Below are 105746 nucleotides of genomic sequence, written 5' to 3'. Positions count from 1 at the left end.
ATTAGATGGAATGTGAATAGGAAATTAATTAGTCTGTTATTATGAAGAATCAGCTTAAAAGATTGTCCTTTAGAGCAAGACTAATAATATAGCCAACAAGTCGGCTACAAGACTTCTTGTAGTCTTGTTATAACCCACTCATATGATGGTTAGTTCTTCATCTTGAATACAGAACCCATATATCTCTCTCACATAGTGTTTTGGTTCTTGTGACTGAGCTGGTTATAAACTTATAGCCAGTTTCTCCTCTCCCTCCTCCCTTCTCTCTTCCACATCAGCATTTAGCTGGCTTAGCCAGCTATTATACTTGCTCTTTATGAAGAGTTTTTTCTGGTGACGTGGCTTGAGATATAGCCCATAAGGGCATGTACACAGGTATTTATTAGCTGACTCTCTCAATCGCCACGTAAACAAATTTGGTGACGTGGAGGAAAGAGAGTGAATGAGAGAGAAACGTTGTTGTCATGTATGACAACGGCTTAGAGTCGACTCTTAGAATTTATTAAATGAAACTTTCTTATATGAGGGTGTATAAAAAGAAAACTAGCGTAATAAAAAATATTTTATAGCATTAAAGAAGAAACTATATATAACTCTACCTTTATACGTATCATTATAAAATAGACATTTTTTATTGACGTAATTTAACATAGAGCCTACAATTAGCTCTAGCATTAAACATATCCTAATAGGCTCTACTATTAAACATGCCTAAGAAGACTACAAAACAGTAGCTATTACTTCCGTCTCATAATAACCTTATTTTTCATTTTTTTCATATCTAACGTTTGACCTTTCGTCTTATTTAAAAAAATTATATAAAAATCTAAAAAAATTAGTCACGTATAAAGTACTATTTATATTTTATTATTAGTAATAATAAAAATATTAATCACAAAAAGATTTTAAATAAGACGAATGATCAAACGTTGAATACGGAAAAACAAAAAATGAGATTATTATGGGAAATAGACAGTATATTATTAGCCTTGCTCCATCCTTTCTGCTACTGGTTGCCGTCACATCAGCGAGCAAAATCGTGGGTATCCCCGGGATGTGATGTGTACTGCGATGATAGCCTCCTGCTTTTGTTGCTCGAGCGTTTTGATTTTTGAATGATGTTACTTGGATTAGCATGTCTGCGGGCCTGTACAAAAGTAAATGTATTTATTAACTTATTATTTTTATTATCACGTAAACAAATATAACAATATAAAAAAGTCAGATACGAAGAAAAAGAGAAGCAAAGAAAGAGAAACGTTACACAAGTCATAATCAGTTTTTAGTATTTATTAAAGAGATTTTGTTATATGGGGTGGATAAAAGGAAAAGAATATTAATAAAATTGTTCTGTTCTAAACTTGACTCCACTTTATACATATTTTTATATTACAATTTTTTGATGTTAATATGAATCAAATAAGAATCGACGTGATATCTACTTTGAATATGCTCTAAAGTGGGAAGTTATTAAAGTGCGTCATGGTGGCCTCATTGGTTTGTAGGCATGCGTGTTATGAATATCATGGTGTGATAATATACTTCCGCTTTTGGTTAATGCGTTTCTGTTTTGAGCGGTTACTGAACCGGCCAAATCCCGGTAGCTGTCAACGCCAACACACACACTTCCAACTTCGCGTAGTGCGTTCTATGCATGGAAGAGTAGTAAGTAATGCGCTTCTGTTTTTGAGTGTGAGCAAATCGAGCAGATATTGAATCCTCGAATGCTGTTAATTCTAACAACTTTAGGCCTTTTTCGGTTGGAGGTGGATTGGACAGGACTGGGTTGTAACTCCCATGGATTTCTCTCCCGGGGAATAATCGTTATTCGGTTAATCTCAGTCGGGGTTCTAGCTCAGCTTATTCCGAGATTTTTCTATTGTCTTGGTCGAGGAATTAATCCTTTATCGGTGGTGTGAAAAAAAATCCTATCATCTTGTATGATAATATGTAAAATCTTAACATGTTATTTTCAGTAAATCCATGTCAAAACGAACGTATATTTTTATGAAATGGATAATGAAAAAATTAGGGATTCAACCGCATAGGGATTGGGTGATATGGGAGAGGTTCACTCAATCCCCCAGATAGATTCCTCTTAGGGATTAAATCCCAACTAACCGAGCAAGACCTTAAACAGTGACGCCGAATAATCCTAACGATAGACTGGACGAAATATGCTCCAAACATGATCAATGTTCATCGAACTATATCTGACTGTACACCTTTTTTTTTATCTTGTTCTTGCCTGCCTGCAGATGCATCCTGCCATGATCTTTTCGTGATCAGTCCTTTTGCACTCGTGCTTGGACGTGCGCTGTTCGTCGTTACGCACTTGCTGCTCTCGTGTGTCGCAAGTTACAACGTGTTTGGGCCGGTGTTGTACCAATCATGATTCCCCTTCAGCTCCATTTTCACATCTCTCTCTAAAAAAGAGTGAAGCTTCCATCCAATCGGATTAGCCATATGCACGGACGCCCTAGCCCAGGCCGGCCTGAAGCAGGATTGCAGGAACAAGATCCACTGCTGCAGCCGGGGTTAACTGCAATGTGCCGCAACCTGCCAGCGCTGCGGCTGATGCCACCAGCGATTTCTGCAGCTTTTCCAAAGGAAAAGAAAAACTTCAACCGTGGAAACATCAACACCCTCGTATTTTCTCTTGTACTCATACTTACAAGTCAAAATTTGAATCTTTAACCGTAAATTTAGGTTGATTTTAGTTTTTTTCCATAGGAATTTATTTTCTGGCCTTTGATTTTAGATTGCGAATAACACATATATAAAAAATTTATTTATAAACATACGGTTAAACAATAACCCCTACACATCAACGAGTAGAGCAAGTTCAGTTCATCCAGTGCAGAGTCACGACACCATTTGATCTCTGTTGCTGTTGGACACTCCACATTTTTCCTTTCTTTTGCTTATAAGTCGTAAATTTATAAATTTATAGTTGATTTTATGATTCTTTTTATCAAAATTTATTTTTTATCACACGCTTTTAGTCGCTAAGAATACGTATATGATATTTTTATTCCTAAATTACTTTTGATTTGTAAATATATTGTTTGCTTTTTTTATTTAAAAACAAACAAACAATTAGCCCAGAGTTATCTAGGAGAGCCCATGTTTCTTTGGCTGCGAATTGGGCTGGACGAGACGACGACGACGAATGCGACGATCAGACGAGCGAGGCTGTGACTGTGAGTGGCTCCAGCCAACCCTGCAGCCTCCCCACAGGGGGTATAGTACGTGACGGTGATCGACTGATCGATCGGTCGGTGATCCCAGCTCCCAACGACTACCGACTGGCAGTAGGCCCAAAACGTCGCTTTCACGTCGGTCCGGCTGAGCCGCTGCTGCTGCTGCTGCACGCCCGCATGTTACCGTGGCAGCAGCAGCGTGAGCGTGCGACGGCGACGGCGACGGCGACGCCGCTGCCCAGTTTTGATGCCCCGGGAGAAGGGTCACACTCACGCCTAGCCTAGCGGCCCTAGCCAGAGGGATCGTCGTCTGTCGAGCCGGCAACCTGGTCACGGGGGTACGGCGGTACGAGGCGCCGCAGGATGGTACCTGTAGCCGGGATCCGTCCTGTCCGGGCCGGGCTCCGGCAATGGCCGGCCTGCATGCCAGTGCCAGACCTGACGATTCGACTGCCTCGACGGGCCAACACGTCCGCCCTCCCATGCTGCGACGACAACGACGACGACGACGCTGACGCTGAAATATAGCAGCAGCAGCAGAGCACAGCATGCCGGATGTGACATGCACGAGCGAAGAAGGACGAAGCAGTAAGCTCATCTGCTGCTGCTGCTTGCTGCTGGGTTCTTGTGATGAGGCCACAGGATTTAATCAACAATGGAAGAACAGAACTGACGATGATTCAGCTAGTAATCGTGTCCCCGACAGAACTACAAGCTCTTTTTTTTCAGTACCCTGAAAGAACTACTCAGCCTACAAGAACTACATCGATTCACCCTTCCCCACTCACCAATCCTCTCTCTCTTCCTCACCACCCTCTAATACTTAGCAGCTAGCTTAGCCTTAATAATGTACCGCAGACTTGTTGATATCCGTCCAGCGCTCACTTGCAATAGTAAGGAACGAAGCCATGTGCATTCCTGAAAAAACAAACGGAAATGCAAAGTAAATTCCATGGCAAGCATGACATGAATATTTTGAGAGCAATTTTACGATCATGAGAAGGTACCGGGAGGTTCTAAAATTTCAGTGTAAAATTTTGGTTCCTCTTATACCTAGGTATTAGGAGGTACCAAATTTTACACTAAGATTTTGGTATCTCTCCGTACCTAATCAAGGAACATAAAATTGCTCATAATTTGATTAGTCAATAGGTCACTAGTTTCATATAAAAGAAACTCGAATTACTCATAACTTTCAGAAGGCAATGAAGCTGACCTGATCATCAATCTCTTTATTTTTCATATTCGCGTGACTCCACAAGAACATATACTGGCTTACCATTGAGCTTGTAGAAATCCTGTGAGAGAGTTGTTATCTCAGTTAGCCGATTTCAAGCAATAATCATGACACTTTTTTATATTGCCAAGGACTTGTAATTTAAATAAGTTTAAAAGATTTATCACATCAATCGCAGCTACAACATTTCCTAATGACCAGTGCAAGAATGGCAAAGCAATGTGTATCCGGTGTTGCTAGCATTTAACAAATATTCTTGCTTTAGTTCTGAACCAGCATGATCTCTATCCTGACTTCGGAAAGATGCCGGCAGTGTATCACTCATGTTGTAACATGAATCAATCAATCAAGATAGTTGTCATGCTAACTCAAATATAATTACTATGACCAGAAGATGAAATTAGCGTAAAGACAGTCACTGTATCCTTATGTCATCCTTTGTTTTACTCCTACGGGAACATTTCATTACAACCAAACTTTCGTAGCAAAAGAGCCACAGTTAAATATGTTTTCAGGTATTATTACTATTATTATTATTTATTAAAAGGAGTCTAGTCTTGCTTTGGAAGAAAAACAATTGTCCAACAATTCTCAAGTGGTTTTGTACAAATCTATGGATGCCCAGCTGGTACTGTTATGAGTATCCCAATGGGTGGGGAACAGAGTAGACATGGTGCTATTTAGTATGGCAAAGTTGTTCCTCACCCCCATGTAAACCCAAACCATTGCCTCAAGAGTCCCATCTATATGGCACTAAACGTCGGGAAGAGTACAAAGCATCTGATAAAGATAATACTGTACTACAGGTGCAACACTGTTGGATGGAACTGCATTCGTATCTTTAGAATGTGATCCATGCTCCAGTTCAATATGCAAATACCTAGCCTCCCATCGTTTCACTTGGGCGGCTGCTTATAAACCAACATTTGAATTGTAAAACTTATTTAGAGTTAATTTTATATTTTTTTTATCGTAGTTTATTTTACAGCATTTGATTTTAAATCGCTACAGATACTTATATAAAAGTTTACCCACAAACTATTTTTTATTTGCATGTAAGCCGTTTTAATTTTTCTACCAAAACGCGAAATGATGTGATCCCTAAAGTGACAAGTATAGAATTGTCGAAAATGTTTGTCAAAGAATACACGGATAGCTGTGAATAATAATGTGGCGATAAGAATACCTTAAATTTTGGGAGCCCAATCAGACACGCGCACTCAGCAACGTCAGCTCCAGCGCGTTCTGGAAAGCAAATTGCTAGGTAAGAGAACTGAGCCAAAAAAACAGTGTTTTGTTCTTGGGAGTTAGGACAAAGATATGGAATATAATCCATCCAGTGAAGTGCCCAAAATCCATAATAACAACCTATTATTTTCATGTTAGAGGCGCAGCTTGGTTGAATAAAAATAGAAAGTAAGCATGCCAAATGGTATTACTGATGGCCTAGAACATGAAGAATAAATGATGTACAAGGCCCTATCGAATTTTGATAGTGCCAAAACTTAGGCCAACAAGATAACTACATTTTTGGTAGGGTTAACATTTCATTTTGTTTGTTACTAACAAGAGAGAGAAAACTGATGCTACCAAATTTTGTGTTGTAGCATGTGTTTGGTTTGCTACCAATATTTGGCATGATAATAAACCACACCAGCCCACAGTAATTTGGTGGGGTTATCTCTCTGAAAAAGAAAACAATGTGGGGTTACTTGATTCACTAGGACAGGAGTACTCGAAACATGTAGTGTCAAAATCAAATCATGTCCTCAAGCAAACTCCATAGGACATATCTTCAACCAAGATTCTCTCCAAAAGAAAAAATCTTCAAACAAGGATTGTCACGATTATAAAGAGTCACATCGCATTAAGGACAACAGTTCACCTATAAGCAACGAAGATATCATGGTCCTCCACCGGTCACCACTAGATGGTACGGCTGACTGTCGCTGGCTACTACTTTTTCATGACTACTCGATTTATTTCAGACACTATTCCCTGTACTAGATTTGGGTTAATAGTGTCAAGAAGCTATGCTCGGGGTTGTGGGCACAGTTCCAAGACATGGTACTGGATAATTTGATCTTGAGAGGCAAACTGCCAAGCACTAGTAGTGCTTTGCTCCAACATGTCACGGGATCACAAGGCATTATCGAGACCCTTCACTGTTACAGGCCAGCGTGTTGTGAATGTGCGAACGGAAAAGAACTCTGCAGTTTTTGCAGAAGCGACAGAGAAATAAATAATAAAGATTGCACCCAGCAAGAAAATGTCATTGCAAGATTATTGTCAGCATTTCATTTCACAGGATGCATATCAAAATTGATCACCAATTCCATTTAAAACGCATTCTGTGTTAAGCAGATGGTGCATACCAAGAAGCCTTATAGCAGCACAAAGTGTCCCACCGGTTGCAACCAGATCATCAACGATCAGCACGCGCTCGCCAGGCTCGATGGCGCCAACATGCATCTGCAAGCAATCAGTCCCGTACTCGAGAACATATGTCTCAGATATCACCTCGCCTTTCACGTTTGTAGAAAAGGCAGATGTTAGGGATGGCGGTTATTGCAAAAATCACATTTGAGAAGCAAAGCAAACACAACCATACTTTACAAGAAAGGTAGTGCAGAATACAACAGTGTGTGTGTTAAAAAAAAAAAACACAACAGTATGTGCCTATGTGATACTCTAATAGAACATGTGATGAAAAAGTGCAAAGGGAGAAAGTACAGCATATCTCTTCAGATTACATCATGGGCAGCATAAAAAGGGACGGACTAGTGCAGCAGCTTTGCTGTCAGAGTAATGGAACAGAGCAGTTCTTTTATAAGCAGGTAAGGTAACTAAGCACACTCAACTAACCTGCCAGCACAGGCTAATCATATCTTATATCAGCAGCAAAACAGATTACACAATGAGTAAACTAAGCAACGACCAAGCTTTTTCTCAGGGAGTCTCTCACCTGGGAGTTTCTTGGGCTTACGCAGCGGTATGAATTTGGCGCCAATAGCCAGCGCAATCGCCGGGCCAAATATGAATCCTCTAGCCTCAATCCCTGTTCAAAAACAAAAAAAAATGTCTCACTCCTACACAACAACAACAACAACCACAACCAATACGAGAATGAAGCATCAAGTTGCAAACTGCCAAGCAGATGGTCAAGAACAAACAATGGCAGAAAAACTAAAATAATAACCCCAAAAAAACATTGGGGGGGGGGGGGGAGAACAAAGAACGAAAACCAGGAACAAGGAATCGCAGAGAACACAGACAGAGTATCCAACAAACAACAAAGCAAAATCTCAGAAGCAGTACTTTCCAGTGAAAACGACAGCAGATCGGGCACGTGCATGACATCAGTGAGCGAGCCAACCCCCCTCAAGTGGGGGTAAAAATTAAAAAGGGACGCCCCCATCAATTATAGGTGTACCCACCGTCCGTCCGATCAGGCTAGGGCGCTGCCGTGGGCCGTCGGATCCGACGATGGCGCCCTCTTTTTTTTCGGTCCCCCCCCCCGTCCGCCGCGACGAGATCTGCCCCGTGGCAGGGCTTCCCCCCCCCCCCCCCCCCCCCCCCGATACGCTATTGAATGCGGCAGATTGGATTCCACGGGCCGGTGGTGATCGAAGCCTGGAAAAACGCGACGCGCCCCGCCCGTGTGGGCCAACAAGCGCAACCCCGCAGCCGCAGGCGCAGCGCACGGCGCACCAGACATTCTGGCGCGCGCGCTGCCCGGCTCCGGCGCATCGCGCGGCCGCCTGCCTGCCTCACCTCACCACCCCAGCCCACCGTGGCTTTTAACTTTTTACCGCTATTACGGATTTTCATAATAGATTTATCACTGGATCTATCTGTTATAGACTCATGAGGATCTATATGTTATAGACAACGAGTAACAAATTTTTTTAACCGCTCATAAAGGTAGCAAAAAAGTTAAATTTCTCCACACGCGGGGCCCAGGCTTTTATCAGTCCCACGATAGCGACGATCAATCTCGGTTCGTATCCACCAGGATACGGCATTAATAGCGCCCGCCCAGTGGCTTTCCGGAGGTAGGTAACCCCCTCGCGCGACGGCCGGGCGTGAGATGTCTGTCAATGTGAGTGTGAGGAAGATCACCGAAGTGGTTATGATAATACTCCTAGGACAGTGTCCTGATGATTCTCCCGAGGAAAGCAACGGCGCCGGGGGGTGGTTACGCGGAAAAAGTGCAGCGCGGGGACGTGGTCGTGGTTGCGAGGTGGGCGACGAGACGACAAGGCGTGGGAGGGAGTAAAAGGACCAGGAGAGGACCAGGGGAGATCTCGCGCAAAGATATTATGGAATCTGGGAACACCGCCCCCCGCCTCCTGTCCACCTCCGCCCGCCCGCGCGCGAGCGAGAAATACTCCGTATCCGTAGTAGTAGTATGTAATACTTGTGCTAATAAAGAAACCGCGAAAGGTGTCTCTGTTTACCGGCGACGGCGGCGATGCCCATGCCGCGGTAGCGCTCGACGAAGATGTCGACGGCGTCCTTGAACACGCCAGGGCGCAGCAGCAGCGGCGTGATGTCGTTGAACATGATGCCTGCATGCATGCGCGCGATATTCAGGAAGATGTCGACGAAGATGCATGCATGGTTAGCGGCGAGGTCCGGCGAACCGGGGCGGGGGGGGGGGGGATGGGTACCTTGCTTGGGGAAGTGGGGGACGACGCGGATGGCGTCGGAGATGCCCTGCAGGCGGGGGTCGACGGCCGGCGCCGCGTCGGTGATCTCGGCGTCAGCCCGGGCGGCCTTGGCCTCGGCCGCGGCACCGGTGTGGCCGTTCAGCCCGTTCTCCTTGGGCAGCTTGGCCTCCATGGCGACGTTGCAATTGGCCTCCTCGCCCATATCCTCCTTGGCTCTCTCGCTCGCTACTGGCCACCAGCTAGCTGCAACCCCTCCCTGCAATGGAGTGTCAAGCTGAAGAAAGGAGTTAATGTTATGTGGTGGACGGGTGAGCGAGCGAGTGATGAGTGGCGTGTGCGTATATATAGCAGGAAAAGGAGGAGGGGGGTCGGGTCGGGTCGCGCGTTTATTAGCCTTGGAAACCAGCAACGCGAGGCCGGCCAGCGAGCCCTGCCTGCTGTTTATAAAGGGAAGGGCAGGGCAAGGCAAGGCACGGTGCTGCAGCGTGTAGGACTACCCTACGGCCGTATTAGCCCTGTCCCGAAATAGACCGTTTTTTATTTTTCAGTGTTCAATGTTTAATCATTCGTTTTATTTAAAAAATTTATATAAATATTTAAAATAATTAGTCACGCATAAAGTACTATTCATGTTTTATTATCTGGTGTATTATTTGGTGAGAACAAAAATATTAATCATTAATTTTTTTAAATAAGATAAATAGTCAAATATTAAACACGGAAAAGCGAAAAAGTCAGGAGGTAGTAGTACATATCTCTCTATATATCTCTATCTCTATCGATCACGCGAGCTAGTATGCGTGTGTGTCTCTCTCTCCGACTGTGCCTAGTTGTACGTGACAATGTGCCATGCGTGGGTGCGCGCCCCTCTCGCTCTCCGTAGCCAGCCGGCACCTACGGCGAGCCAGCGCCTCTCGCTCTCTGTTGGTCCTGCTGATGAGCAGTGAGCAGCCGTTTCAGCGAGGGAAAGGAAACAAAACGGCCCGGGGGAGGAGTTACTGCTCCTCTTGGCGCATTTCCCTCCGCGCCCACTGTGATTCCGTGACATTTTGTGTTTATCTATAAAATTTATTTCACAAATAAAAACTAATTAAATGCAGTCACATCGGATATTTACTGTAGTATCACATAGACTAATTATGGATTAATTAGGCTCAATAGATTTGTCTCACGAATTAGTCTAAAATTATAGATAAATTTATTAATAGTCTACATTTAATATTTATGATAAGTGTTCAACCTGACGCTCCAAACACCACCTAACTAATTGCAAATTGATATTAGTCTCGTTATTATCCTTGATGTCGCTAATACAAAGTGAATTTACGCATGCAGCACTAGTGTTTTAAATAAATGGGTTTGTTCCGCAACATAGAGTGGCTTTTTTTTTCATGTCCACACTTCACCCTTTGTTTTTTTGTCGTTGGATTTTCTTTATTTTTGTGAATGCCCATAATTTTATATCGTACACCTAAAAATCCATATGCTAATAAAATTCTCTCCTCTGCCCATCTCCCTTTCTCCAGTGGCAGCGCCTTTGGCCTATCGGCAATAAGCTCCGCCACTTTCAGCTGCCTCTCCTTTCTCAAAGATAAGCTTCGTTAATGCCAAATTTGCTCTCTTAACTGATAAGAATGATCTTGTGGTGGCATAGATGACGATAAGGGCACGGTCATGTCGAGGTCACGAGATGCAAATCGAAGATGGATCCGTGTAGCTTTGGCAGTGTGACACATATTGGGTTGGCATAATATTAAATTTTTCGGTGAGGCTAAAATGCTCGGAATAGCGGCTTGGCGACAAATCTACTTGAGGGTTGTCTCGATGACATAATAGCCCACAATGGCATTGATTGAATGATGACAGGGAGCTCTCGGTATGTCTCTCCTAGCCGACTCTTCTTATTAGTTTTGGCTTTGTCCTCTTTATGTACATCACTAGCAATTTGTGGGAAAAAAGTGTCTCGAATGGAGTCATGCCCTTTCTATCTATCGTAGAGAAGCGGAGAAGCCGTAAGGCATAGCTTGGCCGATGAGTGTTGTTATCCCTACAGAGGCACATATGCCCTCTCCAGAGCATGAATAGCCTCGAGACGTCACTTGAACATCTCAATTGACATCGCGGCTTCTGATGTGTAGTGTAATAACACTGACGCTTAGAATTTATCTAAGGTGGTATAGATTCACCATTGTTCAAGCTCTATGACAGTGATGTTACTGTTGTCATGTTGATCTCTCTGTATCAGTCAAAACGATATACAAAATTTAAGTAACAACACATTTGGGTAAGCATAATTAAGGTTCTCTTATAAGAGGCCAAAGTTGAAACTGTCTAGTAGCCATGCATCTAATTACTACTCTCCTTTCAAGAGAGTGCATCTTCCTTGTAAAAAGATATTTTAAAATTTAGAAGACATTACTTTATGGTCATGGCGGTGAATATATTATGATTGATTTGTAATTTATTTATTCCAAGTGTAAAACAAAGTTAATTTTCAAACATTTTATTTGAAAAATTGGGAGCATAATTCTCAAGCTAAGATTTATTAAACAGTTAATGTATAAATATGTATGTGTGCAAGTTTGAACATAGGCCACTTCTTATATACTATGACTAGCTCTGATGATATGGTAAACTCGTGCCGCCCAAATAAGAGCTCATTAAGAGCATCTCTAAGAGACTCTCTACTAGCCTATTCAAGCTAAAATTTAGTCATTCAACGCCAAAAAAAAAATGCTCCAATAGACTGGCCAACCTGCTGGCCAAACTGGCTCCCTCACTAGCTACATTTGGCTAGGTAGCCAGCCTTTGCCCAACCCTATAGACTTACCAAACAGGGGGTCCCACCATCACTACTACTCCTACTACTCGTGTAGTACTACTATTACCGCTGCTCTGCTACTACTACTCGTGCACTACTACTACACACGCCGACGGCCGACCACCACCGCCGTCCGCGCTAACCACCGTCACCGTCCGCGTCGTCGCCGTCCGCGCCGACCGCCGCCACCACACACCGTTGCGCCCGCCGCCGACGCCGTCCACGCCGACCGCCACCGACCGCCGTCGTCGTCCGCCACCGCTGCACGTAGCCGCGGCCGCGGCCGTCGTCCGCGCCGTTGCCACCACCATCCTCTACCGACCGCCGCCGCGCCCACGCCCGCCGTCCGCGCCCACGGCCGCCACCGTCCACGCCGTTGTCGCGAGTGTCGCGGCCGCCGCCGCGCCGCCCGGACGCCTCCTAGTCCCGCGCCACCGCCTAGCTCAGTTAAGAAGGAGAGAAAAGAAAGAGAGAGAAAGAAAAAGAAAAGGAAAGAGGGAGGGAGAAAGATAAAGTGAGAAGGATAGAATAGAAGAGGCTGACATATAGGATCCAAATGTCATTAACTCATAATAGAGAGGATAGATAAAGAGATTGTTAAATTAAAAAACGAATTTGACTTGTCCAATGAAATGGAGAATGATTAAATATAGATTTAAAGAGTCCAATTTAACCATGCTGTTAGAGATGCTCTATCGCTAACATACGAGCGTCCGCGTTGAGCTAAGGATCCAATTCAACAAAGAGTTTTCTCATAGCTGATAGCTTTGCTTTATAAACAAGTACGTAGTACTACAGAATGTATAAAACGTCGAAACTGCCGGCACGTCTCAACCAGGCGGGAGCATGCGCGCGGGGCGCGGCGAGCATGCCACGCTTTCAGTATTGTTTTCGTCCAGGTATTTTGGGTACCGGACGCGTCGCCCGTATATGCGACGGCCGCTACCGGACGGCGCGCCGTGTCGAGGCCTGCCGAGCTGAACCGCGGCCGCTGCACCGAAACCGAACGTACGTCGCCGTTGAGTGATGGCTACGTCGTTCATTAATAAATAACCGGGACGCGACGAGAGAGAGCTCCTCGGTGTCGTTCGCGCGGCCACCAACCTGCAGGCGCCGGCGCGTAGGAGTACCCATGTTTTTCCTCGGTTTAATCATCGGCCGGTACGTTTGCATTGCACGGCGTGGGTTGCCCATTTGTCATCCGTATGTACCAACGATGCGGTAGCTGCATGTGCTGTGCAGTACAGCGCTATCACGGGCTCGATACCGCATTTATCGTCGGCGTACCGATCCATGTCGATAGTCTCTCGGTCCCAAAACATAATCGTCTCTATCATTTAAATCTTATTCTAATCTCGTAAATATTTTTAAAGAAAAAATATCTAAATTACACCTCTAAATTTTTGGGTGAGTGCGAGTTATCCCTAAAACCAAATATATAATGTTTTTTACTCTCAAGTGCCAATACTGGGAAAAAAAACTCTCAAGTTTCTAACATTCCATATTCTCCCTACTTTATCCCACCTATTATCTCACTCACCTCAATTTTCCTTCTCAAACGTAATCTATATTAAATAATTTAAAAATATTTATATTTATGGACAGTTAACTCAAGTCCAACGACCGTAGAGAGAGAAGGTATGTTCAAAGGTAGAGCCTGTTGTAGGCTCTATCTTAAGCCACGTTAGCAAGGAGAGTCTATTTTATAATGATACGTATAAAGATAGTGTCATGCGTGATTTTTTTATTAATACAATAAAATATTTTTTATTAAGCTAGTTTTCTTTTTATATATTCTCATGTAAGAAAGTTTCCTTTAATAAATAATAAGAGTCGACTCTAAGCCATTGTCACAGCTTTTCTCTCTCATTTCTTCTCTTTCCTCTATATCACCAAATTTGTTTACGTGACGATTAAAGAGAGTAAGCTAATAGACACCTTTGTACCTACCCTTAGATGTGATTTGACAACTAATCTGACAGCTTGTTATATATTAACCATCAAATACACACGATAATTGCTTATTTCCATGTGTTCCTTTGATGAGAGGTGGGCTCATATAATCATGTTTTGAATTATCCACCTTCCGCACATATATACTCCTAAACGACTGGCTTTCATTTAGAACAAATACACAATCGAACTTTCATTCTGCTCCTTAAACAACGTATGAACGAAATGTAGCCACCCTTTTTAGTTGTCAGTCAGTGTATTGCCCGATCTATTTTTATTCATATTATATAATTATTTTCTATTTGGTCCAGAAAAATCGCGGTTAGTAGGTATTGATTTATACTAGACTTAATAATATATATTCTCTCTATTTTTATTGAGTTTTGAATATATGTTTAACTGTTCATCTTATTCAAAAATTTTATCTAAATATGTAAAATTTTAAGACGCACTTAAAATTTCTATAATAATAAATTAAATTATAACAAAGTAATTAATAATTTATATATATATATATTGAATAAGACAAATTGTCAAACGTGAACATAAAAATCAACGGTGTCATATGAAAAATAAAGAGATTGGTTTCTTTGCGATGTAATATTTCTATAAACTCGTTATGAGTAAATATCGACTTGCGCACAACTTCAAAACTAGTTTAGTTTTCCCATAATCTATAATTTTGAAAATCAAAATTAATTAATATTACCTCTATCTATAAATGTAAAGGGTCCTAACTATTTTTTATACACATGTACCCGTCATTAATAAGAGGTGTTTGCGGTAAATTTGGTGAAAAATAAATGATTGCATATAATTGTTACAAATCACATATAATTGTTAGGTAGGGAAGTAGTATTTCCAGAATTACATATAATTGTTACAAATCTAAACCCTTGGGCCCCTTATATTTGTGGATGACGTAGGATGTATACATAATATGGATTGTTATTTTTAGTGACTTCCTATGTAGCATTCAACATCAGATTCTGCTAAAAACTATCAAATATATCTATAGTGTAATTATAATGTATTTACATGGCAATGCATGCAAAGACGGACATAAGACTTGCGCAACTAAGCCTTGAGCACCTCCAAAACTATGTTTAAGTTCTCTTAAATCACCTTGTGAACTGTAGAGAAAACCAACAACCCATTAGTTCAGCTATAGTTTAGCCTTAGCCTTAAGTAATTCTTAGCTCCGTCATTGCTTGCATGCAGTCTCAATCTGATGGTTGACAAATTGACAGATTTCCTCCGATAATTTTTCTATTGAATGCTAATTAGATGGCCAATACTATTACATTAATATGTACGTGATAAGTATAAAGAGTCAAAAGATTTTTACAATGACATGTTTTATCTAACACAAACTTTTAATGACATATTTGGTCATGATAGTATATTATAAAACAATCAATGGTCAGATTATTATATTGTTAACATGGGACTATGGGAGCTTCTCAGCTTCCTCGTATTTACAATTTACATATGTACATAAATGTATTATAAAGTTATCTCCATCACAAACTCAACAAACACTAGTTTTATGATACAGAACTAGATTTTAGTGTAAATTACATTTTGGACCATATTTTATTATCTAATTTTCACTCTTGATCATCATTGAACCTAACTTTTCACTGGTCTGAGTAATTTTTTCACTCTTGCAACTTAGACCAACTCAAACAACTTTTGCTACATATCAATGACCTTAAACACATTAGCCTTGATACATAGTGAACACTCTTAAATGTATTATTTGTCAGAGGGGAGGCTACACGTGGCTAAAAGTGAGAATTTGGTGGTTAAAACGCGAGAAAGGGTAGAGGTACCTAATCCAAAGTGAAAATATGAGTTTAAGGGTGATCCAAAATAATACTTATACACTAAAAGACGGGTCACTCTGCAATTTACTCTAGATGTGGTAAAGGACATAAAAAGTATTATTGCTTCAAATCATTACTATCAAGTTTCTTTTGACTAAGGTACAACATCCTATCGCCTTGTTCTGTTCTTTATAGCCGATTGAGGAGTTTGCAACTACTCGAGAGGACAAATAGATAAACTTAATATTTAAAAATTAAGAAGTTGATTAAAAAAGTTCGCTATAAAACTGTTTATGAAGAAAGTTGATTAAAACAATATACCGTTCAAAGTTTAGAAAATATGCTCTCAATAAAACGGACGAGACCGGTATTCAGAATTCTTTGCAGCGCATTAGAGAAGTCCAGGGTGTAACGAGTAACAAACGAACAGTAGCATTCATTCTCAGCTTTTACGTGCATTCATCATGAATCATGAATGGTTAAACTGTGTATTTTTTAGAAAAATTATATAAAAGTTCTATCCTTCACTTTTATAAAGTAGATTTTTAATTTTATAGCAACAAATTTCATTTCTATACTATTAAATAGCTATAAAAAATCAAAGAAAACTTCACCTTTCATCATTCGTCTACCAAATAACAGAGCCGGGAGCACGGGACTTCGAGAGGGCGATTGGAGGAATCGTGGTAATTAAACCAGACGGAGGCCTTGTGAATAGACACCACCCAAATCATACCGCGCAGGCGCATGCAGTGCCAACTTGTTTCGCGAGCACGGAGCACACCCGGTGTTTAGACTGAGAAAACTTTTTAAAAAAATATCACGTTAAATATTTAATCGGATGTCGGAAGATGTTTTTAGACACGAATAAAAAAAAATTTCACGGCTAGCCTAGAAACCGCGAGACGAATCTTTTGAGCCTAATTAATCCATCATTAGCACATGTTGGTTACTGTAGCACTTATGGCTAATTATGGGCTAATTGGCTCAAAAGATTCGTCTCAATATTTATTCCATAACTGTGCAATTAGTTTTTCGATTTATCTATGCTTAATATTTTATTTAGGTGTCAAAAATATGATATTTTTAGAAAAAAAATTACTAAACAGGGCCTCAGTCCCCTACGTAAAGCCGGCACAGGGCAGCTCAAGCTACGCCGCTACAGTCTCACTGGAAAGAAAGGCTAGCAAGGCCAGGGCGGACCCCCACTGCAGTGGCCTATGGAGAGATCCATCGATCGATTACCATACACGATGCACTGTGCATGCATGCAGCCATGAGCCAATGCATGCAGAGCTACGGCCTACACGGCGCCTACGCTACCTGTCTACTGCTACCGGATCGGATGATAATTATCAATAGGAGTCTATAAGACAGCCGTAAGCATATTTTAAAGAGATAAGAGGGAAGATAGAAGAGAGATAGACTACTAATTTATAGCCAGTTATACACGGGCTCCAAGATAAAATGTGTGTGACATATGGGACCATGTATTAATGTTTTGTAGTTAACTATTATATGAATTGACTATTAGATTAACTATAAATAAATTGGAGCCAGTAGTTGGCTATACTATTGAACTTGCTCTAACGGCTACCATTAGAGGGCTGACGCGGATGAGTACAGTAGCCGATCAGAAAAAAGGGCACAGATTTGCTACATAATCAAAGGGAAAGAAGATATGAAATGATTTTTTTAGTTATTTTAGGAGTTAATTTTAAAACTTTGGATGGATTAGATCTCATTTCGAAATATTTGATTGACTCTATAATTATTAAAGCAATAGAATGATTAACTCTATAATTATTAATTTAGGAGTTAATTTTGAAATTTTAGTTATTCCTAAGTTCAACTCCCTGTTAGAGCGAATATTTTAGGATTCTAACGGCTTTGTGCTTTCAGTGGTAGGCGACGTACCGGTCAACAACGAGGCGTCTATGGTGATTTCGTCAATCTCTCTAGAATATGCCGACCAAGCTTCGGAGGTGCTCATAGGGATAGGGTTTATGTGCGTGCGTTTGTTTTTAGGGGAGAGCGTACGTATATTGTGAGCGTCTCCGTTGTACTGTGTTCTAAAAAATCATAATAATTAATACAGAAATATTTATATTAAAATATAAAATTTAATTTATATATATGATTATATTTTAAGATGGATGGATCACACCGGTATACTACCTCCGTCCCTAAATGTTTGACGCCATTAACTTTTTTATACGTGTTTGACCATTCGTGTTATTCAAAAAATTTGTTAAATATGTAAAGTTATATATATGCATTAAAATATATTTAACAATACATGAAATGATATAAAACAATTAATAATTAAGTAAATTTTTTGAACCAGATAAACGGTCAAATATATATAAAAAAATCAACGACAAACATAAACGTTTTGGGAAGAAGGGAGTAAGCATTACGTTTGTGGAGTTAATCACTCGATCGAGGGGAGGAGGCCGGCGATCCTTCCACTGTGGCTGATCTGGCAGCCGGAGATTTCCCCGGGATGCGTGCTGCGTGCTCGTACGACTGACGTACCGATCGATATTTTCGATCGGGTCCGTGTAATCCGTCATCGGGTACGTACAATAATTGCACATACAGGCACTACCACACAGATCGACGGTGTACAGTTTTATGTGTCGATGGATCGATCTTGTTGCACGACGGAGACATGTAATACCTAAGCGGGCGGCTGATCGAGCCCTGTGAATTGAATGAACGAATTAACGATATGATCGAGCTAGCGAATGATCGATCAAACGAGGCAGCTGACCCGTTCTTTTCAACCTAGCAAGAGTGTCACTCTCTCTATATCCACCAACAAACTTTTTAAATGGCTAGAGAATGTGTTTGGTACGAAAATTTTATATATAGAGAGGTTTTTTAAATATTAAATAAGTCTACCTTTTTTAATATTTAATTTTCAATCAATTATACGCTATTTCCCTGTCCCAAAAATAAGTTTATTTTTAGGTTTTAGATACAATATTTGACTCTTCGTCTTATTTGAATTTTTTTGTGATTAATATTTTTATCGTTACTGGATTATAAAACATGAATAGTACTTTACGTTTGATTAATTTTTTAAAGCTTTTTTAATAAATTTTCAAATAAGACGAATAGTCAAACGTTAGACACTGAGATCAAAAAATAATTTTTATGGGACAGAGTTAGTAATTACATTTCTAGTTTCGTGTAAGACTAACAGGCTTATGAATAAAGCTGACTTTCCTGCGAGGCGCAGGAGGCTTAGCATGGATATAGAAAAAGTGTTGAAGAGGGCCGGCATGTGAACTACTGCGTGAGAGTTGATGATGATTGTGCTACTCAAGAACCAACTGTTTCTTTCTTCATCGATCGTCCAGTGTGGGTCAGTCGATCATCAGTGGGACAGATGAAAGTAAACGGGGCCTAAAGACGATCGAGACGATGTTTGGAAGACGTACAGATCGAGAGAAGAAAAAGAATTATAATGAAAGACGGTCTCGAGCAGATCAATGCGCCGTTACATGAGGGCCGGCCGGCCCCTCGATCGATCCGTAGAGAGGTTGATATCGTGGAAATTTTTCGCGATCGTGATCGAGTTTTTGGAATTGGTAACTGCCGCTAAGCCAACGAGAATCTCCGTAGTCCTTTCGATCTGCCTGCCCCCATGATGATTTGGTTAGATGCTGGTTTGCTGGTCCACGGAAGCAATTAGTATCCCTCCTCCATGGTGGTGCTCGCTAGCTCGCTGAAGCTAGAAGCTAGCTTTTGGTTGTGTGATCATCGTCTGGAAAACCCCCAAAAGAATAATCCGCTGTATCCTCTGCTAATTGACAAGGACTAATAACCTTGCATGCAATCATTAACAGGAATGCTGGATCCAGACTCCTCATTTCTGGCCAACTTGTATCACTGCAACAACATGTAACAACTGGCATTAATTACTACAAAAGTATTTTCATCGCACGTATTAAACTATCTTATTATTTTTTAAAAAAATCTATATAGTTTTTAGGTGATAGATAAAAAAACAAGTGGATACCCAACTGAAAGGTGAAAATCCATCCCCAAACTACTTGCCAAACTATGGCTGCGTTCGGCTAGATTGATAAATTAACTTATCTCCCTCGTTTTCGACGTGCATGCTTTCTGAACGGGGTATATTTTATAAAAATTTTCTATATAAAAGTTGTTTTAAAAAATCATATTAATTTATTTTATATTTTTTTAATTAATTAATCATATACTAATCTATTAGTATATTTTGCGTATTATAGGTAGGTTAACTTATACCCCATAGCCTATATAGAAATCCAGATCCAACACGTACGTACGAGGCCACATAAATCACATGGATCTGGACGTGTCCTGTCCGCGCGAAATCTTTCATGGGTGCATGGTCCACTCCGTTCAATTCCCCCGTCGCGTCGTCTTTGGTTGGTACAGTACGTACGTACTCCCAAAGAGATCAACACATTTCTCTTTTCGCTCTCTCTCTCTTTTTTTCCCCCTGGAATTCACAATGATGGGGGCGATGGACATGAGTGCGCCTTTAGACTGGCAGCGGATCGATCAGGGGACGATCCCACCCATCCTAGCCAAGCTAAAACATATACTATCGCCGCGCGTAGATAGCTATGGACGCCACGGCGAGGGGATCCCCCACCACATCCGGGCCGGCGTGAGGCGAGCGACGGCGGCGCCTTTCCGCGGCGCAATCGAGTGTTCAATGGACGCGGATCAACGACCAAATCACCGTTTCAACAGCTCGTTTTCGAGCCCGATGATAACATGTAAGAAACGAGAGAATATATATCCGCTCGAAGTTTGTTTTTCAGATGAGCTTTCTTCCGTCAACGGCTCGTTTCGTCCCGACTTGATGATGATGCATTCGTTACGTCCCGGTGATGATGCCGCCATGATCGCTGTATCCTGGGGGAGGATCACGACCCCCATTTTTTTTTTTAAAAAAAATTCTTTTCTTCCCTAGGTTCCAAAAGAGGCAAGCTAGGCGGCTAGCTAGCTAGCCAGCGATCGAGCTTAGGCTAAGGGCGTGTCTCTCTCGACGACCGCCAGGCCGTCCTGATCATCCGCCCGCATCCATTCCTTCAGCCTCTCGATGGGTACAACGACCCGAGCGCGAGACTACCGTTCGCGTGACGTTTCGTGCGTTTTTTTTTTTCCTCTCCTTTTCCGCGTGGATTCGAGCCGCGCGCGCGACGACGTGCGAAATCGCGATGGCCCGACGCCGCGCGCGACGCAAGCGAATGATCCACGGATGGACGGACGGACGGACGTATGGAGCGCGAGGAGGAGGGAAGGGGAAAGGCGAATCTGGGGGCGCGACGTACCCGCTGCAGGTGAGATTTGTGTGCGCTAGTAGCTGCTGCTTCAGCAAATATACATTGTTGTCCTACTGCAGTACCAAGGCCGCGTTCATCGGTGAAAGGGTAAGTTAACTTACCTAACACGAAAAACATAGTAATAGATTAATACATGATTAATTAATTATTAAAAAATATAAAATAGACTAATATAATATTTTAAACAACTTTTCTATAGAATTTTTTTATAAAAAAATACACCGTTTAGTAATTTAAAAAACGTGCGTATGGAAAATGAGAAGGTAAGTTATCTCATGGAGGCAAACGAACGCGGCCAAGCCTACTACTTTCAAAAGCGTTGTTGGCGCAGCGCGCAGTTGATTTTGCCTATTGCGGTAGTACTCTGCAGTTCTTTCAGAAAAGAGGTTGACACTGTTTGGGCTTTGCGGGGGTGTCCGTGTACCTGTAGTCTAGCTTTTAAAAGCTGGATTCAATATCTTTTATGCACTCCTGTGTTAGGTGTTTAAAATATATACTCCTATATATATACTCTCGATATGGTTTTTTATTATGGTTCAGACGTTCAGTACGCTGACGTAACATCCTATGTGGTGTATATGTTTGATCATTGCCTATTCTTTTTTCAAAATGTGATGAATATAATAGTATATTGCAACCAACGTATTACCCCGTCCTATAATTACTTCAGTTTTCGTTTTTCTATGTTCAACGGTTGATTATTCGTCTTATTTAAAAATTTTGTAAAAAAAATTTAAAAAATAGTCACGTATAAAATATTATTTATATTTTATCATCTAGTAACAATAAAAAAATTAATCGCAAAAAAATTTCAAATAAGACGAAGAGTTAAGACATTGTATAAAAACTGAAAAATAAAGTTATTATGGGACGAATGCAGTAGTCACTTTCAACCATATACTTCATGAAATTCGATCTTTGTCTTCCATTTATATGGGCAAAATAGATTTCTTTATAGGAATTGAACGTCAAATTGATGCGAAGGGTATGTAAGAGATCAATACTCTAAACTCAAGGACATAAAGGGAATAAGTAAAACTAAGGGGCATACGAGAGATCGAGTAAATATTTAGGGAATAGAAAGGGTTTTCTCCAAAAATATATAATGTGTTTTTTATGTGCCACTTTGGCGATAACTCTACAAGTTTATGCCTAGACAATTACTTTGTGGTTTTACAAGATTTTAGTGACACTATACTCTCTCCAGTAAGCCGCTGCTCCAGTGTGCCACTTGGACCATAACACTACATCCAACAATTGAGTTTACGCATATCTTTTTTTTATGTGTTCAAACGAAAGTATATTCAAATTTATTGATTGTAAAATTCAATAGTGTACTCAGATTTTATCCAAAATGTCAAACATGTGTATACTAGAATATAATATCGGTCATGTCAACTAAGCAGTGTGGAGTCCCTTTTAACCTGGAATTATGCAGCGCATATATTTCAACGGGGCAGCTTTGATTTGTCACTAGCAATATCATTCTTAGTTTGGCCACTAGGCCAAAAATAATCTTGCTTTTGTCAGCCAATGGAAAAGTGAGATGGATATGACAAAATGAGTATCCCGTTCTTTTCAGCTTATTCACCGGAGCGGATTGTTTGCTCTATGTTTCTAAATATATGTTTTACAAAAAAAAAAGTCTTCTACTATATATTGCTTATTTCTTGGATCACTTATCTAAAGTTATTCAAGTATATTTCTCAAAACATATACTGTATATATTCAAAAGGAATTTTTCTCTCTGCCTTTTAGCAGCCTTATAATCATATGCCTAATTTTTCTCTGTTTTGTTATGATGACTTCAGACTCCACGGCCCACAATGTAGAATCTAGCGAGCATAGCAATTTGTGGTGAATGATGGCCTAAATATTGCCCATTCATCCAGTATCAATCAGCAGAATAATTCCAGCAAAGCTCCTCTGAATATGGAAGGTGCTCAAGAATCTACACGTCTAGCTTGGCCAGCCTTTTCAACACGAAAGGAAGAACTTTGCATTTGGTCCCTTTTTTTTTTCTTCCAGTAATTGCTCAACAGTTTGTACCGAACTATTTTTCTCCGGAACCAATCGCCTCTCGCCCTTTTCCAGTCTCATTCTTTCCTCTGTTTATAAATTGGATTCTCCAAATACTAGGGCCTCCTCTCAGATTGATATTTTTTTTATAAGAATCTTACTGGATTTTTACTGAATTTCATCCAAGTCTAAAGAAGGCCTAGCCGTGTAGGGAGGAGTAATAAGACGGAAATGGGCTAGCTTGCCTCTTGGTTTGTGCTGCCAATGTCATGGTTGAAATGATACAATGGCTCGATCGCAAGTGCCACCGGAGGGAAAATTTTTCCTCAATTTTCATACGCACGTTTCCGATAGCATATTTTTAATATATATACACATATATATATATATATATAAGTTGCTTAAAATAATCATAGTAATCTATTTTTTAAGTTTATAAAAGTTAACGCTTAATTAATCTAATCATGTACTTATTAGCTTTTTTTCGTTTTACATACGCTGACTAGACTCGCTCACAACTTCGAACAAGCCCAAAATCATCTCCGTCTCTTCCATGTCCCTACATTTCGTTCCATATCACCATATAATCACAGAACGGTAAAACGGACAAGGTTTTCACCATCAGGCCAGGGCATCGTCAAAAGAGCAATCTCATATCAAATCTTGATCAGTTCCCTCACAGCCGGTGAAATCCTCGCACAAATTTTTCCTTCCACTAAAGCTGCTGGTGCTCCGTTCATCACCCTTGCTTCTTTTTCAGTTTTTTTTGTCTCCTTTTACCCGTTCGTTCATTGTATTGCTTCTCAGAGATCGAGATGGTGCTAACTCTGAAATCTGCAATGTTGCTGTCAAGGGCTAGCAATGTTCCATGGCCGATCTTGACGAGAGGTCCTGTCCAGCGATTCTGATATGGAAGGCGCTAAGATCTTGTTTATCCAATGCTGCATCTCGATCGATCGGCGCTGTCTCGCGTCAAAAGCCAGCATCATTAGCTGCAACACTGCCAAGAAAAAGACGAGGCGTCGCCCTCGCCTTCCATGTTTCCAGTAGCGACGCTGTAGCGATGGATGGATCAGCACACAACGCAAGTGGAGGAACAGAAGCGATGTGTCTTCCGTGTCCAACTGCCCAACTGTGCTGATATGATCTTCTTCTTCATGTGAAACTTGGAGAGAAAAGTAGAGTATCGGGAAGTGCTAGCTTTGTGGGTGATTGTTTGGATTTTTTGGAAAAAAACTTCGAATGGTATATTTGTAAAGAAAAAAGAATTTATGGATAAAAATTTTATATACGTGTTCTTAACGATGTAAAAGCAAAAGATTGAAAAATAACAACGATAAAAAACCTTAAAATCAATTTAAAATTAAGATTGAAAATTTAAATTTTGGCTTATAAGCATAAGCACAAGAGAAAAGATAATTATGTTAGAGATCGGTTGCCATAACGGCATGGACCTATTATCTCTGTGTCATATTATAAGATGTGTTTTACTCTTCATAGATTTATATAGATGTTAATGAAGATATATACACATATGTAAACATATACATTAAATCAACAAATTTAGCTAGGACTAAAATATCTTATAATATGAAATGGAGTAAGTATAACTTAAATATCTTCGTCACGTAAAACCTAGAGAGAGAGAGTATGATATGTGCTAGCGAAGAGATCCTTGGTCAGGGTTCATGTGTCAGTGTATCAACAGTCATTCATAAATTAGAGGTTAGCAGTCCAAAGAATATAAATTGAAGTAAAAATATTGTGAGCCTAAATTTAAGTAATCAAATTTAGTGGAAACAAGATAGTTATGCACCCTCATATTTTCGCTTATGCTTATGTCTGTAAGCCAAAATTAAAAAAAGCAAAAGGATGATTCCCACTTATCAGACCGGTACAACCGCTCCAATCCTGATATAAATCGATCAGTGGGGCATGAGTATCTCTATTGCTTTCATCAACAAAACTGCTGATGTGATCTAGGGCATGGTGTTGCTAAATCTCTGATGTGACTTGCCAATCTACCTCAAAAATATCTAGTTCATCCATTGGTGTGGTAGTCCCCATACCTGTCGGACGAGATATAGGGTTTGTTTGGAGAGCTTTAGATTATGAGAAACAACTGCTTAATAGCTAGCTTCTGAGAATCTGGAAAAACTCGTAAGCCTAGCTTCTCCAGATTCTGGATTCTTAGTTCATTTTCTAAAATCTATAACTATAGATTCTCAGAAGCCGTGGACCGTTTGGGACAGCTTCTGGTAGAAATAGTTTCTGAAAAAAGCTGCAGCTAAGATAAACTCCCCAAGGCCATAGTGATTCCTGTGCAGTGAAGGATACGCAGATCAAATTTCAGGCGTGGCGATCTCGTTGCGAGTCTTGCGACTCACACTGTTCTATCACCTGCCGTCGAGAAATTTGACAATTAGCCACGCTTCTGTATGGCAAGTTTGCAAAGGCGCACGTATTAAGTGGCTAATCGTAACTAGACGCAGCTGATGTCTATCTGATCTCCCTTTCCTAGCTCCCTATCTATCAATAACTGTGATCAAAACAAGGCCAATCTCGGCAGCAACAGCAGAATTATACTTAAGGTAAGTTTAGGAGTGAGTGAAGCTGAAGAAGAAGCAGGTAACTCAAAACGATGTACCTCATTCTTAAATAATAAATTAAGTATTAGTCGGTATAAATTTGAAAAAAAAAAGAATTAATATAAACTTTAAAGCAACTTTTAGATACGATCAGTTGGTTTAAACATATATCCATTTGACACTTTAGAAAGCGTGCTCACAAAAAATAAGTAGATTTTTTTATAAATATATTTTTAACGATTTAAAAGTAAAAGTTGAAGAATAAAATTTGATGAAAAAAATTTAAAATCAACTAATTGAAAAGTTAGCCTATAAACATAATCATAAACGAAAAGATGACGTTGTTGTTTTTTCCTTTTACCAGCGAAAACAGCCAGGGCTTGTTCAGCTTGCAAAAACATCCCATCAAATTTTTGGACACACATTTGAAGTATTAAACGTAGTCTAATTATAAAACAAATTTCAGATTCTGACTGGAAACCGCAAGACGAATCTTTTGAGTCTAATTAATCCATCATTAGCACGTGTTGGTTACTGTAGCACTTATGACTAATCACATCCTAATTAGGCTCAACTATGTAATTAGTTATAATGCTCATATATATTTAATGGTTCATTTAGGTATACAAAGATTCGATATAATATTTTTAGGAAAAAAATTTAGGAACTACATAGGGCCTCAGAGTACATTTCAAGGATCTTCTCATAGGAATTGAAGGCGATAATGATTAGCGCCACCGTCCTTTTACTTTTTATTCTTTCCTCTCTTTTTTCACATGGCTGAAACCTCAAGTCTCTTTAGCTTGCTCCTAGGTTTGATTGGAAGAGGATGAGTTTAATGGTGGCAAGTGAGGTGGCCACTGATGCTGCCGCCTGATGATACAACAACCACGGGAGAATGCAGCAGGGGGCAGTCGAGTCGAGTTGTGCCGGATCTGGAACGTGATGTGCGTGCTTCAGCAAATCTGCCCCCCGGATTTGCTCCCGATTTGATACGCTAGCTACCGGAAGATCCAGAGATATCGGCTCGCGAGGACAGCTCGATGGCGCATTCGTTTCGTACTGCTGCGCGGCGGTTGTTGACGAGAGGGAGTGACATAGGATAGTAGGATTAAGAAAACACTTAGTGTCTTATCTTTTTTTTCCTTTTGTTACGTTTATAGGTTAAAATTTGAATTTTCGATCTTATGCTTTGAGTAGATTTTAAGATTTTTTTATCACAGTTTATTTTGCATCTTTGTCTTTTAAATCGCTAAAAACAGACTTATAAAAATTTTATTTAAAAATTATTTTTTCTTTGTAAATACGATGTTTGACTTTTTTTTCTAAAAAAAAACCAAATAATCAGCCTTAGAGTTTTGGGGGCTATTTGGCTCACAGCCTTTCGTGAAGAATATCTCATCTTTTCACTATACTATTTTTAATACATAATCTTTATATATGCATCTGTCTAAGATATTTTCAATATAGATATTTCTTAAGATGGTGATTTTTTTCCAAATTAATTAATTTAGCCTTCATAATTCAAATTTGTACCCAAAAAAACAAGCGATATATTTGCAAACAAAAAATTATAAATTTTATATACGTATTCTTAGCGATCTAAAATCTAACGTTGGAAACTAAATTTCGGTGAAAAGAACCCAAAATCAAATCTAAATTTAAGGTTAAAAATTTAAATTTTGGTTTATAAGTATAAGCATAAGCGAAAAGATGAGGTGCAATGTACTTCTGCTAGGGGAAATGATCTGTTAGCTCTATATTGGTTGGTTTTTACAATGGCCTCAACTTGAGCGGTGTTCCCTTTCAAAAGTCACTGCTAAGTTGGGGAGAAGAATTGGCACTTGAGAATGTTTGGGAGAAATCTCTTCGTAGGGATGATTGTTTGGTATTTTTATGAAAAAAAATCAAACGATATATTTGCAAATAAAAATAATATGAAAAAACTTTTATATACGTATTCTTAGAGATCTAAAAGCTAATGCTGAAAAATAAACTTTGATAAAAAGACCCAAAATCAGTTCTAAATTATAGGTTGAAAATTTAAATTTTGACTTATAAATATAGACATAAGTAAAAAGATGGAAATGAATATTTGCTGATTGGATCTAGTTATGAGTATGGTCAAGCTAATAAATAGCAAATAGTGGGTCAGTAACGGATTAGTGTCTATGCAGCGAATTATGGACAGTGGACAATAAGTTTCAATAGCGGTATTTAATAATCATACATGAATTTAAGTACATGTGATGAATTATGAATATGATAAATAAATTAGTGATAGATCAACAAACATACAACTTTACAGTATAGATACAGATTTAGTTGCACTCAAAGAGTCGGTGTCTCGTTCTAACTTAACTTAAATTAAGAAATATATATGGTGTTCGGCTCATCAAATATCATGACTCATATGAATACAGGATTAAAGGGGTCAGAACAATTGATTACCTCATCTAAGACAACAATCTCATTGGCTTCATGATCATGCTATAGTCGACTGCTAAATCGAACAGCAAACCACTAACTAACAGTGGCTCGCTAAGTTAAATAGCGCCGCTAAATTAACCTGCCACTGCTCCCTTCGTCCTAAAGCAAATCAATATACGGTTTCCGTGTATAGCGTTTGACCATCCGTCTTATTTAAAACTTTTCTAAGAAATTAAAAAAAGTCACACATAAAGTACTATTCATGATTTATCATCTAATAAAAACAAAAATATTAATCGTAAATTTTTAATAAGACGAAGAGTCAAACATTATAGATAAAAAGTGAAAATTAGTTTATTTCGGAACGTAGTTAGTACATTGTAGTCGTAGCGGTATAGTGTCTACTATGAACATTATTTATTACGTTGAGTACGGCGTTAATAGTTGAATGCGTTGCTACGAAAGCCAAAACCTCAACACATTTTTAATGGATAGCTTTTGAGTTCGTATGTGTCTTGCGTTGAATCCAGTCGTAGGGGTGTGCTTTTCTGAATCAGCCAACACAGTGACAATATGTTTTGCTACGTTTCTTTTGGTCTTCTTATTCTTTCATTTAAAATAAATGCTATGCAGTACTGATGATGTAATGGTTATGCGTAACATTTTTCTTTCAAAGTGAAGCAGAGGCCGATTTGGCATGCGGCCGGCGGAGGCTCGAGCCCCGCTACCTTCGATTAAGCCATTAGAGACCCACGAAGCCCCCCTAAAATTTATGGCAAAGTTCAATAGAAAGATAGACTAAAACTCTATCTAACTTGTTCAGACCCCTAATATTGCTGATCCGCCACTGAAGAAAAGTATGGATTTCATTGGAATTTTAGAGGTACAAATCCTACCATCCAAAAAGTTTCCACATGAAAAGAATTCTTAACAAAGAGAAGTCCTACTTTTTTTCTCTATGAAAATCCTACGATACAAAGGAAGCCTGAACTTTGTAAAACAAGGCGAACGGTTTTGTTCATTATACATTATGCAACGTGGCCTCCTTTGACCAGTGTTTGCAATATCGCGATAATTGCCATGATTATCACGATAATCGGTCATATTGCCAGAGCACGATAACGGTAAACCGTGGTTTGATTCGGTAAATATCATGAGAATTCAAAATTTTGAAAAAAAATGCAAACATCATCATGGAGATATATTGCAATAATCATCATGTATATCATAATTGTCGCAACATATCATGTGGCTTTCGCCCAAAACCGCAATTATCGATGTTGGAAAAACAGTTACGATTATCATCTCAGATGTCAATGATTATCAATTTTACCAAAACCATGCAATTCGTGCCTTACCTCACGGTATTGCCTTAGAAAACATGACAATTTTGTTTAAAATTTTCAAATTTAAATTCATACGATTTTTGAGCTATTATCGCGGTTATCACTGCTAATCATGCTATCATATGTGGAGCAGTTTCGGACCCTTCGCAATAAACGGAACCCTGCCTATGACAGAACATTAATTTTACAAGAGAGATCTTAGCGCCTCCTATGAGATCATCCTGGTGACGGTGTGATGCTATCAAACGCCTTAAACCTTTGCCAATTACGAATATGGTCCATTCGTTTCTAACTCAACGACCAGGCCATCATCTTTTGGTTTTTTAGCTTAAAAAAGTCAAACAGCATAATTATAAACGAAAAATAATTTGTTAATAAAAATTATATCCATGTGCTCTTAACGATTTAAAATCAAATGTTGGAAAATAATCTCGGGTGAAAAAACTCCAACATCAACTCAAAATTTAAGATTAAAAATTTAAATTTTAGCTTATAAAAATAGGCAGAAGCAAAAAAGATGAGGCTAAATATTATTGGCACAAATTATTTAGCCTGCTCTTTCAAAAATACGATCTCTCTAAAAAAAAATTCTATATCAGCAGCATCCCTTCCTTTCTTTTTATCTTCATAGGAACTTGGAGAGGCGTGTCGGTGAAAACAATAGTGCCTGGTCAGTTGCATCGTCCTTCAGTATTTACTGTTGCCTGCTACATACTAACATACGTCTCTGATAAATGCTGGCATGCTGCAGCACCACCACCCTCCAGTTTCCTGGCATAACTATAACTACAGAAACTACAGTATCATGGTACAACAGTACAGTACCAATGTGCAAAAAACAAAGAAGAATCATGCGTCTACTGACTCAGGAAAAAACAAACAAAGAAGCAAACTTTTTGGGTACAAGATCATTAGAGGATCTATGTTCATTCAGTAGCAAAATAGTAGGTGGTCTCAGGATCTACTTTCATTCAATTGTAGAACAACTAGTAGAGGGCAAGTGCTACTCACTACAACACACGGCGTATGCTTACAGAGTCTTCACCTGACTATATGCTACAGGTATTTCCTTGCAAGAGCCCTGACCTTGGTATCAAAATGAGAGGATGTGATGCGAGAACCAGGTAAGTAGAGTGGATTGAGGAAGATCTGCAAGCATGCAAATAAAGCTCCATTACAAAACAAGCAAGAACAATGCTGGCGATGTGGGCAACCTATCAAAATGAAGGTACATCCCTGTGAGGGGAAAAAGGTTGTAGGTAACGGAAAATTGTGCATGCACCACCTAAAGTCTGTAGCTCTGCGAGGTGTTAGTTCAATTCTAGAGTTCGAGAGCAGATCTGGAGGTTTCCTTTTCTATGGCTTAAATGGGGTGGTTTTTAACTATATAAAGGAATAAACACAAGGTGCAGAAACTATTCAAGGTTATTTGCATAACTGCAAAATAGGAATAATATGAAAGGGGATGTAAGAGCAAGGGATTTTTTTAATTTAGAATTTGAATGTTGACTTACTAAAGCAATAAATTTTGTTAGTTTTAAGATTATATACAACTACCGAACAGATTACCTTGATGTAGAGTTCGTGAACCTCCTGGAAGAAACTTTTTATTCCATCCTCACTCCTTGAGTCATGAAGCAACATAAATCTAGTATGTGTCAAATTGGATGTTAAGAAATAGGGCATTACCATCCTTAAAAAAGTACCAGGAGGTACTACATTTTTAAGTGTAAAACTTCAGCACCTCTAGGTACTAGTTAACTGGAGGTACCAAAATTTATACTAAAAAAATTAGTAACTCAAGATCTCTAAGAGATAATAGAATTCAGAAGTCAGAGGAATTGCTAGAAAGAAAGCATGGTTATGCTCATAGGGAATAAAGACAAGCATGAGAAGAAAAAACCTGTTGCGGCACACATTTAGCTATTTCTTGCTATAGTTTCACCAAAATAGTGCTGGTAGATTTATCATTGGCCAACTTCTCATATTTCTAGCTTCTACTCCAGTATTTCTAGCTTCTCACATTTAAAAGGATATGACCAGCAGTTACATAAACAGACACCACAAGATCATCGAATCTGTCAACTGACTTCAGAAACCTGAAAAAGGCAGAATATCATGAATGTCTTGTGTGAAGAAGGAACAGTGTTACAAGAGTAGATGATATCTTTGGCTGCACCAAATAGAAAAATGACAGATCAATGGCCACTCACATTGTGCTCGTAGCCCACGCAAGGTCCTGAACAACATCTAATGCAGCATGCAATATGAACTGGTGCTGATAAGCTTGATCTTCTCTCTGCAGGAGGAAGTAAATTGAAGGGCCACAGACCCACAGCCAAGCAAGAAAACTTTCAGATGAATTATAGTAGGTACTAGGAAACAAATGCTACTTCAAAATAAGGCCTTGGATTTTCAAACTTGAATCATACAAAAAAATGAATTATTATCATGGTATAGCTATGAAAAATACTGGAGATGACTTAGACATTTGAAATATATATATAGATGAACATACAAAGGATATTTCAAAGAGAGCAAATTGCTCTCATGGTGCACAAACTTGCCAGATGAGTGTCATTCAGTGCGAAAGCTTGCAAAATGCTCAAACCAGTGCAATATTTTGCATGGTGTGGATGAAGCAAGCTCACAACAGTGTGCTTGGGCTAATGAGAGCATTTTGTTACTGATTGGGATTCCTGCTGACAGAGTGGCACAGTGACCACCCTGCAGGAATTGATAAGGATGCTACATTTTTTTTTTCAGAAAAGGAAAAAAAGGCCTTCCTTGTTTTTGAGTTGCTCCATGATGCATATCAGTGGTGAATATTTCCTCACCCTAAATAGGTGGTAAGGTGTTAACTGGAATGCCACATTGTCTAAATGTCTAATTCCCTAGTTGGTGTCCCAATCAGAGCTGAAACACTAATTATGGACTGTTTTAGCCTGATTCGCATGCACCAAACAAGCTGTGGTACCATTTGAGCATTTTGTAAGTTGTTGCACCGAATGACACCCACCTCACAAATGCGTACACCATAAATGTGATTTACTCTTTCAAAAAACAATTGTGGATTAGGGATTAAGGGGGTGATTGTTTGGTTTTTTAGGAAAAAAGTCAAACGGCATATTTGCAAACAAAAAATAATTCGTGAATAAAACTTTTATATACGTATTTATAGCGATCTAAAAGTCAAGGCTGAAAAGCAAACTACAATAAAAAACCCCAAATCAAATCCAAATTTAAGGTTGAAAATTCAATTTTGGCTTATAAATACGAGGGTGCAAGAAAGCCAGTCTGAGATTTGTTTCCCTGAGTAGGACTATCTACAAGTAAGAGTAAATTCAAAGTAGGTATGTCTCATTCAGATGTAGAATACAACAATGGAAAAAATGTGAGAAATTTCAGCATAAGGTTTGAAGTTCATATGAACAAGATATTCCTGCCTTGAAATTGAGTTAGCAGAACAATAAAGTGTGCCAAAACATTAATATATAGTGATATACACATATGTATACATTATCTGTTGTTAAATATGAAATAGAATGTATTCCATATTTCCATAAGGGGTAATTATACATTATCTGTTGTTAAATATGAAATAGAATGTATTCCATATTTCCATAAGGGGTAATGAGTAGAGGAACAAAACAACGAGGCATAGAATCAGTACACTGACTCTTGGAATATGTTATATCAACAAATCACATTGAAATACAGTTAGATAAAAACACCATGATGTATCCATATTGAGCATGGCACTAATTACTGGAGGGGATGTACTTAAAGAACCATACTTTGGGAGCAGATCCAACTTCAGCCTCGTAGATAGGAATATCATTTTTACTCACGATCACAAAGCATGCCGTGCTCGCCATTTCTGCCAGCAAGATTGAATTTATTGGTCTCAATCCAGTTTGAATTGCATGTGCACAAGGTATGAAAAGTTAACAGTACATGATCTAGAGATTTTCATAAGCATGAGACAGGACTGACCTTCACCAATGAGCACCCTACTAGTCAAGAATGGTAAAATGCTTTAGGTATAGCAGGGCATAGCACAAACACAAAGATGACAGAGCAAAGATAATGTGCCAAAATCTATGACCTCACCAGTAAGAATTCCAAAAAAAAAACGTTTCAACACAAAAGAATTAAAAAAAGTTCAATCCACTTAAAAGCAATTGGTATTTTAGTCTACAGGAAAAGGGCTACAAGCAACAATGGAGAAGGTATAGCTTTGCCATGATCAAACAGGGGGTTGACAAAAAAATCTGTCCCACCATCAAATATGGCACAGTTCCTGTGTTGCAAATGCACATGAGGTTATTGATAACCCTAGTAAAAGAGGACTCCAAATATGTGACGCGCCCCCATTTGACAATTTAGATAGAATGACAACTGGTCATTTTCCTCTGACCTAGAGGGTCCCATTCTACACCAGACAAGTAATGCATCTAGGGTAAACGGTAAGAAGGTGAGAAAGCCTCCTAAGTTTACATCAACCCTTCGCAAGAGATCTCGGAATTGTGGAACATGGGTTCATTTGATCCCACATTACTTTTTTGAAATAAAATACTAATACTGCCCCACACATCATGAAATCTGGGAAAAATGGATGGGTTAGTTGGAGGGAAAGAAACGAATCTAAATCAGGATAGATATCTTATCAACACAGCATTTTTTGTGTTTTCTCTCATCAAGTAGTGAGGAGGAAAAGGAAGGGTATGAATGAGAATGAATGCCTTCAATTTGATGTGTCAAAACTCAAGACGGAGACCGGTGAAAGGAGGACAGACACATATACAGTCTGAACCTGTGCGAGAGTAGGCTGCACTGAGGAGGCTAGGGCAGGCTGGGGAAGGATAGCAACCACCGACCTACCACTCATGACCTGCTCACAGGCCACGCGTGTGACAAGAGTTTGGCAGAAAAGAAGGTCGGCCATGTGTGTGCGGCACAGATTGGGAGCACCGAACAAACACAACAGAGATGAGAAGGAAGATCGGAGGAGGGGAACCATGAGAGAGAGAATGAGCGAAGATGGGGCCACATTTTGTTCAGAATAGTTCGTTTTGTCGGTTTTTATTTTGAACTTAAGATACTTAACCGTTAAAGTAGATTATGATGTACTAGTACTACCTCCATTCCGAAACATAGGCGTTTCTATTTTGTTTAGCAAATACTAAGGATAATACAAAAGATCTTCTTTTAGTCGCCTCAATGGTCATTTTCTGAATTTTGATTTGATTAAATTCCCCTTGCAAACACATGATTGCTTGAAATGTATGGATTATCGTGGATCAGAATCAATGCCCTAGGAATGCTTATATTATCATACAAATTTGAATCTTTGAAATGCTTATATCTTGAAATGGAATAAATAAAACATACTGATTTGCCAGGTGGGATTCAAGGTTTGCTCCAAATTTCTAAATGGTGTGACTTTTTAAAAAGAACTTTTATATATATAAATGCTTTTAGAAAACTCTTCGTAATCAACTTATGAACCTTTTAATATTTAGGTCATTTTGTGCACTGGAAATATTGTCAGACTCAGTTCAACTAGCATCCATCAGACACTTTCAAACAGACTCTTAATATGAAGAAATATTGATGAGAAGGACTAATTACTTTGAGTTTAATTTGGACTTTTTTCCTTGACATTTATAACGAGAACGACTAGAGTAGGCAATTTGCTAGGATCTAAGTATATTACTAATGAGAAAGTTACAAAACCCTCCCAGCTATCTACCCGATTCTTCCTCCCAGATCTTCCCCGCAAGAAGGCAGCAGCACAACAGTACCAACCCACCGACCTCCCCTCCACTCCACTCTCCCACACCTAAGTGAGCAACACACCAAAAAGCCAATCCCCATGAACGTTTAGGGCCTCTATGGCAGCAACAGGCCCGCTCCGTGCCTAATCTACTACGGCCTTGCACATGCCGAGAAAATTAATAATATGCCACTCAATAGAGATGGCTTCCAACCTTCCACAAAATGCCACCTTTACAATGCTGTTATAAAAATACCACTTCTCATCTACATTCTCAATAAAATGCCATTATGGGGTATTTGAAGCTGTATTCTATTATTTTTGCATCCAAACAGATATGTGAAAGGGCTGAAATGCCCCTGCTCATTTAAACAGAACAGCAGCATCTCCAGCCCTAAAGGGCACTCGGCCAGTCAGAGCACCCAACTGCTCAACACCAGCCGGACAGAGCACCCAGCCAGGCAGCGTCCAGGACTGCATGCACTCAAAATGAGCACACAAACACATATGTAACTCAGAAAAAAATCACTCCAACCAATAAAAATCAATCCCAAGCATTCATCATCACATAATAAATATCAGTTCATAACCAACAAAATATATATCCATCTCAACTAACAAATACATCACCTAATCAATCTCCAACACTAATAACCAGCAATTGTGAAACATATCCAATCATGTATGAAGCCACAAACTAGGTTTGATTTCGCTGTCCACTAACTAAAATTATAGTAGTTCACTAACTAATCACTACAATCAGAGCAGGGCACTAACTAAGACAGAACATTCTCTTTGCAGCAGCTGTAGGAGTACTGCTTACCCAGGTCTTCGTCCTGCTTCTCCTGCTCGCGGTCGCTGGCTGTCGGCCAGGCAGGATGATGGCTATCGCCGGATGGCGCCGCGGTCAGGGTCTTGCCCAACAGCCCCCACGGTGGGGGGCAGTGGAGGCGAGCTGGGGGAGAAGAGAAGCGGCAGTGGCGGAGCGGCAGGGGGAGGCCGCGGCGGCGGGGGAGGCGAGCCGGCCGGAGGATGCGGAGGCGGTCGGGGAGGCGGCGGCGGCTGCGGCCGGGGAGTTGGCGGTGGTGGGGGATGCGAGCCGGCCGGGCAAGGCGTAGGCGGCCGGGGTAGGCGGTGGAGGCCGGGGGAGGCGGCGGCGCTGCGCGTCCGGTGAGGCCGCCAAGATGTTGTGTCGGCCGTGGAGAGATGGGGATTGGGGAGAGCTGGATCTGTGTCCGAGAGAAAATTGCATATCTATCCCAGGTAAGTACTGGTTTCGCAGAAATAACATCTTCTAAAGACTATTTTAAAATGCTACAGCCAAGTGATATCAACATGATAGAATGCCAATTTAGCCTATTATAAAATCTGACAACTCTTTTTTTGATTTGTCAGGTCTTTTGAAACAAATTTACTCTCCCGCCACAGACCAGAGGAAGCAATGGCGAACGCGGCGGTGTCGACCACCGGCTACGGCGCCGATGGCGTGTACCACTAGCTGCGCCCGTCCGCGCCCATGCGGCCGACCCGGGCCTCTCCCTCACCGACCTCCTCCTTCGCCATGCCGACGCCTGCCCCTCCACGATCGCACTCGCCGACGCAGCCCCCGGTGGCCGCACCCTCACCTTCGCGGACCTCAGCTCGGCCGTCCTCACACCACCGCCGCGCTGTCCTCCCGCGCAGGCGTTCGCCCCGGTGACACAGTGCTCATCCTCACGCCCAACAGCGTCCTCTACCCGGTTTGCTTCTTCGCCGTCACCGTCGGCACCATGGCCAACCCGGACTACACCCCGCGGGAGATCGCCAAGCAGGTCTCCGACGCGTGCGCCAAGCTCGTCATCACCGTCTTAGCCCTGGTGCCCAAGATTGCCAGGCTCCGCCTCCCCGTCATCCTCCTCGACGACGCGAAGGCCAAATTTGCACCTTCAAAACCCAGCCACCAGTCTCTCTCTTCTTCCTCTTCTTTCTTTCTTTCTCGCAATAGATGTCAGGGGCAAATTTGTCCCAAAATACCTGATAAATTAAAAAAAGAATTATCAGATTTCATTATAGGCTAAATTGGTATTCTGGCATGGTGTCATCACTTAGCTATGGTATTTTAAAGTAGCCCATCTAGACGATGGTATTTCTTCGAAACCATCACTTACCTGTGATAAATATGCAATTTTCTGTGTCTGAAAGGAGAGAGGGGCTAGATTTTGAATAGACCAAAGTTTGGCCATGTTCGGTTTGCAATTTTTTTTTACAAAAATATCATATCGGGTATACAGACCTACATTTGTAATATTAAGCGTAGTCTAATTACAAAATAAATTATAGATTCCGACAAAAAACTACGAGACGAATCTTTTGAGCATAATTAATCCGTCATTAGCACATCTGTAGCACTTATGGCTAATCACGTACTAATTGTGCTTAGAAGATTCGTCTCACGATTTCCTCCATAATCCATAACTATGTAGTTAGTTTTATGTTCATGTGTATTTAATGCTCCATTTAGGTGTCCAAAAATTCGATGTGCTGCTTTTGGGAAAATTTTTTGGTAATTAAACATGGCCTTAGTTTTGACATTTTGCGTATCTGATAGACGAAAAAAATAGAAATACATTAGCAAATACTAGAAAGTGACATTTTATTTAGAAGTGTAGATGAGAAATGCTATTTTTATAACAACATTATAAAATGGTGGCATTTTGTGAAAGTCATCTCTATTGAGTGACGTATTGTTATTTTTCTCGCGCACGCCTATGACGAATCAGATAGGGCATAATTGCACGTGAATGGTCAGAGTTAGGCTGAATCAGGAGGGTAAGGCTGCGTAGTGAGAGAGAGGGTTCACCCACGCATGGTGATGGTGGGGGCGATCGGCGTGGCAAGAGGTGACGAGCCAATGAGATGAGTGTGTGGCTGTGTCGACGATGGTGGGACTCTAAGAGTGTAGGAGAAGGTCGGAAAGAGAAAGGAGGAAAATACCATGTGTCCAAACGAGGTAGGGGTGTATAAACTTTGGAGGAAACGGACCAGTCAAGTTGGGCTCTTTGGACCGAATAACATGATAGGCCAGATTTTCTATGGGCCATAGCAAGTGCCATCTTTGTTTTTTCGAGAGAGAAATTCTTGATTATTTAGAGGGAGAAATTCTTTATTTACAATTCAAAGTCTCAACTCTATCTCCTCTTTTCTATTTGGTTTCCGTCAACATACCATTCGTAGGTGGGTGAAAAAACTTTTTTGCCCTAAATTTGTACTCCCTTTGTTTCATATTTTAAGACTTTTTATCATTAACTAGATTCATCCATTTATTTATGTATATATTTTGTATATATATTTAGATCTATTAGCATTCATATAAATCTAAGCAAGGCTATAGAAGTACAAAGTCTTACATCGTGAAATTGGAGGGAGTATTATGCATGGGCAATATTTTTCGTACTTTCTTTTTGACAGGCAAATGTACCCTCCATCCATTTGTATTATAAAATATTTTGGCTCCACCTATATTTATCTATAGATCAATATATATATGTTTTATATATGTGTCTAGATTTAATATCTACGTAAATCTATGGAGGACGTATGCATTAATTGTTAAATATCACTCATGAACCTAAGTGTTTTTAGTAATAAATTATGCTCCAAGATTCCTTAGATTTTGTATATTGTACAAAATTAACCGCCACTGCCTACTGCTAGCTTATAAGTCTCATCCAATTTTTAAATTTAGAAGTTAATTTTATAGTCCAGCCTTGATTTTTATTAAACAACTAAGAATATAAGTCTTGTCCTAGAATATTTTTTGATTGATTCATTTATTTTAGATGCATATTAACCATTATAGTGAAAATATAATCTATCAACATTGTTGGTATATAAAACGCAATATGCAAAGGGCAATATTGTCTTTTCGCCCGTCTACTAACGCTATGTTAACGGAGGACTAACGGAGACAAAAATATCACTAGTAATTTAAGATTTTAAATTTAATGGCTTGGCTAGCACCAGCCTTACGATGAGCTAGCATAAGTAACGTATTTTTTCAGCACAAAATATTTTGTACGTATTCAATTGAAATTTTAAGTTTTTGCTCATATTTATTAACTTACAGCTAAGTACCTACCACCGTTACCTTATGCGATTAAATTTACTTTGACAACTTTCTAAAAAATCATTAATAATAAAGCAACTTTGCTTGAACAAACATTAGCATCATTCAGGAGAAGGCATCACCACCAATGGCAGCCGCCTCCTCACCTCACCTCACCTGACCAAAACCTCTGTTCCTGGTTTCCTGCCTGCCGCAGGACCAAGGAAACCAAAAGCCATCACCCCCAGAAAAAAAAGAGAGAAAAAGCATCCGAAAAAATCAATCAGGAAAAAAAAAAGAGGAAATCCCCAATCCTCCATGAAGCCTACCACTCCCTCCCCTCCCGCCGCGGCGGCGGCGGCGGCGGCCACCGACGACCCTTCCCCGTCGCCGTCCGACTCCACGTCGGCCGCGTTCTCCGTCGAGCGCCGCGGCGACGCCTCCGCCTCCTGCCGGTGGACGCTCCCGGACTTCCCCCGGACGCGCGCCCGCACCTTCTACAGCCGCTACTTCGAGGTCGGCGGCTTCGACTGCCGCCTCCTCCTCTACCCGCGTGGCGACTCGCAGGCGCTCCCCGGCTACCTCTCCCTCTACCTCCAGGTCCTCGACCCCAAAACCCCAACGTCGTCGTCCTCCGCCACCACCACCTCCTCCTCCTCGAAATGGGAGTGCTTCCTCAGCTACCGCCTCTCCGTCGCCCACCCCTCCGATCCCTCCAAGTCTCTGGTGCGCGATTCCTGGCACCGCTTCTCCTCGAAGAAACGCTCGCATGGTTGGTGCGACTTCGCACCCTCCTCCGCCGGCGTCTACCTCTTCCCGCCGCACGACTCGCTTGTCATTACCGCCGATATATCGGTGCTCTCCGAGGCCGCCTCATTTGCTGAGACTGACGGTCGCTTCACCTGGAAAGTGCTCAACTTCGGCGTCTTCAGGGAGATGATCCGTACACAGAAGATCATGAGCCCTGCATTCTTCTCTGCCGCCAATGCGGGTGGGAGTGACTGCGGGCTTCGGATTAGTGTTTATCAGAGTAATGTATCTGGCGCAGACCATTTGTCTGTTTGTTTGGAGAGCAAGGAGCCCCTGGTGCAGGCAACATCAGGGTCCTCATCATCAGCATTGCCGTCGAGTGGCGGGGGCAGCGGCGTCCTCGATGGTGACCGTGGGTGCTGGTGTCTGTTCCGTGTTTCAATCCTCAGTCAGAGGCCTGGTGGGAGTCACATCCACAAAGACTCCTATGGCAGGTTTGGGGCTGACAATGCCAGCCTTGGGTGGGGAGATTACATGAAAATGGATGAGTTTTTAGCTGCTGATGGGGGTTACCTCGTTGATGGTGCTGTGGTGTTTAGTGCTTCAGTCCATGTGATCAAGGAGTCAAACTCGTTCACTCGCAGCTTACCAATGATAGCAGGCATGAGTGGTGCTGGCAGTGGACGAGCTGGGGCTAGAAAGTCAGATGGGCACTTCGGAAAGTTTGTGTGGAGGATCGAGAACTTCACAAGATTGAAGGAGCTGCTGAAGAAGCGAAAGATCACGGGTCTGTGTATCAAAAGCAGAAAGTTTCAGGTTGGGAATCGAGACTGCCGTCTTATTGTATATCCAAGGGGTAAGCATTTTAGAAAACTCCCCCACTATATTCATCAATTTTATGGATTTTTGCAACATGAACTGCATATAGAGGCTAAAATTTCATTACAAACCCATGTATACACATCAAATTCCTGATTGGTTTAATCAGAACTATCACATAGCTAAATGCTTAGGTACTTTTAACTGTTTGAAAATTCTGCAACCAAGGGTAAGTAACCCTTGACATAGATTGAAACTTGGAGAACTGGAAATGAAGGGATGGGGGAGGGGGGGATCAGATATGTTGTTCATATCTATAACTTAGTGTAGCTACTGGCTAGTGTACTGTTTAATAAACTAAGCTGCTTGGGTTTCATTTTTTTCCTTTTAATATATAATAAATCCTTTTGTATCAATGAAATGCTACAAATGAGTTGGTTTATTGCACACTTCTTACCAGTTCTCTTCTCTTAGATGCTGCATATGACCATTTGAACTCAACGAGCTGGCCCCAACATCTGGGCCTGTGAATAACAAGCACACACATGGTTTTTAAGTAGGCTCTACATCTTCCAAACAATACATCCTGTCTGCCTCTCATCTTGACCATCCTAGTACTGCTTTTTTTTTTAAAAAAAAAAAACTGCGCCAAATTTTTACCCCATTTATCGAGTTCTCTGTGAACGTATGGCTTCATTGCAATCCATTCATTGTCAGTTTCCTTTCAAGTAGCCATTAAGTATGATTTACTTTTTAGAGTTATGTAACTGTATACTTTCACAGTGACAGTACTGATTCTGTCAGTTGGTTCTATTAACATTGCTGCAATCAGGGCAGTCTCAACCTCCATGCAACCTGTCAGTGTTTTTAGAAGTGACAGATCCCCGGAATAGCAGTGAATGGAGCTGCTTTGTGAGCCATAGATTATCTGTCATCAATCAGAAATTCGAGGAGAGGACCATAATGAAAGAATCTCAGAACCGTTACTCTAAGTCAGCGAAGGATTGGGGATGGCGTGAATTTGTGACATTAACTGTCCTATTCGATCAGGATGCTGGTTTTCTTGTACAGGACACAGTTGTCTTCGCTGCTGAGGTTCTCATTCTGAAAGAAACTGCAAGTATTCAAGAGCTTAGTGACGAAGATTCTGAAGCATGCAGTTCAAGCTCTGGATGCCAGATTGATTCTCTGCCAAAACATCCATCATTTATGTGGAAGGTGGAAAATTTTCTATCCTTTAAGGATATTATGGAGTCGAGAAAGATTTTTAGTAAATATTTCCAGGCTGGTGGTTGTGAGTTGCGTATAGGTAAAGGAAGTTACTTTTATGCCTTGTACCATACCCCCCCTTTTTTCTCACTTTGTGCTTACCTTCTTACATTTTGCAGGTGTATATGAGTCGTTTGACACGATTTGCATATACCTGGAAAGTGACCAGCCTTCTGGATTTGATCCTGATAAGAACTTTTGGGTTCACTACAAGATGGCTATAATTAACCAGAAGAATTCTGCAAAAACTGTTTGCAAGGAATCGTCAATCTGCACAAAAACATGGAACAATTCGGTTCTTCAGTTTATGAAGGTCTCAGACCTGCTGGACACTGATGCTGGTTTTCTTGTCCGGGACACCGTTGTTTTTGTGTGTGAAATCATAGACTGCTGTCCATGGTTTGATTTCTCTGATCTTGAGGTGAGATTATTTTCATGTGGCCTGTCCATTGTCCATTTATGCTTGTTGTGCTGGGTTGGGGGCTATATTGATCTTAGTCTGATACTACTATAGTTACACCAAATAAATCAAATTTACCTTCATTCTGCATAGTGTGCATGCTTCTAACCAAATGTAGTTGCAGTACAGTAAAAATCAATGGTTCATGGTAAATGTGATTGTGCAACTTGACATTTGATATAATATAGAAGATTTAGTAGTTAGTACAGAAACAAAAAGAATTATAGATTGAAAAAGTTAGGATATTCATATATTTTGTGATTTGGGTCACATTGGATTAGTCTACTTTTGTAATGTTTGAGAGTATAGTGGATTAGTGGCACAATTTTAGCAATGCAGACACTGTATATAACCCAGATTAGTAATTCACTTGGACTTCACAAGTTGCATACATGGGTAAATGAAGAAGATTAATGATGGAAGTTGACGACAGCTAACAACTATGGTGTGCAATTTATTGTGACGAACATCACATATAATTAGGCTACAATTTTAACTTCTCTGAAGAACTAGTGATATAATTAGGCTACAATTTTGATAATTAGGTTTTTCTATTAGTTGAAACAACATGCAACTAAATGTTGCATATCTGAAATGTCTTTTTTAAGTATTTTTTTACAGAAAATAACAAATCGCAACACTGGTCAGATTGTTTTGACCATTTTCGAAAGATAACTGGATGTACAATAATGGCTTTGTCATGTTCATCCTTTTGTATTATGTACATTCTTCATTAAACTATCCAAAAATCCTAGGAACTCAAAAAACTGTTTCCTCAAATATACTGTGGATAAATGACATAAGCATGGCAGAATTCCATGTCATGGATTTTAAGGTCTGGTGAGGTTACTAGAATGCCAATTTCAAAATCTTTAAGAAGATACCAGTTTCTGGGGCATTATTAGTCAATATTCAGTAGATTTAAGGACTTACATGAGTAGTGATTCAAGTGTTCTTCTATTCATTTTCCTGTACTAAACTCAAGTATTTATGGGGGTAGCATAACTTTATGCTCTTCTAGTCCTTCCTATATTGTAGTGTTGTACTTGGATAAAAAGGCCTGTTGCTGTTCATGCCTTGTGGTAGAAAAATTCTTTTCATCTTATATAGTACTCACGTTGACTTGTCTGGCAGGTTTTAGCTTCCGATGATGACCAGGATGATTTGTCAACAGATCCTGATGATTTTATTGAATCTGATGACACTGAAGATATGAGTGGTGATGAGGAAGATATGTTCCGAAACCTCTTGTCAAGAGCTGGGTTTTCTCTTACATATGGTGAAAACCATACTCAGCCACAGGTTACTTTAAGAGAGAAAATTCTAACAGATGCTAGTGCAATTGCTGGATTTCTTACGGGCCTGCGTGTTTACCTGGATAACCCAACAAAAGTTAAGCGCATGCTGCTTCCTACCAAAGTATCCACCAGGGCTGGTGGAAAGAAAGATGGTTCAAGGTGTGATTCGAGTTCCACAAGCCTCATCAGTTTGCTGATGGGAGTTAGTGTCTTGAAGCAGGCTATCATAGACTTGCTTCTTGATATAATGGTTGAGTGTTGCCAACCATCAGAAGATAGATTGGCATATGTCTCATCATCAGCAAGTTCCAAAACTTCTCCTGACTCAAATGGGGCTGGCTCTCCACCAGAGCTCAATGTTGAAGGTGAACCAACAGAATGTGCATGCAGTAATAAGTATGAAAGGCTGAAACCTGGCAATGATGATATCCAGAATAGGCTTTCTGTACAAAACACAGATAGGTGTACAAATGATGTTCCAGTCACTGTTCTAGAACAGTCATGTTCTTTCCCAGAAATATCTGCTGCTGATTTTCTAAAAGATGAAGGTTCTGATCAGGCTTCCAGGGTATGACTTTATGGTTTCCTATCATGGTTAGCTTCTTTTTCACCTTCCTTATTGATAACAATGATAAGTTACTCTGCCGGAATTGTTTTTTCAGACAAAATGGCCAGAACAATCAGAGGAGCTGTTAGGACTAATAATTAGTTCATTGAGGGCACTGGATGGTGCTGTCCCACATGGGTGCCCTGAACCAAGAAGACGATCTCAGTCTGTCCAGAAAATTGCACTTGTACTCGAGAAAGCCCCGAAGAAGCTTCAGCCAGACTTGGTTGCGCTTGTACCAAAGTTGGTTGATAGTTCAGAACACTCTCTTGCTGCATCTGCAATGTTAGATCATCTTCAAAAGCCAGATGCTGAGCCTTCGTTGAGATTACCAGTAAGGCTTCCCGCTTGTCAATTTGTGGAAAAATATAATATTTTACATAATTTTAATTAACTGATGGTTGGACTACAGTTTATTAGTAGTATATAAGGAAATATCTATATATCTGGTTAGCTTATATAGTAGGCTACAAAATGATTAAACATGCACATGAACACTGATACCTAATATGGTTCTTACATTGCAGGTTTTTAATTCCCTATCTGAGCTAGAATTTGACTGTGATATCTGGAAACGAGCATCTTTTCATGCACATGAATTGTTGACTAATTCAAACGATGAGCCACTTGTAGAAGCCATTACATATGTTCTCAAGGCAGCATCGCGATGCCAGCATATTGCTCAAGCTGTATGTTTACCACCCAAGATTTTGTTACTTTCCTATTTTTTAATTATCTTCTCACTTTCTATTAAGTGTGCTTTTTCTTGTTCTCTGTAGACTACAGCTGTCCGATGGAGACTAAAAGATTTGGGTACTGAAGTTCCAGCCTGTGTGCTTGATTTCTTGTCTAAAACAGTGCATAGCTGGTCAGATGTAGCCGATGCTTTGTTGAAGGATATTGATTCTGACTGCGGGCCTGATAGCAGTTGTCTCCCAATGTCCTGTAGTACTTATAATACAGATGGGTTTTCAGTTGAAGGGATGCATTCTTTGCAAGAACAAGCTGTACATGGAAAAGATCATCTATCAGATGTTTTTATACTGATAGAAATGCTGTCAATACCCAGATTATTTGTTGAAGTTTCACAGGTTTTGCAGAGGGCTTTATTGCGAGGAGCCTTGGGGCTGCAAATAGTAGCCATGGTGTTGGAAAGAAGGCATTCTCACAGGTCAAGTCTAAAGTCTGGTACTGGGACTATGGTGAATGATTCGCAGAACGAACAAGTTCTGTTAGATGGGCAGGTTGAACCTTCGGCTGTCCAAGAAGATGATTTCACTTCAGTCCTTGCACTTTGTGAGGTATTATCTCTATCTACAGAAACCAGGGTGCAAGACTTTGTGCGGATGCTTTATGCCATCATTTTTAAGATATATGCTGAGGATCATTATAGATATAGAATTCTGAAGGGCCTTGTTGAACGAGCAACAAATACTTCAGATAGCTGCCGAGCAGTTGACATAGATATGGATGTCTTGGTGTTTCTTGTTAAGGAGGAATTTGGAATTGCTAGACCTGTTTTGAACATGTTGCGTGAGGTTGCTGAAGTTGCTCAAGCTGATCGTGCAAACCTTTGGCACCAAATATGTGCGACAGAAGATGAGAATATGCGTTTGCGAGAAGACATGGATATGGAACAAACAAAATTCGCTAAAGAAAAAGATGTATTAATGCAACGACTAGCTGAGTCAGAGGCGGCTGCCGCGCATCTAAGGGTATTTCCTTAAATTTCAGTTGTTTGACCAGACTCTTGTTATCTGTTCTTGCTTAACCGCTTTCTTCTATTTTTTTGTTATTGTAGTCTGAGCTAAAAGCTGAGAGGGATCGTTTTATTCGGGAGAAGAAGGTACTTTCTGAGCAGATGCTGGAGATTGAGAATCAGTTGGAATGGGTGCGATCAGAAAAGGACGACCAAATTGTGAAGCTATTTGCTGATAAGAAGAATCTTCGTGATCGTCTTCATGAAGCAGAGACACAACTATCCCAGTTCAAATTACGGAAACGCGAGGAAGTAAAGGTTAGAGTTACCATAAAGACAGCATGCAATACTTGTTCATGATCAAAATAATATATTCACTTCTGGTGTACCTTTCTGTCATTTGATACCCTGAAATGATGGCATGATGCTAACTCTTTGCAAAATCTATCATCTTATCCATACTAAACCCCATCTTCTGTTCTGTGCTTCAATATTATAGATATATTTATTTGTTATTCTTAACAAGTCTATGCACCTAGACCTTGGTTGTCTATGTTATGCTTATACACATTATGCTTCTGGTTGATTTGGCATGCTCTTTTTAGAAGTTGTGAACCCACACCTAACACCTTCACTTCTGGTACTTGCTACCTGCACTTCATAGTTGCCACAAGCCAAGGCCCAAACTATTTGATTTTAAGTCTTCTTTCATGACCACCACAATACTGCAGTGCACATTCCTTATAAAAAGTTGGAACTACACCTAATATCCTAAGAATGCAATGTGGGCATATTCATGCACGTAGATTTGCAAGGAATATGAAAATCATATGGAGAAACCCACTTTGGCTTATTTTTCGTGTTTATTATCATTACCTTACATGTTATTACTATTGAATATTTTTGTGACATCAACCATTAGTGTTTTCCCATTAACATACAACTGATGTTTTTGCTTGCTGCAGAAAATAACTAAGGAAAAGGATGCTTTGGCCGAGAGGCTTAAGGGTGCTGAAATTTCAAGGAAACGATTTGATGATGAATTAAAACGGTATGTTGCTGAAACACAGACTCGTGAAGAGATTCGCAAATCACTTGAGGGTGAAGTAAGAAGGCTGACTCAGACAGTTGGGCAAACTGAGGGAGAAAAGAAAGAAAAAGAAGATCAAATTGCTCGCTGCGAAGCTTACATAGATGGAATGGAGTCAAAACTGCAAGTTTGCCAGGTTTTCCAATCACTAACTTTTTATATTGCTAAAATAGCTGGTAGTCTTGATTATAGAATTATTATCAATTGTCTTCTGACCAAACCAAGTTGCCATATGGCCCATATCCTTGTGAGCGGAAACTACCAAAGAACCCTTCATCTTTCTAGTACAAAATTTCTTATGTCAGGGTCTCGTGGAGTTGATTTCCACCTATTAAAACTAGTCATTAAAATGTGGGAAATTTGCAACTGTCATTATGATTTTGTAAAGTTAGAGATGTCACTAGTATCTCAATGACATTTGGGACACACATGAGTCAATGACACGTGGACTAGAATGGCATATCTACAATTTAGCAAAATTATAATGACACCCTTGCAATTTTCCCTTGTACTGTACCGTTTAGAACAACCATTAAGTAATAACCTCAATGTTTCATTCTAGTTTATCTTGTTTTTAACCATGGATCAAATTTGGGTGCTCCACTTTTTCCGGGCACCATTTTGGAATGTTTTAACTACTATATGTCCACTTTAGACTGAAAATGATTTGCCTACCTTCTATATTTTGATGTATATAGAACACTTGAGATATTGATATTTTAGAATTTACAGCATTCAACCAACAGTCAACTAGTAGATTGTAAATTGTGTCCGGCCTAAGGGTAAGCATGCAATGTCACACATTTAGGACATGTTTGCGTTTTCTTTTTTTACTAGCCAAGAGCCTGTGCGTTGCAACAGATTTTCTCAATAATTAGTCAAGAGATTTTAATATTACCTGAATCCAGATGACAAGAGTCCACATATCAATAGTAATTATAGAGCTAACCCTATTCCTGATTTTGTGATGTTCGTTGATGTTTGTAAAGCATAATGATGAAAACCTCACTTTTTTCTTCTTTAATAACTTCCACACTATATTTTTGTTACTGACATATCTTCCTATTGCAGCAATATATCCGCACCCTGGAAACCTCACTTCAGGAAGAGATGGCACGGCATGCTCCCCTCTATGGTGTTGGTGTGGAAGCCTTATCACTGGATGAGCTCGATGCACTCGCAAACATCCACGAGCAGAGTTTAAGACAGATACATGCAATTCAGCAAAGGAAAGGGAGCAGTCATCTCTTGAGTTCCCCTTCCCTCTCGCATATCCCAGGTTTATACTCCTCGCCTCCTTCAATGGCAGCTGGTCTGCCATCCTCACTGATCCCCACATCCTCCGTAGCGCCTAATGGCGCTGGAACCCATGGAAATGGGCACATGAATGGTTCTATGGGTAACTGGTTCAACCCAACCTAAATTCAGAAGATGCAGCACCGCAACCTGGTGTCCATTTTGTGCATCGATTTCGACGTATCACATTTTGCCTAGCCGTATTTACCAGCCGCTGAGCAATCCAACGTGATACCCCCTTTTTGTTCTCGCCATTCGGTTTGGCTTTTTCGCTTGTGTATGTGAAACTGGTAGCGCCATCGGCTTTGATAGATCGCCGAAAGCGTTAAGGGTTTCCGCATGGAATAAGTTGTAATAATCAAAGGGACCCGATGGAACTACCAGGTATTCAGGTGCAAAGTGGCAAAGCTATGGAAATGGTTGATACCACCAATTGCTTGGTTATTTCTGAAAGCATTTGGGAATTTTTTGTTCAAACTTCTGGAAAGGTGCAACATGAGAAGAAGTATTCCAGTCTTTGCCTGTTTTTGACTCCATGTTTTTACTTAGATTATGATGGCACCCCTATTAGCATTCCTTTCCTTTGTTTATGCACATGGTCTAATCAATACTTGTACCGGCCATGTACACAAAATTCGAAATGCTAAAAGTTTTTAAGATGAACTCCCGCCATCCAGTTCCAGATTTGCCATGTTGTAAAAACGTGAAATTTGCCGTTCAAAAAAAGGGAGAAATTTTCATATGACGGATGGATAAATTTGCAAGTGGTTGGGTCTTCCACGCTCTCGTAGGCAACCTTTCGGCCAGTCATGGCCCAGGTGTTTGGGCGAGAATTTCTGTGTGTGTCTGCCCTCTAAAAAAAGTGAAAATAGAGAAAGAAAGAACGAACACAAGTTACACAAGTGGCCAAGAGGGTGAGGCCCCGTTTAGTTCGATTTTTTTTTCAAAAACTGTGTACCGAATTTTTTAATATCTAAATAGAGTATTAAATATAGATAAAATAAAAAAACTAATCACATAGTTAGGAGAGAAATCGTAACACAAATCTATGATTAATCTTAAGTGCTATAGTAACTATATGTGCTAATGACAAATTAATTAAGCTCAAAACATTCATCTCGCCTTTTTTTAGCGAGCTATACAGTCAAACGTACACCCAATTTTTTTTTCCAGAATTGAGATGAAAAAGAAATTCGTAACTTGTCTCCTCCGTCGCACGTTTCACAGCCTCCCAGGACGTGCCAAATCCAAACGCCTGATTAGACGTGTCAAGTCAAATTTATAAATAAACAGGTTTATTTTATTCAAACTAACTGAATCATTCTGACGTGTCCCTAGACCTCGAGCAAAGAAGGTTGGTGAAGGAAGGACACGAGCGGTGGCTTCAGCTACGGGCCGATTAAGATATGGATTTTCGTAGTCACGTACGTACGTACAGTACTATTTATATTTTATCATATATTAATAATAAAAATATTAATTATAAAAATTTTAAATAATACGAAGAATTAAGATATTTTATAATAAAACTAAAAAGTAAAGTTACTATGAGACTAGATTACACGGGAGCTTTGCATCATCATAAGCACAACACAACAATCACGAGTGGCCCAGGCGCAGCGTCATCCATCGCTCCCACCCTAGAGGGTGTTAGTTGGAGAAATAAAATTTTTCTATATCATATTAAATGTTTGATCGGATATCGGAAGGAATTTTTGGACACGAATGAAAAAATAAATTTTACGGCTCATCTAGAAACCGTGAGATGAATCTTTTGAGCATAACTAATCCATCATTAGCATATGTGTTACTGTAGCACTTATGTCTAATCATCAACTAATTAGGCTCAAAAGATTTATCTCATGATTTTCCACATAACTGTATAATTAGTTTTTCGTTTCAACTATATTTAATACTCTATTTATGTTCAAAGATTTGATGTGATTTTTTTTGGGAATTTTTTGAACTAAACAGGGCCTTAATCCACTCTCCGGATAGAACTAATAGGACCGTAAGAGTATTCTCTTTGTGTCACATCTCTAAAGTCCCGGAGTAGCTGAACGGATTATCTAGATAGGCTTTGTCATAGCCAACCAAACCCAATCGCAATTACTTGAACATGTTGCTGAAGACGGTTAGCCCATGTATAGGAGCTATACGATACGAAGAACATCGATAAAAAGTTTTGCATGTTTTTTCTTTACTTAACCATGTACTGATGTCTATAAATTTTTTCGATCCTGCCTTCCTTACAAAATCGATCCAACTCTTTTCTTCTGTAGTGAATTAGCTAAGCTCTCGCTTCTTTTCGAAGGCTTCTCTCGCAAAAAAGAAGCTTTTAGAAGAGCTTGATTTCACAAGACTTGGATTTGAAATAAAAAATTTAAAAAAATCATACATTCTGTTCAATTGAGGAAATTAACAAATACGGAATAGATTAGGAAAAAAGAATCTAATAAGTCCTGATGAAGAAAGCCTTTGAAGAATTCGTATTTTCATAAGCATGGCACGAATACTCAAAATAAGTAATTCACCCCTATGCTGAAAAGAACGGGACCTAGCCAAATCAATAATCACCGACCATGAAAAAAGAAAAGGCCACGAAAAATGCAGCAGAGTGGCGCCCATGCTAATGAAAAAAACCATCTCCAAAAGTTCGCTTTCGCGCCGCGCACTACAGTGAAGTGAAAGCATATTTGGAGAAAGGATCGGCCATGAGATGATCAGGGTCACTAGGAACTGATGGTCCAGTTTGGGAGAAAAAAAATGGAATAAGTTTGACAAGATCATTACATGCTTGGTTAAAGAGCAACCTTTGATTGATGGCAAAAAGGGCATCACTTTGTTCATCCAGTGCGGGCTTGGAATAATTGTATGATTATATCGCTTTCTACGCTTTGCAGAAAATGATCGAGTGGTGCGTTTCTGTCTCTGACAGAGGGATTTGTGAAGGTAGCAACCAAAGTATTTTATCCGTTTTTAATATATGGCATTGTAGACTTTAGTTGTCTTATTTATAATACTAATTGTTGTTTATTTATTCTGATTAGTGTTATTAATAATATAATTTAAACTTGACTTATATTATTTAATCGGACTGAAAACTGATCCATGAGAATTTTGAATGGATTTCATATGAAATCCTTATGACATTTCTCTCCCTTCCTCACGACAGGTGAGCCATGTTATTACTCTCTCTTGCTTCATCCGTCGTATAATACAAAATATTATATCTTTTCAATAAAAATAAATATTAGAATGTACGTATTGGATGAATAAAGTTGATCGGTGAGAAATAAAATAGTATACAAGTTAATAATTAGAGAATAAATTAGTATAAAAGTTAACATATGAGAAATAAAATGTAACATTAAAATCATAAAATATCTTATATTTTGGAATTGAGTTTAGAATCAAAATAAATTATATTATACTATATTTATTTGACATTCCAGCGTCGCTAGATTTATATAGATATTATTTGATCTAAACATATATACAAATATTGATTAATGTAGACATGGCTGAAACATTATTCAATATAAATTCAGTAGGTTGGTAACGCCTCGAGTGGGCTAGTGACTGATCACGATAATCGGATAATGGTTACTCCCACGCGTTATGAAACGCACGATGCTTGCAATAACAAGAGCAGTACCACACGTACTACTGCAGCAGCACAGCAATAACTAAACATCACTAGTCAGCACGTCTGCACGGGGCCCTCGTGTACGCCAAATATAACAATAAGGGCAGGGCTCCATCAATTGCCCTGTGACCGAATGTAACACGCTAAATTTTGAACCTTAAAAACTTATTACTTCAAAGTTTTTCCGTGTACTTATTTTATACGTATAAGTTTCTAACAGCATAAATATTTTTTACGGTTAATACAGATATGTCATTCGTGATCAGCCGACCGAGAGGACTGTACGACCAATGCATAAACAAAATTGCTTTCAGCGTTGTACCATTGGAACGGTACAGATCAATACTCAGTAATCACATCTGATACACGTATTTTATTTATTAGACATGATAAATACATAATTTTAGAACAATATAGTATTATATTTATGTAGAAACGAGATGCTTTGCGATGCTACCGTGCCGGGCCACGCAATCCCGTATTTCCGATTGCGTGTGCTCCTCCCTCCCGCCCCCCGCCTTATCCCGTTCCTCCTCCCAGCAGCCGCCCCGCCCCCGCGCGCTCCTCGCCCCCCCACGCAACCGACACGTGGGGCCCACGTCGCTGTGGGCCCCACGTGGCAGCGGGACGCGTGGAGCCCCGTCTTGCTCGGCCCACCCGCCTTCTTGCTCCGCATCCCTCCCACTTGCGCTCGCGTCCTCCTCCCTCCCTCCCCCCGCTTTTTTCTCGCTTCGCTTCGCCGAGAGAACTCGTCGGAGGGAGATATTTATGAGCGCTGCGCTGGGTGGCGAGTGACGAGGGTGGAGTGAGAGGCCAGCTGACCCCCCCCTCCCGATCGATCGCTGTGGGAGTGAGTGAAGCCGCGGGCGGCGGTGGCGGAGCTATAAACCCTAGCGCGCGTGGTTGCGGTGGGTGAGAATTGTAGCTTTTTTCTTCTTCTGGGTGCGTGGCTTGGCTGCGTGGTTTTTTTTTTTTTGGTGTGTTTCTGCGCGAGTGGTTGGGCGCTGTTGCTTCCCACCTGATTAGTTTGGAGATATTTTGGTGGTTAACTTTATCGATTAGCTTGGAGATTTTTGGTGGTTAACTTTATCCGCGAGCTTTGGGCTAAGTCGCCCTTGGGATTTTTCATCGGAGGGGAGCTGATCGGTGAGATTGTACTATGATATTTTGTTCGGCTCTTGGTCCGGTTGCGTTTCGGTCTAGGAGTTTTTTCTGTTGATTTTTTTCGTTTTTAAGTATTTTTTTTGGGGTGGTTTTACTTTGCAAAGGGTTCTGAATTCTGATGTTTAACTGAAAAAAATGCTTGATCCTTGGTGTGTTTTTTTTTGTTGATAGGATCGTGGAAAATATCAATCGATGCTTGATCCTTAGTGTATTTTTTAATCGCGGAAAAATCAGACCCCCTATGGTCTCGATGCTCCCCTAATTTCATTCTATTTTTTATGACATTTTTTTTGTTTCTGGGAATACAGTGTGATGAATGATTAAGATAGTTCTCCTGCAAAAGAAAATGATTTAAGATATTTTAATGAAGTGAAAGGTCTTATTCTTCTTCAGTTGATGCTTATCGAAAAGCGACGGGGCAGTCGTAACGCTGTTTATCATCTTCATGTTGCAGAATTGAGTGGAAGCTCTGCGAATGATCGCCTGGGATTTTAAGATGGTGACCAGTTATTCGTGGTCGGATTAGTATATGGACATAGATTCCTTTCAATTCACAGAGGAGTGAATAATTTTGTTCAATACTTCACCGCTCATAATGGGTGGTGTCTGCTCAAGGAAGAGAAGTCAGTTAGTGCATGAGGATGATTCTTTCCAGACATCCACCAGGTTCTCAAAGACCAGCAGCTTGAAATGGCTGCTGCTTACATTGCCCCGCAGCAACTCTGATTTATCACGCAAAGGCCAGGGAAAGGGCCCTGGTCGGTGCCCATCGTTGATGGAGCTTTGTGTGGCCAAAGCCTGCGAGGTACTATGGTGTTCACACTGTCTTTGATTTCAACAATAGATGCTGTCTTTTTTGTTTCCTTTTCGACTTACGTCCTGGTACTTGCAGGATATCAACAAGTATTCTAGTTTTTCTGTGTTGCCAAGGGATCTGAGTCAGCAGATTTTCAATCAATTGGTCGAGTCAAACCGTCTCACGGAAACATTGCTTGAAACTTTTCGGGATTGTGCCCTACAGGTGAGGTTCTTGTCCATGTTTTCAGGCATTTCCACACGGTCTACTAACATACTCACAAGACATGCTGTGGATACAATGAACTGTCATTCCTTAGCAAGAAATTAACAAATGGAACCAATTCCATCAAACTATATATTTATGCAAGATTTAGGCTCTTAATTGCTCTTCCCTTATTTGGAAGTTGAGTTTTCTTAGCACACGTAATTGATAATTAGCTATTGTGTTGGGATGTCATCTGATAGTTGTCTATATAATAATGAGACTGATCCTTTTTCCTCTGTGGGATAACCAATACTGCATGTTTGACGATCAGGACATTTATTTGGGGGAATATCCTGGAGTGAATGATGCTTGGATGGAAGTAGTGGCTTCTCAAAGGCATTCATTGTTATCTGTTGACATTTCTTGCTCTGAAGTAACTGATAGTGGGCTATATCTTCTTAGAGATTGCTCAAACATGCAAAGTTTGGCATGTAATTACTGTGATCAGATCTCAGAGCATGGCCTAGGAATCTTGTCAGGTCAGTGATATGCTTACTGAGTTGCGGTCTTATGGGATGACTCTGGGTCATCTTGATGATGTTTAAGGATGAGCTTAAAGCTTTTAGCAGTGCCACAAGACTAATCAATTACAACCAAAATGGTTTTGGAACAGCTTGTTAGAAATAGTTAAACTCTCTTATGTCAAGGAACTTAACCCACTCTATGGCTTATTAGATAGTTTCTTCTTTATATGGTTAAAATTTATTGGCCGTTTATCATGTTAAGATATCTTGCTGGATTACATATTCATGGCCTTTAAATACGCAGGTCTTTCAAACCTGACATCTCTGAGTTTCAAGGGAAGTGATGCTGTTACTCCTGACGGAATGGAAGCATTCACAAATCTAGTTAATTTGGTAAATCTCGACCTCGAACGATGCCTAAAGATTCATGGTGGCCTTGTTCACTTAAAAGGTACCTCAGCTCCTAAACATCATATCTTATATACTTACTAGTGTGGGTATATAGAAATCTAAATTGGATTTTGGCTTTCACCCCTCCCTCCCCTACCACGTCATAATCCTGTCTGGTCACAACTTCAAGTACCTACGAATTGATAGTTTGGTATATTGGCTGTATTTATCATTTTTCAGGCCTCAGAAGTTTGGAGTCGCTGAGTATGAAATATTGTAACAACATCACAGATTCAGATATCAAGTATTTATCAGGTAGTGGCACATATATTTAATTCCTGCTATTGTTATTTTGAACTGTAAGATATATATACCACACTTATCCCTCATCCTTGCAAGGCTGACAAACACCTTGTTTGCAGATCTCACAAATTTGAAAGAACTGCAATTGTCTTGCTGTAGAATCACTGATCTGGGTGTTTCTTATCTTAGAGGTAAACAGAACTATAATTTTGTTCATTCTGGATTAGGACATTGTTCTTTCATTGATAATGGATAAACGATCCAGAGATGAAAGCTTCATCCTTTTGTTTGGCATTGTATGGGTGTACTCATGATCTACATTTACTTGCTTACATCTGACCCGATCGAAAGCTTCTGATGATTCCTATCTATCATTTGTTTTCTTTAGACTTGTCCAAGCTAACTCAGTTGAATTTGGATGGCTGTCCAGTGACTGCTGCTTGTTTGGAAGCCATATCAGGTCTGGCAACTTTTGTTAATAGTGTATTGAGATACATGTCGTGGTAGTGTTCACCTCTTTTAAAGCACCTGGTTGCATCAGGAGAACACCATAAAAAGCATCACCTCCTTTTGTAGGATTGGCTTCTTTGGTGGTGTTGAATTTGAGTCGGTGTGGCCTATATGGTGAAGGTTGTGAAAACTTTAAAGGTAACTGTAATATCAATTTCTGACAAACTGGAATAATTTGGTTTTTAGTTTGTACTATATGCAAGCATACATGTTTAACTGACTTCAGGTGAGTAGTAATTATGGGGAATTGAAATAAACCAGGACGTACTTTGCATAAAACCTGGAATAATTGTCCATGGAACTTTATGCCCTCATTATACACCGAGAGATGTAATAACTGATGTCATAAACTCTAATAAAAATAATTGACAGAATTACCTAATCTGTTTTCGTAGTTGTCCACTTCATTTATAGTATGTTGCGACCTGGTTTACACCAGCTCTGAAAGTTTATGCCATGCATATTTGTTCTATTCATTACAATAGTTATGCTTTGCAGGTCTTAAAAAACTGAAGGTTTTAAACTTGGGTTTCAATGATATCACAGATGATTGTCTAGTTTATCTGAAAGGTAAGATGAAGTTCTTGTTAAAACTTTTATTGACATTTCAAGAATTTGTATGTTTATGCAGGTAATCTAAGTGGTGTAGTGCAGTCAATTTTTTCTCTGTTGTCTAAGCAATATATCTGGCTTCATTATGTTATCCAGTAGGCAATAGTGCACATTTCCTTAATAATTAAAAAAATTATCTGGAAGGAGAGATGAACTCAGTGATATTTATCATGAAATGGTGACATTTTTAGAATTTCATAATTCTAACACGGAAGTTCTGAAATTGGCAAATACCAAATTATAGGAAGATAATAGGCATTGTTCTGTTTGATATACTTTCCAAAGTTATATTCTGTGGTACAATGTTCTGTGTATGTAGAAACTGAAATCTCACTTTAGAGCAATCCTAATGCAAGAAACTAGTCATGATTTTTATATCCTTCATGTTACAAAGAAACTAGTACTAAACATCACTCTTATAATGCAAACACTACTAATTTACATATAAAACTCTTACAATGTAAACAGTATTAATTCACATATGAATTTAATGTTACTCATCTATCATCATATTTTGGGTGTTGTGTACAAACCATTTCTCATGCAAGACAGTTTTTTTTTCTTTTTATTCATTTACTCACTTGTCACATCATCTTTCATCCTACGTGGTAACTCATTTAATTCTACGGATATCATCCTAGTCATTGCATTATAAATGCACTTAAAGTCGCACATTTTTTTTCTTGAATACGCAAGAGAAAAGTCACACAATTATTATTGGGTAAAACTAAATTGTTATGTTTGCTGCTTATAGAATTGATTAATTTGGAATCCCTAAACTTGGATTCATGCAAGATTGGAGATGAAGGCTTATTACATCTGAAAGGTGAGCTATTTTTTTTCATCATTTTCCTCTTGCATCATTTATTAGTATGATTTGTTCGCTCTTACCTTTTCACCTTTCAAAAAAAGGAACTCTTACCTTTTCAACTTTGCTCTCGAAACATATTGAAGCCAATAGCCTAGAGACTAGCTAGTTTAATTTTGTTGTTACTTCTGATCTTAACTACATGGATCAGAGTAACATCAGCAGTAGTACAATACAGTTGTCAGCTGCACCTTGTTCCTTTGTGATTATACTTTTTATGTCAGTCTGTACCTGTTAACTACTTTTTTGTGTATTGTGCTTTCAGCTGTTTTAAGTGCATTCTTGGTTGATTACCATCATTCCCTCAATTGTGCATGAGTGCTATTTTTATTTTGACAATATACTTTATGTTATATGTAGGCCTTGTTCTTTTGAAAAGCTTGGAGCTATCTGACACCGAAGTTGGAAGCAATGGGCTACAGCACTTATCTGGTCGGTTTTCACTTGTGAAAAATAATATTTCTAGCACTTAAGCATTTTCTTAGCAGTTAACTGCAATGTCATTCATGTTGTTAAACACTGGATAAGAGGACAAGGATTCTGCATTGCTGACATGAATAATGTACAAGCTTACTTAAAGTGTTTTTGGCAAGTGGAAAAACATAAATATGGAAATGCTATAGTTTTATGTCTGCTCATCTGAATATTGTGTAAAACTTGTCAATATGCATTAGTTATGTAAATAGTTCTGTACTGTTTCCTTAATCCGATTATAATACTTAACTGTCACAACCTGCTAGTACATCACAAATCCTCTGCAGTTGTTTTTGTCATTATCTGAATTTTGTTGTCATTGCACTGTCATTTGAAGTATTTGATTGGAAAACTATTCAACTTTTTACAGGCCTTCAGAATTTGGAAAGCATCAATCTCTCGTTTACATTGGTAACTGACACCGGTATGAAGAAGATATCTGCATTGAATACACTGAAGTCAGTTAATCTTGACAATCGGCAGATTACTGATGTTGGCTTAGCAGCACTTACAAGTATGTATTACATGCTACAACTGTGGTAATGCATGATACTAATTGTGTACTGATTGCAGTAACATAATAATTATCAGTAATGGTTGGTGCCATCTACTAGCTGTTGGCATGGTTCTGATTTCTTTGGTGAAGTTAGCACTTTGTTTTTTCCCAATTCTCTTTTGGGTCTCACTGATGATGAATTTGTGTGGCATTTGCTGAGAGCAAGGTTAATAATATAGCCAACAAACTGGCAATAAGGCTAGTGCCGGCCCATATAGTAGTTAGTTCTTCATAATTAATACATGACCCACTTGTCTCTCTCAGAGAGTTTATTGGTTCTTGTGCTAGAGCCGGCTGTAAGCTTACAACCCGCTTCTCCTTTCTATCCTTTCATCTCTCCTCCACCTCAGCATTTAGCCGGCTTACAGTCCGCTATCATACTTGGTCTGAAAATTGCCTTGTCTTCTTCTTTTTTTTACTCTTGGTACCTTACATTTCATGGGGGGTTGGGTGAGCCTTAGTTAAGGTTGACTTGGTAATTTTGCAAGATTATATGTAACTTCTCTATTAAAATGCTGTGAGTAGTTGCAAATACTATTTCAGTGTCACTGTATATTAGTATTGATCCTTTGAGGTAATGCAGGTCTCACTGGGTTGACCCATTTGGATCTTTTTGGTGCTCGGATAACTGACTACGGCGCAAGCTGCTTCAGATGTAAGAGCATACTCTGAAACAATTTCAATTGTAAAATTATTATGCTAAACTGCATAACTGCATCAATTTTGTCCAACTACCTTTTGAATTTGGTATTGTTTTTGGCCAGCTTAGAATCACTTAAAAGTACCTATTTTGACTACTTAGCTGCACTTGTCTACATTGAAGAGTCAACTACATTTTACAATGACCTACGTCAATACGAATACAAAAGCATTAATTTGCGGGAAAAAAATTGAATCAATTAATTTTAGCTACAATAAAATTGAGATTGCAATTTTTTGTTCAAATTTCATCAGTCTGTCGTACCTTGTAAATTGGTAATAGGCAATACATTTGTTACTAGATGTATAAAGCCAATTGTGTTGTGCCACAGAATTTGCTCCCTCTGAACCTTGTCAAGTAGTCATATTTATAGATAGGAGTCTTCTAAGCATAATGGTGGAAGATTTTAACAACATTTTCCAGGAAAAAAAATCAGATTGATTAGCATTTGCTGAATCATATATTTTCGCGTGCAACATCAGCTAACATGATCTATGCTATTTCAGTTTTTAAGAATCTTCAATCTCTTGAAGTCTGTGGTGGATTAATTACTGATGCTGGGGTAAAGAATATCAAGGATCTCAAAGCTCTGAAACAACTTAATCTTTCTCAGAACGTTAACCTTACAGACAAGACCCTGGAGCTGATTTCTGGTATTATTCCTCCGTGTCAAAGATGATATCGTTATACGCTCAACTTGTAGTTTTTGTCTCTGCTGTTATAACAAGATTGCCCGGTTTGCAGGCTTGACTGCTTTAGTCTCGCTGAATGTATCCAACACCCGTGTATCCAATGCCGGTCTCCGCCACCTGAAGGATCTGCAGAACCTGCGCTCGCTGTCGCTTGATTCCTGCAGGGTCACTGCAAATGAGATGAAGAAGCTGCAGGCAACGGTGCTCCCGAATCTGATAAGCGTTCGTCCCGAGTAGATGGACACTACGCAAGTACGTAACCACCTGTAAATAATCATCTGGCTGAAGCTTGCTTCATGAAGATAGCTAGCTTGCAAGTGCCTGGATTGAATAAGTAAAGTCCATGTTAGAGTTTACTTAGGTCCTTCCTGTTCCTTTTAACGGGATCCTATCGTTTTTCAAGTACTCGTGCTTCCTTCACTCCGTGTACCCTCCAAGGCGCGACGGGAAGGAACGAAGCTGTAAATATTGCGCTTCCTCGCCATTGTGGGATGCTTATGTGTAGTGTGTACAGTGCCGCATTTGACGTGGCAATAAGTGATGTCATGTTGTTTGGGTTTCTCCTCTCTTCCGCACTGGCTATTTTCTGTCCACGAATATGACCGTGAATGTGTGTACTTTTTGTTACCAATTAAAAGGTTGGATTTTAGAATAACATAGTTGTGGAGTGATATATCACATATTAATCTATTTAATTAAAAACATTAAGGCTTTTAGGTGATTTGTAAAAACAAGAGGATGCCTCTAAGATACATTAGAATACATTTCCCAGATAAAAAATAGGAAACGTAATATGTTATTCGAAATTAGTCGGAAACACTACATCACGGGATTGAGCACTCCAACGCTACAGAGGCAGTGACTTCTCGTGAGGGTCCTAACCCAGAAAAACCCATATATATAAGTAACCGTAATTCTACAGCTGCATAAGACGTTATGACAGCGACTTATAATGAGGGGCCCTAATCTACAGAAGAATGGAACATATGTTAGTAACCATAATAGCACTAAAGACTCAAATCCGGCAAAATGACACCACGCAGACTGGTCGCCACAGTCTACTGGTAGCTGCTCCCACTCCCGCTTGTTTTGCCACGGCGACACCGGGCACAGAGCAGGCACCGAGGCGGTGGCAGCCAGCGGACGCACGGCAGAACGAGTTTGTAAGGGCCAGTTTGTTTCCTTAGTTTTTTTTTTTAAAAGTCTCTATCACATCGAGTATTTAAATAATAATTAGAAGTATTAAATATAGACTATTAATAAAACTCACCTCATACTCTGGACAATTTCGTGATACGAATCTATTAAGCCTAATTAGTCCATGATTAACGAATATAATGCTATAGTAAACATTTGCTAACCGTGGCTTAATTAGGCTTAAAAACTTTATCTAATAAAAGTCTTTATTTGTGTAATTTGTTTTGTTATCGGTCTACATTCGAGATGACAGGGACTAAAACAAGCACTGATCCAGACAGCCACTAAATCCAGCAGGGCACCGGCGATTCTAACGAACTGAACTGACAGTGCGGATCACGACGGGGATCAGTCAAAACACACGCACCAAGCACGTACTCCACTCCATACCGCCGCCGACCGTGGGCACGCATCGCATGCATGGGCGTGCCACTTTCAAGCCAGTGGAGTGACGGCTAACCAGGCCAGCCAACGCAACAGCATTCCATGGAGAAGAGCGTCCGCGCCACCGTGCCGCTCGCTGCCTTGGCACTCCTCGCCGTCGTAGCGGCGGCCGCCGCCGCGCAGACCGACAGCCGAGACGGCCCCAACAAGCCCCAGACGGCGCCGCTGCCGACGACGACGACAGGTGGCCATGCTGATCGATTAATCAACGAGAAGGTAATTTAATTGTTCGCTCGATCGCGTGACAGACGATCGAGTGCGTGCGAGCGATGTATGTTCGCCGCGCAAAACCACTCGTACGCCGGCCACGCTGCTGATCGGTGCTGCGTAGCAGGTGACGCGAGGCAAGATCGAGCGAGCCCTGGCTCGGTCCCGGTCGGCCATCCGCCGGGCGGCTCGCGCGGCGCCGCCGTCGGACGAGAGAATCCGCCGCCGCGGCTCCAACCTCGCCGGCGACGATTACGTGCCGCGCGGCGCCATCTACCGCAACGCCCGTGCGTTCCACAGGTAACATCGTCGATCGATCGATCACTTACATATCTACGTTGTTAGAAACAAAGGCACAAACGAGACACGAATTTAACGTGGAAAACCCTTGCGGGAAAAACCACGGGCGCCAACCGGCAATAATCACTATGAGGATATGATTACAATGCAGGGGAAACAATGAGAACTCTTTTCTTCCCGTGCAGACTACAAGAGTATATATAAGGGGAAAATCTAAGAGTCCTAGTAGGATTAGGCGAAAGAATCCTATTAGGAAACTAATCCGACTCCTAGTAGGAAACAACTGGGAGAAACCTACTAGGAAACTAATCCGGATATAATTCCAGTTACAATTCGGATCACATATTTAACAATCTCCACCTTGAGACAAATTTCCTCTTGTAGCATTAAAATCATCAACCACCAATATACACCTCACAGGTCAAATTGATTGCGCGCCAAATAGTCTCTTGGACTATACCGTAACACCAACCAAGCTTGAGCAAAGCTCAAACTTAGTGGCAGGAACTGACTTTGTCATCATGTCAGCTGGATTATCATGAGTACTTATCTTGCATACCTTAACATCACCATCAGCAATAACACCTCGAATAAAGTGATATCTGACATCAATGTGCTTAGTTCTCTCATGAAACATCTGATCCTTTGTAAGGCAAATTGTACTTTAACTGTCACAAAATATATTTATGCAAGACGTAATTCCACAAAGCTCAGTATACAAGCCTCTGAGCCAAATAGCTTCTTTGCAAGCTTCAGAAATAGCCATATACTCTGCTTCAGTAGTAGATAAGGCAACAGTTGCTTGCAAACTTGCCTTCCAACTAACAGCACAGCCTCCAATAGTGAAAACATAACCTATAAGCGATCTTCTCCTATCCAAATCTCCAGCAAAATCTGAATCCACATAACCAACAAGTCCATCTCTAGACGTTCCAAACTGCAAACGAGCATTAGAAGTACCACGCAGATATCTGAAAATCCATTGAACTGCTTTCCAATGCTCTTTGCCAGGATTAGCCATGTATCTACTGACAACACTCAATGCATGTGATAAGTCAGGACGCGAACATACCATGGCATACATAAGTGAACCAACTGCTCTTGAATATGGAACTCCAGACATGTACTCAATATCAACTTCTGATTGTGGACAAAAATCTGAAGATAATCTGAAATGTGCAGCTAAAGGAGTGCTTACTGGCTTTGCATCATGCATATTGAAGCGACGAAGGACCTTTTCAATATAACCTTTCTGACTAAGATACAACTTGCCAGATCGTCTTTCTCTGGTAATTTCCATACCGAGGATTTTCTTTGCTGCACCTAAATCCTTCATCTCAAACTCACTACTCAGTTGTGCCTTCAATTTTGCTATCTCTGATTTGTCTTTTGTAGCAATCAACATATCATCAACATAAAGAAGCAGATATATAATTGAACCATTAACCTCTTTAAGATAAACACAACTATCAAATTGTGATCTTTTGAAATTCTGAGAAAGCATGAAAGAGTCAAATCTCTTGTACCATTGCCGAGGTGATTGTTTCAACCCGTAAAGGGACTTATCCAACCTACAGACAAGGTTTTCTTTACCAGGAACAACAAAACCTTCCGGTTGCTCCATATAGATGTCTTCTTCTAACTCCCCATGTAAAAATGCAGTTTTCACATCTAATTGCTCTAGTTCATAATCATGTATTGCAACGATACCAAGTAAAGTGCGAATTGAACTATGCTTCACAACTGGGGAAAACACATCATTGAAATCAATACCTGGAATCTGGCTATATCCTTTAGCAACTAACCTTGCTTTATATCTTGTCCCATCAGTTGGAGATATACCTTCCTTTCTTTTGAAAATCCACTTGCAACGGATAGGTTTCTTCTCCTTTGGCAATTCCACCAATTTCCAAGTATGATTCTTTTCAAGTGACTCCATCTCGTCATGCATGGCAGCTATCCATCTATTGCTATCGGCAGAAACAATAGCCTCAGAATATGAAGAAGGTTCTGCATTACCTTCGATTTCTTGCGCCACACTCATAGCATAAGCAACTATGTTCGCTTCTTCGATCAATCTTTGAGGGGCTTTAATATTTCGCCTAGCTCTGCCTTGTGCAATAGAGTATTTTGGTGACTGCTCAACAACAGAAGAGTCTGACTCTTCAATAACCGGTGCATCTTGGTTACTAGCAATATTCTCTTTTTCTGGTACATGTACTGAACTGATCAAGTGCTCCACCTGCACGCTTGCTTTCTGCTGACTCTTTACAGGAACATTAGTAGAAGATTTATCATTCAACATAACTGTTTCATTGAAGATGACATTTCTACTAATCACAATCTTTTGGGTTTCAGGACACCATAACTTGTAAGCTTTCACACCAGAAGGATAACCAAGAAATATGCACTTAATAGCTCTAGGCTCCAATTTACCGTTGTCAACGTGAGCATAAGCAGTACAACCAAATACTTTCAGGTCTGAATAATTAGCTGGGGAACCAGACCACATCTCAATTGGAGTCTTCTTATCGATGGCATAACTGGGTGAGCGATTAATAAGATAACAAGCAGTGGAAGCAGCTTCCGCCCAAAAACGTCTAGGTAAACCTGCATTTGACAGCATACAACGGGCCTTTGAAATAATTGTCCTGTTCATACGCTCAACTACGCCGTTCTGTTGAGGTGTATGAGAAACGGTGTAGTGGCGCACAATGCCTTCTGACCTACAATATGATTTAAATTGCCTAGAACAGAACTCCATCCCATTATCAGTACGAAGGACTTTCACCTTCCTTTCAGTCTGTCTTTCGACCATAGTCTTCCACTCCTTAAATACCAAAAAAGCTTCAAATTTGTGCTTTAGAAAATAGGGCCAAACTTTTCTCGAATAATCATCAACGATAGTCATCATATAACGAGCACCTCCAAATGACCTCTTACGAACAGGACCCCATAAGTCAGAATGCACATAATCAAGAATACCTTCAGTAGTATGTGTGGATGTGGTAAACTTCACCCTCTTGTGTTTGCCAAAGATACAATGCTCACAAAATTTCAACTTTCCGATGTTTTGTCCATCTAGTAATCCTCTCTTGCTCAATTCTGCCAAACCAATTTCACTCATATGCCCGAGACGCATATGCCAAAGATCGGAATTTGATAATGAATCGGTAACTGCAGCAACATTACCTACTATCGTAGTACCTCGTAGATGGTACAAATCGGCAGTTTTAATATCAGCTTTCATCACAACAAGAGAGCCTTTTGTTACCTTCAAAATTCCGTCTCCACCGGAATATCTGTACCCTTTGCGATCAAGAGTAGATAAAGAGATGAGATTTCTCTTTAAACTGGGAATATGCCGCACATCTGATAATGTTCTAATGCAGCCATCAAACATCTTGATCTGTATAGTACCAACGCCCGCAACTTTGCAGGGCGTATTATCACCCATCAAAACATTACCACCTTGTACAGGTTCATAGGTGGTAAACCAATCCCTATTAGGGCACATATGATAGGTGCATCCAGTATCAAGAAGCCACTCGTCACTGGTTTGTACACAACCAGCATAAGCAACCAGTAATTCTGCATCTGGTTTATTATCAGTAGCAACTGCGGCTTTACCTTGCTCTTCTTGCTTACCTTTCGATTTATAATTTTCCTTGTGCTTTTCTTTGTTCTGTAGCTTCCAACAATCGGAAATATCATGTCCACCTCTCTTGCAGTATTTGCATGACTTATACCTGCCTCTGGATTTTGATCTCCCGCGGTAGCCACTAGAACTTTTGTCTCTTGATTTGTTGTCTGTGTTCTTCCCTTGTTGCCTGCCCCGAACAACCAAGCTTTCTGGTTGTGAGTTAGATCCTTCAGAAGGTACCATCTTCTTCATCTTTTCTTTGGCATGAAAGCATCATAAACTTCTTGCAAAGTTAGAGTATCACGACTATACAAGATAGTATCTCTGAAATTTGCATATGAGCTAGGCAATGAGCACAACAGAATAAGGCCTAAATCCTCTTCATCATACTTTATCTCCATGGACTCAAGGTCAGCAACAATTTCCTTGAAAGTGGAGAGATGATCCATCACAGACTCATCATCTTGCAACTTGTGCAGAAATAACTTTTGCTTCAAGTGCATCTTGCTGGTTAGATCCTTTGTCATGCATATCTGTTCCAGCTTCAACCACAGCGCGGCAGCTGTCTTCTCCTTAAGCACTTCCTGCAAAATATTATTGGATAGATGAAGATGGATATATGCCATAGCCTTACGGTCTCTCTTCTTCTCATCGTCGGACCAATCATTTGTCCTTTTGTTGTTGAATCCATCAAGTGCATCATCCAGATCTTGCTGTGCAAGAATTGCACGCATCTTCACTTGCCACAATGAGAATCTTGTGTCTCGGTCCAAAAGAGGTAGATCATACTTTAAACTCGCCATTGGGAATAAATCCTGAATCTGTTGGTATTAATATGTTGAACCCAAGCAGATACGCGAAACTCCAGTGCTCGGAACGATGCACAATAGTTGATCTGACAACTTTTGGGCACACAAGATCGGGTAAATGTAGCAATTAAATCTGGAAAGAAAAACGATACTGTTACTGTAGCTGTACTATAGCTGCTACAGTAGCGTGGATTGGACGGCACGATCTGATGGCTTGTCCTTGGAACGATCAATTTTTCTCCTGCGTGCGTGTGTCTGCTCCTTTCTTTTTCTTCTGTGCGGACGCGACGTCGAGTCGGAGTCGCCGCCGATTCCGACCTGATCTCGACGGAACGGCGATTCTGTAGATCGCCGGAAAAAAGCCCGGTCAGCGGTAGCAACGTAGCGTAGATTAATCTTCGCTGCTCTGCCATGAACATCTGATGTCCTAACTAAGAGCAAAGAATTGTACTTCCATCTTTTCGTTTCGAGACAAAATTTAAACATTTAACCTTAAATTTTGAGTTAATTTAGAGTTCTTTTGTTATATTTTATTTTTTAGCCTTAGCTTTTAGATAATTAATAATATGTATATGAAAAAATTTTATTCATAAAATATTTTCCGTTTATAAATATGTTGTTCAACAATCACCTCTTATAATCTGCATGCATTTGCGATGTATAATTAATTGACGATAGATGGATGGATGGATCAGGAGCTACGTGGAGATGGAGAGGAAGTTCAAGGTGTGGACGTACAGGGAAGGGGAGCCGCCGGTGGCGCACCTCGCGCCGGGCACCGACATCTACTCGATCGAGGGGCAGTTCATGTACGAGATGGAGGACCGCCGGAGCCGCTTCGCCGCGCGCCGCCCCGGCGACGCGCACGCCTTCCTCCTCCCCATCAGCGTCTGCAACCTCGTCCACTACGTCTACCGCCTCAACGCCACCGGCAACCTCGCGCCGCTCCGCCGCCTCGTCGCCGACTACGTCCGCGTCGTCGCCGAGCGCTACCCTTACTGGAACCGCTCCCGCGGCGCCGACCACGTCATCGTGTCATGCCATGACTGGGTACGATCGATATCGCCGTGCTCGACCGATCGCTAGCTCCCGAAATGCATTCGTGTGTGTGTCGAGATCATCGATCATTGACGCTGAGTTCGCCGGTGATGTTTCTGTACGGCGGTGCAGGCGCCGATGGTGACCGGGGCGGACACGCGGCTGTACGGCAACGCGATCCGTGTGCTGTGCAACGCCAACACGTCGGAGGGCTTCAGGCCGCGGAAGGACGCGACGCTGCCGGAGGTGAACCTCGCCGACGGCGTCCTCCGGCGCCCGACGTCCGGGCTGCCGCCGGAGAACCGCACCGCGCTCGCCTTCTTCGCCGGCGGCAGGCACGGCCACATCCGCGACCAGCTCCTGCGGCACTGGCGCCTCGGGAGGAGGGGCGACGACCCGGACATGCGCGTGCACGAGTACCTCCCCGCCGGCGAGGACTACCACGCGCTGATGGCCGGCGCCCGCTTCTGCCTCTGCCCGAGCGGGTTCGAGGTGGCGAGCCCGCGGGTGGTGGAGTCCGTGTTCGCCGGGTGCGTGCCGGTGATCATCTCGGAGGGCTACCCGCCGCCGTTCAGCGACGTGCTGGACTGGGGCAAGATGTCGGTGGCCGTGCCGGCGGCGAGGATACCGGAGCTGAAGCGCATCCTGGGCCGCGTGTCGGAGCGCAGGTACCGGGTGCTGCGCGCCAGGGTGCTGCAGGCGCAGCGCCACTTCGTGCTCCACCGCCCCGCGCGCCGGTTCGACATCATCCACATGGTGCTCCACTCCATCTGGCTCAGGAGGCTCAACGTCAGGCTCCCCTACTGATCGCCGCCGCTTTACATATCTACACGCGCACTGTACCTGCCTCGTGTGTTTTGGCAATTTCAGTAGGTTTTTGGCAAGAGTTTATACTAGTCCATGATTGAATGAATGTTAGGTCACTCCTTTTTCGTTCCATTTAAGGATGTGTACTGTTAAGATTTGCAAATAACTCTCAATATAACCCCACAGTAGCCTCGTTTTCACCGATCAAGCATGATGTATGGGGTCGATTGTTTGGCTTCTAATAGAAAATGTCCAATGATATTTGCAAACAAAAAAATAATACATGAATAAAATTTTTATAGTATTTCTAAAGATCTAAAAGCCATGAAAAATAAAGTTCGGTGAATAACTTCAAAATCAACTTTATTTTAAGGTTAAAAAATCATAAAGAAAAGACTAAATTTGTTTTTTAATAAACTAAAATAAAACTGTGGTTGCCATCACACAATACTGTTAAGAAATGATGTACTCTCAGGTTGCTACATTTCATACTTTCGTTGATTCATTTGGGCAGTTCTCGCTAACTTGTTGACATAGGTAAAAGGGTTAACGTTACAACTGAATCAAGGCGCAAACAGTTGACGAGGTTCAGTGTCATAGTTCCATTTAAACATCAGTAGAGTAGAGAGTTCTGTCAGTGCCCTTGGGCTAGACCGAAACGTGTTATTTGCAGCTGCTACTACATGTTTCGGCAACTTTGATAAGCAAGACTATTTACAGCAAAATCGTGCTTGCAGGGAACTCCAGAGATGGTCGTTTTCGCTCTCCAGCACCTGCACATGGCAAAAGAAACATCACAAGATGAACCTTATCAAGCTGAATTATGCGGCTGAAAAAATATATATAGCGGTTATAGCATATGAAAATCAAATCGAGTGTAAACAAGGGCAAAGAGACAATCTTGGGATTATCAAGAGACTTACTAGATCACCATCTGCTGAACAGAACACTTTGTACAGTTCAACAAACAGGTAAATACTCCCAATAAACCTGAAGTAGCTGGCTGGCGAATATCACTTTCTCGTCTTTGCAGTGCCCTCAAGAACTCATCTGCGCTTAGGCTCCCATCCTGGTTTGCATCGAACACATGGAAAATGACGTCCACCACTTTATCAGTCAAGTCCACTCCACAAACCTATAAAACATTGTTGCAAGAGTTAATCAGAAAATACATCCAAATTAAGTGGGTACCTTGGGAAAGTCCTAAAGACCTAGCTGTTCAGTTAGCACATGGCGCTATCTATATGATGGAAATATGAAACAAGTCAGTGATAGTTCAAAATGCTTAAGAGAGGACTTAAATTGAAACTAGATGATTCATATCTCATGACATATCAAAAGGAATAAACAGAATTATCAAGAACCTTACATGATTTGCTGCACGTTTTAGATCCTGCTTGGTCAGCAAACCATTTATTTTGCCATAACTGAAGATTGCCATTGCGAATGGTTCCAATTTTCGCCGCAGATCAGCAAAAGCCTTGAATTCCTGAAGTTCAGGTAATAATGATGATAGGCATAATAAACCCAACCAAAGAACTACGATAAGAATGTCTAGATATCAAATTGCCAAACCTCAAAGGTAACACGCAAATCCTTGAGATCAGGATCAACATCAAAATCATCAACTCTGTCAATTAGCTTATTTATGTGATTCATATCAGCAGAAGCAACCATGGATAATGCAAAGTCCTTCACAGATATTGTCTTGGATGATTTGACATCATAGTGACTGAACTCCAAGCGAACAATCTGCACATAATTGAATAGGGATTAGATATACTGATGGGAAACCAGACCACCAGAGGTAATACCATAATAACAGATTAACAGGGCAGAACAAGCTCACTAATTATGCTTTTAACACAGCAAGAACTTTCATGCTTTTGCTTAATAATTTAATGACGTTTATAATCTCAACATTATGTTTCTTTGTTGAACCTATTTTTGGTTCTTGAGGTATTTCTATAAGCTAAGCTAGAACAAAATGATAACTCTCCAATTACACTAGAACAATACAAAATCGATCAATTTAGAGGCATTGAACAAAAAGAAAACAATGAATGTGGATGCATTGAACGTTGACCTTTGCAAGGTGTTGTTTTCCCAAGACAAAGACATCTCAAAATACAAAAAACAAGGAAATGAAGCAAATGTTGGATTTGTATAGTTGTATTAAGAATGTGGATTGCTGTGGTGTCAGTTCCTCCCTTATTTTACTTCCTTTTATTAACATTGCTTTTCCAATACAAGCGGTTGTACCATATACTCTTCTAGGCTTCTAGCTAGCTTAAGTGGTGTCTGTGTATCTCGTTTAACGTCTAGTTTTAAATCAAATAGCATATATGAAAGTTAACCAGCAAAATCTATAAATATAACCTACTACTTAATTGATTTTCTTCCTGGAGGGAACAATGTAATGGAGAAACTCTTTTTGTGCTTTGTACAATATTCATGACAAGAACAAAAATTGTTTGTGTGCCTCTGCACAACATGCACACGCACACAAAATGGGCAGCTTTGGTCCACATAACTTATTTAGCTTCTAGCTCAAGTCTCAAATATTGCATCAAGCCATCAACAATAAGATAGTTCAGAAGAAACGAAGGATGGAACTTTTAGAAAAAATCACCTCATCGTGCAATTGCTTCAAAAAATCAGAGAACGTATCATAGTGTAAATGGTCATTCCCATCCTTGCCAAAGAAGTACTCAACCAGTCCACCATTTTCCACCGATTGACCAACTTTAAGACCAAAACGTAAACCATCCCTGTGGGCAGCTCCTTGCCTATTATAGGACCGCATCAACGTCATTACTTTCTTAAACTCTTCTTTGTCTATTTTCCTGAGAAGTTCAGATAGTAGATTAGAGTAAAGAAATAGCATTTAAAAGTTTGCCAGATTTTGTTCATACCCTTCTTTACCATCAAATTTACAAGTGAGATGATTGAGCATGCTCATAAAAGCAGGTCTTTTCTGGACCACAAATTTAACTGCACACGAATTGTCACATGTAAAAAACACTTGTGCACAAATAAGACAGTAATCCTATACAAAAAGGTGATACCATTAAAGGCTTCAGCAAATAACGATGTTCAAAATTACTGAATACTAGGGAGTAGGGTTTGTCAAATCAATCTTATTTAGTTCCCGGAGGCTTTGCAAGAATGTTATATAAATACTTATTAATTTATGATATAATTTCTCGTACATGTGTATAAGCTTGATAGCTTAATGATCCATCAGTGACAAATGTCATTAATTTGTTTGCGGGACTCCTAGACTCGTATGGCATAGGCTATGGAGAAAAAACAGATTATACCAGAATGATGCTGCACAAATATGGTTAATGTATGGATGTGTAAATTCTTCAGTTCTCATGTGTAAGGCCATTCTATCATGACTGGGTGCTTGGGAGTTTTTCATTTTTCAGAAATCAAGTAATTGTTTTGAAAGTCTGGAGCAAACCATGGAAGTTTGGAAAACCATGGAAGCAGTTGTTAGCCAATGGAGCAAAGATGCCTTGTGGAAGTGTGGAAGTCTGGACTCTGGAAGTTCTTTACAAGGCTTTATCAAGTCCATTGAAGAAAAAGGAAAATGTGGGGATGCTTTTTCTCATGTGTCATTAGCTATTATAGATTATGCATGCCATCATAATTAAACAAACTTCAGTTAGTATAAACAAATGAAGAGACTCGTTAATGAAATATACTTCAAACAAAATTTGCAACTGAGGACATCTCTAAACAAAAATGGTTTAAGATGTGTGTATAACCATCTACATATGCATACAAATCTCAAGAGCATAGGATTTTATTACAATCAGGTCCAGTAGCTGGTGGATAGCTTACCCATTGTGGTCAAGGTCAAACATCTTGAAAGCTACATTGAAGCTCGATTCAGGAATGCTAAGCAGTGTCACAAAGAAAATGTACCTGTAAAGACAAGCAATTTCAGAAAATCCATCAAGTTACTTCCTCTTTTAATCAGCAAACCGATAAGAGAAACATAGAATGCAAATGTCAATACTAGTAGCACTCATATCCAAGCATGTGTCATTATCAGTTGAGATGACGACCTATGTGTATATATATGACAACTTCTCAAATTATGCATGTGTTTTTTTTTAGAGAAGGGTATTATGCATGTGTGGAGGGATAAAAGTATGATCCACATAATGCGTTTAGGGAAGGATTCGCACCCAATCAGGCTAGTACACAAACTGTTCTTTCATGACAGTAGAACCTAGGACACTTTATGTGCGTAGTGCATTACTACATGACAGTAATTGTGCCGGATGCAAATAATTCTATCTGGTACCGAAATTAGATACCACAGCTTAGGTGACAAATCAGTGAATCACTACTTACTCAGCGAAAGAGATGAGCCCATCTCCATTCGTGTCGAACAACATGAAAAATTCCGACGGGGAACAGTGTAACTCGCCAGGATTGCGCTCCCCTCTGAGCCTCCCTTCCCTGACGGCTTTCGATTCAGATGGCGGAAAAACGGGGACAACCGCCCTCATCAGGTCCGCGGGTAACATGTAAACTTCACCCTCTGGGTTCCGAACGGACGCGAAATATTCAAAGATCTTGCAGTAAAAACACGAAAATCATTAGTGTTAGAAACCAATAATTTGTCAGATCATGAGATGGATACACAAAGTTGCTCTGAATCATTTCTTATTTTTCTTTTTTTTTAAAAAAAAAGTTGCTCTGAATATGGCACCATGGTTACCTTTTCAGGAGGGCTGCGCGTCCGGATCCTCTTCTCGTAGTTGAAGAACACCCTTCTGCGATACGAGTCTACATTCGAAGAAACATCGTGACCAAAATCAGCATGCCGCTTGCATAATGGCGACCAAATTTGTCTCTTCCCACGCAAAATTATAGCGATAAAAAGAAAATTGTGACGAGACCAACTCGCTCTCCCGCAGAAAACGCGCAAAAAATCGCTCGCATTGCAAAAACCAACCTAAAACAACACGCACGAACAAAGTACAACCTCACCTCCAAACAGGAACCTGCGCCTCTCCTCCGGCTCCTCCTCCTCCTCCTCCGCGGACGCGACACCGCCGAACGCCTCCGCCGCCGCCGCCGCAGGCACATTCCCCACCTGGCCGGAGTCCGCCAGCGGCTGCGCGATCGGCGGCAGCAGCCAGATCCCCAGCCCAGACCCGGCCGCCACTGCCGCCGCCGCGGCCGCGCTGGCAGCCCTCGCTTCGCGGCGCGGGGCCGACGCCGCCGCGGAGGCGAAGAAGAAGGCGTGGGAGGATCCGAGCCGTCGGATGGCGGATCGGAGGGACGGCGCGCGGGTCAACGCGGCGGCCATGGCAAACAAATGGTCTTCGTGGGGAGGGAGGGAGGAAGCGGCGATGCGAGGGCGCACGGGGTGGGGCCTGGGGGCGAGCTAGGCCAGAAGAAGCCAGTAGACGGCGACACGCAAGGAATAGGAGGGAGATTAGGGAAGGGGTAAGCTTGCTATTAATGGCGTTTTTAATGGTGTGCTGCCCGGTTTTCTAGTGCGGGGAGGGGAGCCTGGAGGCTGGAACCATACACGCAGCAAGGACGGTGGGTTTCTTCCACTGGCGCGACGGAAACTGGGGTGATTTTTTATTTTTGAAAATTTGCAACCGTGTCATTATGATTTTATAAAATTAGAGATCTCAATGATGTATAGGATTCACATGAGTCAATGACATGTGGACCAAGAATGACATATTTACTATTTTGCAAAATTATAATAGCATCCTTACAATTTTTCCTTTTATTTATTAAATATTGGCATTGTCAAACTTTTAGTATGGTAAAGCATTTGTTCCGTTTCATATCATTTAATGTTTTTGTCTATGTCTAAATTTATCAATATATCAAGATATATTATATGTGTATCTAGTCAATACTAAAAGGTCTTACATTATGAAGCAGATGTATATTATATCTTCCTAATTTTATCAAAATTTACGAAAAATTGAATATACTAGGGTCTTTCCCTCGCAAAAAGTACATTTGTCGTTCCTGCTCTTTGACTCTACCAACAAAAATGTTAAGTTCTTTTAGCAAAATAAACAACCTATGTGGATGATGTGCATATAGGAATTTCCCCTTGTTTCTACTTAAAAGGTCCACTTTTATCATGAATTCATGTCTGACACTTCGGCTACTTGCCGTAATAAGATCTCTAGCAAGGAAAACTTATAGATTATTCCCGTTCAAGCCTTGTGAAAATTTGTTTTGATCTAATAAGTTATTATCATGTTAATCCCTTTATTAAATAATGTCTGGAGGGGATTTATTTTACATCTACTGTGATATGGAATTATTCCCCTTTAATCCCCTCCAATCCCTCCATCTCGATGAAAAGCTCATCGTTTAACTCACTCACATCATTTTGTTTTCTTAACTAGCCAAGCTAATGTTTCAAAATATTTTCCATAACAAGCTAGCTTGCGAGCTTATGAATTTGGTTTGTGACCCAAAAGGTTAGCAATCCAATTCTCCACTAGGTCCAAAACTAGGCCCAAAAAGAACAAAGTCCATACTACTCCAAATCCTAGTCCCTAGCCAATCAATCTCGGTCACCATCCTCGCCCTGACGCACATGCCACGATGGTCTTGTCTAACCACTTGCCAATCGTCATTTCAACTTTGCGCTCGTACCTGCTATTGCAACCTCGGTTGCTCCATCTCATCATCAGTTGCCACCTGGCCACCCACCGAGGATGAGAACTTTGTTTTATCCCACAAGCCATAGTTTTGTCGCCGGCCATTGTCACTATTCCTTTTCTTATTTATCTCATTTTGTGTTTGTCAGTTCTCACTTATCACTTAGTTTATATCTATTGCTTCCTAGAGTCCTCATGTGCCCTATCTCATTGTTGCACTCGTCATGGAGGAGGAGGGCATAGTAAACCTATAGGTGTTGTTGCTTACTTGCTTATTGAGTTGTTTCTTTTGCATAATTGATACTTTTAGTTCTATGGAATGTGGATGAATGGATGAGGAGTTGAGGATGATGGACCTTAATGCCTGAACCTATAGTTGATATTTGACTTGATTACATACCTATTGTTATATATTGTTTGTTCTACATTTAATTGGCGTTTTGGCTTATGAGCTGAACAAGCTAGCTCTAGTTGAGCTGAGCCGAGCTGGATATTATCCTTAAGCTAAACTGCACTGAGTTGAGCTAGCTCAATGTACAGCTCTAATCAACTTGTGTACATATCTCTCTCCACCATCGCATCCACAACTGTTGGGATTCAATCATGGTGGAGTAGGTCACTCGGCAATGCCACAAAAGCCATCTGTTCACTCTTGTTTTGATAGATCCAACATGATGCAATGTGTCTTGTGGGCATAGTCTTGTGACCTGAATTACTTGCACACTTCTCATTTGGTTCATCTAGGAGTGGCTTCAGATCTAGCACAATCTTGTAGGTCTAGCTAGATGTTTGTTGTCGCGATAATTTTCTGCTTGGATATAGACTTATAATTGGCCGTGAAATATTGTTTATATGAGTTGTATGATTTGATTATGTGGGTTTAAGAAGTTATAGGATATAGCATGATTTTGCTTTCTATGACAAGTTGGGTCAATCGACTTAGTTTATAAAAGAAAATAAATGGACTTACTCATCATCAAACAATTTTATTATAACATCTTATTTTATGCAAGTTTATCGATGTAACGTCCATGCTTAGTTAGCTCGCCATCTTATTTTAATGGTTGCGGCAATATTAGATTTTTACTATTGTCTTTTGAAGACTAAGAGGGATTTTCTAGAGTAGCATAAGGTTTTCTTATGTTAAGATTATGTGTATATTTTATCTTGTTAAGGATTAATTGATTCTTATATTTCTCCATGTGCTAAATTGTCAGTCATATCTTAGATCACTCCACAAGCAAAAGTGTGAAATCTGTCTTCATTTTAATAGCTGGTGAAATTTGAACGGAGGGAAACCAAAGAGTCTTCCAAGGTGATGGATGAGTCATCCATATATACAACAAGTGTGCAATCATATTTCAAACAAGATGAAGCTTTGAAGCATGGTAAGTGCCAAGGATTGTCACGCCAAGAAATTGCAGCGGAAAGAAAGGTAGACTAGCTCCAGCGGGTATGGCTCCAGTCCACAGGCAAAGCTTCGACGGTAGACCAGCTCACTCCTGAGAGTCTTCTCCACCAGACTCAACTTCTAACTCTGAAGGGAGAATTAAAGCAAGGCTGAGTACAAACCACCGTACTCAACAAGTAACACGGAAAAGGAGCAATAAATGATGCATAGAGATCATCAAGGGCAGGCTAGGGTTAGTTGCAATAAAGCAGCAGTTAAACAAATAACAGAGATTAAAATGAATAAAGGTAGTTGAATACATTAAAGGATAAGTAAATAACAGTTGTAAAATACCACAACACTGTCCAACGTTACACCACGTTGCAACAGGCCCAACCACTACTCAACGTTACATCACGTTGCTGTAGTCCCGAGTGAAAACCAGTTTACTCAAGTTATTAAAGGTTCACTAGTCACAGTGAAGCTGGGAGTTCGCCCGTAACCGTGGGCACGGCTATTCGAATAGATTATACTCTGATCAGAGGTGTACTACTATACCCACAAGACACGACTCCACTACACTTGAACGTGCGCCGACATACCACCATGGTATACCGGAAAGGAGACCGTGATAGGACCCGTCACATAACCCTCCCTATTTAATCGCACCGCACTTCAGGTTTCACCCCCTCCTTTACACCAAGTCGGGCAGTCCCCTCTTGTGCCTTGGTAGATCCGAAAGCATCAGAGACTTTCGTTACACCACGATTACCCGTCCATACTCCATCACGCCTACCCTTGCCTTGGTACGTCAAATAGTTCGAAGTCATGCTTCAAATCCCACCCTACCCATTTCGGCATGTGGTTAGCACTTAATTACTTCCAGGGTTTCCCGTGAATCGGTCCTTAATTGCCATGGGTGCGACTCTCAAAACCATGCACCCGCAGCCCACCATTATCAATATTTTAGTTAACATTAACCCAAATCGGGTAATGAATCATTATTACAGCTATTCAGAACTAAGCATAATTAAATGTGATCCCATGAGCTACTTGTTCTAAGCACGGCTAAGCATTAACCTAGGCCTAACTCTAATCAAGTTACCCTTGGTCAAGCATGAATAAAGTTGGATAATCAACGGTATAATAATAAGGATTACCCGACAAATAAATACAGTAAATACTTTAATTAAAACAATGCATGTTTGAATAAGCAAAGCAGGGAATTTTCAATAATGGGTTCAATATGATCAAAGATGAGTGCCACTTGCCTTGCTCTGGCCCCTGGGGTACTTCGGCGACGATCTCGAAGTAAACCGGCTCTTCGGCGGGGTCCGAATCTAAGCGACAAAGCACAAAAATAAATAAAACAGGCACAAACTCTACTGAAACATCAAAAGAAAGTATTTTTAATGGATTCTTGACAATTTTATGAATTTAATGAAATTTGAATGGGCCTAAACGGAGACTATATGAATTACTTATGAATTTTAGAAGTTTTCTGGGTTTTTTAACTAAACAGAAAAGTCCTAAATCAATTATTCCGCAATTAATGGGGCTGCTGACGTCAGCGAGGAGAGAGGAGGCGGCGCTGACGAGTGGGGTCCACCTGTCGATGGGAGAGAGGGGAGGATGAGGGGCTGATAGGTGGGGCCCGGGGAGGAGAGAGAGGAGGGAAGGGGTGGTCGACGGCTGACGAGTGGGACCCACTCGTCAGTGGCCCAGAGCAGAGGAGGAGGGGGAGACGACCACGGCCGAGAGGGGAAGGCGACACTGGCGACGCGCGAGCGGCGGTGGCGGGCGGAGACGGCGCGGCTCTGCGACAGCCACGACGCGACGAGCGCGACGGCGATAGCGTGACCGGCGGCAACAACGGAGATGGCGGCCGCACCAAGAGGAGGGCAACGGAGGATGGCGTCAGCACGGGGAGGAGGCGGCGACAACGCGCCGGGCTCGGCGGCGCTCCGGCGGCGGCGGGGCCACCACGGCGACGACGAGGCAACGAAGACGGCGGGCGGAGGGGCGGCGGCGACGCCCAAGGCGCGCACGCGCGCGGCGGCGACGGCGGCCTCAGCGACAACCTGCGGAGAGGAGAAGAGGAGGAGAGGGGAGTGGCGACAGCTCACCGGCGACCGAGGCGACGGCGGCAAGTCAACGAGGGCGGCGAATGCCGGATGACGGCCAGCGGCAAGGACGGCGAGGCGCAGACGGCGAGATCGATCGGTGGCGACGGAGCTCGGGCGTGGCGACGACGACGAGCGATAGAGAGGGGAGGAGGAAGGAGGCGCTCATCGGTGGCGGCGACGGTGCGGGTGAGTCGGCGAGGTCGAGGCGGAGGTGGTGACGCGGGTGGGCGCAGTCGATCGGCGATGGCGGCGGAGAAGGACAGCGCGGCGGCGGCGGCGGGAGCTTCGGGCGGAGAGGTAAAAGTGGGCGACGGCGGTGGGGATTTATAGCGCGGGGAGGCCGGCTAGGGCGGGGCGGCAGGTGGAGATCGAGTCGGGTGCGGCGAGGACTCGGCGGCGGCGGTTGCGACGCGGCGGCGGCGCGGGCGCGGTCGCAGGCGCGGTCGCTGACAGGCAGGCCCCGCCTGTCAGTGGCGTGAGGGAGGAGGGAGGTGGCGGCAGACTTTGCGGGCGCGGGCGAGCGAGCTGGGCCGGCTGCCAGCGGCCTAGGCGGAGGGGAGGCGCACGCAGGCGAGGCCGGCTCGGCTGGGCCGGCTTGGAGGGAGAGGTGGCCGGCTCGGCTGGACTGGCCCGGGAAGGAAGGGGGAAAAAGAAAAAAAGGAAAAGAAAAAGAGAGAGAGGAGGAAAATTGGATTTCAGCCCAATTTGAGAAGGAAGGGAAAAAGAAAGGAAAAAGGAGGGAAAAAGGAAAGCACTACTTTTGCTGAGTTTTAAATTAATTTATTTGGCCAAATTTTATACTTCTGCAATTTGAGTTTAAATCCTGTTAATTGATTTGTGAACCCCGATTTAATTAAATTAAGTTCTTTTAGAGGGATTTTTCCTGAGTTAATTAAGCCAATTGTTATTTACGGATTTCTTTTACGAACTTAGGCTTGGGACAAAACTCCGGGTGTGACAAGGATTTAGCGAGAATATTGCCTTAGAGATGATCATTGAAATGGCGGCAAGCCTATTGGAGGCCATGGGTGTATAAGATTTGTTTCGTTCTTACACCGACGTTTGGCAACTGTTGTATTTGCTTCATCTAAGATAAATACTCTCTTCATTTTATATTATAAGACATTCTGGGTTTTTCTAGATTTATCCATATAACAATATATATGTTATATATATATGTTGAGATTCATTAGCACACAGATGAATCTAGGCAAGATGAGAAAATCTTATAACATAGAATGGAGCGAATACAACACTAGTCATCTAAGTGGATCTTTCCAAAAAAAGATGTCTTATTCGTGTAATTGTAACTAAAAGAAGAGCACAAAGTGAAAGAAGCCCAATGAAAGAGTAACAGGTTTCGGAGAAACATTGACCTTGGTTTTATTATAATACTCATCTAGAAGACATTTTAGTGGCCCTGTTCATAAGGGAGCCTGTCGAGATGGCCTAGTTCAACAAGGACCTCTACTCCAATAGGTCCGACAGGGAGTCAACCTACCGAACTATGGGAGTTCAATAGGGGACACGGGTCTAGTAGGGAGGGAGCTTATCGAACCAGAGAGTTCGACATGACCCACAAGTCTAGTGTGGATGGATTAGGGAGGAAGTTCAACAGGGAGCTTGTCGACACACATAAATCGTGTTCGGTCCTCCCTCTTAGATAACTTATGTCCCTCGTTTTCCGCGCGCACGTTTCCCGAACTGTTAAACGGTGTATTTTTTGTAAAAATTTTCTATAAGAAGGTTGTTTTAAAAATCAAATTAATCTATCTTATATTTTTTTAATAATTAATAATTAATTAATCATGTACCAATCTATTATTACGTTTTCCATGCTAGGGTAAGTTAACTTACCAGGGCTTCAACGAACGCGGCCATAGTTCGACAAGGAGCTCTACTTTGATAGGTCTGGCGGAGAGTGAACATGCCAAACTAAGGGAGTTCGGCAGGGGCCATAGGTCTAGCGAGAGAGAGCAATTCGACAGGGCCCACAAGTCTTGTAGGGAGGGATCGGGGAATTCGAGAGAACCCATAGATCTAGCAAGGAGGGAGCGTGTCAAACTAGAGGAGTTTGACAGGGCCAACACATGGTGTAACTCGGTTCGATAAGACCATGTCGTTCATCCTCTATTCGGTACGGCATGTTGACCTTCCAAAGTTCGATTGAGTCATTTTTTAACATTTTTTCTCATGCGACATATATTTTTGAATTTTTTATTAATAATAATATTTTTTGTAAAGAAAATGCCGTGGAACAGACCCTCACCGTACCGGCCAACCTTGAAACCCTATGGAAACACGTAACCAAGCCATGAAACCAACCAAAGCATTGCTCAACAGTGACATGTCTCCGGATTTCCTGTGCACACACCTGAAGGAGACAACAGGATTACCTTCGTGGATAATGACATGGCACACACAAGCGCAGTGTGCTCTAGCGTGTGTCGTGGATTGTTTTATCCTTCTACCATCTCTTTGTGCTATAGAATGAGTTTTCAACCTTGGAGAGCAAGGCACACATGCGTACCAGGCAGATCGACCGGCCTGCAAGCTGCCAATCACCCATCAGCCCGTCGAGGTCGATCGCCAATGGAGCAGTCCTGGACGAGACGTACGTTCCGGACTAATCCTGAGCATTCCGGTATCTGTACTCGTAGCATGAAAAGTGCCTAGCGCAGTGTGTGAAACCACATCACTGTCCTCTCTGAATATGCTTGCCGTTCATAGATTTTTCAGGTTGAACCTAAACACCAAGTTACGTACCGATGAAATCACCCGGGAAAACTGCCAAAACGGCACTGATGGTAGCAAAGAAACACGCACAAAAGAGCAGGAGAGACCGAGATCTACAGAAACCATGCAGGTTACCTTCACGTGCAAGTCTCCACGTACCAACAGGCCGGTCCCAACGAGCAAGCAAGCAAGCAAACCAAAGCGCTCGTTTTAAGCGCTCCGGAGCCCTCCACGTAGTAATCTTATCCTCTCCAACCCCAAAACCCTCTCCTTATATATCCACCCATAGATCAACTGATCGATCAGCGCAACAAGTTGGCAAAATCACCTAGAGATCACAGCAATTCGCAGCTCGATTCATTCGTCACAGCGCGGTCGAGCGGCGCGCGGCGAGGCGATGGCGGCGGCGGCGAAGAAGAGCGGGAGCGAGATGGAGGTGGTGCGCGGGCTGGACGTGGCGCGGTACATGGGGCGGTGGTACGAGATCGCGTCGCTGCCCAACTTCTTCCAGCCCCGCGACGGCCGGGACACGCGGGCGACGTACGCGCTGCGGCCCGACGGCGCGACGGTGGACGTGCTGAACGAGACGTGGACCAGCAAAGGGAAGCGCGACTCCATCCAGGGCACTGCCTACAGGGCCGACCCGGCCAGCGACGAGGCCAAGCTCAAGGTCAAGTTCTACCTCCCGCCCTTCCTCCCCGTCATCCCCGTCGTCGGCGACTACTGGGTGCTCTACGTCGACGACGACTACCGGTACGCGCTCGTCGGCGAGCCCCGCCGGAAGGACCTGTGGGTCCTGTGCAGGGAGACGCGCATGGACGAGGAGGTGTACGGCCGGCTGCTGGAGAAGGCCAGGGAGGAGGGCTACGACGTCGAGAAGCTGCGCAAGACGCCGCAGGACGACCCGCCGCCGGAGAGCGACGCCGACGGCAAGGGGAGGTGGTGGTTCCAGTCGCTCTTCGGGAAATGATCGATGAAGGAAATAGTATTACTGCTACTTTCGTTTGCCTTTCTGCAGCTAGCACTGGAGAATAAAATGGACTTTGCAGTCTGTTACTGTATTAACTATAGCTATATCTATAGCTAGAACAGCGTGTGTTCTTAATTAAGGTGCATGATGTGTTTATAATGCTGTGCTTTGAAGGAACTAAAGGAGTTATATGGCCTTTAATACGTGTGGTTTAGTTCATGGGTTAATTCGTTAGAACTTTAACAAGTGTGCTGATGAATACCGCGCAAATAAAAATTAGATAAGTGATATTTGTCAGTATGTTGCAGGCTCTTCAGATCATTCATCCGTGTACCCGTTCTTCAGTAGTTCGGTGAGGGGAAACGTTTTTAAACTCTAAAAGGTGTCGTCTTTTCAACTGTTTATGAAAAAATTAAACGATATATTTATAAACAAAAAATAATTTATAAATAAAACTTATATATATTTTTTAGTGATTTAAAATCAAAGATTAAAAATAAACTACAACGAAAACCCCATCAACTCCAAATTTAAGGTCGAAAATTTAAATTTTGGTATGTAAATATAAATATAAGTTAGAAGATGAGGGTGCAAATAATTACATTTTTAAAAAGAAAATTAACAAGATAGATTAATACGTCGTTTATCACTCCATAAACGTATAAGTTCAAATTTTATTTGTGTAAATTTCAATAAAAATATGAACTTGGATATATTCATACTACTTAGATTAATTTGTTATTTTTGTTGCAACTGACTGGTGTCAAGATTAAGCTTATGCCTTAGTAGATTGATATAACATGTATTAATATATATTACTTCCTCTGTCCCTAAATGTTTGACGCCATTGACTTTTTATACACGTTTAACTATTCGTCTTATTTAAAAAATTTACATAATTATTAATTATTTTTATATCATTTCATTTATTGTTAAATATAATTTATGCATATATATAACTTTATATTTTTTTAAAAAATGGTCAAATATTTAGGGATAGAGGAAGTATCAATTTTTTTCTATAAGAATCTTAGCTATTTGGGTAACATATATACATGTAACAAGTAGACAACAAATTCACTTATTGGCTTATAAACAGAAGCACAAGCGAAAAGATATATGTGTAACAGACAAAGAAATTTAAACGCCAAACCAGAAACTTTGAACACGCACAATGGAACTTCGGATGGAGTGGAAAACAATATGAGCTTTCATCGAATGATTGCCTCCAATTTGAGGTAGTACATGGGTTGATAGGCACAGTACGGTCAACCCATCTTTTCACGAAATTCAAATTTTTAACTTTAAATTTGAAGTTTTTCACCTAACTTTATTTTTCAGTCATAATTTTCAAATCACTAAGAATATGTATATATATAATTTTTATTTATAAAATATATTTTATTTGCTAAATAAACATTCAATCACCCCATTTGCTTCAGGAGCCGCGATTGGGGGGGGGGGGGGGGGTGCAGCAAATAGGGGAGCTGTCCTGATACTCCGGGACTGCACGGAGGACTGGAGGAGCGGATGAGCAACGCAGGCATGCAGTACGTTACGGCCGGGGGGAAATGACGGACGATGAGGCCTTGTTTAGTTTTTAATTTTTTTTCAAAAATATCACATCGAATTTTTAGACATCTAAATAAAGCATTAAATATAGATGAATCAAAAAACTAATTGCACAGTAACAGAAGAAATCTTGAGATGAATCTTTTGAGTCTAATTAGTCCATGATTAGCCATAAGTGCTACAGTAACCAACATGAGCTAATGACGGATTAATTAGGCTCAAAAGATTCGTCTCGCGGTTTCTAGGCTAGCCGTAAAATTCGTTTTGTCATTCGTGTCCGAAAACCCCTTCCGACATTCGGTCAAACATTTGACGTGATATTTCTTCTAAAATTTTCTCAATCTAAACACCACCTAATTTGCCGATGAAAAACCTGACCTTGAAGGACCTTAGCCAATCAAGCCCGCGTCAAGCATTTCGAGGCCAGTACGTACGTTTTCTTTCCAAGAGCCTAGCCTAGCCAAGCATCCGAACATATATTTCTGATTCCCACGCTACTAAAAAGTGGGTATTCCCAGCTGGAAGGGAAAGTCTCCAATTAGAATTTTACCAATTTTGGGATGATCATGCCTTGAGGATTGAGATTAGCGTAAGTCACTATAGAAATTTTTTATCTTTAGTACTATTTGTTTTAGGAAATTTATTGACCCTTTCGATCGGCAAATAACCTCTCAATTCATGCGAATAACATCTTTGGCCTAGGAAGACTTGATAAGATGGCCGAAGACTAGCGAACATAGATGAAGACTTGGAAGATGGGCAAAGAGCATGGATACGGATGGATATCAAGAAGAGAGCATAGACTAAGGTTTTATCGTTGGTATGTTATCAATCATTGTTGACGCTGAAAATAATCTAACGTTAACAATCATGTGGAAGAGTGAAGACCTCGAGGCCAAAAATATCTAGGTAGGGCACTTGTGGATCCAAAAATAGATGGTAGGCCCATTTTAAATATAGTTGGGTCGAGGACTATTAAGGATCAAATAAGGAATGGTAGATGTAACCTCATAAATGCCCATTTATAAGGATAAAGATGTAAAATCACTTCGGCACCAAACCCTAGATCTGTAAATAGGGGTAGAGATGTAAAATCACTTGGATACCAGACTCTAGACTTGGGGACAGAGATGTAAAATCACCAAACCCTGACTTAGGGATATAGATGTAAAACCACTTGGACACCAAACCCTAGGACTTAGGGACAGAAGTGTAAAACCACTTGGGCATCAAACCCTGCCCTAGACTTAGGGGCATATATGTAAAATCACTTGGATACCAAACCCGAGCTGATTAGTGGGCCCTCGGGAATATAATGAACATATTTCTAATAATAAGAAAAAATAAAAATCAGGTCCAATTATCTTTTCATGGGATGTTGGAGTTACTATATCATGCCTTTTGCCCTTAATAATTGTTGTCTTCGGTGACACTATAGCAAAGTTATCTGTTTGCTCCTTCATATATCACATAAAACACGCAATCAACATCTTCTCCTCAAAAGGAAATTGTTGGTTAGCAAAACGAAGAAATTGGATCAAATGTTAAATTTAGGCTTATCCAGGCTCCAACCCATCCTAATCATACAAGCATATGCAACATGCTTTGGGTTATACAAGCTCATTGCAATGTACTAACATGTTACAAGTTAAAATAACAAACATGTATCCACTCTTGATCATCAGGTACGTTGCGATAAAAATAGCATGACAAGATATAAATGCTACATTCGGTCATCAATATTTAACACCTGCAATAATAATGACCATCTACGTAGTGTCATGTATTGTTAACTAGTGGGCTATCAGTTTATCATAGATTCTTAAATATGTTATTTACTTACACTGTTGATATTTTGGTAAAATAAGATGTGGTGACCGTTAGGATTTACACGAAACACTCGAGGAATTGAGCTAAAATGAAAAAAATATTCTTGGTTTGAACTATCATAGTCTTGACGACAAAGGATATAACCCTATCATGACCCATGATTGGGCCTAACCAACCAGGGGCTAGACCTTTCATGGGCTGCCTTTTCACAAAACCAATTTAGCATTTTGAATATTTGTAGGTCCCACACTCTCCGCAAAAGTTACTTGGAAGAGCCGATGTCTAGAGGAGCGATATACGTTATGACAAAATTGGTGCATTATTTATGATGGCTTCTTAGCAACCGTTGCACGCAATGACCGTTAGATCACGCCAATCTAAAGGCCCCGTTTTCTTTCCCGCTCGTATATATACCCTTCGTCTCGAAGCGTCGTCTTCTACCTCTAGACGCACCCGCACTCGTCATTATACCTCCTCCCAGTTTATATGCTCCGCTCCTCTATCAACATCGGTACCAACACCGGTACCTACCCTCTTAGTCCACGGCGCACCACCATCGTCGTCTCGTCATGCCGCCGCCTCTCGCCTCGTCGCGCCGCCGTCTCTCGCCTCTATCTCTACCGTCTCCGCCGTCACGTCGCGCCTGCTCCGACGAATCAATTTCATTTCCATTTTCCTTTTCCCCCTCTTTTCACATTGGCACAAGGCAGCCGCCGATGTACCTGGACCGTATTACGGCCCTGCCCATTTCGGCGGCCGTGGAGCACGTTTCCACAGCCAGCCATCCATCCATCCACCCGTTCTGTCCCCCGACGCTCCACTGGGAGCCGACGTACGGCCGAGATCGTCTCAGACAGCCGCCCGCCTCCGAGTCCCGTCCGCCCGAACCCCAACGCGTGGCGGCGCACCTCGGACCGCAGGAGAAGCGCCCCAACCCCCGCGACCCAAAAACCCCACCCGGACGCGTCCGCTCCCGTGCAGTTTTTTGGCGGCCCGAGCCGCGGCGAGGGCGAAAACCCCGTCCGCCCATAAAAGGGCCCCCCGCCCGAGCCCGATTCCCCCACCACCACCACAGCGGAGCGCGGCCTGCGCCGCACCCAAATCGCGTCGCGTTGGAAGAGAGAGAGAGAGAGAGAGAGAGAGAGAGAGAGCTAACACAAATCTCCTCGTCACCTTGCTCGCCTCGCCCCGCCCCGCCCCTCGCCGTCGTCCGCCGCTTCCCTCGCCGCGAGGCAGGGGGTGCGACGGCCGACCGGCCGGCCGTTGAAACCCTAGCGGCAGGAGGAGACGTAGATCTCGCGGCGGCGACCGGATCCGTGGGGGGGAGGGGGCCGGGCGCCCGGGCGCTCCCGCGGAATGGCGGCGCTCGGGGAGCTCGAGGAGAAGCTGAGGGACGTCGGGGAGAAGCTTCTGGCGCCGCCCGACGACGTCGATGCCCTGCTCAAGCTCATCCATGTAAGCCTGCTTTTGCTGCTCTCCTGCAATTCGTGCGTTGGCGCTCTGTGTGGTTGTTTTTCTCTCCGTTAGGGTTCTGCTTGTTGGAATTTTTTCTCTCTCTTGTTGATGGCGTGGTTATGGGGTTATTGTTTGATTTCGGGATGGTCCGGATGCTTTGGATTGTAACATTCCATTCGGTGAGGTTTGATTGGGGTTAAAGCTATGATTTTGATTGGATTGGAATTTTGCTTTCGATTCATCTGGTTTCTGGTGTTCTGCAATCGATTTTCCGTTATTACAGGAAGAGCAAGTGAGAGGTGTCCTGTTTTTCGTTTCTGTCGTTGATATTTGGGTCAGGTTGCTGATATGCGGAGTTTTGTCGTGGTGTTGGCTTCCTGCAATGCACCATAATCTTTAACATTCCAGTTTTACTAATAGTCTAATCATTTCAATGATTTTTTTATTTGATCGGTTTGATTGTTTGTTCATGCAGGAGGCCGAAGGATACATATTGAAAGTGGAACAAGCTCCTCTTGAAAGCACTGTTAGTGCTATGACCCCGGCAATGACTGCTTTGGTCAAGAAAGAGCTGTTGGATCATTCTAGTTATGAAGTGAAGCTTTCTGTGGTTTCCTGTATATCTGAGATAACTAGGATCACTGCACCTGAGACTCCATATGACGATAATGTGATGAAGGTACTTCTTTTTTTTTTTACTATTATGAAGATGACCTTGTTTTCTACTACTACGTAGTATTTGTTAACCTGATTTCTGACCTGTTCTATCTACTCTACTTTGCAAAGGACGTGTTTTCCATAATGGTGGGGTCTTTTGAGAAACTGGATGATATGGAGAGCCCCTTGTTTGGAAGGATAGTTTCAATTCTTGAAACTGTGGCTAAGGTCCGCTTATGTGTGGTAATGTTGGATCTTGATTGTGAAGATCTGATACGACAAATGTTTCACAGCTTCTTCACAACTGTGAAGTAAGGAACCTATCGGTTATCTCAATTTCATCTATATTTGATATTTTCCCTGATATGTTTGAAGTATAACTTTACTATATTATGTTCTCCAGGCATGCTCAATTAATCTTTTTTATTTCCTTTAGTTCTTATCTGTAAAAGTTCTTCATGAATACGAATGGCCGATATTTTTTATACTCCTGTATCTGTCACGCGCAGCAGTATCTTATTCAATGCTTTTCTTAGACACTTCTTCTATGTTCTGTATAAAGTCATTAGTCTGAGCTGAATTGCCAGTACTAATATCAGAGATTATTGCATTGTTATTACCTAAATAACCTGCTACTAGTTTGGCCAATTGATAATTAACATGTTTTCGTTAGATGTTATAATTACAGATGTCTAAATTGTATCCTTGATATGTACATGTACACTCTTATAATTTGAAATCTCCTGTTGTCTCATTTCAGACCAAACCACTCAGAAAAAGTTATAACCTGTATGACTACAATAATGAATTTGGTAATAGAAGAGGATGACGAAGTTGAAACACCCATTGCAGAATGTCTGCTGAAGCATGCTAAGTCCGAGCTGAAGGTATATTATTCTTACTTCCTTGACACCAACAATATGGATCTACAATCCTTGCCCCCCCCCCAAAAAAAAAAAAGATACAATCTAATTGATTTGTTTTTCATTCCAGGAAAATTCTGCTGCATCTTTTGAACTTGCAGAGAAGGTGATAGGTGCATGCTCTGAAAAACTGAAACCAGTCTTTCTGCAACTACTTCAAGGCACTTCCTTCAATGAATACAGCGATATTATTGCAACAATTTGTGAAGATGGTTCAGATGTCAAGGAAGACATGGATGCTGATCCTTCTGGGAAAGATATGGTCAGTTGAATTACTAACGTGTAGCAACTTATATTCAGATTTTTTTTTTTACATTAAGGCCTTCTATGTTATAATCATAGGTGCTAGAATGGGACATTTTGTTTATAATATAGTTTTATTTTCGTGTGTAGTTTTAGATAAGCCTTGAATTTATTACTGTGCTCTGCAGTGTACTGTATTGGAATGGATCACTTGGAAGATGAAACTATGATTGGCTTTAGTCTGTAGAACTGTATTGGAATGGATCACTTGGAATGAAACTGTGATTTGCTTTAGTCTGTCAAATGAACTTTGCCATGATATGAATAACTGACTATTGGTCTCAGAACATAATAGACAGTTCATTTCAGCACAAAGATGAAACTGTGATTGGTTTCATTATGTAGAATGATTTTGCCATGTTGTGAATAAGACTATTGGTCTCAGAACATAATAGACAGTTCATTTCAGCATCTTATCTTTAAAAATGGAAAACAAATTGGCCCAAATTGGCCACAAGGTCTTGGTGTGGATTCATCTATTCTAACTTTTGAGTTCTTTGTGTTTAGGTGGACGATGGCAAACTTTCTGAAAGGACTATTTCTGATGAGCTACCTCAGGTATGCTGCTCTGCACTTCTGTTTTATATAAATAAACGAATCAACTCTTGATAATACAACGTTCCATCTCTATTTTCAGGAACGTTCAAAGTTGGAGCAAGATGTTAGCCATGACCAAGATGTTACTCAGACTACTACTATTGGCAATGGTGCAACTCCACTTGATAATGGTGAGTTTTGTCAAGGACCATCTCCTTTGGACTCCTCCAAAGGATAAGCTTGAAGCCTGAAACAACATTAATGTTCTGTAAATAAAAAAGATGCTGATATGTTGAAATCTTGTATAACTGAAGGTATAGAAGCTGCAGCTGCTAATCTTAAGGAATTATCCAATCTGGATACAGAGAAAAAAGATGGTGTTAAGCAGTCATCAAAGGTAGCTAATGGAGCTGCCGAGGAAACACCAAAACGTGTTGAAGGCAAACCAGGTGTGGTCAAAGCAAGGCGAGGTCGACCTCCTGGACTAAAGTCATTGGAGAAGAAGGCTGCTGGAAAGAAAGTCCTGGGTTTGAAGAAGGTTGAGGAGGCTACTGATTCAGCAGGGAAGTTAACAAAGCAGTCCTCCAAGGATGACACCAAGACTTCTACAGGAAAGGCAAGTGGAGGAGGGTCATCAAAAAAGCAACAAAAGACCAGTTTGAAACAGCAGAAGGATGAAGCTGACTCCAAGGAAGATACTACTAAGGATCTGAGCCTAAAGGTGGTCTTCTTGTCACCAGTATATTTATATATAATTAGTAAAGCAGCCTGTATTTAGCATTGATTTGCTTGCATTATTCAATCTTTGTTACTATTTCCCCTGGCTTGCTATGTTTGCATATCTGAAGCATGCTTGAGTAGGTTTTCTGTTCCAAGAAAGTGAGAGCTTATGTTTACTGATACAGTTATATGTGATTCAGATCATGCTATTATCTTTTAAACTTTACTATAGCACGAGTATATAGGAGTTATTTATTGTGTTCCAATTATGTTTTGATCCTATCTTTGGTAGTAATTCAAAACAGCTATAATTTACCAACACACTGATTGTTTTATCACGATGAAGGAAATGGCCTCCCCAAAGTCCGTGTCCAAGGGGTCAGCTAGAAACAAGGGCAGCCAAGGCCAGGAGAATATTGGCTCCAAGAGGAAACGTTCACAAGATGATGAACTAGAGGTATGTACTTGATTATGCATGCGTGGTTGATTAGATCTTGTTTCCTTACCTTTCTGCTGTGCCTTTGTTGTGCTTGTATTTCATGTAATTGCTTACTCATAAAAGTGTAATTTAAGTTAGCATGTGCTTCCTTGCTGTAGCTAAAAGATAATGTGCTTACTAAAATTTCTGTTTATTAAATCTGCCTTGTGGAGAATTCAGATCCAATAGCCCAAATATAATGTTTTTTTTCTGTCGCGACCTTCAAAATTAGCAATACTGTGTTCGAAAAATCTATGTTAAAAAACATTTGATTATATTTTCTGATGACTTAGGGCTCCCAGTTTGTTCAGGTGATTTATGATAAAAAAATACTTTAGAACATTGTTTTAAAAGCTTGAAGATGATTGTTCTCAAGACACCTGATAACATTTGCATGTTTTTGGATTGTTGAGTGCTGGTCAGTAAAGATGCAGACACTGGAATTATCATTTGCTTCAGCTTAGTTTTCTCCTTTTTCTGCCTGTGCTTTCAACTTTTCATGGTTTTGTTTACTTAGTAGTTTCTTCTTTAGTAATCTGGTCTCATCCTTAAATTTATATACCCTTTGCAGATTCCTCGTTCTAGGAAAAATAAAGGCCTCGATGCTGGCATTGTTGGTTCAAGGATCCAAGTTTGGTGGCCAGACGATGAGAAGTAAGTGATATGAACATTAGATGTGTGATGTGTCATGCTGTACTGTAGTCTTTATGGAAAAACTTCTGTGGTTGTTACAATTTTTCCTGATGAGATGGGAGTATCTGAATGAAGCTGATATAAATTTGATATCTCATTGCATTGCCTTCTTTCACTTCTTTATGCCTATCTATTCTTGTGTAGTTATAATGGCGTTTAGATATTAGTATTGACTTATATTTAGGGTAGTTCAGTTTGATGTTTTAATTGATTATATTTGCTCATTATTGATGTGGCATGTCATTTGCTTTGGTATAGCTTATTGATTTGTTATTTTGTAGCCTGTTTCAAAATTTTGAAGTCCTTTATTTAAAATATTTGCAGGTTTTACAAGGGCGTTATTGACTCATTTGATACTGCTTCAAAAAGGCACAAGGTATGACTTCTTATGCTGACTATTTTTTCCTGTTTTTTCTTGTTTGGTTGACTTCTATACTTGGGGAGCTTAGATTGCATACGATGATGGAGATGTTGAAGTGTTACTGCTTAGGGAAGAAAAGTGGGATTTCGTCAGTGAGGTATGCGCACTTCACATCATGATAATGCTGTGATTCTGATTTCTCTTTTTTTTCTTGTCCTGATTAGCACTTATTATGGCAGGAACAAGATAAAACCCCTGATGTGGCGTCTGAGATGTAAGTGAATCATCCTGACACCACTCTCATACCTGCAACTTCAAAACCACATTTTTACTTTGGTAGATAGCTATCAGTTCAAGGTTTGGCCTGATTCAATCACAGGTTTTCAGTCATAACATCCAGTGTATTTTTAATGATACATTTGTCTCAAGTTTCTTGAAGTAGTGGTCTTACTCTTGTTGCAACATTGTTGCATGTCCTATTCTGGTGCATTTAAGGTTCCTCTTATTGTTTTAAGCAATGTTGCTTCTGTATTTCTTGTTTGCTAGGACTTAAAGACATAGTTCTAGTGGATTTGTCAAATAGGGTAGTGTAGGGAACCAGCTATGAGGTTCTACATTTGAAATTCAGCAAATTTCTGAGAACACCTAGTAATTGCTAGTTATCCCTAGAGAGTAAGGATGACTCTGGGTTGGGTTGTTGCCAACCCATGGGCTCATCCTTATTCATTTTCCTGGAAATCAACTCAAATGCATAGTACAAAATTGAACACTGATTGGACCTGGTGTGAAGTGAATGGGGTACCCACAAAATCATTGGTTATCCCAATTGTGAACCCTATAACTAGCTTATGGTACTTATTTTCATTCAAGTGGTATTGTTGAATTTGTGTTATTGTTTGTTTCAAGTTCCCCTAAGCCACGGGGTAGGGGCAGAAAAGGAAGACAGAACTTGTTGCAACTGAAGGAAGGAAATGCAGAGACACCTAAAAGGTAAGTTGCTAATAAAAAAAGCCATGTAGACAACTGATTATATCTTTTCTGAGATTACGTTTCTGATTAATGGCAGTGGTGGGGGTGATCTTCCCAAAAGAAGGGGTCGTCCAAAAGGTTCCAGCAATGGAACACCCAAAAGTAACATCTCTGCAACTTCAAGCAAGTCAAAGGGGAAAGCTGCAAGGAAGGATGCCAATGAGACACCTAAGATTGGTAGTGACCTTAAGGAGGCTGAGAAAGGATCTGAAGACAAAGCCGCTCAATCAGCTGAGAAGACACAGGATGATCTGCCTGAGGATGGTAGCAGCAAGAGTGCCAGCAAAGCAAAGGAGGTTAGCAGCGGAGGCAAGGATTTGAAGGATCAGAGCAAGTCCAGTGAAGGAAAATCCAAGCCAGGTCGGAAGCCAAAGGTTGCCGCTGCTCCGGCGGCCGGTGAGGAATCCAAGGCCAATGCCTCAGCTGAGAAAGAGAAGCGGAAGGAGACCGAAGGCGAGGCAGCAACTGAAGTGGAGCAGGGAGGATCCGCTGGTGGTGCATCTACTGCAGGAAAGAAGCGCAGAAGGAAGGCTTGAAGTTACTCGCTAACTTCTCTTGTAAATGGATTCGCTCTTAGACTCAAAAAAGGTTCGCTTAGTCGTAAAAGGTGTTAAAACATTGCACCGTGTGTGGTTGTAACTCCTTGGGTCGGTTGTCTATTGGATTGCCAGCTGATTGGGCATGTAGCAGATTTAACTAGGGGGTTGTAGACAACAACAAACAAAAAAATGCTTTAGCTGTAATGTTAGGCGCAGGTGCGCAACTTTTAATGGTTGGTTAAACCCCATGCTTGCCAAGAGGCCAATGACATCATAGTTGTGCCGGATGGTGTTATAGCTAGCCTGCTGATGTCTTTATTTATTTAGGCCATTTGAGCAAATGAGTTTTGTAGCTGATGTGCCGGATTGACAGCCCCGCCTGGCACAATTAAGAAATGTTGTTTCAGAACCCAATACTCACCTACAAGTAGATGTTATTTATTATTATCTTTGTTTTGTCTTTCTTTTACTATCTCTTTTGTGAGATCATGCTTACAGCTAACTGCTTTGGTCATCTGTGCAGGTTGTTTCATGTCTGTCAGTATCCTTATATCGTTTATCTTGGCATGCTATTCAGTATTCTGTACTCATGTACGGTTCAAAGTTTTTTTTTGTCTGTGCAGCTGTGCCCAGTGGAAGCAGTGATATCCCTGTCTCTGATTGCAAACATGTTGAAGGTGGCTACGGTCTGGCAACCTAAAGGGCCAGACCAGCATAAAAAGGTTATACAGATTGCACACTGCCTCCTGATAATAACTTAATAAGTTGAAATCCATTTAGTAAGAGTCTTGCTTTTGAGTCCCGTACATAATGTTCACTGACTATGGACGCACAGATGTTCGAAAAATGAATCAAACGGAGATGCAGCGTACTGCGTACCCCACGATGCACGACCTCGTCTTTGGGCTACCAAGTCCATGACGGCATGACCAATGATGAACTAGCACTGACTTGGTCGGCCGTCTCCTCTCGTGCCATGGCAGAGGCATGACACTAACCAGGTCAACTATTCCATCACTTCCAACTATACCATATCCAAGTCGGCTGCAAAAATGTTCAGTGGCCAACTAACACGTAATAAAAGGGGCATCACCTAATCTCAGAAACAACGGCTTATGATTTCGTTGGTCATCTGGGAAGCATCATCGGTCAAGGGGGTTAGGTCTAAACCGTTCATCCTGCAATCTTTCTGTCCCCTGGTGGTCAACTTGATACTACTACTACCGTCCTAAATATATACTTTTAGAACAATGCTAAATAAAACATTTTGAATTCTGACTATTAATAATAGAAATATAAAAAACCAATTGTGTAAGTAACTCCTTTTATCTAAAATAATATATTTTATACACATCATTGATCAAAATATTATTCCGAAGACCGTGGTGAGATATCAAAGTAATTATATTTTGAAATGGAGTAAATTATCATGTCACTATATATCGTAGCATAAGAGTCAACTGGATAGTGGGATTTGGCAGCCGTCCATTTCTATGTTTGAACCATGCAGGCTCGCCGTCGTTTTTTAACGGGGTCGAAAAGAACATGTCTCGTCAGAGAGGAAAACATTGTGAACATTATCCGACAGTAGAGTCGACCAAGATAGGACCAGTAAGTGCGATGCTAGATCAGCTCGCCTCCCTTTTGCACGGCACGTCGTTCTCATTGCACAATTTTTCATCGCCCATCTACTGTGATCCCGTCAATTTGCATGCTTCGCTTGGACCGGCAAGAACGCAACTGAGAGTGTGCAATTGAGTGCCAATATAGGTCATCTTTTCGCTTTTTTGAAAGAAAAAAATCTAACGGTATATTTTATTTACAAACAGAAAATAATTTATAAATAAGACTTTTATATACATGTTCGTAGCAATATAGAAGTCAAGGCTAAAAGATAAAAAAAATATCTCAAAATCAATTTAAATTCAAAGTTAAAAATTAAAAATTTGCCTTGTAGTTATAAACCAAAGCCAAAAGATACGGACATATATTTTTATCCTTGGTTGATAATGATGAAGATTCAGCTAGCGTGGCGTGGTTACCCTTTTGTCCTGTAAAGGACAGAATTCTCCGTAGAAACGACGGCCATAACTGAGCTAAGCGCGTAACACATCCCTTAGGTGTGGTACTCTCAATCCAACATGCCAAGGAGGCCGTGTTTGATGGACTTCGCGACAAACATCTCCAATTCTTCCGAGCGAAAAAAAAATCGTTCTCTAAGCCCTGTGGCTTATTGGAACTGGTCGTTGTGGAGTAGTCTAGAGTGGCTTTCCGCCCTCGTGCAAACGCAACGTGCCGGTCCAAGACTCCCAAGTCCAACCGACCCCCTCGTCGCGCACACCCAATCCTGGCTTTCTACTCCACTACGCGACCATTGCAAGGACCAGCCAGTACTCCACTCCTCCCGGTCTCGACTTGCGCCGTTGTGCGTGCACCGCGCTGCCACCCCGAGTCGAGGAGACGACGCCACCACCCCCGCCCAAAAGTCCCCCAATCCACCCGTTTCCGTCCGTAATCCCTCGCTCCCGCGCCCCGAACGACGCCACCGTCGCGTGAAAGCAACAGCCGCGACACACCCGGTGGTGCTGGGTGACGTCTCGCGCGACCCGATCAAAGCGACGCGTTTTTTTTTTTTCTCTCCGCCACCCCGGACAAGGCCGGCACGCACGCACGCGCGGGCCGTTTTAATACGCGAACCGATCGATCCAGGGGCCAAAAAAACGCCGCCCGCGTACCGTCGTCGCGCGCGCCACTCCCTCTCCACCTCCTCCCCGCGAGTACGGAGTGCGAGCCATGAAGGGAAGCGGGCGCGTGCGGATCAACGTCGGAGGAAGGGTGTTCGAGACAACGGCCTCCACGCTGGCCAGCGCCGGGCGGGACACCATGCTCGGCGCCATGCTCGACGCCTCCTGGAACCGCGGCGGCGAGGGAGGGGGGGAGGGGGGCGTGGAGGAGTACTTCATCGACCGTGACCCGGAGTGCTTCGCGGTGCTGCTCGACCTGCTCCGCACGGGGGCGCTCCACGTGCCGCCCCACGTCGACGACGGGGTGCTCTGCCGCGAGGCGCTCTACTACGGCGTCCTCGACCGCGTCCGCGCCGCGCGCTGGGGCCCGTTCGACGGGGACCGGCTGCGGCTGGCGGCGTCCGTGGCCGGGAGCGCCGCGGGCGACGGGACGGCCGTCCGCGCCGCGCCCGACGGCGGGTGCTGCGTCGCGCACGGAGGCGCCGTTCGCGTGTACAACTGGGTGATGGAGGAGCGCCGGCCGGTGTACCTCGACCACGCGCCGGTCAACGACGCGGCGTACCTCGACGAGGCCACGCTCCTCGTCGCCGCGCGGGAGCGCCCCGGAAGGCGCGACGGCGGTGTGGCGGCCTTCTCCGCGCTCACCGGGGACCTGCGCCACCGTTTCCGCGTCGCGCACGATCGCCAGGCCAGGTCCTTCACCCCCGGGGCGCTCGCCTTCGACCAGAGGTGCAAGATCTTCGCGAGCTGCAAGGGCCGGTTCAACGAGTACGGCATCGGCGTCTGGGACTGCATCACCGGCGAGCAGGCCGACTTCTTCTACGAGCCGCCGGGCTGCGCGCTGGGCGACGCCGACAAGCTTCAGTGGCTCGACGGCACGAACACGCTCATGGTGGCAACGATGTTCCCACGGACGGACTCCTCCTTCATCAGCCTGCTGGACTTCCGGGACAGGAACGTCGCCTGGTCCTGGTCCGACGTCGGCACGCCGGCGTCGCTCGAGGACAAGCACGTGCTCCACGCCATCGCGATGGAGGACGGGCGGTCGCTCTGCGTGATCAACCAGTACGACGACCTCGGGTTCCTCGACATCCGGAGCAACGCCGCCGGCGTGCGGTGGAGGTCGCGGAGCAAGCTCACCACCAGGAAGAAGAAGGCGCCGCACGGCGAGGAGACGTGCTACCCGAAGCTCGCCGCGCACGGCGGCCAGATCTTCGCCTCGACGAACGACACCATCTCGGTGTTCAGTGGCCCCGACCACGTGCTGACGTCGACGCTGCGCGGCAGCGACGCCGGCGCCATCTGCGACTTCTCGATCGGGGGCGACCGCCTCTTCGCCCTGCACGACGAGGAGAATGTGGTCGACGTCTGGGAGACGTCGCCGCCGCCGGTCATCTGACCATCATTTGGATTGGTCACTGTAACAAGAGCGGAATGAGAATGATCACTGAAAACTGACAGGGAAATTGGAAGAGTAAACACGTCGTAACTTTGTCGTCAGTTCATCACTGTTAGAAGTAGAAAAGTTTAAGACTTTTTAAGTGTCACCAAAGTAAGCTTGATGTATCCAGATGGCAAAAATGGAGCCACCACGTACAGCATAGAAATTACTCATTAGTTAGAGAAAAAGATATATATCCACTGTTTGATCTTTTCAGATTATAACGGTGTAGTTTATCATTATACTTGTAAACAAAATGACATAATGTTTATATGGAGATAGAAGGAAGGGTATTAAATCTTGATTTACTTTTAAACTTAGCTATGTGCTTTGCAGAAAAAAACTGCTAATTGCTACTAAAATGTTTTTTCCTAAGAATGACAGTGATATCAGAGAAATGCTGTCATTTTCAAGGAACACCTCTATCATTATTCTTTGTCACTCATGCCCAATTGTTTGTGATGTTAGTGATCACCAAGCAACGATTGTTGTTGTTGCTGAGCCTTGATACATCCATCAGTAGTCAATTTTTCGGTGGTGTTCTGTCAAAATCGTTTTCATTTTCAAACGGTTGTCTCAAAATCGTTGCCAGATGTTTCTGACCTACAGTTTTCAAATATTTGAGGTCGAAAGATCTGCTCTCCACTGATTGTGATGTCCCAAGAGGTCATAATCATATTTCGTCAGTGATTAACTTGTAAACCTGTTTGTCTCTATCCATATCTGCAAGTAAATTGAGGAAAGAAAAAAACAAAAAGGAAAGAAGAAAGGAGAGCGAGAACATATCTTGCTAGGATCTCTCTGTTTTGTCACAATAGTATATCGCCTATTCCTTGGCCTGTCCTCATTTTCCGAACTAGCCACCTTTTTCTACATTAACAACTTCCAATTTTTGCATTCTGTTTTCTGCTTTTGATGCTAGCCCTAACTAACTACTCTATTAAGTAGCAGCAGCAAACATATCACATACGAATCGATGTCTCGAGCTCTGTCACCACTGATGAACACCAGAATATCCTGCAATCGCAATGCCGTTTTCAGCAGTGACCAACCAGCCAGCCAGCCTTCAGCACCGTTGCAGCATCAACAGCAGCAGCAACAGCAGCCGGTGGGTGAGCGTCTCGCTTCAGAGTTTGGTACGTAGAAACAAACAAACAAACGAACAAAACATCCCGATACATTTTGCTCTCACGACATGCTTTGACTTGAAACGTAAGGTAAGGTAAGGTAGCGCAGATCAGGTCGCGGTGGCGCAGTTATGTGCAGGGAGCTAGCGTTCGACAGAGCGAGCTCGTGTTGAGTGTAAAAATTACAAGAAATGTATATCTATCATCTATGGTGGTGTGTGGGGAAGTTGTTTGCACGTATCGATCTTTGTTGTTTCGTACACAGACTAAGGTCACGTTCTTTCGTTCGTTTGTTAAGTAACTAGCACAAAAAACGTGACATCAAATTAGTATGTAATTAATTAATTATTAGCTATAAAATATTTGAAAAATGGATTGATTGATCTTTAAGACAACTTTTCTATAGAATTTATTTTGTAAAAAAAAATATCGTTTAGTAGTTCGGAGAAAAACGAAAAAAATATAGGTTGGGAAGATGTTGCTGCCAAACGAGGCCTAACAACCACTACTAATGTACTAGACAATGAAACGGGTAACTAACTGAACAATAAGAGCAAGAGCTGCAGATCAAAGGGAAAATTGGCAGGACACCTCGAAGGGAACCTTGCAAGTAAGCACTAAGCAGTAACGTGTGTGGCACTGGTACCCAACTACCCAACGAGAGGCCTGTGAATCTGCATGCAGAAGTGGTTTGGAATTCAGAAGACAAGCAAGTGAATAATTTGTTGCTCGTCAATCGTTAGCTCGGAGGCTGGTGTAAGTCGGATTCGGATACTCTACTAGCTACACTGATTATAACACCAAAGTACTAAACCTCGTATATTTATTATTCAAGGAGTACTTTGTTGGAAGCAAAGCATAATTGGATCCTAATGATTGCTTCAGTAAAGTAAAGGTAAAGCCTGCAAGTAGGGCAAAAACTTAATCCGGAGCAGAGTAATACTAAAGTTCAGGTACATCTTATTTTAACTATTTAAAAGCACATACGTCCTCCACCCTCTTTCCTACGTTGCGCGAATCATGCCTCTCCTGAAAAACCAAACAGGTTTTTCTAAAAACTAGCATATTACCAGTGCGTTACAACGGGAGCTTATTTAAAATATCATTAGTATACTATTAAAGCAGAGTTAATAAAGTGGTTTAGTATATATACCTAAGTTATTTTTTCTTTTAAAGAATAGAAGGGAGTTGGTGGTAGGATAGGTGGTAGATTTACCACCGCCACTATTTTATTTTATAGTTGTACAAACCAGAAAAATGTTGGTTAAGAAAAAAATGATCGCTCAGTCCAGGATCTCCATCCCAGTTGTATCATCCTGTGAATCCCATCCCCAAACTGTGAGCAGATGGAAATCCACAATGCATACTAGTACGCAGGCAGCTATGCACACAGCTGAAATGGGTGCCTCGGCAGCCCACATCTCTGGATTGGGCCTGACCACCTCGGCCTGACCGGGTAGCTAGCTGGGCGTACGGCCGCGACACGCGGCCGCTGCACGACGTGGCCGTGGGCTCCGCTCGGTGGATCTCCTCGCGCTCGCCGCCCGTTTGCTGAGCGCAACGGAGGAGATCGGCACGCGTGGATGGGCTGCGAGAGGCCCAATTCACATCGTGTGCGCTCTGTGCGGCCTGGGCCGAGCCGATCCCTCTTAGCCCACCTTGCCAAGTTCTTTTTCTTCATTCAACAATGTTACAGCTTCGAGATACGCCACATATTTCTTTCACGATCGACGCAAGTGAATTGCACACTTGGGAAATCGATAGGGTACCAAAGACTATGCAATGTGGTCATGTACGTACGTCACGTACGTACAGACTATTTTTGTACGGAGTATGTGCTGTTAAAATCGGTAGATGGTGTTCTCCGATCTAGGGCTTAATGATTAATAAAGGTGGTCCTCGTTTGATTTTTTTTGAGAAAAATGAAATGAAAATATTTTCATATGAAATATAATTTATGAATAAAACTTTTACAATGTATTTTTAGCAATCTAAAAGCAAAAAATAAAGATTGAAAAATAAACTACAATAATAAAACACCAACAAGATTAACTATAAAATTAAGATTTAGCATTTAAATTTTAGTTTACAAACATATACACAACCAAAAAAGACGATGCTAAAAATCTGGTTGGATTGAGCACAGTGCACACCACACACTTTCACGTCTAGCCAAGCCACATGACAGCTGCCTGAGCAGGAAACGTTTCGGTGCATGGGTGGAGAGATGGTAAGGAATGCAAATAGGAGTACTACTACTACCCACATCAGGCTCTCAGTCCACACAGACAGGAATTTATAACGGGCCTATATTTTAATCATTGTACACAGGACATGCATCAGGTTTTGAAGGGACCAATATAGAGTAGGAGACTGTTTGATATTCAGACACTTTTTTAGTTCCTATCGTATTGAATATTTAGACACTAATTAGAAATATTAAATCTAGACTATTAATAAAATATTCTGAACTATTTTACAAGACGAATCTATTGTGCCTAATTAGTCTATGATTCGCGAATGTGATGCTACAGTAACATTTGCTAATCGTGGCTTAATTAAGCTTAAAAAATTTGTCTAATGAAATAGCCTTTATTTATGCAATTAGTTTTGTTATTAGTCTATATTTAATACTCTTAATTAACGTCCAAATATCTGATGTGACAAGGGACTATAAAAAAGTCTGTGGAACCAAACAGCCACTAGGTATGCATGTCTTCAGTTTAGAGAGAGGAGTATATATATGCTCGGTTAATGGTTATATTTGTTGTTGGAATATGTGGACGACACATCTAGAGGTGGTAATGGGTCAAATCATTTTGCCAATAAAATTTAAGGGCTGGGTTTAAAAAAGTTAAAAATAAAATTGTATATAGTTTTGAGCTAAAAAATTTTAAGAGTTAACTTGGGTTGTGAAAGAACCTACAGGCCTTTGGCCCTACCCTCTGTCACACGTCTATGCCATTACATCGACACATATATGCCGTTACATCTGTATTTACCTTGTCACATGAAGATACGAATGTACATCGTTTTCCTAGTCCACTCGTATGGGATGCATATATCTTCACTCGTGAGACAAAATGGGTCAAAATTAATGACATCTTCTAAATATTATTATTCGACAAAAACATCGAGAAACTTATGTACTTATAAATTTCAATACTTAGTAGTAGCTTCAACAGGGCATTAGTAATTCACCATTAAATTAAGGAAAGAATCCCGAACAATCGACCTCAAGAAGGGGCTCCAATAACCATAACGTACATACTGGTCTTTGTGACGCTGCATCACAAATCGCATACGAAGCCAATTGATACATATGAATAAGACTAAAATTAACAATGTTGATGTTGTGAACTATTATCTTGTTTCAGGTGATGTTTTGACTTTTCCTATGTTTATATAAATACTGATAAACCTGGACATATATATAAACAGTGATTCATGCACGAATCTAGAGAAAACCTAAATAACTTATAACCTGACATAGGGGAGTATATCTAAACAGAATTAGCTATATTTATATCACTTAATTTTCCAAAAAAAGACCTTTGTTTTTACACCAAATCTCATACACACTATTAAATATGGACATAAGCATTTGAGTACGTGCTTCGAAGAGTAGATAAGAGAGATAGTCTTATTTACAAATAAGAGAAGTACCAATTACATTGGGGAAAAACTAACAGATAAGTTCAAATATGGCAACAAAATTTTAAACATTAACTATAAAATAAGAATTACAAAAGCCACCATAAATATCACCTTGGATTTAAGATTCCCTATATAAAATGATTTGTTGTAAATTTCCCCCCTTCAAACTCAACATTATTTGATTTGGCTCTCTTGCGACATGTACTATGGAGTATCTCTTGATCGACATGGTCTTCAGTTATGCTTCACAATATCAGTGGGAGCACGAGACCTATTGAAGTCATATTCGCACCATCACATCTGGGGCCTCGAGTACATCTATTTCCTCACTGAAACAGTGTCGCCAACTCGTCATGTTGTGCTTGTCTTTTTTACCTTGAAAGAACTGGCCACCACCAGATGCTATGAGGTAGACCGAACTATTCATCTTCTAATAACAGTAATGAGAAAAAGTGAAAATCAGTGACTAGAGTTGTCCGACGACATGCTGAGCGCCACGATGGGGAAAATACCGAAAATTTTGAGTTTCAAGACCACGTCGGCTTTAAAAAGTGAGTTCAGATAATATAACAAGTGGGGAAGGGAGGTGATGAATCAATATAAGGTAAATTAGAAGTGTGAGAATTAATTTTAATGTCAGGTTTTTTGCAATTTTCTCAAACTGTAAATATAAAATTCCGCGAGCAGGAGTCACAGGAAGTACGATCATCTTTCAGCCCCGATCGACCTATCGTGTCGGCATGGCATACGCCGGCCAACGTACAAATTAATTCACCCATCCAGATGTGACCGTCTTGTCGCCCCCTCGTTGATCTTAACTACAGATAGTAGTAGTAGTTTCCCTACCACACGCATGCCGCATGTCTAGCTCGCTCGAGCATGCAGCTACGAGCGGCGCCGCTCGCTGCATCGACCGACGTCGATCGAACCGCACATCGCGCCGCAGTACACCACCGGCCGGCGCGCACGCACGCCCGTCCGTACGTACGGCGCCGCACGGCATCGATCGATCGTTCGTAGCCTCGCCGTCGACCGATCGCGCGCGCCGGCCGCCGGTGGCCGCTCGATCCACGCGCTGCCCAAGAATTAACCGATCGATCTGCAGGGACGTGCGGCCAAATGACAGCTCAAGCTAGCGATGGGTAGATAGATCTTGCTGCTGCTGCTGCTTCCTACCGTAGCTGCGTGCCGTGACACGGGAGTGGCCGGAGTGCAGTGCAGTGCAGTTGCAGTGTGGTGCCCACTCTACAGCGAGCTAGTGACCGACCAATCACGCGCACAATTAAAGTAACCCTGCAGGGGCCAAAAATAAAGAAAGGATAGGCCAAAGATACCGGGCCAATACACCTGTCGAGTACCCCGGGCCAATGGTACGCTAGCTTCTAGGTAACCATGCCACACCAAGTACATAGCCATATTTGCGTCTCCGTGGATAGGCTCACATATCTCACAAGTTGGGTATTCAAAAGAGTTCGAATCGATCGCTGGGCTACCTACCTACACGTCTAGCTACTCTCGATCTACTGTATTACTGTATACATATCTCAAAACCGCCGTTCAAAAAGCGGCATGCATGGTGCATGGACCACGCAAGCATGCATCTGCATGGACACACAAACAAGATCGATGCGTGGAGCTAGAAATAGGACCACACACGTACACAAGAACCCAGCCACCACCACCACGTACCACGACGCATACACGCTGTGTGATCGGTGGAATCCAAAACGTATTCATATGTTATTCGGTCAATTTGGTCTGTGGAGTGGAGTCAATTATAGGTTTTTGTGTTGGATCGGGCCAGTTTGGTCTGACACGTATACATATTTACAGTCTGTCTAGTTGAGAATTTATTCTGTATATATATTATACGTAAAGAGAGTTTCGTCACAGCTTACCTAGTAGGACAATGTGTTTTTAATATTTAACACCCAGTAAAAACAAACAGAAACCACGACGCCGGCACACACCCCACAAGCTGTAATACTTTTTTATTTAACAATTAGACGTATATAGTTTATACACGGCGTGACAGCTGGGTAAGATTGTCGAATCTAAGACTTTTTCTACATGTATTTTGTAATCCACCTATCTAATATGAATTTCTACTTTGAAAAAAGTAACCGAAAACGCATCATGCTAGTTGTAATATTTTTTTTTTAATAATTACACATGTCGTAGTCCAGACACGGTTCGGCCACTAGCAAACATCATGGAATCTAATACTTTTTCTACATATATATTTGATAATCATCTATAAATTACAGATTTCTAAGTTTGAAAAGAAACCATGAACCACGGCTCACATCCTTTGGCTTTTCCAACATCTCGATCTTGCTGTGAAATTGCAAGTTTCATGGTGTGGAATGTGGATGCTGCTTGAACCAACAGTACCTAATTAAGTTGCGCTGGGTCAAGAGCACATCCATGCCATTTCGAGAAAATAGAAGAAAAAAATATAATTAAGCAGTTCGTTAAGACTAAATTTCCAAGATCTAATCCTACATGGACGTACCAGGGAAATAAAATGGTGGAATATCAGACTGTCAGCCTTATGAGGCTATAACCCTGCCCGATTCAAATTATTTACTAAAAAACCCAAATCTTACTGCAAATTGGGTCGCAATTTAAAATACTAACAGCAGGAAGAGACACTCAAATTCCAAAGTACTTCACGCATGCTCTAAGTTGAATACTATGGTTTTGCAGCTAGCGGGGGACCAGAACGCCGCTGACTGACCTTCTATGATCCTAGGGCTAGGAGCATGCATATGACGTACCAATTGTACCATTGCAGAGTTGTTAATTTTAAAGTACAGGAGGAGTGATTGTTATTGTTGTTTTAAAGTACAAATGGAGTGATTACGGTTGTATTAAAGTACAACCGGGAGAGCGGTTTCTACTGTTTTAGAACTACAAGAGTGATTTGTAATTCCAAAGTGGAGTATATACTGTCACCAGTATCTTTTGGCTGCTGCATGTTCTGTACGTCAAAATTTGAATTTTTAACCTTAAATTTAAAGCTGATTTTAAGTTTTTTTCATCGTGGTTTATTTTTCAGTCTTATCTTTTACATCGCTATAAATATGCATATAAAAGTTTTATTTATAAATTATTATACATTTGCAAAAATATTGTTTGTTTTTTCTTAGAAAAACAAAAATATAACCCTATATGAGAGGGGGGAGGAGGAGAAATTGTGCTGTTCCAATCATGCAGTGCTTACCCCTGACGCTTTGTACCACTAAGAAAATCGAAACCACATGCTCCAAAAATAAGCCACCAAATAATGATTCTGC

At 41.4% G+C, this 105746-nt stretch overlaps 9 protein-coding genes across 11 annotated transcripts; 6 read left to right on the top strand and 3 right to left on the bottom strand.

Annotated features, from left to right (window-relative positions):
- Positions 1-3847: 3847 nt before the first annotated feature.
- Positions 3848-9513, bottom strand: LOC102708031 (adenine phosphoribosyltransferase 4-like). The gene is made up of 7 exons (XM_040521009.1): positions 9114-9513; positions 8901-9011; positions 7406-7498; positions 6816-6965; positions 5627-5685; positions 4420-4501; positions 3848-4121 (listed from the first exon to the last, which is right to left on the bottom strand). The coding sequence occupies exons 1-6, from the start codon at positions 9313-9315 to the stop codon at positions 4436-4438; spliced, it is 681 nt and encodes a 226-aa protein (XP_040376943.1). The 5' UTR covers positions 9316-9513; the 3' UTR covers positions 3848-4121; positions 4420-4435.
- A 20716-nt stretch (positions 9514-30229) lies between these two features.
- On the bottom strand, positions 30230-36493 carry LOC102707746 (trafficking protein particle complex subunit 2-like). The gene is made up of 6 exons (XM_006647445.3): positions 36053-36493; positions 33248-33330; positions 31664-31749; positions 31488-31549; positions 31020-31105; positions 30230-30599 (listed from the first exon to the last, which is right to left on the bottom strand). Exons 2-6 carry the CDS (start codon positions 33326-33328, stop codon positions 30507-30509), a joined length of 408 nt encoding a protein of 135 aa, XP_006647508.1. The 5' UTR covers positions 33329-33330; positions 36053-36493; the 3' UTR covers positions 30230-30506.
- Positions 36494-39523: 3030 nt separating this feature from the next.
- On the top strand, positions 39524-49078 carry LOC102707653. The gene is made up of 10 exons (XM_006648770.2): positions 39524-40919; positions 41715-42191; positions 42271-42572; positions 43746-44477; positions 44572-44850; positions 45044-45205; positions 45296-46231; positions 46318-46533; positions 47181-47441; positions 48377-49078. The coding sequence occupies exons 1-10, from the start codon at positions 39632-39634 to the stop codon at positions 48725-48727; spliced, it is 5004 nt and encodes a 1667-aa protein (XP_006648833.2). The 5' UTR covers positions 39524-39631; the 3' UTR covers positions 48728-49078.
- A 3872-nt stretch (positions 49079-52950) lies between these two features.
- Positions 52951-60614, top strand: LOC102707278 (F-box/LRR-repeat protein 14-like). 3 transcript variants are annotated; one of them, XM_015833746.2, is made up of 16 exons: positions 52951-53158; positions 53869-54219; positions 54307-54435; positions 54749-54956; positions 55246-55392; positions 55572-55646; positions 55754-55825; positions 56023-56094; positions 56211-56282; positions 56643-56714; positions 57511-57582; positions 57985-58056; positions 58469-58612; positions 59238-59309; positions 59861-60007; positions 60099-60614. In XM_015833746.2, the coding sequence occupies exons 2-16, from the start codon at positions 54010-54012 to the stop codon at positions 60281-60283; spliced, it is 1749 nt and encodes a 582-aa protein (XP_015689232.1). In that variant the 5' UTR covers positions 52951-53158; positions 53869-54009; the 3' UTR covers positions 60284-60614. The 3 variants fall into 3 exon arrangements, with proteins under 3 accessions (XP_015689232.1, XP_006647507.1, XP_006647506.1); XM_006647444.3 differs by having other exon boundaries at positions 52951-53162; XM_006647443.3 differs by lacking the exon at positions 52951-53158 and adding an exon at positions 53264-53396.
- Positions 60615-61579: 965 nt separating this feature from the next.
- On the top strand, positions 61580-68752 carry LOC102706721 (probable glycosyltransferase At5g20260). Its single transcript, XM_006647442.3, has 4 exons — positions 61580-61903; positions 62022-62194; positions 67342-67696; positions 67817-68752. Exons 1-4 carry the CDS (start codon positions 61730-61732, stop codon positions 68489-68491), a joined length of 1377 nt encoding a protein of 458 aa, XP_006647505.3. The 5' UTR covers positions 61580-61729; the 3' UTR covers positions 68492-68752.
- A 661-nt stretch (positions 68753-69413) lies between these two features.
- Positions 69414-73891, bottom strand: LOC102707378 (calcium uptake protein, mitochondrial-like). Its single transcript, XM_015833179.2, has 8 exons — positions 73505-73891; positions 73233-73300; positions 72863-73086; positions 72344-72427; positions 71124-71337; positions 70067-70243; positions 69861-69980; positions 69414-69626 (listed from the first exon to the last, which is right to left on the bottom strand). The coding sequence occupies exons 1-8, from the start codon at positions 73824-73826 to the stop codon at positions 69414-69416; spliced, it is 1422 nt and encodes a 473-aa protein (XP_015688665.2). The 5' UTR covers positions 73827-73891.
- Positions 73892-81595: 7704 nt separating this feature from the next.
- LOC102706444 (temperature-induced lipocalin-1-like) lies at positions 81596-82582 on the top strand. The gene has a single exon (XM_006647441.3). The coding sequence runs from the start codon at positions 81809-81811 to the stop codon at positions 82379-82381; it is 573 nt and encodes a 190-aa protein (XP_006647504.1). The 5' UTR covers positions 81596-81808; the 3' UTR covers positions 82382-82582.
- Positions 82583-86865: 4283 nt separating this feature from the next.
- On the top strand, positions 86866-93886 carry LOC102706164. Its single transcript, XM_006647440.3, has 15 exons — positions 86866-87238; positions 87714-87917; positions 88025-88206; positions 88656-88782; positions 88889-89080; positions 89629-89679; positions 89759-89849; positions 89973-90379; positions 90725-90835; positions 91428-91510; positions 91874-91925; positions 91999-92067; positions 92150-92184; positions 92817-92900; positions 92977-93886. The coding sequence occupies exons 1-15, from the start codon at positions 87140-87142 to the stop codon at positions 93473-93475; spliced, it is 2286 nt and encodes a 761-aa protein (XP_006647503.1). The 5' UTR covers positions 86866-87139; the 3' UTR covers positions 93476-93886.
- Positions 93887-96257: 2371 nt separating this feature from the next.
- On the top strand, positions 96258-97951 carry LOC102707097 (BTB/POZ domain-containing protein At2g24240-like). Its single transcript, XM_040521154.1, has one exon. The coding sequence runs from the start codon at positions 96272-96274 to the stop codon at positions 97619-97621; it is 1350 nt and encodes a 449-aa protein (XP_040377088.1). The 5' UTR covers positions 96258-96271; the 3' UTR covers positions 97622-97951.
- Positions 97952-105746: the final 7795 nt, after the last annotated feature.

Source organism: Oryza brachyantha, chromosome 2 (assembly GCF_000231095.2).
Source record: "Oryza brachyantha chromosome 2, ObraRS2, whole genome shotgun sequence".
Classification (NCBI taxonomy): domain Eukaryota; kingdom Viridiplantae; phylum Streptophyta; class Magnoliopsida; order Poales; family Poaceae; genus Oryza; species Oryza brachyantha.
This window is presented reverse-complemented; position numbering and strand designations above follow the sequence as displayed.

What these genes read in the sequence shown, in the direction of transcription:
- LOC102706721 (XM_006647442.3), top strand. Translation starts at nt 61,730, where the DNA reads ATGGAGAAGAGCGTCCGCGCCACCGTGCCGCTCGCTGCCTTGGCACTC. An exon ending in ATCGATTAATCAACGAGAAG is followed by an intron (nt 61,904 to 62,021) that starts GTAATTTAATTG and finishes GCTGCGTAGCAG; the next exon opens with GTGACGCGAGGCAAGATCGA. An exon ending in AACGCCCGTGCGTTCCACAG is followed by an intron (nt 62,195 to 67,341) that starts GTAACATCGTCG and finishes TGGATGGATCAG; the next exon opens with GAGCTACGTGGAGATGGAGA.
- LOC102706444 (XM_006647441.3), top strand. Translation starts at nt 81,809, where the DNA reads ATGGCGGCGGCGGCGAAGAAGAGCGGGAGCGAGATGGAGGTGGTGCGC.
- LOC102707097 (XM_040521154.1), top strand. Translation starts at nt 96,272, where the DNA reads ATGAAGGGAAGCGGGCGCGTGCGGATCAACGTCGGAGGAAGGGTGTTC.
- LOC102707653 (XM_006648770.2), top strand. Translation starts at nt 39,632, where the DNA reads ATGAAGCCTACCACTCCCTCCCCTCCCGCCGCGGCGGCGGCGGCGGCG. An exon ending in TTGATTTCTCTGATCTTGAG is followed by an intron (nt 42,573 to 43,745) that starts GTGAGATTATTT and finishes CTTGTCTGGCAG; the next exon opens with GTTTTAGCTTCCGATGATGA. An exon ending in CGGCTGCCGCGCATCTAAGG is followed by an intron (nt 46,232 to 46,317) that starts GTATTTCCTTAA and finishes TTGTTATTGTAG; the next exon opens with TCTGAGCTAAAAGCTGAGAG.
- LOC102707278 (XM_015833746.2), top strand. Translation starts at nt 54,010, where the DNA reads ATGGGTGGTGTCTGCTCAAGGAAGAGAAGTCAGTTAGTGCATGAGGAT. An exon ending in GGGTGTTTCTTATCTTAGAG is followed by an intron (nt 55,826 to 56,022) that starts GTAAACAGAACT and finishes TGTTTTCTTTAG; the next exon opens with ACTTGTCCAAGCTAACTCAG. An exon ending in TGGCTTAGCAGCACTTACAA is followed by an intron (nt 58,613 to 59,237) that starts GTATGTATTACA and finishes GAGGTAATGCAG; the next exon opens with GTCTCACTGGGTTGACCCAT.
- LOC102707746 (XM_006647445.3), bottom strand. Translation starts at nt 33,328, where the DNA reads ATGGCGAGCACGGCATGCTTTGTGATCGTGAGTAAAAATGATATTCCT. An exon ending in AAGTTGGATCTGCTCCCAAA is followed by an intron (nt 31,750 to 33,247) that starts GTATGGTTCTTT and finishes TTCCTCCTGCAG; the next exon opens with AGAGAAGATCAAGCTTATCA. An exon ending in GCGTGGGCTACGAGCACAAT is followed by an intron (nt 31,550 to 31,663) that starts GTGAGTGGCCAT and finishes TGCCTTTTTCAG; the next exon opens with GTTTCTGAAGTCAGTTGACA.
- LOC102706164 (XM_006647440.3), top strand. Translation starts at nt 87,140, where the DNA reads ATGGCGGCGCTCGGGGAGCTCGAGGAGAAGCTGAGGGACGTCGGGGAG. An exon ending in ATCCTTCTGGGAAAGATATG is followed by an intron (nt 89,081 to 89,628) that starts GTCAGTTGAATT and finishes CTTTGTGTTTAG; the next exon opens with GTGGACGATGGCAAACTTTC. An exon ending in CTAAGGATCTGAGCCTAAAG is followed by an intron (nt 90,380 to 90,724) that starts GTGGTCTTCTTG and finishes ATCACGATGAAG; the next exon opens with GAAATGGCCTCCCCAAAGTC.
- LOC102708031 (XM_040521009.1), bottom strand. Translation starts at nt 9,315, where the DNA reads ATGGGCGAGGAGGCCAATTGCAACGTCGCCATGGAGGCCAAGCTGCCC. An exon ending in GGGCATCGCCGCCGTCGCCG is followed by an intron (nt 7,499 to 8,900) that starts GTAAACAGAGAC and finishes GTTTTTGAACAG; the next exon opens with GGATTGAGGCTAGAGGATTC. An exon ending in TTGGGCTCCCAAAATTTAAG is followed by an intron (nt 4,502 to 5,626) that starts GTATTCTTATCG and finishes ACTCTCTCACAG; the next exon opens with GATTTCTACAAGCTCAATGG.
- LOC102707378 (XM_015833179.2), bottom strand. Translation starts at nt 73,826, where the DNA reads ATGGCCGCCGCGTTGACCCGCGCGCCGTCCCTCCGATCCGCCATCCGA. An exon ending in GCGCAGGTTCCTGTTTGGAG is followed by an intron (nt 73,301 to 73,504) that starts GTGAGGTTGTAC and finishes CTTCGAATGTAG; the next exon opens with ACTCGTATCGCAGAAGGGTG. An exon ending in ATTTGCGTGTTACCTTTGAG is followed by an intron (nt 69,981 to 70,066) that starts GTTTGGCAATTT and finishes CCTGAACTTCAG; the next exon opens with GAATTCAAGGCTTTTGCTGA.